Source organism: Blennius ocellaris, assembly GCF_963422515.1.
Source record: "Blennius ocellaris genome assembly, chromosome: 3".
Taxonomy (NCBI): domain Eukaryota; kingdom Metazoa; phylum Chordata; class Actinopteri; order Blenniiformes; family Blenniidae; genus Blennius; species Blennius ocellaris.
In genome coordinates, this window is record NC_137652.1 from 24,622,476 (window position 1) to 24,766,654 (window position 144,179).

At 40.0% G+C, this 144,179-nt stretch overlaps 4 protein-coding genes across 4 annotated transcripts; all 4 read right to left on the minus strand.

Annotated features, from left to right (window-relative positions):
* Positions 1–4,438: 4,438 nt before the first annotated feature.
* LOC308149425 (neuronal acetylcholine receptor subunit alpha-7-like) lies at positions 4,439–45,879 on the minus strand (the record flags this gene model as incomplete). Its single annotated transcript, XM_080521156.1, has 10 exons — positions 4,439–5,044; positions 6,129–6,238; positions 8,312–8,398; positions 8,847–9,041; positions 11,494–11,661; positions 12,546–12,625; positions 18,515–18,624; positions 26,059–26,103; positions 31,205–31,344; positions 45,810–45,879. 10 exons carry the CDS (start codon positions 45,877–45,879, stop codon positions 4,439–4,441), a joined length of 1,611 nt encoding a protein of 536 aa, XP_080377282.1.
* Positions 45,880–55,375: 9,496 nt separating this feature from the next.
* On the minus strand, positions 55,376–71,113 carry LOC308144284 (neuronal acetylcholine receptor subunit non-alpha-3-like; the record flags this gene model as incomplete). The annotated part of the gene is made up of 8 exons (XM_080515371.1): positions 71,050–71,113; positions 62,163–62,314; positions 59,240–59,284; positions 58,395–58,504; positions 57,776–58,289; positions 56,957–57,147; positions 56,366–56,579; positions 55,376–55,507 (listed from the first exon to the last, which is right to left on the minus strand). The coding sequence occupies exons 1-8, from the start codon at positions 71,108–71,110 to the stop codon at positions 55,376–55,378; spliced, it is 1,419 nt and encodes a 472-aa protein (XP_080371497.1). The 5' UTR covers positions 71,111–71,113.
* A 20,994-nt stretch (positions 71,114–92,107) lies between these two features.
* LOC308149354 (neuronal acetylcholine receptor subunit alpha-3-like) lies at positions 92,108–117,585 on the minus strand (the record flags this gene model as incomplete). The annotated part of the gene is made up of 8 exons (XM_080521061.1): positions 92,108–92,233; positions 95,338–95,607; positions 96,879–97,490; positions 99,020–99,227; positions 100,322–100,431; positions 102,322–102,366; positions 103,995–104,134; positions 117,528–117,585. The coding sequence occupies 8 exons, from the start codon at positions 117,583–117,585 to the stop codon at positions 92,108–92,110; spliced, it is 1,569 nt and encodes a 522-aa protein (XP_080377187.1).
* Positions 117,586–134,667: 17,082 nt separating this feature from the next.
* On the minus strand, positions 134,668–141,040 carry LOC308149174 (neuronal acetylcholine receptor subunit beta-2-like; the record flags this gene model as incomplete). Its single annotated transcript, XM_080520844.1, has 6 exons — positions 140,899–141,040; positions 138,606–138,650; positions 138,406–138,515; positions 137,133–137,659; positions 135,814–136,304; positions 134,668–134,817 (listed from the first exon to the last, which is right to left on the minus strand). Exons 2-6 carry the CDS (start codon positions 138,630–138,632, stop codon positions 134,668–134,670), a joined length of 1,305 nt encoding a protein of 434 aa, XP_080376970.1. The 5' UTR covers positions 138,633–138,650; positions 140,899–141,040.
* Positions 141,041–144,179: the final 3,139 nt, after the last annotated feature.

Genomic DNA, 144,179 nt, shown 5'->3' on the forward strand with positions numbered 1-144,179 from the left:
TGTTTAACTTTGATTATGTTCCTTTTTCATGAGCTTGTTTTTATAGAGCTGCCGATGCTCACCCTAAAAATTCACATTTGTTATGCAGTCCCATTTAAAAAGGGAATAAGCTGCAATACATTTTAACAGTTTGTGTCATTTTCATGTAACTGTATCACAAAAATAATGACACACACACACACACACACACACACACACACACACACACACACACACACACACACACACACACACACACACACACACACACACACACACACACACACACACACCAGTATGGAACTGCCTGCTTCCATAAATAATCAGAATCTGTAATTGTTAACTTAATTTGTCAATTGTGGATGACTCACTTTGCAACACGCACACATGCACCAACATATAGAAACATGCACTCCCTGACTGATTTCTCTCTGAGTTATAAGATATTCACCACCATGCTTTTCACGTATGAAGCCAACAGCCTCAAATGGATGACAATCACAAACCAAAAGAAAATTGATGGAGAACCGACTGTTCATAAATCAACTGATTCTGGTTGTAATTGTTGGCTTCGTTTGTCAAAAATGGCTGTCACTTTGTGAATCTGTGACACACAAACACACATATATATATATATATATATCAACATTTTACACAGGCCACTCCAGAGCAGTTGCCCGGGTTGGAGTTTTCATACTGCAATGCTAATGTCCTGCACTGTAAATATGAGACTTTGAAAACATTTGTTACACACCCAACAAATGCTTTCATCTCATTTTGATGTCCTAAACTTGCTTTGTATTTGTATTAATGCACTTTTATCAGTTAGCTTTTGAGGTGACAGAGGGTGGATGTTTCTTCTTCCCACAGAGGTTAACAAACTTCTCTTGTCTGCAGTTCATATTCTATTCTTTGGCTTTGACATCTACAAAGGTTTTCTCTTGTAGCTCTTAACAAGAACACAATTTTGTCTTGTCAAAATTGTGCCTCAAGACATAAGTTCATTGCTGGAAATAATGAAAACGTGTTAAACTATGGGACCGGATTCACTTAAATAGTTGCGTGAATAGATTTGTCTCAGCGGTTGCTTGTTTTGCAAGTGAACCATTCAGCACCATGAAGTGGTTTCACTACTGAAACAACCAACCACCATGCATTTTCAATTGAACTTTGTTGAATTGTACCCACTCAGGTGCAATAATTATTGGATTTCTCCTTTATTTTTCTCAAAATATCATGTACACTGAGCATGTATGTACAATTTTCAAAGAAGACAGAATCATACTAAGCAGAGAGGCACAAACCACAAAGAAAACAACAACAAAAAAAGTTGACCGAAGAACAACACTGATGATTTGAAAGATATAACACAGTAGAATGATCACACCCTTATTTTAAGTGTACTTAACATTGACCATCAAAGTTTCACCAGTTTCACCAGTTTGAGCTGTGTCACATTTAACGTTCATTTCACATCTTTATTCCAGTGTCATCAGTCATAGTTTCTCATCGGACACACGTTAAACACTTTTGAGTGTTGTTGCTGCTTTTCACTTCAAAATAAAGACACAGAACCGATGAGAGCAACAATAGAAATGGCCCCGAGTATCTTCCAAAGTCTCTATATTTGTCACAACATCTTGTTTATCTCGTATGAGATAAGTCAGTGATCGAGGTTTTGCATTAATCCTATAACCATGATGCAACACACTTGGTGACCCTTTTTCTTCCTCCACATGTCAGCTTTTCCCATCCAAAGAAAATATAAATAAAAACAGCTTATGGCTTACTGCCACTAAAGGTACTCAAACCGTATGTGGAATAGCAAAATGAACAATATTTAAGGAAATTTACATTAGAAGAGAAGATCCTCAGATCACTTAGTTTATCTTGAATATTATGGGGCTCTTATCGCTGCAAGCCAGCTTTGTGCATGTGTGTGTACCTATTTGAGGTTGTATGTGAGTAAAGATATTCTTTGTGTAAAACAATATAAGATGTCTCACGACTCGACCTGCTCTTATTTATACATTTTAGAGGAAAAACAGTGGTTGAACTGGTAGAATTTTAAAGCCAGGTGACCTTTGTTGGGACGCATATGAGGCTTTTCGTGGCACGGGGGGTATGAAATGGAGATTTAGCATGAATAGCTTCTAAAAATGTCAAATCTTGACTACAGTATCTGCTTAGAAGTTTGCTTTTTTCCCGAAAATACGCATAGACGGCAAGACACTTGAATGTGTTCAACTCTGCAAGAAATCGAAAAAGGTTTCCTTTTCATTCAAAACACTGTCTTTGTTAAAGAGGAAATATGTAAAATTGAACAATTTTTTCTGTTATATATTAAGGAGCTTCAGACATTGTTGTTTTCCTTTTTCTGCTTCTTTGACTGACTCAACACACCATCTTGTGGTAAAAACGTATTGCAAGACTAAACTTGAACTGCAATTGCCTTTGGGTGATTGTTTTAAGTAATACTGATTTATATTAAACAAAGACAGAACATCTAGTGCCTTTGCCTGTATGTTAAAAGAAAAACTAATGTTAAAAAAAAAGCACATCCCTGATTAAGTTTATAAAAGATGTGAGGATCATAGAATGCTAAAAAAAAACGTACACCTTTAAGCATTTTTGCATGTACATTTCACACCACACTGGCTTCACTGCTTCCTGTATGTCCATGATTGGAGGATATGAGTGTTCACATGAAAGGTAGTCAAAAGGTGGCAGCTGTTTGCCTTCATTTGGGCCATCGTTTAACAGCATGGAGTCCATTCATAGAGGGATTTCTTTTTGCAGCAGCAGCAGGCACACACTCCTTTTCAGTTTCTCTTCAAACTCCACCTGCAGAAAGTCCGAGGGCCATTGTGTTAAAGTGGGCATTTGCTCATGTCATAAACCGGCGAAGGTCAAAGGGGAAACTCAGTGTGGTGAGAAGAATTGAGGTTTAACACAAACCTGTGATGTAAGGTCACCCAGTAATCCTTGTTGCATGTTGTTGTAGAGATTAGAGGAGAAAAATGTTTTGTCGAGTGGAAACAAACAGCACTACAGAAGATTAGTGCTAAACACATCACCGCAGAGGCGACGTCCTCTCCAATATACTTAAGAAACATTGTCTTTTCAATCGTAATCTTCTTTTCTTCAAAACATAAACAACAATCATGTAACCAGCACTACTGTCAGGTAAACACACTTAGGAGATAAATGCTGCGTGAAGTGTGTGTTTTGCAGATACACATTTATGCTAACAATACTTAAAATACAGAACAAGGGGTGAGAGGTTGGGAGGTTTCTCCTGAAATTACTTCACAGTTGGGTGAAAATTAGTTGAAAAGAGCAAAGCTGAATGTCAATGTTCAAAATGTCCTTCAGTCACACTGTTGAAATGCTCTTCATCAAATTTATGGGACAAGAACCTGGATTTCAGCTGTGCAAAGAGCAAGCGAGAAAGTCATGATGAGAATTACTGGAAAAAAGCAAAAAGGATGTGTTTAGGGACCAGATTGAATAGTTCTGTATGTGGAAAAGGTGTAGGTTGCTTAATATATGCCATTAATGGCCTCTGTTCATTATAAGAGAATGTGTTAAATTGAAGTTTTAGCCTGCTGGTGAAGTTCAACCACCTGGCAAAGTTACTTCAAGCTCTGAGATGTCATTTTCTGTCTTCAATGACATTTTACACTCATAATTGAATAAAATGAGAAAATGACCAGATGAAAAGTCTGTGCTGAAAGTGGAGTTAAGGTGTGGAAGTTGTAATGGTTATCTTTTTCTTGAATGTATTGTGAGATTCTATTGAGGAGATTTACTTGTGAGTTTTCCAAGATACTAAAGGTCCCATTTACACAATATTTTCAACTAAAAATGGCTAATGATGTGGAACTTTTTGAAAATGCCCTGTGGAAACACTGCTACTGGGCATGAGCATCTCAGTTATAGTAAATTGTTCCCCTGCATATGTGCCAATAGATGCACAATAACGACAATGCTGGCAAGTTTCTGCCATTTCTATGGAAACAGACATCATTTGTAAAATGCTGCTGTAGAAACGTGAAACTTTTCTGAAAATGAAAACGCTAAAACAATGCGTTTTTACTTGAAATGTCATGCAAACGGAGCCTTGAGGGAAAGACGCTGGAGGAAGGGTTTAGAAAAGAGTGTGAAGACGAGTTTTGTTGGGACGTGAAGTTACAGTGGTAACAGGTAAATGATGTGATGCGGTGGGGATACTGATGAAAAGTGCATTAGTGTGTGTTCCTACATCATTAACTACAACATGTAGTCCCAACTTCAACATGGCATGTGGTGTTAGCGAGGAGAGCCACCTTAAAAAGGGGGAGAAAGAAAACCTACATCACCCCAACCATAGACTATTGACAAATATGTAAAGATAGAGGGATGGCGCTCGTCATGTCGGCTTTGCCTCTCCTTCGCTCCTCAGAGAGAGAAAAGATCCTTATGTGAAGTCTTTGGACACCGCCTCGATGAAATTGGGAGCCGACATGAGGATAGTGAAGGTGCAGATGATGGAGAAGAGCGAGAAGGCCACCAGGCACAACCGATCCACCACCGCCGCGGCGAACTTCCACTCGCTGCAGATGGCCTCCCCCTCATCCTGCTCGCGGAAGCGCCTCGCAATGTACTGCACCTCCTCCAGGATACGGGAAATCTCCGGCACGTGCTCCAACAGCAAAGTCCGCGTCTGATCCAAGTGGACGTCGTGCTGCGCCGGGCCGTTGTGGTGGCCGCCGCCGCCGCCGCCTCCTCCGCACACCATCACGCCCGAGTCGGTGCTGGGCGGGAAGGTGGGGTTGTCCGTGCCCATTGAGTGGTAGCCAAAGTACAGGTTCATGCTCCCGTTGGTGGTGGTGGTGGTGGACTGGGTGGAGGCCTGCCCCGGGATGGTGCTCATTTGGATGCTGGTGGCGCTGGTGTGGTGAGGAGGAGATTGGGAATACTTATAGGTTGGAGGGCCGTTGGAGCTCACAGCTGTTTTATTTTCCTCTCCAGGCTTCTTCATGCGGAGGAACCAGGCGCACCAGTTCAGCAGAATGACCCGCACCTGAAGGAGGACGTGGCAAAAGACCAGCGATCGAAGTAGATTAATCGAGGTCAGAAGAGAAATACAATTATTACAACCTGTTTCTTTTTTCTTATTTTAACACTAAACAAAATGTAACAACATAAAACTGGCAGTGAGAATCATAATTAATGGTTGCAAATAAAAATATCGATGAGCAATCTGAATGAAAATCTGACATCTGTTTTCAAAATGACGCCGTGTAAACAGAACTTTGCGGAAACAAAAACAATACGTTTTCACTTCAAACTTCCTGTAAAAGAGGTCTGACATTGTCATTCATTTTGCATGCTGTACATTAATTCATTAGCCTGAACTTGGTATTTTAAGCAGTCTGGTACGCACGCCTTATTTTTCCATATTCATGAAGGTAACCTCACTTCATTGATCGATGATGCATTTTGGTGTCATCTGCCAGATGCAATTATCAAGTGTGCACACAATGTCAAGTTTGTGACAATTTTTTAAAAATCTTTAATCGATCTGGTCTTTTAACTACAAACTACAAAGCTATTGAGAGCAAGGAATAGTTAGACTAATGTTGCACCCTTCCTTTGTTAACACTTTTGGGCGTTCACTGCCGAAGATAAATACCTACACACTGGATATCTGAGGAATGGACACCTTTCACTAAAGCAAACTACATGCAAGACTCTGAGGTAAACCATTCATTATGGTTCACACACACACACACACACACACACACACACACACACACACACACACACACACACACACACACGCACACGCACACGCACACGCACACGCACACGCACACGCACACGCACACACACACACACACACACACACACACACACACACACACACACACACACACACACACACACACACACACACACACACATACAAATACAAACAATCCACAAGCATGTTGATTCTGTCATATGTCTCAGCTCCATTGGGAATGACTATAAAAGTATGTTTTAAATCATATACATGGTTGTTACAGCTGGAAACATATTTCCATCACAACTGCCAGAGTTTCCTCTTGGTACACCTTCCGTCCCCCAGAGCAGTCAATTTATTCCAAACACTGTTGACTTACCCATTTTGGCATTTTCCCTCCGTGAGGGTCATGGTGGTGGAACTGCAGAACCAGAACAGTCACGACCACGGACAAGCCCACAATCATCATGGTGCTGGCAAAGTACTGAGCTGCAGAGACATGGAAACACATCCGGGTAAGCAAAGACAACCAAAACTTATATGATTGTAAGATACTGTATGATCTGATGGTGTATGTTCATATTTCAAACAAAAGCGTTGTCAAGTATAAATGCATGATGCTTTCAGGACTGTTGCACTGAGTCAGTGTCCAGCAACGATTTCAATTCAAAACACTTTCGCCACGTTTTGGGTTTCTCTTTACACGACGGTGGTGTTCAAAGTCACTGAAAGCACAACTTTTTAGAAACAGATCCAAGGTGGAACTTTTAGAAAATGTTCAGGCTCAGTTGTCATGTTGGACGGTGGAACTATGGTACTGCCGTAATAAATAGTTCTTCAGCACATGCAAGAGTAGATGTACAATAAAAATGTTTGCCTCCTGCGTGTGTGTGTGTGTGTGTGTGTGTGTGTGTGCGTGTGTGTGTGTGTGTGTGTGTGTGTGTGTGTGTGTGTGTGTGTGTGTGTGTGTGTGTGTGTGTGTGTGCGTGTGTGTGTGTGACGTTTGATTTCAAAAACAACCAACTGCACCCACGTGTGGTCGAACATGCAAACAACATCAACTTCAGTAAATGCGAAACTTTTCTTACATAAAAAAGGGAAAAACGATGCGTCATCACTTGTAGTGTAAACGGCGCCTAAGGTCGTAACACCCCGAGGTCTGGTGGGAGGATGACTCATGTTTTGTTTTTTCTAAACTGCGATCCAACTTGAAAACATACACATGCGCACACACACAGGCTTGGAGGCATGGTTATGCTGCTTATCATATGCATGTTGGCGCAGCCATCAAGTTGCTCTGAATTTCCATGTCAAACTATAATTGCAGCTCTATAAAAGCCTGTCGGAGTGAACATTTTATTTTGACTCCAGTCTATCAGTTCTGCTTCGCCTGTAATGAGTTCATACTTGTACTTCAATAAAGGTAACTTTGCTAATGTCTCGGTTTTCCATGACTGAGCTGCCAGACGATGGCAGGCGGCGTCTCAGTCTGCTGACGTCGCTCCCTTCTCACGTCTCTCCTTGTCTCCTCCGGTCTTCATCACTTCAGCAGCACACTGTCCGACTGTGTTTGTCTCAGTCTTCACATGCGGCCCGCTGCACCTCCACATCCCGCCTCGGCTCACAGCATACCGGTCAGTCTGCCAGAAGAACATTTCCTGCTACAGATTGCCCCGTGGTGAGAACACCAGGTGTAAATATCTCTCTCGACACCCCAACCTATCGCGGCCAAATGATTCCCTGCATCCGTCAGCTTTTCCCGGGTTATCCGTCTGTCTGAACAGTTAATTAGAAAAGAAATCTCCACGCTGACCCGACACCGAGCCCGCAGCTATTTGTAGCTGGTCAGGCATGTGTCTAACAGCTCCCTGCAGAGGGCCGCGCTCAGGTAGGCGTGGAGATTGCACACTTCTATTTTTATTTTCAAAACGAATTGCACCATGTTTTAAAAGTGAGTTTCTATATTAGAGTCCCTCAGCAGATTCCGTGTGATGTGCAACCGAAAGTCCAAGTCATTGAGTTCAATTTGATTTCTATTGGATTTAACCAGTTAACTGATAGCATGTACATCATAAAAATATTATTATTTCACCTTTGATGGTGAGACTATTTTTAAGCCTCCATTTACACAATGTTTCAAGTGAAAACACGTGATTATTGGATTCTCTGTTGTTTAATTTGCCTGTTGTGTTTGAAGCATGTAATCCTTGCATCTATATTCTTGTCGTGAAGGTTTTCCAGTTGAATTCAAGACTTGTTTTATGTTTGGGGCAGAGAATTATTTCTGCCCTGTTAGTTAGAGCCCTCATTTCAAAACAAATATCTCCAAATGCCTCAAGATTTAAAAAAAATGGAATTATGGAATTCGACCAGCTACTGTGTTTCTCTTCTGCATCAATTCAACAAAAGTAGGTTTCTTCTCAATCCTGAGTCTAATTTGCATGAGTGCCAACCAATGCAGCACGGTACAGTTTCTTAATACTTCTGTCTCGTCTTTTTCAGAGGCTTTGATGTCAGACAATCACCAAGAAAAAATTGATAATTAGAGTACAAGTGTCTCACCGATGAGAGGAACGGAGTCAGAAGTGGCAGGCATGATCTCTGCTACCAGTAACATGAACACCGTTAATGACAGCAGCACCGTGATGCCTGGAAACAAACAAAAAGAGCACAAACACAGGAGATGAATCCCTTCATCACCCGACTGCTTTTCTCTTAAACTACGACTAAAATAAATGCAGCCGCTGGCTTCAAATGAAACTATGATATTATTTTGGAAGAGTTCATCTTCTTCTCCTCTCCCAGGGAGAAACTCGGTCTTTTGTGTTTACGATGACCTCGTCTCGCTGAGTGGCATTTTCAAACAAGCTGGCATTTTCAGGTCCAGGTGATTATCTTCGCTGTGTTTGTAGTGGTGCTTTCATTCATCTGCTAATGAAAAGAATTCACCACGAATGCAAATTCGGAGGCATAATGTCAGCATTAGCATAGAGCGGTGACAAATAAACGGGTTGGTTGTGCTGTCAGGGAGCGAGAAACATTCTGTCTGGATTGTATGATAGTGATCATGGATCACTGTGTTGGTCCTGCTTTGTACCCAGCGAGATCTTTTCTCCAGAGTCAGCAGGAAGCAGGAAGACGAGCAGGGCCAGACCGGAAATGAGCACGCAGGGGATGAGCAGGTTGAGGCCGTAGTACAGAGTCCTGCGCCGCATTGTGACCGTAAACGTCACGTCGGGGTACGGCTCCTTGCAGCACTCGTAGTACAGTTCATTACGCTTTGATGGCACACCTGCGGGGACAAACGAAGAGGTGCGTGTCAGACACAGACGACTGGGCTTTGAAAATCATTCATCAAGTCCCAACAGTTACCAAATAAGTTTGAATGATGATGGAAGTCATCTGGATTATAGCCTGATCCTATAATCGCTCACACGTTGCAGGTGAAGCATCGTTTACATGGCATTTTCGAGTGAAAAAAAAGTCCAACTTTTGTTACGTTTTGTTAGTCTATTTATATGATGATGGTGCTTGGAGCCAATTAAAACACAACTTTTTGAAAACGGTTCCCACGGTGGGACTTTTCATCAACACACAGACTCTGTTTCCATTGAAACGGAGGAAAACACAGCTTTCTAGATACACTTTAATAATCTCTGGTGCACCAGTGCACAAATCAGATTTAAATATTTCAATGTTGTTGATCCTGTAACATTAACAATTGAACTATACATCCATCAATCCATCTTTTCTGTCTCTTCCATTGGATCATGACTGTGAGCAGGCTTTTGTGCATATGGGTACCACGAGTGATTCCACTCACAAAACCAGTGTTGAAATGTCCTTTTGATTACGGTAGTTTCAACAATCTGGGAGTCTGAAGTGTCACTTGTGTCTTACAGTTGGAATTCAGGAGAGTGAAAATTAAAGCATATCAACTTGAAGTGCAGTGACTTTGATTATAGCAACAGAATTGTACAGCTGTAACAACCATGTATATGATTTAAAACATACTTTTATAGTCATCCCCAATGGAGCTGAGACATATGACAGAATCAACATGCTTGTGGATTGTTTGTATTTGTGTGTGTGTGTGTGCTTATTACCGTGGAAATGCATTTCAAATTAATTCCACAGATTGAGTTTCATTTAAAGTTTTTCACCTGGACACACAAAAGCCTTCGTTGTCCATTTATTAATGTGCTGGATTGCAGACCTGCCGAGGCATCTATGTGTGAGTGATACGGCACGGAGGATGTTATGAGGTGTGCGTGTGTGTGTGTGTGTGTGTGTGTGTGTGTGTGTGTGTGTGTGTGTGTGTGTGTGTGTGTGTGTGTGTGTGTGTGTGTGTGTGTGTGTGTTTTGCTTGGCCAGCTTGCGGCTTAGCTCTGTCTGAATTAAGTGAACCATTCCTGGGCCAGCTGTCGCCCCTCTCACCCCACCTACCCCCTCCTCCTCGCCCCACCAACCAGCTGGGTGCACTCACTGTGTGCGTAAGTATGTTTGTGTTAGTGAATGTGAATTCTTGCCTCTGATTCACACCGAAAACTCGGGTTAGAGACGGAACAAGTGGCTTCATTTGCACATGGAGAGAGCAGATGGAAAAATAAAAATGATCAAACTCCAAGGGAAGTGTATATTTTAAAATCCTGATCCATCTCCTCATAAGGTATTTGGAAGCAGATGCATAAATTGAAGTTGAGTTATGATGTTTTGAGGTTTTTATAGAAAAAAACAAATGAATAGCACGCATACGACTGTAAACAATGTGACTGAGCCATACGTGTATCTCTCTCTCAAACCCATCTATACAATATACTAGTTTCATTTTTAAGATGTATTTTATCCCCTCTGTGTCACCTTGTCTGTTATTTACTCAATTAAAAAAAACATTTTACAAGTCAAATCATGTTGAGATAATATTTCATAATGACTGAAAATCTTTCATCCAAACATCCAGTTTAACTTTAGGGGTTTATTGAATTGTAAACAAATTATTCTATATTTGCACCAATTGCTAACCTGTCATGAGGATACAGATATCTGACATCTCCGTGTGATTGCATCTTGCACCTATAATTAAAAAAGCCCCCTCCGTTCCCTCCCGACTGTGACAGCTCTGGGATCTGAACTCGATATGTAAATCAGCGTGGCTCGTCAACAAACATGTCAGGGTAAGTGATATTGCTCTATTTTTGTGATTTAAAAAGAAATAAAAAAAATCTCTGTCATGCTAACATTTCTGCTCCTGCATGAATGAGTGAACAGCCTGAGCCACAGGCAAAGTCACTGTGTTGGGTGTGTTTCTAAAAATGTGGCTTCACTTAATGTATTACATTTACAGTTGGCTGAGTTTCAATCACAGTGACACAAGCTCATCTCGGCTGCAGACTGCATGTTCATTCACACTGTAATTTGGACGCCTGTTTTTACCGAGACAGACGCTTCAATTAACACATGTGATCAGAAACATTCCAGTTTGTGCCACGTGGCACAGAAATTATATCGTCGAGCTTTATACAGGTACTTTTACACCTATTTGGAAATGTTTCATTTCTCTTGTGTCAAGTGTCAATATCCTCATTTTGCTGTTGCATGTTCCTATTTCCATCACCTGACAAATGACGGTGCAGCGTTCATGAATTCTGATCAACCGATACCAGACAATTAAGAGGAGGACCGTGACCTTTTCCTTCATCTCTGTGGCGGTCTGCATGTGCCTGAGTGATCGTTCCCTGGCTTACCCACGAGGTCCCACTCCCCGTTGGGTATGTACGTGGAGATGTCCACATCCATCATCTGGAGGTCCAGGAGCCAGCCGTTGTGTGTCCACGACCCGAACTTCAAGTCGCACTTCTGCACATCGAATGGGAACCACCGGACATCGATGTAGCAGGTACTCTTCAGGATTCCTGGAGGTAAGTGTCGGAAAAAGTTACACTCAAATGATTGATTTAAACTGGGTGGTGGTGTGTGCACATATTCTGTCTTTGTATTATTTCTTTATATACTTTATATATTTTATATTCTTTGTATTTTCATATATATATATATATATATATATTTTTTTTTTTTTTTTTTTTTTTTAAATGATAGAGGGAAAGATGAGAACGACACCCTCGCACTCTGCTTGTCACTTTGTAAGACTAACAAACATCTGGAATACTAACGGATCCTTTTAAGGGAATAATAATGACGTGGTGACGATGAAGAGAAGTCAGTATCGACAGCAACACCCACAGCTGCAGTGAAACATCGACTGTATGACACCAACAACTACAGCTACTCAAAAACTATAGTGACAATAACAACTAAAACAATAACAACAGCAACAACTATAATAGTAGCAAATGCAGAAACAACTAAAGCCACAATTCCAACTACTACTACAAAAAGAATTATAGCAAAAACAACTGCTGCAGCTACAAGAACATTGACAATTACTACTTCAGCTAAAGGAGCAACTTAAGAGATTTAATGTGTTCTGTTAAATGAGTGGCAGTGAATGGCAATGAGTTCACAATCCCATCCTGACAGCATCACTTTGAGGCTAGTTTCATGGCTTTTATGGGAACATCACTGATATCTCAGCTTGGATCTCAGTGTTGTGTCTTAAGACATTTGTCAAAAATTTTTAATTTCCATTGACATTTTTTGCAAGCCTTATGTTTGTTACTCCTTACTTGGCATGAGGCGTAGTGCAATTGGTCACATTGTCCTCCCACACTTTGAGAATCCCTGAAACGTCGCGGATACGTAATACCATGAAAAGAAAGGAATATGTTGAATATCTCACCAGGTGGGATGTACTGGCAGACTCCCGATGCGTTCACCAGCACGTTTGTATGAAACGTGGCATCAAACCTCTCATCCGCACTGAGGAGACAACAAAGATTATATTAGAAATCTAAAGAGCCGGAAAAAAAAGACAAAACACAGAGGGAAGAAACAGAGGTCATAAAGTAGAATCAGAGAAAAGTTTACTGCTATAAAGGGAAACTGCAGGCAAAAGCATCTATAGAGACTGAAGGTGATGGAGAGAGAAGCGACGGGGGGATTAGAGGAGACAGACGGTTTAATTTCACTGATCATCTTAAACAAACACGGTCGTCTGCCATTGAGATCTCCTTCAAACAAAAAAGGATGAAATCAAAGCAAAAACTGAGCATTTCACACTGTGTGAGATTGAGATATTTGAAAGTATTTGATTATAAAAACAAGAGACGTCTGTGGGAATCGATGGGCTTGGACTGTAATCATAAATAGAGCCAATATCACGTCACATATGAAGCATGAATCTACAACCACTGCAGCAAAAAAAAGCAAAACATAAAGTCTCATTTTATCCAATTAGTACATTGTTGACATTCTGCGAATAGCTCTGACCATTTTTAATGTAAAGTCTTAAACAGTAAATACACACTAATCTGAAATCTCTGCACGTATGTGTGTGTGGTTTCATTACAAAAACAAACAACAGCGCTAGCTTGTGGCCTGGCACGCTAACTTCCTGGAGGCTTTTCGTTGCAGAGGTTGGACATACATTTAAGTAAAGTGTGCCAGGACTGAGTCCAGGAGGCATACAGCAGGACAAGGCTTCACCCGACATAGATTTATGGCCTCGGCATTCATAATTTAAATCCAATCAGTCTTTTCACAAAGCACAGGATGGAAAAACAAGGAAAGCGCTGTGGAACATCTATAATCGCTTCCATCCACTGCCCAGGATAAATGAGCTGTATTAGCATTTACTCTTGTAATGCTATTTGGAATATATTTACTTATCGTGGATATTGGAGCGCATTTGAATTTAAAATGAGGCTCATATCCTAATTTTAACAATGGGAGTACACAGACATTCGTATGGACAGACGACCAAGTTGGAGTGTTATTACAGTGACTGTCAAATATAAAACTACCAAGTCCCAGGAGAAAACGGACTTGGAGTCATGGCACTCTGGAGGAAAACATTGTTATCGTCATCTACTAAGTATGTGCAGAAGAACTATGCACGACAGCCGTGATGCGCACGACCAGAAGCATATTTTCACCATCTACAGGGAGAACCCCAGTATTTTCATAAAGTTGTACTTTCTAAGACTCTGAGCAGCATTTTAGTGTAAACTGACAATAAAAATGCAACAAAAGTTTTGTGTTTTCACTTGAAAATGTCATAAATGGGGCTCTCGAGCTTCAGTTCTGCTTTTGCCAAAGACACTGAAATCCTGACTTCTGCTTCTCTAAATCCCATCCACTAGCAGGTTCCATAACAAACTGTCACCAAATCATCAATGTTATGGCTTGTCTGTGTAACTGGCAGACGAGTTAACGTGCTGGTCTTGCTTTGACAACTCCTGTATAGATGGGAAGTGTCACACATTAAGCTTCAAAGCCACCATGTGCTATCATATGCACATCTTAATCAGATCTGTATGCTACCAAAAGGTCAAAGGAAGAAAAGATGAGGCCATGATCAATGCTTTGAATACAAATAGGAATCCTGTTGCACATAATAGGATCTTTCAACATTTGAACCTTGTGAAGGACAAACCCAATCAAAAACAAAATAATCAGCTGGAATTGAGTATGAAGAGCTTTTCACACAGCAAAGCAGACTATGCGGTCCTGCTTGAATATTTATTGGCTCAAGATAAGGTGTAACCTACTGTAACATTTTATTCCTTTGAAAACATTGTCAGAGTACATGTTAACACATTATCACCCACACATTTTTCCAAAAGTCAGAAAACTGAAGAAAAGAGACGGTTTACATTATTTACATAAGAAACACGGTGAAAGAATAAAAGTCGTTCTTATAGATTCCCAAGTGTCTGCAGGATTGTAAAATATTCAAAGTCAGGCCTGGGACAAAACAAAAGGCTCCTATATTATTAATCTGGAAAAGGGTGTCGGTCTGGTGATGTGCTGACATGTGCATATACTAAACATGCAGCTGTATACTTTTTTTTAGTTTGTTTCAGGCTTCAGCGCATTCAATGTGCAAAGACTTGAATTAGAGACAGATTATTATCACATGTCAATCTAATTATATTATACAGCTCTCATACACACTTTTAACAGTGTGAAATGCAACTACTATAAAAAATGATCAGCCCTTATCTGTGAAATTTGACTTGAGACAAATTATTTTTAAATCTTTTTCAGCATTTCAGCTGTTGCTGTGTAAATCATTTTCATCATTTTCAAAACGTTGCTGACTAAAGCACACAAAACTCATTTGAATACTGCTGTTTTCATGTGCTTTCACTCAATGTTTTTCTACTGAAAACACAGAACAAACCTGTTTGTGTGAGCGTGTAACTTAGCCGGTTTTATAAAGGATCTTAATAAATCCGGCACAGTTAAAGGTGGATGATTTGAAGTGAAAACCTGAAGAAATCCTCATGCATTAGACACACTTCAGGCATTTTATGGTGTTTTTAAGATGTCTGATGCTCTCGTCCATGTTCATTCTGTTAACGAGTGACTAAATATGCAGAACAGTTTATTTTGGATGTTTTTGTCTCGCATGACTAGTTCACCAAATTTGAGTTTTTTGTTTTCATGTCACAAAGTATTATCTCATATTAGGAGGCAAGTCCACTCCACGCAAAACTCAAATCTTGAGTGATCGTCATAATGCTTTTATTTCGCATTTTTGCAGTCTTCCCCAAGTAGGAGCAAAGCTTGCAAACCAGATGATTTTTGTTGTGTTTTTAGGTATTTCACCCAGCACCTCCCCTCAATGTTCTCTTGTGCCCTGCAGGCGACACATTACAGAGCCGATCTATCCGAGGTTGGCGTTGCACCTCCTTTCACGGATGCATTAAAATTCACTTTCTCTTCCAGTGAGATAACATCAAAGTTCGTCATTGATCTTTGTCCTACGGAGCTCTTGTACGAACTTCTTTATGATCAAACAATACGTCTGTTATAAACTCCCCAGACGGGCTCGTGCTCTCGGGCCCACTCACAGACTCCCAAGAAGATCTGAATCTTTGAACTGCCGTTTGCTGCATAAGCATAAACAGTCAGAGCAGCAACAGAGTGGTAAACAGTCGACCGATTGGTTCCCTCAGAGAAAAGTCAAAGGAAATACAAAACACAGCCACAAGCTTCTGACCTTTGGTGCCTGTCTACAATCCTCACCGTCTTCCCTCAGTTTTCACAGTTACAGGTCAGCAACCATCACCTGCAACCTGGTCTACATCTAACTCTGTGAGTGTCGGCCTCACATGACACATCTGGAAAAAGAGAACAAAGGCCAATTTTGCTTCGGCCAAAATTTCCATCCCTTTATATTGCAAGTGACCACATTTGGTTCCTTTGGAAAATTCTTCTTGTTTCTGAATCAAATCCAAACAAATAAAATTCTGATGAGTACATCAATACCCGATCTGATCAAGTAATCTTTAGTAAGAGGCTCTGTACCACAGGCCTCTTCGGTTTTTATTAAACCTCATCTTCAAAAGCTAATGTATTGTATGGGTATTTAAGTCACTTTTGGGCGTTCCAAATCATTATTTCGTAAATGTTGGTTAAGCATGATCATTTTTCCTGAAAGTATTCAACAATATTAAAGACACAGTCTCTCACTGAAAGCTCAAGATTGACTTAACTTTGGCCCATGCTTGAAACAACCACTGTCATATGAAGTGTCAACAACTGAGGCAAAAAACAAACATATTCTTTTCATATTCTTCATTCATGTCGTGCGTTTACTACGAACTGAACTCACCTGCATTAAAGGTGCAACGTCAATTAAGTTTTCTTTAACTAAATGTTTCTAATGTTTGTGTTTTAGGCGCCATTTATACAACATTTTTAAGTGAAAACGTAAAGTTTTTGCTTTTTTGTTTGCGCCATAGGCTTTGAAATTAGTAACTGAGTATTCTTGTATTTTAGCATAATTTTCACATGTGCAGGCAGAATCCTGGGATTTCCCTGGATGTGTCAATGCAGCATTACTGTTCATCATGTCGCAGCTGTGTAGAAAAAGGTTAAATGATCTTCGTGTTAATTGTTAACATGCAGCCAGCCGTCCAGAAACGCTATTGAGCAGCTTGTGTTTGAAGTCACGGGAAAAGGCTAAAAGTCTGAAAACCAATCAGTTGCTATGCTAACGGTTTTCCGAGGCTTGAATTGTTCTGAAAACTGAGCAGGACTGTAAAAATGTAGCTCAGAAAACCTAAGAAACATAATTTGTGTCCCTATCATCCGGCCAGTCAACAGCACCCGCGAGTTGCCCACATTGACAACTGCATTGCTCTTGGTGTTACTGTCATTTCCGTGAAAATGGACAAAAACAATGTGTTTTCATTTGAAACGTGTAAATGCAGCCTGTAACTTACTACTCTTGGTCTTTATGCATTTTTGAAATACTATTATATAACTGGAAATATTACTCAAGTTTTGTCACTGTTAAGGTTTATAGCTTATTGCACTCTGTGTGCATTACAAAACACTTAAACAGAACAGCTCCAACTCAAGGCGTGGCATGGTAACTACATAGTTTTCAGTGTTTTTGCTGTTTTTTTTGTAAATGGACATCTTTTTCCAAACGTTGCCGTATAAACGTGAAACTTTTTTGAAACAATAACAAAGTCTAAGTTGAGTGGGATTTTTTTGTCCGGGCACAACCATGCATGTTTCTTAAATGCATGTTACTTAAATATATGGCACCATTTAAAAGGAATCAAACCGTTTCCAGTAGTTTAACGAAGAGATAATCTATCAAACTTAACATTTCTTACTTATTGTGTTGTGTTTATATAATTTATCACCACATAAAATGAGTAAATTCAAATTCCTTCCATCTGGAGCCATTATTCTTAGATTACAGAAGCTATTTGTTGCTACTTCCAGCCGCTCGGCTCAGGGTTTCCAGACATTGCTGCCCATTACATGCGACAGATGTGAAGCCTCCGGGGAGTCACGGCTTGTGTCCTCCCGGAGGGATTCAGCTCAATCATCTCATTAAACCAGGCTGTAACCCGGAGAGAGAGATTTCATCTGGGCAACATTTCTTTCCACTGAGTAATTGGGTGAACGAAGCAGTGGGAGTCTCGAGTATCTGTCCGTTACGGAAGAAAACAAACTGAATGGTGAGAAGAGGAAGAGGAGAACTGGATGGAAATGACAGCCCTGGTGATGAATAACCCATTCCGCTGATCACTCCAGTGGGTACTTATGTGATTACCTGGAGAAGAGAAAAAAGATTTCAAGACTCGAGCTACCTTTCTTCATCCTTTAAATAAAGTCAATACACTTTATTAAATAACTATTGTAATTTAGGGAATTTAAATGACACTGTGGGGATGATTTTCCACTATGAAATAACTAATCACTCTGTCAGTGAAAAGTAGTGCTGAGGCATTCGCCTGAGGAAGACAGATTACATTATCAGTAAAGTTAACACATAAGAACCTCGGTGCTGTGTGACATTATGAAATACTATGAATATTTATCTGGGAAACAGCGTGCTAGCATTTTGCATTACTATTAAAAATGTAGTATCAGTATTTAAATGGTTTTCACTTGTAAAGGGCTTTTCCACTGCTTGAGCTGCAAAGAGCTCTACACATTCATACAATCCAATAAATAAATACACCTCAAAATAGCCATCTATCCTTTTGTAAACCCATTTCATCCCTTTAATGGGAAATAATGTGTTGATAATGTAATGTAACCTTCTACCAGCAGGTTTGAACAAGGCATATTCTCAGTGTGAGGTGGCGGTGCCACACACTCATAAGTCCATCTCACCTGTTGTAGAGCAGGATGTCTGGAACCCAGACCAGGTTGGAGGGGAAGCGCAGGTTTTGAACGCCGGGGTAATTCTCTGGATTCCACGAGAGGTAAATATCCGTCCAATACTGAAAGAAACAAATAAAAACTTTTTTTTATAAAAAATAATGGTGACACATTACCAAGTGAAAGACTCACTTTGCTCTGTATGTGGCACATTTCCCAGAAAAACACATCAGCTTGTTTTTCTTTTTTTAAAATGTCTTATCGGGCAAAAACAGCAACGTAGCAGTGTCGGTATATTAACACACATAATGCCTCATCTGTGTGTCATCACATCCTCTCTGGAAATACAACCTGGCAGCGGACGGTGTAACTGAACCAAGAGCATTTACAACTTGTTTTTGTGTGTCGTTACAATTGAAAATAAACCGACAGAAGTCAAATGCTTTCCCCGCAGAGGAGCTAATAGAAGCTGAAAGTTGCACTGATGCTGTGTGTCGAAGAAGCCTGTGGATTACTTGATCTATTGATCTATCTCCCTGTCTACCCTCTCCTCTCCTCTATCCTCTCACCCCAACCGGTCTGCAGAATGCCGCCACCTCTGAGTCTGGTTTCTGCAAAGATTTCTTCCTGTTCGAGGGAGTTTTTCCTTTCCACGGAAAAAATAAACCTGCTTGCTCATGTGGATCCATTGTTTTTTGTTTTTATTAAAGCACCAAGAAATGACTGTGCTGTATTTGGTGCTATATAAATAAAGTTGAGTTGAATTTAATTGAATTCTATGGAATAATCGAGAATATGTGCGGCTCACAAACAAAAACTCAAAACAACAAAATAATAAAAAGCATAAAAAGAACATAGCATAAGAATAAAATAATTAAGATATTCCTTTTCTCTCATCATCAGTGTGAACATAACAACAACCCTTCATTATTTTATATTGCGAGTGAGAGTGTCTCTGCGTTCGGTCTTCACCTGTCCGATGGAACATTGAACGTTTCAACTTCACTGATCGGCAGCTGTTTGATGACTGAATGAATGAAACTGTGCAGTTCAGACCCTGACCTCTGACCCTTGCTCTCCATGGTGGCACTCAAAGGCACACAGAGTACTCATGCTGTGTGTATTGGCTCTTTTCACGGCTTCCAACATGCTGCACGTTTGGCAGTGGTCCGTCTTTTCATGCGCCAGGGTTTGTGTGTGTGTGTGTGTGTGTGTGTGTGTGTGTGTGTGTGTGTGTGTGTGTGTGTGTGTGTGTGTGTGTGTGTGTGTGTGTGTGTGTGTGTGTGTGTGTGTGTGTGTGTGGATGCAGGCACTCAGATATCCAGGCCTCAGGGCTGAGTCCCCACAGAGCAGCTAATGTGGCCTCAGCTGTTCGAGCCTATATGTACTCAAATGTTTATGTGTGCGCAGACTGTGAGATTTTACTCTTTTATTTATTCTACTTTGCATAGATCTGCCCTCGGGACTGTGTGTGCACGCAAACATGCTTTGATGCACAGATCTGCACACATTGAGGGATTTCACAATCAAACTAGAATCCGAGGCTCTCTTCAAAGTGTTCACATCCGTGTAAAGTGCTCCTTCGGACACATGTCTCCACTCACGCAGCTAATGACTTAATTACTACACTTGTCATCTGTGGGCCTCGGCAGTTTGGTGCTTCTTTTCATGTTCGCTGGCTGGGAAAGCTCAACCGACAGCCAACTGGACTAATCACAGCTTCTGTAGGGACAAATGAGGATGAAACTGAACTGTGTAAGGTAACAGTGAGTTAAGAATAGCTCCCAAGTTACATAATGGAAAATTTAAGAGACAAACTATGAGAGTGTGAAATGGAGTGTGTGAATGCAAGAATGATTTGTTTATGAATGTATATCAAACATCCCAGAATAGCAGCATCGAATACAGTGATTATATACTTTGACGTTTGTTTTGGGTTTTTTTTGTGCACAGCCCCAATCTGCATGTAGCCATTTATTTTTCTCCAAGCATCTCCAACCAGAAATGAACAACAACCAACCAAAAAAGTTCTTGTTTGTTTTTTTACATACTTCTGTGTCGTCAGTCCCTGAGACACTCCACAATATTAAAAGTGTTTTCTTTTGTGAGAAAAGCAAACAATTTTCCTGAAAATACCATTTCTATCATATTGAATGATCTGCGAACTGCACTGCTTCTGTGGTAAATACAACTTTAACAACAACCTTGTTAATGTGCTTTGTTTGTGTCTTTTCTGATTTTAAGTCACATTTCCTTCAATTACATTGTATTCAGAAAGGTCTAAACATCTATAAAGTATAATAGAAAATAGCAATATTTCTCTTTGTGGCATGTTTCAGTTGAAATTGGAGAAAGTGGAGACCCTTCGATGGGCAACATTCTTTAAAAGAAACTTGAGATAACTGTTTCCATATCATTTCCAAAAAGTTTTCATTTTCAACGTTGTCGTGCAAACGGACACACAAAACGCTATAGAAGTTTGGCGTTTTCCCTTGAATGGACCCTAAATCAGCATGAAGTTTACTCTATTATTTAATTATCTTTCTATCATCTGTCTCATTTTGTTATATGGCGCACTGTTGTGAACAAACCACATTTCCTCTGCTGCTCTGAATGATCCATAACCATCACTGTGATTACATCTAAAGAAAAGCTGCAAGAGGATCACCGAGAATAACAAAACAACCCCGATGCTCCTATTTATGTTTGTACATTTCAGTTTTACATCATACTTCCATTACACAGATTGTTTTCACAACTAAACGAGATGAGATCATCCTTTAATAGGCTGTAATTTCAGATGATTATTGATGTCACTCGGGAAACACTCTGTTCTTTGAATAAACAAAGACAAATAGGAATGTGAAATTGACTTAGTGCATGCAAGAAGCAAGACTTGTTTATAAAAGCTGAAACACTCAAGATGATTAAATATTGAGAGCTGATTGACTTTTGTTATGTTGCCTCTTTCTCAAACACTGGCGTTCTCAGCCAAAAAACTCTATGAAACTGAATAAAAACAAACCAAAAAAAGAAAAAAAAAGCACTTCAGTGGATATTTGCTTCTTGATGATAGTAAATAATTTTTTTAGTGAACATTTTTTTATTTCTATGGTAAAGACAGGTCTGTGAAAACTGCAGAGATTGCGAATCATAAAAAAAAAAAAAAAAAAACGTTTTGGCTTGTATATTTTTATATCTTGACTTATATTCAGGTTAAGCAAATGTCTGCCACGTAAATCTTGAAACAGAAAATGAAGGCATTTCTTTGTAGAAATAAATTCTTCAGAACAATTAAATACAACTCATAAAACATTTATGTAAATGAACTTTGAATTCAAAACATTTTTGATTTGCTTTTTACTTTGTTATATTTATGTTGTGGGTGGAGGAGGCCAATATGTGGGGCTGGTGGAGAGATTTGGGTTCCCAAGATGTTGTAAATGCATTCATGGATTTGAATATTCAGAACGAGATCAACAGACTTGTGAATAATGTGAATTGTTTAGTTGAGAGTCACCACAATAACAATCCAAATTTCTCGTCTGTCCATACACATGTCCATGTTATGGTTTTAGGCAAAAGTCAGTGTTTTGGGTAACCATCCAAGAAATCCGGGTGTCCAAATATATTTTGGCACTGAACAGTGCCTGGGGGATCCAGTGGGCCTTCTCCCAGAAAATATTGAAAAAATAGATCTGAAATGGTGCATTCTCATTAATTCTGGACAACTAAATACTACATTGTGACATGCGATTCCATTTTGCTTCTTAACAGTAATATATTTTCTTTTCTGGGTGACATTTTTGCTTATGCATCTATATTACTTCTTGCTTTGTTGAAATGTTGTCTTGTTTCTTTAAAGTCACTGGCTTCGTTTCATTTATGATGGTTTCCACCTGTACCTGTACCTGTACCTGTACCTGTACTTGTACCTGTACCTGACTCACCTCATTCCAAACTTCACTGCATGTGCTTGTTTAAACCCCCAGTAATTGGCACATTGCTTCTATCTGCACCCCTAAACTGAGCACCTGTACTCTCTGAACGCTGAAATAGCTTCTACTATCCTCTTATTAGTTTTTAATTGAATAATGGTTTAATTATTTGTTATCTGCACATCACTTATAGCGAGGTCCCAAGGCCTTAGTATGTCAGTCACACATACTTAAATTGGTGAGGGAACAAGCCTGATTGTCAAAACTTAATCAAAATCAATAACATTCTCTAAGCAAAGAAGATTTAATCTTTTCAATGAAAAACATGAATGATGTACAGATATCCAAATATGTGTCAATGAGATAGAAAAATAAAAAATGAGATAGATAATAGAATGAATACCACCTGAGTAGATTCTGTAGATAGATCATTGCACAGAATCTTGAAAAGGAAATTCCTCCAAAGGGATTCTCCCCTATAAAAGTGCAATGAGCTGGTCCAGTGGCTCTATAGAGAAGTGGCAACGCAGCCATGTCTTGATTCATTTCTGGACTGTAAAACTTCTCTCTGCTTCAGCATCAACATGAATTCACAGAATTAAGGACAAATCTGAGGCCACCTTTCAAAAAAGTATTTATCACATGAAATCAATTGACCAATCACGTCGGTCGTTACTGTGTGAAATGCAGAACCAGAAGTCAGTTGCTCATTGTGCACTCGAGATGATGAGTCGCTAGATTTTGGCAAAGAAAATGGATTTAGACGAAATGAGATGGTGACAAGTAGTGATCGCCATTATACACACATTTTAGACGGGTTGGACTGAGACATACAGAAATAATTATAATATTTAGAATAATAATCACTTCAAACATTGTTGTGTTAAATTGGGCCTTAGGTGCAGAGCAGTTTTCAAAATAAATCTGAGCTCATTGCAATTATCCGTTAAATCCAAATCAAATCCAGATGTGGGACATTGATTTGTCTGATAAACCTGTAATCCTAGAATCTCTCACAATGCATTGACAATGACACACACCTCATTCTCTGTTTCTCTGTCTCCTTTAAAACTGCTGCATCTGCAAAGCGAGCTCCGGAGACACGGCACGGAAGAGCACGTCAGTATTAAAGTGGTGGCTTTCGGAGTAATTGAATGATTCATAAGTTGTAAGCCGAGTCAGCCGGACTGCTGTGACATCCATAATGTGCTCGTGTGACTGGAGCTGCTGGGATAATGAGGCTGTTGTAGCCACCTGGCTGGTCTTCTGCTCATGATGTACATTTCTGGTAGCATTACAGAAGAGCAGTGGAGCTAAATTGAAGCTACTTAATTCTCCCACATGTTTTTCATGGTGGCACGAGACCGGGCAGCTCAATAAATCCATGTCCTCTGTGAGTGCTCTTTACTGTGCTTTGTTCTGTATTGAAATCCTGATTAGCACAAAATGAAAGGTTCCTTAAACCGATGCGTTTCAAAAGCATTGGACAGTTTCTCTGGTTGGATCTAAATTCCCAAAAGTACTTTATTGTGGTTTTTCTTTGCTTTGGACAACCTCAACGCTGGTCCAGCCTCCTCACAAAGAAATCCTGACAATTAGCTCTGTGCAGTTTATGAGCTTTTAATGAGCTTTCACATCTTTGCCCCCCCCCCCCCCCCCCCCCCCCCCCCCTATTAATTAACCCTGATGTTACTATCTTGCCACAACAGACAGGATTTGCTATGCGTACTTCTAACAACCAGATGTCTGAAATCATTTGTGATGTCTAGAAAATTCAAAAGCGACTATGATGCGAAGAAATAATTGTTTTGGATTCTAAAATAGTCCCCAGGACTTCTATTCCAGCAGTGTGTCACACATTCATATATTTGTCAGGATGCCTCAATACCACTATTGAGATGGATACTGCACAGAGTACTTCAGAATCGGAATCGTCTTTATTGTCATTGTAACAGGTACAACGAAATTGCTTGCTTGCTTGTACTCCTAAAAGATCCCCGATACATCCTAGCGAGTACTGCGTGTTGTCATCCGTCAGCGACGTCACTCGCTGGTCCGCGGGAGAGCATGAGCGGCGTCCGTGGTTTGGAGCTTTTTTGTTATTAATGACAAAAGTAAGAGAGGCTGCAAACTAATGTTCTGCCAAAATATGAAGAGGAGGAGAACATAATTCATACAACAACTTAATCACCGGAGATATTTCCGCCAGCAGATCGCCCGATGTCTCATCAATTGAACTGCTCAGTGGATCAGGAGGATTTTACTCTGCTACATGCTACATGCAAAAGAGTTTCAGGGCTCACATGCTACATACTAAACATGAATAAAATATGACTGATAGACTCATTAAGAGTGAGCTGAGGCGTGTGGTGACACACAGCGAGCTTGGTCTTCACTCTACAGTTCAAACGGCGGAGTGCATATATGTAATTGCTATGCTTACTGTAGACGTAGTTAATGAAATTAACCGGAGCCTTCAAAGATGTTTGAGGTGTGCATGGTGTCAACAGAAAGGCTGTGCTGAGGTGGTTCACAGCAACGCATAGCCTTTGTTTATTGTTGGCATACCAAGAGTGAATTAGGTTTAATGGAATTTAAAAAGTACTCCTATTGGTACTCAATATCAGCAAGTAGCTCAAGGTTGGTACTCATACTTGTACTCGTCCTTAAAAAACTGGCATTAGTTTATCCCTATGCATTTGTATTTTCTGCAAAGCTTTACATATACTTCTTCCTCAATCATTGATCAGTTCTCCTGTTTTTCTTTAATGATTATTTCTATTATGCCATTAGCTTTAATTACACGTAAACAAGAGTGCATCACAGTGTAAATTCACTTTTCATTCTAACCATGGCATCACAGTATTATGGATGGAGTCATTAGCTGTTCAACTGAAATGTATTTTTCAGCAGCTGCTGACATTAAAGAGGCAGATGGTGGTCCGATATGTAACAGAGAGTCATCTGCTGGCAATAGTTGTCATTTTATTCACACAAATTGATGGTTAGTGTGTGACGGGAGACGCAGACTTTCTCTTCCCTTTGTCTGAAACCGACCACCTATTATTTGAAAAAGCTAAGTGTGTTATTATTTTAAATCAGATGTGTCTGTAATTCAATGGAAAGCCTGAGAAATGTAGAAACATTAAAAATGGTTAGTATGACCTGAGGACATCAGTCATGAAGCTGGTGGAAAATATAAAACTACAAAGAGAGAATGTGAAGTGAGCTTTGTAAGAAAACCTTTGAAAACATATTTTTTAACCCATCCCTTGTGGCATAATGCTGACAATAAATACCTCATTGTGTCATGCTCTTATTAAATATTAATCCACAAAACATGTATTTGTGACATAGACATGATGCTGCTGATTGCTTTCAGAACAAAACTACAACCTAATCCAACTCTGGAGGTGATTTTTATTGTTCTATCACAAGAAGTCATGGGTTTTATTGTGTTTTTCTGAGGTTTGGCTCATGTCTGACTTCATACCTTTAAAAGCAGTAAGATTTTAGAACAAACACTCGTGACAGAGTCCAGAGGACAAAAACACACGTTTTTCCCAAAATATTCTGAAGCCTGATTGCTGTGCAGTGATGATCATAGAGGAGACGTACCAGCTGCAGCCAGGCGTTCGTGATCAACACTTGGTTCTTTTCATCCTGGTGGAAAACAGGAGGAGACAGAAAAAAAAAGCAATCAGCTGAGAGTCACGTGCCTGCATTAGAATATTCTGGAGTTGGGTCATCAATCTAAACATCTCCACATCTATTAGTCCATTCATCCAAAGATCCATACACCTTCTAACATAGATGGACACATTCACACCTGCAATCAGTTTAGAGGCAACATGCAAGGTTTTGAAGCATGAAGATGAAGAGAATCTCCATCCATCCATCCATCCATCCATCCATCCATCCACCCATCCATCCATCCATCCCAGAACCCTCACAGCTGTGTCCAGTGTAACCAGCAAGAAAGAATGTATAATTCATTTATCTCCTTGGGGAAATGTCCAAAACCATCTTTTTCATAGCTAACCTGAGCTGTATATGCTCAGAGCAGTGGGCTGCCACTGTACATTTCGCTGGATGTGGCTAAATCTGGAGCATGTGAACTGTTCAGCAGCTGAAGGTTGAATGACGGGTGTATTTGGATCCATACGTATACATACACCCAGCCGCGGCCCTGGCTTGTTTTACATCCTGGGTGAGCACCCGTTCCTCCACGGGATGCACCTTGTGATTCTCTTCTTCTCTAATGCGCAGTGCGCTCCTTCACAGATTGAACCCTGGGCGGCTGCCCACATTGCTCAGACCAAAATCCACCACTGTATGAATCAAATTCTCCCGATTCGCAACAAAAATGACGATGCGCAATGGCGCACAACAGTTCGCAGTTGTGCACATTACCACAAAACACTGCAAAATAATATTGATGGCCGTGTGTAATGACTCGTGATAATTTGCCACAGTTTCGTGCTATTAATTGAAACACGTGATAACAGGTCGAGACTGTCCATGATGGCGTGTGACGCCCCTCCCTGAATCGTACGGTTCAGGTCAAAATCGTGATCAGTCATCAGGAATTGAGATTCATTCCATTCCTGACTTGTCGTCATATGTGTAAACTCACATTAAGCATGGCAGGGAAGAATAGCCAAACTCAGTTATGTTTGCTATAATGCGAGAGTGCAAACCACTGCACCACAGGAGAGGATGTCCATGGATTAACGTCTGCATGAGCGGTAAATATGAGCTGGGAATATGAGATGGAGCCAGACAGCAGATGATTCAGAGCTGAGTGACAAAATGACAAATTTCTTTGTCATGAGTTCTCTTCAGTGTCACGGGACAGAAGGCAAACGTCACCGCTTCAGTGCCAATTCCAGAAATACAAGGAAATTAAAAGGAAATAGGTTTTTTTGCATCAGCGTTTTCCAGTGACAACGAAATGACGGTTCGATGCTTAAACATTGAACAAGAGAGATTTAAAACAATGTGATGGAAATTGAGCTCAAGGTCATCTGCGGACGAAAAAGGACAACGTGGAGGTGAAAACACAAAGAATATCATGTGAAAATGAGAGGTGTAGTAATCTGGACTGACAGGTTGAGGCAGAACAGACAATCTGATATGTTTGTAAAAAAAAAAAAAAGTCAGAGGTCAGAAGCAGAAGATGTGCAAAAAAAACCAAGTCAGAAATGTGCTTTAATCTGTCTTCCACAACAAAACATGACATTGACAAGTTTCTTTCCTCCTGTTACACACCGACACACATCGTGCTTGTTGTGCTCTTTCACACTGGAATAAAGAGCAATCGTCACAGCCGCCTCTCAGACTGAATTCACTGGTGTGACTTTATCTTCTACCCGTGACCGAAGCTGAAATAATGCCGCGACTTCATTCCTTTGAAAAGTTTTCCTCAATAGCACTGCGGTAAAATCAATTTATTCCCCTTTTATTTCTCTCAATTTCTTCTGTATCATTTCATTTCTTATCAGCTCTCCTTAGTTTTTTTTTCTTCTCCTATCAGGACCAAGTATTTTCTGAAACAGTCACAGAGGAGAGTGCAGGGTTATAAACTAAAGTTTCAGGCTCAGATTTTATTTAAGCTGTTTATGCTCTACATAGACGTATGTACACACACACACGTGTGTGTGTGTGTGTGTGTGTGTGTGTGTGTGTGTGTGTGTGTGTGTGTGTGTGTGTGTGTGTGTGTGTACATACATCTATGTAAAAACTGTCTGATCTCCAGTCACACTCCAGCTTGTATACTGTAGATGCATTCAGTTTGTTGGTGACAAATTCATTGTGCAGGAGATCTCAAGTTTAAAAAAAAAAAAGCACATGATGTTGGATACACACTTTTTTTAAATGTTCATTTTAGCTTGTAGAAGTGTGACTCAAACAGAATCTGCAGCATTTTAATGAGAATTCATATAAAACATTAATAAACACCTTTGTAGGTGATTACATTTAATCTTCTGAGTGAAGATCTACATTAGCTTATGAAATATGATTAAACACTGTCATTACTTGTCCTTGTTGTGTGAAAGGATCCTCACACAGTTTCCTCTACCCCTCCTCCTTAATTCGCACTCTTATCGCCACCTGTCCTCCCTGATCGGATCTCCTTTAACTCCGTCTCCGCTGCTGAAATAGAGCAGCCTCCTATTGTGCTTTTCACAAAGCAACATTTTCTGCATCCCTTTGCTGTATCGACGGCGCACAAAGGGGCAGATTTGGCTCTGCTTTACGGTTGTTGTATTTCCCTTCTACACGGAGCCTGACCTCTCTTTTGTGGTGCTCGGTGGGATTTTGCTCAGCTGCAATGGGCAGTATCAAGCCTGTCAGAGTCGCTGTAAACACTAATCTTCTCATAAATCTGCTGTGATTGGTTTCAGACAGCCAGGCCAGGCGACTGATGGACACTTGAATTTAATGAAAAATCCTAACTGTATTTCATCGCAAGTCACTTGACGTCATCTAATCATGAAAGACGTCTTTTGTCATATGTATTCAGGGGTTTCGCGGTGAAATATCCCTATACATTGTTCTTGAAGAGGCTTTTCATGTGTGGATTTCAAGAAACAAGAGGATTTCACTCCACCTCTTTTCAGACCAGAAGGATCAGTGCTACAAATACATTGAATCAAAGAAATCTTTAAATCATAAATCCTTATTTCTGCTTCCCACACAGATTTCTACAGACGTCTTCGATAACTCGCCTTTACCGGATGAGATGTTGGAACGGTTCAAGAGATGAGGTCAAGTTTCTTCTGCTCCACATCAGACCCAGTGTGGTCCATGTGATGCTTGGCCTGGTTTAGTAACAGCATCAGTCTCTAAACATCCTGGTCTGTCTCACGGTTGAGAGCAGCAAACACAGACGAGCACAGATCTGTCAACTCTGCAGCAGCATATGTTAGCAGACACGGTTCTAAATATTTAAATCTCCCGAACAACCTCTGAAGAAAGGAGATCTGACCATTGATTTCTTTTCAAGCTTGCTTTACATGTAAATCAGATCCACAATACACTGTACCAGGTAAGAAGCCAATCATGTTATTGTGACTGGTTATTGTGTGTACAAGTATTCAGTGTGCACAGTATTATCAGAATAAAAACACATTTGGGTCAGGGTGATGCCACATCCCAGCAGGATGTCATCATGGAAAGAATCAAAGTATGAAGCTAGTATAAGTAGAAGTATTCATTGACACACACATTTTTTTTAATTATATTTACTAATTATGATTAAACATAATCAAGGGAAATTGAAATGTAATAATTAGCTCTATTGAAAACTGCTACAGACAAAAGCATCTAACTACAGCAACATGTAAAGAGTTTTGCTTTTGTCGCCGATGAATTCCAGCAAATATAGTATTTTTATATAAGATGTAATTGAAAAATGACCACTTGGAAAGAGAAAAATTTAAAAAACTACACTCTTAAAAAAAAAAGTTAAAATAATCAAAGTGAAATAATAAATTCTCCCAAACACATTTCAGGTCTTTGTTGGTCACTTTTTGGTGGTTTCATTCCTGTCATTATTCATGGTGGTGAATCTGGTCTGGGGAATCTGGCCTCTATCAACCTGCCCCAGTTTCACAGTTAGGAGCAGATGGAGGAATCAAAGGCCACATTAAGCACATACACTCTCACACACACACACACAAACACAACTTTACATTATTTACAACTGCCCAGTAAGCACTAATTCACCTGCTTGTTCCAGCTTATTCATTATGCAACGAGCCGACAAATAACATAGTTAACAAACAAAGCTTGCAGCAAACGTTCCATCATCAATCATATTCTGCAATTCATCTTCAACAAATGGAAGGTGATTTGATGAATAGTGACTTCACCGCATGTTCTTAGTAATAAAGTTAATTTGAGTATGAAGAAACTCTGTTTTCCCACATGTTTCAAAAGTGCCGTGTGTTCTCCAGAGGCATTCATCTCTCGACGCTCTGAGTCCAATCTGTCATTCACAGCCTCTAAGAATACATTCAAATGTTGTTTTCTCTGTGCAGTGAGAGACCTGATATTAATAATAGAATGAGATTCCTATATTACAGTCCATCACCATGTGGTGATCATGAGGAGATGTACACGTCTTGTGACAGGGCTGACTCGGGGATGTGACAACGTGTCCACTTGGCTTTTTTGGTTGAGCGCTCCGGCTGTGTGGTGTGGCTAACAGGCGGGGGTGTATGTCGTTTTGTGCATGAGATGGGAGAAGAACACACAATGAAGTAGAGGGTGAACTCTGAAGGAAGAAAGACATTTAAAATGTTCAACCGAATAGTCAATTTAAGTGAAATCTGGAGGAGACGTGGACAGATTGAGCCAGTGACAATGCCACTTCTCGTAAACGCTACTGATCCATCACGGTGTACGAGGGCGAAAATGGAACTTTGATTCAACAAAGGACTTCAAAACAAATATTCACACTTGATTGGGTGCTGCCCCTGGTGGAAAAACAGTTTAAAGTTCAGAAGGAGATGAATTGCTACAAGATCAAAGAACGTGCATTAGCATGCAACACAGTCAATCTGCAAATCAGATGAAAAAACTTTGCTACAAACACAAGAAAAAGTAAAAGAATCCAGTCAAACATTCATTATATGCAAAAGAGCTTCACAAAGTGGATTCAACATTGTCCTTGCATTCAAAAATTGCACACACACACACATGTGCACGCCTTCGCCTGCTGTTTACTCGACAGACAACATTTTTCATACACACTCACCACATCAATGATCTGGAGCAACGTGAGGCCCAGATCCACCACGATGGGTGCAGAGTCGTTCTGGACTGGTCTCTCCAGACGATTGTAGTTTATCATCAGGTCACGGTACAGCTTCCTCTGGTACACGCCGCCAAAGCAACCTGGAGGCACAAGGACAAAGGTTACAGAAGGTAGGGAGTGAAGGCAAAGATGACAAATGGTAGAACATTAGCCCTGTTTAAGTTAAAAAGATAAGCTTTCATTTTGTTTTAGGTGTATGTTTACAAGAAATGGTGCAACGAAAGCACAAAAAGAATGTTTTGAAACATTGACATGTAAACAGTCTCCATAGTTTCAATCAATCCAGCAGTTAAATTCAATTTCCAAAATGTTTTCCCACACACGGTAATGATTCTAATCCAATCAGATTCATTATTGCAATTATTTCCAGCACTGAAATGGAACACCAAATCCCCGAGGGAACAGTACACTGATGGAATAAACACAATTTCAAATGCAACGACCATTATGAAATCAGCAGCCGAGTTACAATCGCTAAAGGTTCAGTAGCTTTTTTTTTTTTTTTTTTAAATAAGCTGCGGTAGATCTACTGTCTTTCTCATGAACTGGCTGCATTAGCTGAAGCTCTTAACAGCTACTACTTCATCAATTGGTAAATGGATTTCACTTATATAGTGCTTTTCCACTTGAGCAGTCCCCAAATCACTTTACATTGTTTATCACATTCACCCATTCACATACCCATTCATACACACCAATGGAGGTGGCCATGGGATTCCATTCATTAGGAGCAATTTGGGGTTTAGTGTCTTGCTCAAGGACACTTCCATATGTAGACAGATAGAAAATCGTACCTGCAACCTTCCAATTGAGGGCCAACTCGCTCTACCAACTGAGCCACAGCCGTTGCACAACATATTGCAAGTTCATAGCTATCTCATAAAATCAACATGTTAATATACAAAGAGCAAAAAGCTCCAATAAATTATGTTTGCATGCAGTGTGCATCCATGATGCAAATTCAAAAGGACAGATTTAAATATGAAGAAAAGTGTCAATGATGCATTCATTCACAAAGATTGTGAGCGTTTTAAACATTTGACAGCCCTGATTATTTCAGTCCTGAAGTCTCAAAACACCTGAAGTCTCATCCTCTGATTTAAGCATGACATCAAATCAGCTTCAGTTTTTTATTGCAATTGTTCCCAACACGGTTCATGCAACGCTGAATCACCAAGGGAAACTTGGTGAGCTCACAATGTGCTGACAGTAATGGGCCCGTAATGAACCCGTTAGTTAGTAACTGATCACTGTCATGAAATTAGCAAGGAGCTTAAAAGGGAACAATTTAGGAATTTAGGTGTTTAAAACTACAGGGAATTAGGAATAATGTACATTCTTCTGTTTCTGCTATCTCAACAGTGTAATGCAATATTCAGAATATACTTACATCCCACACTTACCTACCCAATTAAATAGTTCTAAATAGATTGCAAAATCATGAATACAATGTGATGAATGTAACAAAAACACTTTTAACTGGGTGAACTTCAACTCTATTGATGGTATTTTTTTCCCCATTAGGACTCTCCTGAATTCATTAGCCTTCATGAGGAGGTTTATGAGTCTGTCTAACAGTGGCTGAATCACTCAGCACGTCGAGGAAAAAGCGAGCGCAGTCAGTTGTGAAGGAAACATACTGTATCTTCTCCTGGAGCATTGAGCATGAGCATTATTTCTTTCACCAGTTCTGCTGTCACAGTATAATGTGATCCTGAGAAGTTCTGGCTGATACACTCTGTCACAGCACGGAAGATAAATAGATACACGACACTAAAGAAAAACAAATTTATTTAAGAAATAAAATCAAAAGAATAAATCCAGTAAAGAAACTATGGAGACATAAAGACAGCTGTTACAGCTGCAGCAGTTGGAGGAATAGACATAAAGACTTCTCATGCAAGAGCCTCAAACCAGAACTCGTCAGGATCATATCTATATTCTAATGATGGACGGACGGTTGAGCCAGCCTGTATGGAGCTTGAGTTTAGAGTTAATTGTGAATCATGTTCATATTTAAAGTTTGGAAGTTTGCAGCCCTGGCTTGCTTAGATTTAAATAAAAATATTTATTAATATTCATTTTGTTCAACAATGAAAAGAAAAATATTTTGTCACCCAACCTCGGATGTGGCTTACTAACATGTTTAAAAAGAGATTAAGACATAGAAAAGGTAATATAACAACATAGAAATACAAATAAGTACAAGTGATTTCATGATGGGGTTTATATTTTCGGGGGGGGGGGGGGGTATACGGGTTGCAGTAAAAAGTGTGGATTGCACAGTCATTTAGCGTTGTGGTTCATGTCCTTTGTCGTGTTTATGAGACAGAAGCAGTTTACAGTAAATTGTCTGTTGGATGTGTGTGTGTGTGTGTGTGTGTGTGTGTGTGTGTGTGTGTGTGTGTGTGTGAGTGTGTGTGTGTGTGTGTGGGGGGGGGGGGGGGGGAGGGTAGACTAGGGATGTCAAATATAAGGCCTGTGGGCAAAAATTGGTACAAGAGGTTCCAATCCGGCCAATCCAATCCAATCCAATTTTCTTTTTTCATTTCTTAAGAGTAGCATCACAACACAACCTTGAGACCCGAGTTGAGATATCAGTGATGCTGTCATTGTTGTCAAAGTCAAAGCCTCAAAGCCACGCTGTTATGGGAAGTGTGTAAATACATGCAGAATGCAACAGCTATGATAAACGTTAGTGTGTGTATGTATGTGGTTTCATTAAAAACAACAATAACACAGCACCAACTCATAGCCTGGCATGCGAGCTACATTCTTTTTTATATTTCTGTGTCAACGGATATCGTTTTCAAAATCAGGCGAACGTGAAACGTTTCTGAAAGCAAAATGATGCTTTTTCACTTTGTGAAATTGGTAAATCTGGCCAAAAGGGAAATTATAAAAAGAGCCACCGATAAGGAAAAGAAAGTTTGAAATCTGTTTGCCTCAATTTATAAACAAAACAAACAACCTATCTCGTCAGGTTATTCAGAAACACTTACCATCCCTCAAAACCCTGTGCAAGAGTTTCTCCTCCAATCTGAAGGGTGATCACAAAGCTACTGGATTCCTTCATTCCTCAGTGTCTCATTTCAGTCAGAACTGAAAAGGTCTCCCCGGTGACCCCCGTCCAAATTACATTGTCGCAACATATTCCACCAATTACCGAGTGACAGCGCAGACGGGGAAGCACCCACAGTGACTGAGTAGATGACTAATTAGTTAATGAGCTGAGAATAAACAAAGACGGCAGGCTGTGTGTTAGTGTGGGAGGGTGGTGGCGGGTGACGAGCGGGGCGCCCTTACATCCAAACGTGACAGGAAATCTGCATAATGGGTGAAGAGTGGCAGCCAGCAAAATTGCTGAAAGTCAATGGAGGGAAGCGAGCCGGGAGGAAATAAGTCGAACAGAGAGGAACTCGGAGCTCACTACAAAATACACATCTGAGGGACAACAACATGCACACTTGTTGATTATGCACGAGAGGAAATACTCTAATCTGAAACTTTACTCAGAATACGATGGGAGATCTCGAGACTTGTCTCACCACTCTATATTCTGTAAGACTGGAACAATTTGTCTTCCTGCAGACTCTCACAGTGAACGTCCTCTTTCTTCGGGTACAGAGAGTGAAGCCATGTGGAAAAACCTTGGATGGCCTAAGTAGTTTTTCTACCAGGTTAACACACCGCAGTGCATACATGCATCCACTCTTCTGTTAGTGAGGTGGGATTACTTATTGGAAAGATTCCTCAGGCTCTGTGTGCGTCTGTGTTATTAGACAGAAGTCACGGTTGCACTCGAGGGGATTCTTGAAAACTGCACATTTATTATTACAGTGAGCCACGTTAGTCATTCTTTCACAATAATCCAGAGTCCCCCTCTCAGCTTTAAATTCTCCTGTTCATGAATACACTCGCTATTATAACGATTCAAACTTTTCATTGCTCAAAACATGCTGACTCATCATTGTTTGCAGAAGTTATTAACCGTATATAATTTATGTCAAAAATAACATACAGTACGATCACGATTTTGTTGCAGAACTTTTCTAACTTGGCGACATTCTGTATCGATTTATTGAGCCCAAGTTGCAGTGAAAATCTATACATTTGAGCAGCAAGGGTTTTGCAGGCACCGATGACAGATGGAAACTTACAATCTGGTAAATATAACAGATATATTCTTACAAACTGGATGGAAAAGGTGGCCATAGATAATTGAGATTTCTACTTCAGTCCAATACTGAGACTCGATTGCTCTGACACGCTGAGTAGTTCTGGTAATGGTGATACATTTATCGGTGGGGCTCTTCATTATTATTCAATTTCAGCCAATGTTAACTTAATTTAAATATAGTGCAATTATAAACCACATTACAACAGTATTGTCTTTTTTACATTGAGAGAGGCCCCCAGTGAAAAAACATTATAGTTTTTGAACAGTTAGTGAATAGAGAACATGTATTAATACTCCTTTATACACACACACACACACACACACACACACACACACACACACACACACACACACACACACACACACACACACACACACACACACACACACACACACACACACACACACACATTATAATCTGAAGGAAGGCACTACTGTGCGATTTATTGGTGTCCTTGAAAGCCTGAATCAACTTCAGTGTCTCGTCCACAGAGCCACCAATGGGCCGGTCAGTGATGACGATCCACGTCGGGATGCTCTTGTCATCATGACAAACCATAAGAGAAGCCATCGTCTCTTTTCAACGTGTTGTAATATATCTTTGAGAGGTCAGCAGCGATATGGAAGAATATTTCAACGGTTTTGGTGTCTTCGTATTGTCGTCATTGACTCTTCAATCTGTTTATTTATAGAAGCACTAACATCAAAGAGCATCTTTCTTTATCTACTGGATGTAAGTTCAGCTGGACATGATGATTAAATCAGACTGACTCACACAGAGCTGACAGCTAAGCTGCCACAGCAACACTTCAATAAAATAAAGGCCAAACTGAAGAGGACCATTACAATTTACACAACAGATACTTTCCAAATAACTAATAACAATCTGACCTGCATTAAGTGGGTATTACAGATGGATTTAGTAATTTAGATCTGTAGATCACAAGCTAGTTGCACTTTTTCGTTTCAAACACCACTGTTGAAGTCACTTTGACGCTGTGGGACCAGGTGTCAGACAGTAACTTCACTCTAACTATTTGACATCAAGCCCCTGGAGTTGGACTGGCTTGAGATGTGTCAGATATGTGAAGCAGGAAGTGAGGAAATCTGGGTCGTCTGGTCAGGGACCAGCTGTTAGACCGTCAAGTCCACCTCATAAATACACCTGCCTGTTATCGGGGTGCAACAGGGGAGGCACATAGACATAAACAAAGGGAAGAAGAGTCCCAGGTGGTGCCATCAAGCCGAGAGAAGAAAGATAAGCTGACAACCGAGCTTCACCTTGGATCACATGCCACCAAAAGGCTGACCTCATTGGGTGACCTTCAACAATGTGGTGACAGAAAAGAGCCGCTTGTTCACCTGTGGAGAGCTACAAACAGACACAGGAGCAGTAAGTGGGGTGGGACGGCTGTCACATGAGCTTCACATGATCTGGCACTTGTTTAGCAGTATTGAACGGATTGTTTGGAAACTTTTAATGGCCCAGTGGAGGGTGGTGGCATCAGGGAACAAGATCAGGAACACATGTTCTCAGGCCACCGGAGTGCTAATGAGGAGACCCACACAATCCCTGCATACATAGAGTCGCCTAACAAGCATGTTTTTTGAACTGTGGAAAGAAGTCAAAGAAAAACAGGAAACTAATTAGTAACTAAAAATAATCAAATCACTTTTGCTCTTTTAGTTTCATTTTAGTTTTGTTAGTATCTCTAAATCCTCGAGTGATGTACCTGATGTACCTTGGTGTACATGTATCGGTATTGGTGGGACCTGTCACCATTTCAAAAAGGACCCAAGTGCCTACCAATACAATGTACACATACACACATCCCGCACACAGACACACAAACACCCGAAGGCAACGACCCAGCATTTGAGTGCAAGTAAACCAAGTGAGGAACCATCACCATATGGACAAGTCTCCACCAGGAGACATTTTCAGCCTGGAAACTGTGTTTGAGACCATAACCTCCCAAAGGGAAGCCATAAATAGGTAAAAAGATGGCAGGACTTACAAGTGAAAGGACATTGTTTTTGCGATTTGTTTCCGAAAAGTTTTGCATTGATACTGCAACGTTTTGAAATCAATCGTCATTTCCACAGAAACAGCAGAAACACTGAAATAGATGTAGTTTTCAGCTTGAGCCACTGGTGGGTGCTGTTGGTTGTTTTTCTAGTGACACCACACACACAAGATATTTGTATGGACAGTTTGATAGCACTTGCAGTGATTATCAAACTACCAACGAGGCCTTAGTTTCGGTTTCACATCTACTTTACTGGGAAGATACAACTAACAGCTAGCTCTACTTTAAACCCAAAGTCTTTCTTTCTTTCTTTCTTTCTTTCTTTCTTTCTTTCTTTCTTTCAACAGATGGTGGTAATGCAACTTTATGGATGCAAACTGCCGTTAAACTCAAAAAAAGAGTTTAACGGCATTATGAAGCAACGACTGGCCTGGTTGCTTCATAATGTAGAAGAGATATAGGCAGGAAAAGCATTATTTAAGATTTCAACTGAACACCAACAAGTGAAGAGAAAGCAAGTGAAGACAAACACAAAGCAGCATGCAGAAAGATTTCCAGCCTCATTACGAAAGAATTCAGATTCAGTAGTGAAAATAAATTAAGTAGGTCCTTAATTAACAGTTTATCAATGCCATGATTAATCACAATATCTTCTATTCTCTTCTAAAAATATGTCAACGCTCTTTACTTTTCACACAGCCTGATACACTGGAGTGTGGAAGAAGGAGCTGTAGAACACACAGTGACTACTTCTTCTAATATTTTTTGTACAGCAGCAGTTATTTGTTCTTGGTGCTGCACAACAGAACGAGACAGTAATCCAGCCCCCTTTAAAACCCTCGTGACCTCCTTTGACGGGGCAGGTCACGCTGCCGGCCAAGTAAACTGGCCAGTAGACACAAGTTTAACAGGAGGAGGGCGTTTGGGGTTTCTTGTCCTTCATGGCACAACAGAGGCTGAATGAGGCGGAGCTCTTGCTTAATTAATGTAAAAGAATTATTTAACCAACTCTGTCCCTATTTATACACATGTAATGCAAAATAAATCCCTCTCATGCATATTAAGATAAATGTATATGTATATCAGTGATCAGTGCTGTGTACAAATCATCATAATTCAACTAAAAAACTCCTTCACCCTCACTATCATTCATTTCTGCCTTGTCTCCTTTTTTCTATAATAAATACTGAATGTCCCTCTGTGTAGCTTGTTGCATTCCACCCCCTTTTCTGTAATAAACCCACACTCAGTCTCAAGAAGCATTCAGCACACAAAAGCAGTCTTAACTTAGCCTTAAGGCATCTATCAACTTCAAATGACGACCATATAACCATTTAATTATAATTGTGATCGCTTCTATTTCCATTTCAGAGACTCTGTCCTCAATCTCTGAAGTCAGTTGTATTGTACTGGAAATACAAAGGGTTTCTTTTTATTGCTGAGATGCTGCAGCAGAAGATATAAAGGCAATTTGTGTATGAGGTGTTCACCCTTGGATGCATGTGTTGCCTTCAAACACAGTTTTACTGACTTGGATTCTTTTGCCTTATTTTTCGTGTCATAGATTAAATCAATCTATCGATCTCACTGAACTGCCGCAAGATTGATATGAATGTGGTATGAGAGGAAGGCATGAGAAGGTATGAGCTTTTTTTAGTTTAGCTTTCTGAGGAGGATCTTGTGTTTTCATTTTGTTTTTGCAGAAAATCATCCATCCATCCACCAATCCATCCATCCATAAAGTCTGTTTATCTCCAAGAAAGAGGAATCAAGAATTTTCACTTTTCTTTAAAGTTTCAAAGAGGTCAGCTTGAAAGAGTAAATACGCCATCACCCACAGTGGGTTTTTTTTATACTGTATCTGAAGGAATATAACAACAAAATTGAAGAAAAAAAAATGCCACAAACTGCTGGGATAATGTTAAGAAGGGGACTTTAACCACATTCCTTTTGAAACATCTGAATGAATTAATGTTAATGTTATGCTTCGATGCCGTAGATAAAACCCTGAATGTTACGTCAAAGGAATCAAAGGAAGGCCTCCATCAAGCCGTTTGTCTGAAGCAGCAGTGTCCAAGACATTTCAGTTCAGGGTCCACATGCAGCCCAGTTATATCTTGAGTGGCCTGGACAGGTAAAATTGTGCCATAATAATCATTATATTTAAACTTAAATGCTTTTTTCTTTGTTGTGAGTACCGGTATATGTGATGAAAATATCGACATTTTCCCAATATAGAAACAATTAAAACAGAAAATGACTACAAGTGCAACATTAAACCAATTTCAATGAAACCATCAAAATAAAGCTAAATGTCCAGAAATTGGTCAATAACTGTTGCATTCTGCATTTTTCTACAAACTCACCCTGACAGCATCACTTTGAGAACAGTTCAATGCAACATATTAGTTCGCTTTCATGGCAGCATCACCAATATCTCAGTGTTGTGTCCAGTACTCCTAATGAATTTGTATTTTTAAAAATTAAAGTTTTCTTTTAAATTTCCACAATTTGCTTGACTGCTTAGTGGGCTGGATTGGAGACTCTTGGGGGGGGGGGGGGGGGGGTTTCGTTTTGGCCAACAGGCCTTATGTTTGACCCCTGTTCTAAGCTTTTAAATGAAATTAATTTAAATTTAAAAAGGAAATGAGAATAATTCAAACTGTCACAACTTTATTGGAGGTCATTTTCAGGACAATTGTTTTTCCATGTTGGAGAGGAAAACAAAAAATGAAGAACTTCCCTCCCCTGAGGCAAATCCCTAATCTGGGCTTTTTCGGTTTTAATGTACACCATCTTGATTTTTACGAGCAGAGGGCGAACCTCAACAGCTTGTGGCCTGCAGCGATAAACAGGATGTCTGAGGATAGTAGGCCAAAGAGTGACTGTGGGGAGTTAATCTTTAATGCTTCCAATAGACAGAGTAGTTAAAATGGAAAGCATTCAATACGAGAGGAAAGTGAAAGCTTGTTTTGAAGGTTTACAACTGATGTTTTAAGGAGCTTGAAGTAACTAACTCACTCTTGCTCACAAGCTTGCATAACAAATACATTAACAAGTTTAAATAGACACAACTTTCTTCTGTTTGATGGACGTTTCTTGACCTCTGATTTTTGGCTTTTGCTCTGAGCTGATAAAGGAAAGCAAAACGAGGGGAAAAATAAGATGAAATCAGAAATCAGAAACCATTCAACGGAGGTACAGTTATCAGGACAATACCTGAGAGGGCCGAGCAACCACAAAGACAGATTAAATATTGATTAGCTTCGAGCAATCCGAACATGACTTGGACAACCTTAAAATCGAATTACATTAAAGCAGCTGGATCGCAAATACCTGTAAAAGATCGATACATATGCAGAATCTGAGACAGAAGATAGTGAAGACTGAATCTGAACAAGTTCGTCTATTATGAAGCAAGGTCATTTCTCTGACGAGGCAATCACCTACAGGTAACGTTAAACAACGCGTGCGCGTGCACACACACGCACACACACACACACACACACACACACACACACACACACACACACACACATTTCATGAGCCAAGGAAATATGGTGTTCTACACCTTCAACTTTTCCCATCAAGTTTTTTTTCCCCTGTTAGCACATTTATGGGTTTATGAGAGGATGTTTTATTTATTGCTGTAAACAAGCAAAACAGTTACACCTAAGTTTAAACTTTTCCTACAGTAACCTTGTGAAACTAATTTTGACAAATTTGAAAAGATGTTCCCTAAAATATCTTACTTATACTCATAGGAAACTGGAGCCAACTGACATTGGACAAAAGGCAGAGTAGATCTATCACAGGGGGGGAAAAAGAAAAGAAATCACACCTGTGCAGAGGAACAACATGCAAACACAAGAAGGCCCTGAGCCAGGAATTGAACCAGACATAATCTCACCGTGAGGCAAAAAAAAAAACACCTACTCCATGTGAAAACCTTCTTACAAAACAAACTCAATAGCTGGACGATCCGAATCACTGCAGTTTGTATGCATTTACGATCAGAATCACAGGATAACCATGTTTTGACCTTCTGTCCTTACGCAGGGTGTTTCCAATCAGCCTCTAGGAAAGAAAGATTTTATTTGCATGTAATCACAAGGTAGAACCCCTCACTTTGAGTGAGTCTGCATAGAAACTGAATTCTCTTTGAACATGCATCCAACTTGGATCAAATCCAGCAACAGGAAAGATTTGAATCTTCCTTCTACTCTTGAAGCAGGGATGCAGATACATCTACTGTTCCATTTCTTTATCTAGAGTAAAAAAAAGATCATGTTGCACATCTTTCTAGCAGCAACTGTTGAACACATTGTCACAAGTCTGCCACAAAGTCTGATGATCTTGTGTTAAGCCTGCAGGCACTTGTTTGAGCCACCAAGTCCAAATAAAGAAACTGGATCAGCCAAACGAAGACCAGAGAATGAACACAATTACAGCTAAAAGAGGCAAATATGTGAACGAGCTCCTTTTAGTTTCACTGCGGCTTGAATTGGACTCAAATGTAGAAGTTCCTGCCAAAGCTTTGTGAAACACTGCAGGAAAAAAGAAATGTGAGCCAATCCAAAACACCGCACTCTAAACAATTTTCCTGAAGATTCAAGGATGCTTTTATTTCAATAAAAATACATCCCACTTCTTCCCCGTGTCTCTTAAATGCTTCTTGAATTCATTTAGCAGCAGGGCATCTGTGTTCTGATATTTATTGTAAAACAATGCACCTCTCCTGCTCTATAATATGCAAAACACGAGCATTGATGAGCTCAAAATGAGGTTATTATTACAGTAGAGCTTATATATGTTTAGTTTTTTTTATCCTGTACAACCTGTAGTGAAAATCTGCAAATGAGGACAGACTGTGCAAGCAGATGACAAAAGGATACAAACAATTCAGGACAGAAAAGACTTCAAACTAATGGCTTTTTAGTCATAATTAACTACAGTTTCTTTTTATTTGTGATTTTTAATTTTGCTGCAAAGGATCCAAGTGTAAAATTTAAACCATACCTCTGTTGCTTTGGAAGCAACTCAATACACCACCGAGTGCTGCAAACATGCACTGCAAGATTGAACAGGCCAGGGGAAGTTGGAAAATTGGTTGATTTTAGTCAGATCATGAAAAGCACATAAAATAATTGTCTTTAAAAAGACATCAGTTATGCTGTTTTGCCGGTTTTTCATGATGAATGCATTTTGACTTGAAATTATAGCAAACAGACCCTAAATCAGACCTGTTGAACCACGACTACATGTCAAAACATATGCGATTTGTGTGCTCTGCTGTGGATTTTCTTTTAAATCTTTATGTTGCAAATGTATTCATTAAAAAGGTGTTAACTTTTTAACAGCAGCACTTTTTTTTTGCTAATACATACTGTTGGGAACAACATGTAGCATTCTTTAACTCTACTCAAGTTAAATGAAGCAAAGAAAATGCCTACAGGAGTAACAAAACCTACAGTACATGTGATCAAACACCCTATATCTCAGTATATATATATATTGAGGGATTCAAACATACTGCAGAGATTTAACCTCCTTTGAAGGTCCTTTGGCTCATGTCTGCTGTCACGCATTTAACAATCCTTTAGCTGCAGATTACAGTGAAGGGATGAACTGCCCCGTGGACTTCAAGCATCACCATCGGGACGACCTCCTTATCTGGAGCCAGATGTTGTCAGTCTATTAAAGGAGGATAACTGAGACGCATGGTCAGATCCTCATCCACAGGCCTCCGGCTGGAAAACTTTGTATTGCAGCAATTTATACCGTAATTCCCATCTTAAAAGATTCAACCTTTGCATTTGTACTGATATGGCACAAATTTACTTTAAGATGTATGAAAGATTGTGTGCGTCACTCTCCAAATTGTTTCTTGCATCATTATTGTCTTTGCACACTTGGATAAACAGATTGGCATGGGTAAAACAGAATGTATGTGTTTGAAATGCAATTTACACAAGAATAATATGCATATTTTCACTGCGACTTGTGTGTACCTCCAAGGACTTATAAACCCTCTCAGTGATTCACTTACATGCTCATGGTAAACTTATAGGTTAACTTACAGTTCAGACTGGAAATGAGAAAAAACGAATTTAATAAATTATGGTATTGTTAATGTTATGCTATTTAGAGCTTTCTTCAGTTTATTTTTCTTCTCTTGTTGGTTTTGTTGTTTTAGATTGTCATTTGTACATATTCTACATTATTCATAGAATGTAAAGGCATAAATAATCCACTGGTTTCAGGTTATTCACTTTCTTGGTCACTTAAAGTTTAAAGTGAACAGAATTTGTTGGAGTTTGTATTTTCTATGTGTTGAATTATGATAGAAAATAAACCATGTGCCTGTTCTAACCACCTCAGGGGCGCCTCACAGTCTTTAGAGGACAATTTTAATATGCAGTTCGCTGCAATAAACATTCATCTGTAACTCAGGGTTTGGAGCAGGGGGTCTGCCACCTGCAGCTCTGGACCTACATGTGGCTCTTTAGTCACTCTGTAGCGGCTCCCTGCAGCTTTCACAGAATCAATTGCACATAAACACTTTTATTCTATTTTTCATTGTATTTCTGCACCAGTCCTCCTTTCAAAAGGACTTTCACCTTGCTGTATAAGGTGACAAAAGTGACCTTCGAATTGATGAACGGTGTGGTATGGTTCATTGAAAATGGACAGACTCACAATGCTGATTTATTTATTAGAGGGAGAAACAACACAAAGGTTACATTGGAAGCTACAAACCACTATCAAATGCTCGATAAAAGTAAAGAGCAAAAAATAAATGCTTAAAAAAATGATAGGATGATATCATCTGAAATTATTGAAAACAGCCTAAAGGAACAGAAAAAGTAGGCAGCCATGGCTCAGCTGTAGAGTGGTCGTCTCTCAAATGGACAGTAAAAGGTTCAATTCCCTATCTCCACCTGTCCACATGTCAAAGTGTCCTGGAAGCAATTTGAGCTTTAGAGCCTCATTCAAGGCTTGAATGGCTATATTGAGCTCCTTGTATTGGCAGCCTTGGTTTCTGAATGTTTATGTGAATGGATGAATGTGATTAACAGTCTGAAGTGCTTTGTTGTCTGTTCAAGTGTTTGAAATATGAGTGAAATGTATTCACCATGTAATAAAGTGAAAGAACTTAAATATCTTAGAATACATTGGTAGAGCAAGTCGTTGTCCAGCTTTTGACCGGTGCACATGTTTAAATATCCAAGTTGCTCCGCATGGTGTGCTAATTGAACGCACATTGCATGACAGACATCACCATTGGTTTTTGAGTGAATGGGTGACAGATAGATGGTCAAGGTAAAACAGCTAAAGAAGCAATACTATATGAACCATTCCAAATTGTAGTTTCAAAGTTTTTAAACACAACCCAGGGGGACATTTTTGAATGTAATAAACAATAAATCCAACTTCAAGACTTAATTTGAGATATGTATGATAAAGATTAAAGGTGTTTTGTGGCTTCCAGCCAAATGGTATTTGGTCAAATAGGGCATGAAGAGACCTGGGGGGTTTCTTTGTGGAATCTGCAGGTCCTATCCTGCGCTTATATTTAAAATATTTGTGCACTACTGCAGTGTTAGTAATCAGTGATATGGAGGCTGTAGAGGACACAGTGTGTAGACCAATATCATGTAGCAAGACATATGACACAGCCCCTGTGTAAGGCAAATAAAACACAGAATTATGAAAGGAGAGAAGCAAGGTCCTCTTAAAAAAGACACTAAAATAATGCAACCTGGTTAAATAACCATTAGTACTCGTGTATTTTCAGAAAAGATGAGGAAAAAATCCCCATCTATAGCATAAATTAGAGGTTTTCACACTTGAATTTGATATATAGTGGATATTGTTCCCTTATGAGTGCATTAGCCTTTGAAAATGAGAAGTGGAGGTGGGAACAAAGCAGTTTACAAGTCTCAGTGAGTGAATAACAAGCGGTTTTACGCACGAACAAATCTTGTTACGCATTCAGATCCGCTTGAACAAATCTAAGAATTCCCTCACAAATGTCACTGTAGACATAAAACTACAATAACGCACACATAAAATTCAATCTGCAGACAGAAATGGAGCATGTTCAGATTATTTAGCTTCAGTTATATTCACACAGATTACTCATGTGCTTGCGTTTCCACAGCCGGTGGAAATGTTCCTAAATGTCACAAGTCGACGAAATAATACAAACTATGAGTTAAACTCAGCTCTCATCTTCCAAAACGATCAAAAACATGAGAATAAAGTGTATTCTCTTTCACTCTCTCCAAACTGAAGGTGCGCATAAGACGGACTGCGCGCTCCATTTACCCACCTTGACAGCACAATGTCGCCCACAGGTAAACTCCAACTAATACACATCCGGAGCGCTTCCGAGGCTCCATGTCCGCGACGGAGCAGAACTCCAACTGCAGCCGGCCGAAAGTGTCAAACTTGGGGATATAAGCGCAGCTCCGTCAGACCGCTGCGGCGGCTCTCTGGGGAGGATGGAGGAGACGCACAAACACACAGGGACGTCCGTCTCCCCGCGTGCAGGTCGTCTATCACCCCAGGAGTCACTCTGGATGCAGATCCCGTCCTGTCCCTTCTCTCTGCGCTCAGTTGGACGTTTTTATCACAGACACGCGTGTTTCCTGTCGCGCCAGGACGCAACGGTGATGACAGCCACCTGTCCGCTGCCGCCGCTGCGCAACACCGTCAACTTCCTCAAGAAACGTCCCCTTCAGTCTTTTCAGTCATTTCAGTGTCATCCTCAACTGCTGTGTGCTGGATGGTGACGAACGCACCGCGCGTAATCCCCATCATGTCCCGCCCACTCTAATCTGCGAAATTTCTCAAACAAGCTTGTTTATTTATTTTTGTTTGTTCGTTATCTATCGATCTGTATTTTACAAACTTCATTCAGCTCAAGGTTGAGGAAAATGACAGCCAATCCCACTTAATAAGGTCCTTGATGTGAAGACATGCAACAATACAAACTCATTTTTATGAGCAATTTCAGGTCACCAATCAAATTAAAGCATGTTTTTGGACCATAGTGCACAGGAAGACAAACCAAACTCCACACATCTGAACACACAACCAGTGCTAACCACTATACACCACTGTGCCCCCTTGTTTAAATATTACTGTTACTGAGAGAGAACCTCACCTACATGTGACAATAAAAATTTTAATCCAAAGCACAAAGTTTGGATTTTAACTTCATATTGATAAATCCATTCATGCATTCTCACTGATTAACATTGAAATTGGTGTCAAGATTACTTTGACTGGGTTAATTACATTTTGCTGTTGCAAAACTGCTGCCTGTCTCTATTATTCCTGAACAGACTCAACTTACCCATCGGCTGAACTCAAACTTATGAAAGTAGAAGCATCTCAATAATCTGAACTCAGTGGTGCTGACAGTTACATGGGAAATGCCTCAAAGTAACGTGAAATTAATATTTCATGCATTATCAGCATACTCTGGAGGCATCCCTTGTTTTTATTGTCCAGCCACTTGTGAATGTACAGGATATCTGTTTTGGCTGCAGTGCAGATGCGCAGTAGCAGTGTTTTTGAAACTATTCATTTTCAGTGGCTCCAAGCACCTTCGCTGCATAAACAGACACCCAAAATGTTACACAACTTTTCACCTGACAACATTGCAATGTATACCGTGCCTGAGTGTATCAGGCTTCAGTTTAGATGACAATTGGATCTCAAGCTCCACCATCTTTGATTGACTTTTAATCTCCCAACTGTGAAAGAAGTCCAAGTTCACTCAAGGTCATAAAGATATTAGATATTAAAGTTGCAGGACAGGGTGTTACAAAGGAATAAAACATCTAATCTATTTATGCCTAACATGTTTGAGACCATATCTAATATTTCAGGACAGTTTTTAAATTGGGTGTCTGGTGTGATATTTATAATACATACTGGGCTTCTTTGTTGGTTGAGCGTGCACAGCAGAGATACAGGAAACAATGCTGTCATGCTTCCTTTAGCAGTCCAGATGAAATATTTCTATGCTTCTCCCTCTATCAGCCAAATGCAACACAATCATTTTAACAGTTGTTTTTTTTTCCAGGGAGCCTCTGATTTATAGTGGGTCTTAAAAATCAGCTAAAATACACATCTGGCAACAGGTGAGGTAAACAAGCGTCGCTCTTTATGACATTAAATCCTTAAGCTGTAATAAAGGTGCCTCATCCAGCCCACACAGAAGCTTCTCTGAGTCATTTCACGTCAGTACAGCCAAATTATGGAGCTTCATCAAGACGAGTTAAGTTGTTTTCTGAGTTCATGCAGGTCACAGCAACAGTGACGCAAAGTGTAACGACTTCTTAACACAGGTGAAAATTTATTTTTCTCTGGGATAGTTTGGGAAGCAGGAAGTGCTATAAATACAGCTTAACTGCAAAATCAGCAGATTTAGATGAGCATACAGTAGCTGCATGTTAGCATGCATTGCTGAGTGCATCAGTAATCAGGCCGGCAGCCGACCAGGCAGGTGAAATGTGGTGCGTGTGTCCAATTGCTGAAGCATCTTGCGTCACATAATTACCTCCGATAAGACATTTGCCTGAGCTTCGTTTTCTTGCTTGTCTGCAGGAGGGAACAATGACTCCGGGGCACGCAGGCAGGCAGCACACCTTCCACCAGCGTGACACGCGATGGAGAGCTGTTGTCGGAAGGAAGTCTCCGTTGGCCTCGTTAGTGTGATAGTCGGTGTGATGCGCTCACGGCTCATTTCCTCATTCGCTAGCAAGCACCATTAACATGACAACATTTCAAGTGAAAATGAATCATTTTCGTTTCTGAACATTTCCTCGTTTGCATGACAATTTGTGAAAACGATGGCTGTTTACACAACAATAGCACAAACACTGAAAACAATGTAGAATGTCGAGCCATGAGTGGGTGCAGCAGCAGCGTCTCCGCCATCTACACAGAGACGGAGCCCAAACATTTTCCCAAAGTTCCACTTTCGAAGCCGTTTAAAAAAAAACAAACATGTGTTTTCAGTGCTCCAGGCACCATTGCGGTGTAAACACACACCAAAAATCCAACAGAAGTTTAGCATTTTCGCATTTTCACTTCCGTTGCCATGAATGCCGCCCCAACATTTTGTGCTTTGTGTTCTTCCCTAACACCTTGATCGAGTCTTCCTCTGACTCACACTTTCCCTTGTTTTGTCACTGTTGCCCACTCCCCATCTGCCACATCATCTCCCTCCCTGTTGAACCTTTTCTCTCCCTCGCTGCTTCCTCTCGCCTGTACGCACTCTCCAGGCTCTGCCTGCGAGCGTCAGATACAGTGATGTCCTAAGACCATTCAGAGTGCCTGCAGCGTTTTCTCTTGCACTCACCATCTATCACTCGCACTCTCCTATTTGCCTCAATGTGTGAACCCCCTCCCCTTTGTGTCTCCCTCTGGCTTCAGTCTGGACACAGTGTTGTACATGTATGTCGCCTGCCATCAGCTCACATTAAATAAATGTCCTTTTGGCTCGACCTGCAGGGACGAGGGTTTGGTACTGAAAATGTATCTCTTTCTTTGGGTTTATTTATGGCGCAGTCCTCTATGTGTGTTTTTTATTCTCGTCAAACGTACTAGCCACATTAACATATTGTGCAGTAAACAATATATATGTACAGTATATGTATGAAAACATACAAACCTCCCATGTAAAATCATGAAGCATAAGGCTGGACATGTGATTTATGTCCGGGCCTCCACGGCTACATATGCCATGGCAGCGTTGCTCGAGTGTGCAGCCCTCTGGCCTGCAGCTTCACTTTCCTAATTCAGCCTCACGACTTTCACAGTTTGAATTATCAGATGAAGCTGCCAGCTAATTTATTTTTCAACAGCAACTAAAATCGCAGCAAATCTTCACACTAACCTGCTGTTAGCAACGATAGACAGAGGATCATTGAGCAGCTAAAGAATGAGATCATTAACGATGGGGAGCTGAGCGAAGCTACAAAAACTGGTAAGTGAATGATGATGGTTAATGCGTGTTATCATTGTGTGCATAGTTGTATTGTTGCAGTGTTGTTGTGACACATTGAGTGAACTGTCAGCACAACCTGGGCCATTTTAATGATAGATTGATTCCAGGATTTCAGCTGAGGTTACCTGGGAGGAAGATGCTCTATGCATTAATCAGTGTTTTCTAAATGTGAATAACAATCTCTAAACACAATGTTGCCAGATCATGACTTTTAAAGTAAAACACACCGTTCAGTCAATAGTGAGCTATTTGCATTAATCGCACACCAAGATTAATCAGCATTCACTTGGAGGAGCCTTTTCTGGTCAGTCATGTAATGCGAGTCCAATATCCACCGTTTTAGTTGTGCTTTAGACCCCTTGGGGAAATCTCCGGTTTGTTATGAGGTAAGTAGAGCCGATTGTGCTTTTCACAGTTTTTTTTTTCTGGGAGCACAGCTCCAAATGTTTAATGTTGTTGTAACACAGTGAATTTACATTAAATCAAGCTTCCTAAAGGGCAAAGATAAGTTTTGCAAAGTGGAGGTGTTTCAGTGTAGAACGTCATTGATTTATGCAAGAATAATGTGTTAACATGCATGATGTGCTTCTCCCTGAATGCAGCATTTCAATTTGACATTTTCTGTATCTACCATGTACCTTAGTGTTATCTCAGCCTCTCAGATTGTTATTCTTTTCTTTCTTCACTCTTTTATCACAATTCCTCACATCCATTTATGGTTTTTGAGGATAAAACAGCAAAGGTGGCAATTCTGTATTTAAGCAGTAGTATGGATAACACATGTAAAGGAAATTTTGAAAAGGTAAAAAAAAAGGTGCAAAATCAACTTCTTTACTTCAGCAAAAGTAAAAAAAAAAATATATATATATTATTTCATTGATGCACAATGGCGTTTTATGGCATCCTGAATCTTTTTATGTTGTGGGGGTTAGCAGGGGGTTAGTGTGAAGGTGATATGCACAAGGCCACACTATTATTGTAATATTATAATCTAGAGGTACAGATCATAATTTAACAATAGAGAGAGAATAAACCTACTTTAGATCCTGTTGGGAAGGTGTATGTTAGTTTCCATGTTCTCCCTGTGTTGATATTGGAAGATGACTTAAATGAAACAATAGGAGTCCATAGAGAATTGATGAAAACTGTCAGTCATGAAAGAAGCAATATTTCTTCAGACTCTACTCAGCCTCTGTGTTCTGAATCTGAACTTCCCCCATCTGGAAGAACACTCTGAAAGTAAAAAACAAACTGTCGCTATCATTTGTCCAAACCTTCCATCAAACTGTTAAAGAGTTAATAGAACTACTGCGATAGAGCAATGTGCAGAGCAACACTCAGACACTTTAGCACCAATCCGGTACTTCAAACTCTCTCTGTGGGGATTGGTTTGTGAGGAACTGTTGTTCCAAAGACTATTTTTTAATCCTGCGATGGTGTCATAGTGGTTTTATCTTGTTTTTGATTTGCCTTGTTCTGCAAAGCAATCAAATGTAGCCTTATACCCAGGGTATGATCAAATTTACTCCATCCATCCATCCATCCATCCATCCATCCATCCATCCATCCATCCATCCATCCATCCATCCATCTAATCAGTGTACCTCAGGGTTCTGTTCTTGGTGCACTTCTTTTTAGCTTAAAGTATTATACATAAATGGCTGTATGTGTTGGAGCAGATCTTCAGATGTATGCAGATGATAGTCATACACGTGTCATGGTGACATTGCAAATCTGCTGAGAATTTCCATACCGCTGCCATGTCATTACATAAAAATCACTACTTTAACATGAACTGTGACATAAATCAGTGTGTGAAATCTAAACAATAGCTGAATATATCTCAGAGGTGAATGTAATTCTAATGAGGACACAAATCAGCCTCTTCTGTCGTAGAGTAAATGTATGGATTTCTCTAAATCCATCCTGATCTCAAAATAGATCCTGATTCAGACCATTTTGGGTTTGGTTTTTTTCCCCAAGATAAGCACCAAATAACTTATATTTAACGATCTGATTTCTAAATATAAGTTATTTAGTGCTTCCTTTTATATGGCCATAATAGAAATCTTGTATTGTTCTGTATTATCCCTCTGGTTTTCTTTCTTGAGGTGTTTGTGTCTTGATCATTTCAGAATAAAAAGGTCAGGATCAAACTACGTTTGCCTTGAGAAGAAAGATCACACCTCAAGAGGCCGAGCAGGCGCGCACGCCGGCACGCACGCCGACACACACGCGCACATGCACACGTACACACACACTTTGTATTCTGCTGACAGCGGTAACACAGGTGACTCATCTTATTGCCTCGGTCCCTAGCAGTGCATTTGGTAAGCGGATGCATCATCGGGTCCGTCCCTGAACTTGCCATCAGGGCCAGGAAGCCAGCCTGTAATTTCTCCGTGATGTACGGCCTAGACTGCCCGATTAAAGATGCATGTGAGGCTGACCTTGTGGAGAATGTGTGTTTCAGCCTTTCCGTCCAGATAAGCTTCAGTTCACTGCAGCGATAACAGATGTGAAGCAGAAAATTGAGTCTTTCTATATGCCTGGAAATGTCCCCAGAGTGCGGTTTAAATCGCTCCTCACACGGAGCTGCTGGAATTTTATGTCACAGGAAACTGCCATGCCTCTTTCAAGTGATGGCAAAATAAACTAGGAACCTCAAACTGTGCGAGTACCTTTCAGAAGCATCATTTATTGTCATTTTGTTATAAGGTTTTGGTAAAGCAGCATATTAAAGGTAAACATGACAGTTTTGTTATAACAGCGAATATCATCTCAACTGATTCTTACAAAACATAATAGAGAAGAGTGTGAGTAATGTTTCTTTCTTTGTCACTGTTTTCACAGGCAATCGTAGGTTACATGTTTAAATTGGAATAACTCAGGGTTTTGGTCTTGGTCCACTTCTTTTTATCTCCTTCATAAAAAAAATGTTGTATTATATATCATAATGTTCAAAATCAATATCAAGTCAACAGTGCACACCAGACAACCAAAGATAAGCAAAATCATTTTTTCTTGATGAACAATTAAAAAAAATTTTGACTTTAGAAATAATGAATTTGTCTGATTTATATATCCTGCTCCACTTGCTTTTCTCTGTAGGGTAACTAAAGTATTAGCTTCCAGTATTATAAATAAATTATTATATGTCCTGGGGCAGATTTTCAATGTGCACATGGTGCAGTCATACATATCGTTTTGGACACTGAACATCCTTTCATTAAATCTAAGGTCATTACAGTAGTAAATGAACAGTTCAATATAGGATGTTCGGTTTATGAGCCATATATTCAAATGCTTGATCACAATAAGGCACTCTGGAGATGAGTGCCAAATGTTGTGACTGTAACATTCTTCAGAGTCTCCTGTCCCTGCAGTGCAGATTGGTAGATTTCTGTGCTTTTCCCCGAACTAAAGCAAATGAATACATTGTTTATCAGTGTAAATCTGCACTGGCACATATATAATTCATAGTTCAGGTACAGAACAAAGTTGTAAACATTGTTTATATGACAATGTATCAATTCGAAAGTCATAGTTTTACTGCCGGAGCATTCCACCTGTGGGCTGTTGCGTTTTCAGCGGCTCTGAGCACTATTGTCGCATAAACGGGTACACAACATGCAACAAAAGTTTAGCATCTTCAGTTGAAATTGTTGCCATGTAAACAAGCTCTTAATGATGAGGCAAGTTTTAAGGACTGATAATAATTGATGTTCGTTCTTGTACTATTTTGTACTTTTAAATTGTGAATACCCCAGCATCATTTAGAGGAAGGAAACACATAAAGTGTGTTTTTGCTGCAAAGAAGATTCCCCTTCAACATATTTTGGTATTTTTACATGTGGTTATGGATTTTTCTCCATAGACATGCCAGAAAGCTTGTTTACTTGAATGACTTCCTGAGGGCTTCGAACCCGCCACCAGGTTTTTGACACTCACACACATGCACGAACGCACGCACGCACACGCGCGCGCGCACACACACACACACACACACACACACACACACACACACACACACACACACACACACACACCTGTCTGCTTGAGTCAGATCTGTTGCTGAATAATAGAAGAGAGGAAGAGAGGCTTGAGGTCAGACTGCTGAAGTAGCCGGGAAACAGGGGAGGGACGTTCACTTAAGCAGGCCAGCCATTTTTAATAAGTCAGAGAAGAAACTCATGTCTTGCTGAAACTAGGCCAAAGCACACACCATGATCTCACCAGGGAATGCAACTTCTAACTTAGATTTGGTGGGTGACAACAAAAGCCCGAAGGCTTGACGAAGGAGCTTTTGGGTTGAAATATGAAACTAAACCAGCTGCAAAAGTAAATCGTGAGTGGAATTAATAAGCCACTGACTCTTGTAATTACTCCTAAGAGGCTGATGTGATGATGACGTCTTGCACCTCACTGCTGTTATATCTGATCTCACAAGCTTTATTTACTCAGCAAATAATGAGAAGAGTTTTCTTAGATTTATTCATCTGGACTAATTATTTAAGTGAAGACGCGTGATATTTGCATCATGATGCAGGGACGGCTGAGATATTTCTAAATTACATGTTGACTATGCAACACTTTGCAGATGTATATAGCATTTCAGATTTCATGATAGTTTATCATATATTAGAGTATTTCTATTGCATCCTTACCTGGAACCAACAAATCGAGGAGTTTGTGGTTAAAAGTGTTTGCTGCTATCTTGTGGTAGTCTAGTGTCATTACAATCAAAATACATCTTAATCGCTATCACCATAATGAATAGAATAGAATAGAATAGAACAGAATAGAATAGAATAGGTACTTTGAGTTATTATATAATCTACTTTAGTACAGTTCTTTACACTCAATGACCATAACTGAGTAAACCCACAGTTTGAGTCATCATTCAAAATTTTGATCTGCATCTTTTTAACAATGAGAATCCCTGCATCATATATACATTTGTTTACAAACTTGGTATTTGTAATTGTCCTTTCAACATAGATCCTTTGTATAAACAGATTAAATCCAAATCATTAAAACATTATGATCTATAAATTAACTAACTAACGCATTTAGTAGTTGTTGGTTGTTTTTTTTTTTATTTCCTTGTGCTGTACTTTTACCTGTGATAATTGTTTCTTTATTAATGATGATTATGATGATTTAAGCCAGTAATTGACCACATTTTTCATGAGAGACCCCCATATTTTCCATTGTAAACCTAAACGACCCCACCACCCCATCACACCCTGTACAATTCCGAACAAGAAAAGTTGAAGGAACCTCATAACACACTACATGAGTTTGTTTGTTTTATTTTGTAACAATGAGGATAAATCTTTGGGTTTACAATCAAAAACTAATTCCACATTTTGTTTTATTCTGTTACATAACATACAGGAGACTACAGCTCTCAGACCAACATAGTGCATGTGACACATTACATTGTGCATTTTGTTGCATGTGTAGTTACAATGTTACAGTTATACAAATCATTCACGCTACTTTAAGCCTGCTTATTGCTGTCACTCCTTTGCACCCTCATACATGCACCTAAAAGTAATCCCAGACCATCACAGTTTCCAGAAGTTGCTACAGGCCGCGATCCACCCTGCAGGGAGGTAAAGGTGTGTAGCACTAGCTTGTTACTACGATATAAAGATACAGTGTCAATGTTTCATTGAGATTTACTAATAAATAACAGTAAAAGAAAAACAAGGGAACAAGAACGTGTTTGTGTGTGTGTGTGTGTGTGTGTGTGTGTGTGTGTGTGTGTGTGTGTGTGTGTGTGTGTGTGTGTGTGTGGGTGTGTGTGTGTGTGTGTGTGTGTGTGTGTGTGTGTGTGTGTGTGTGTGTGTGTGTGTGTGCACGCATTAAGGTGAGCTGAGGTACATCTGCAGAGCAGGGGTGAAGATGAGAACAGTTCCGAGGATAGAGACAGTGAGGAAAGCCCACAGGAAGATCCGGTCCAACACCTGAGCAACAAATTTCCAGTCTTGAACGACCTGATGAGACAGAAGAAGAGGGAATATATCCTCTAAGCCATGCTATCAGGGTGAGTTTGGAAAAACAAGAGTAATGCAACAGCTATCGGAGAAGATTTCTGGACATTTCACAGAATTTTGACCTCAGAAGGCTTCATTAAAATTGGCTTTATGTTGAGATTGTTGTCAATTATATTCATAACTGTTTTATGAAAATTTACATTTTGTGAGCCACAAAGAAAAACTCAAGTTTGAATTTGAAGACTATTTTGCCAGTCCAGCCCACTCAAGATGAAATTGGACTGTCAGTATGTGACCCCTGAACCAACATTTGTTTGACACAAGAGAACACTTTAGAGAATCTTTGATAAACATAAAATAATTAATGAATGAACATCATTAGGCATATAAAGAATTTTCCTTTTTATTGCCAACAGCTGTAAACAATCCTGTTGTTCACCATTAGATATATGATTAGATCATGAAAACAATAATGTATAAAGAAACAAAGAAGTCAGTGAGATTGCACTAGCTCTGAATTTTCAAAAATCCAGCCTCAATTTGACTTCTTGAACACATTTGGAGAATATTGGAAAACTCAGTCCTCAGATTGATTTGCACAATGGGTGTGATAAAAAAAAAACTGTATCGCTGTAGTTTCTTTTTTGTTCATATTTTCGTGTTAAGCTCATCGATCAGGTGCATAATTTGAAAGTAGGAGATACTTTTCCAGTGTTTCATGTGAGAAAAAATGTACTAATTCTACACATTCTATGTACACAGCACTCAACTCAATGCTGAGCACAAGTATCTAGCAGAAACTATGTTTATCTTCACAGTGAGTTATGAACAAACAGGACCTTAACCTGTTCTACTCACCTCTCGTATGAAGTGCTCCTTCTTGATGTGACGGCTAATGTAGCGAACAGAATTCGTAGCCTTCTCCAACATCGCCAGCCACGCCTGGCTCTCATCCTCTTTACTGCTGAGCGGCGCCCTCTGCTGGCCGCTGTTTCCCGGGATGCCCCGCCTCCCCAGACCTCGACGGGACTTCAGCTCCGGGCTGCGCATTTCGGAGTCTGGGTAGTGATATCTGAGGAAGAACAAAGATTGCTATTTTGCATGTGAAGCCTGTAATTGATACTAGTTCAAGTATTTAGATTCCTTTTATTGACAATCTACTACAAGATTGGAATATCAGCAAGGCTTCAGAAATTGATAGAAAATATGAAAGTTTTAAGAATTAAGACAGAGCTGTCCTCTTCCCATGATACATACTGTATGTACACACACACACACACACACACACACACACACACACACACACACACACACACACACACACACACACACACACACACACACACACACACACACACACACACACACACACACACACATATTATACTTTCCAAATACTTTCATAGGGATTTTAGTATGATTGCTTTGGTTGTGTCTGATAGTGTTTACCTGTCGGTGTGTCCTCTCATACACAGCAGTCTGGGCAGTCTCTGAAGGAACAGGCTTTTTACCCAGGGCGCCATGGGGTGATAGGTGGCGGAAGAGCGGTGGTGCACATTAATCACAAAGACCGTGACAATGATGGAGAAGGTGACAAAGATCATGATGAACAGCAGGTACTCCCCAATTAATGGAATAACCTGCAGTGGTCGATGGAAGGAGAAAGCAAATATGTGTTAGGATAAATCTGCAATCTATACATATGAAACTTAATTTCACATATCAAATCACTCTGAACAAACGATTCCAACTACTTTCCGTTATTTGAAATGCACCAGTATGGAGACATCCCACAGAAACACAACGCCACACAAGCAAATGCAGTGATTCCCATTTTCAGCTCTACTTTCCATCATGTTTCACAATTGGCCAAGAAACATCTGAAGTCAATAGCTTCTTAATTGAGCTGATGTGTAGTTTAAGCTGTGGGTAATTGAGACAACTGTGGTTTGTGATTTGTGTTAATTAGGGGATGCTGCAATTAAGATCACAATCAGGATGAGTGAGCACAGGAAACTGTTGCAGGAGCAGAGCGAAGGAGGTGAAACACAGTCGTGGAAAGTGGAAAAATACCTGCAGAGGTTACTCAGCGGGTCGCAGTGATCAATACTCTCATCTCACAGTGAGAGTCTCTAATTTGAACCTGGGTTGAGTGAGGCGGGAAGTTTACTCTGCGTGCATGTGGGTTTACTCCAATTTCCTCTCACAGTCCAAAAATATGCATTTGAAGCAAATTACTGACTCTAAAGTATGCTCAGTGTCACACACCTTTGATGAAGACGGGATGATTTCTTCTATGACCAACAGAAACACAGTGAGCGACACCAGCACTGATGTGGAAAGTGACAGCTTCTCCCCTTCGTCCGACGGGAGATAAAAGACCAACACAGTGAGAAAGGACAGTCCTAGGCAGGGGATGATGAGGAAGAGCGTGTAGAACAACGGCAGCCTCTTCAGGATGAAGGAGTAGGTGATGAACGGGTACCAGTACACGCCGTCCCTCCGGCTGCCTTTCACTCCGGTCGCGTTCAAGATCTCCCATTCGCCATTGTCAAAGAAGTCTTTCCGGTCCACGTAGTGATCCACCAGGACCAGGTCCACCATGTTTCCATCGTAGGTCCACGACCCGAACTTCATGGAGCAGTTCTGCCGGTCGAAGGGGAAGAAAGTGACGTCCATGGTGCAGGAAGACTTGTAGCTGGCAGGTGGAGTCCATGTGATGGTTCCATCCCAGCGCACGATGGCTTTGGTCATCAGGGAGCCTTCAAAGCGACCATCAGCACTGGGAAACAAGATTTCAGGACGGAAAAAGCAGCAGTAATGAAAGGATAATTGATTTTGTTCTAAAACGTTGTCCAGCAGTGACTATAAAATGTTTGTAACTAACTTTTCATACAGAACGATGTCAGGCAGCCAGATCGTCTCTGAAGGGACTCTGATGGAAGTAATCCCCCCGTAGTCACCTGGGTCCCACTTTAGCTTCACATCGACCCACTCCTTCAAAACATTGATCAGAACAACACATGACAAGTCACCCAACCTGAAATGTTTCGCCGATAAAACTTGTCTGTTTCAGCACCATGGACAGCAGATCAGAGAGGCCAGCAAGTCTAACCCTAACCCATCTCTGAGTCTGATTCTGCACATTTCTTCCCATTAAAATTTTGCTTTTCCTTTCCACCATGTCTTGAAATGACTGTATTGTATTTGATGGGATACAAATAAAATGAACTGATATCAGACTTTCCATAACTAGAAACCAGGGAAAGCTCATAATTTTTATAAGTCCTCCACATGCAACGCAGATGTAACTTTTTTCCATGTGTTCTGCAGTTCTCATGAACTCATCGTTAATCAAACAAAGAAATGAGGAAGTTATCATATGTAAGATGAACTTCTTCTCAGTACTGTGAAAAATACAAATGCAAAACCAGTGAAATAATCTTCACTCATGCACTCCAGAAAAGAGAAGCCGGTGCCTTATGATCACGTGAGAAGCTTGAATAATGAAAGCTGGGGTCAGCTTGGAAAAGAAGCTAAATCATTCACTCATTGCACATAAAATCAAGCAGCATGAAATATGAATGGAATAAAAATGTAATGTAAATGTTATACAATAATAAATCACATTTGATGAAACAATAAACTGAAATACTTTTTCCTTTTGAACAGTTACTGTGAATAAATAAAGAAAAGTGACTTTTTGAAGATAGTTTTATAATTTCCCCATACCTGCCAGAGCCACACATTTGTAGTCATGAGCTGGTTCTTTTCATCCTGCAAGAAAAAAACATGAAGAAAGTGAGTCCACTCTATAATCCTGCTTACTGGGAGAGGCTAATGAAGAGGTGGGGAGCAAACTAGGAGCTGTAGACAAAAAAAGTTGAAGAAGAAAGTGTGTAAGCCTGAGAGAAAACATTTTTTCAGGGAGGGGATCGGGTTAATTACTTCTTCTGCTTGCAGCTCAGTGTCGCAGTATTGGGGTTAAGCGCTTTGCTTCAGGATGTATCTGTTAATACATGCTAATTGGGTAAAAAAACCACTGAAATAAATATATAAAGACTGCATGCTTCGATCGTGCTCTTGTTGAATAGACCATGTTGACATGTGCAGGACAGAAAAAAATTTATTACATACATTTTAGGCTAATTCATGAGTTAAAACTCACCTAAAGATGTGAATGTGAGTGTGATTGTCTGTTTGCAACTCGCAGGTCCTCAGCCATGATTTATGAAACCATAATCAGAGTCCTGTCGGAGCATCCGAAGTGTAAAATCTACTTAAAGTGGCCAAAAAAAGGGAGGGTTGAAACACTATCATGCAGAAAATGTTAAAAAAAAATTCTAAACCTGACTGTGCAGACTTCTAAACAACTGTAATTAATGTATCTGACCATTATAGAACAACCATATACAAATTATTTGAATATAAAATATGACCAACTTATTATCGCGGTAAATATGTATATTTGAGAATATTGTATATTTATATAATTTTGTTTGTTCTCAGGCTCTGGTGATGAAGTGAACGATGAGTACAGGCCTCGGCCTGCTACTCCAGCAGTGCAAGTTCTTATCAATAAACATAATTTCATAATTTTACACCAATTGAAATGCTGACATGTTGGGATAAAAGATCAGTTGATACTTACATAATCCTGTTTTTATTATTTGTTCATTTACTTCCAAAATGTTTGTTTTTCTCTTTATCTTCACCCCAGCTCATCAGCAGGTTCCAGGTCCATTTGGTACATTCCACGTTAATGGCATGTACCAAGTGTGGCAGAGATTAGAGGGGAGAATATATTGGGCTAATCTCTGATTTCCCTCGATATCAGTTATTATAGGACTTTGGTGAAGTTGTAAAATGGTGATGAAAGGTGAATTACCGGTATTTGGTGAGTCTATTTGTAGCATCTTAAAGTAAAGTGTAATAATTACGTCAATGGTTTGGCCACATGGGAAGGGCCGCAGGTATATAAAACCTGAAGTAGATGAGTGAGTGACAGACTTGAGTGTTTCTTGGTTATTTGGCCTTGGCTTTAGTTACTGGCCATTGTTAGGGGCTGAGTTCCCTTTCGATGTTTTTGTTATTATTTTTGTGGGGTTTTTTCCTCCAGCAAAACAGCTTGAATTGTTTTTGTAACCTTTGGGGAGCTCTGTTAATAAAACACTGTATATTTTTCCCTTTTTGAAATATGTCCAGTGTGCTTGCTGTTCGTTCATTTCTTCGTTTGTTTCATGTTGTAAATACTGATGTGCATTTGTATTGCAAATTCTTATGATTGTATCATTTTCTCAATAAATATTATAATATTAATTTTTAAATGTTCTTTAGTGCAATGTGGAGTCGCTGTGATACCTGAACTTCCCCATTTGGGGTGAACAAACAAAACAAAATTAAATATTGCTTAAAAATATCCTAAAATATCTATTATAAACAACAATATATAGTTAAACTAAGAACGTTTCTACTTTACCAGCATCTTAAAGAGCTAACCTGGAGGGGAGATAGATAGATAGATGGATAGATGGATATATAGATGAATCAGGCCATGGTGATATTATCTGTAGTGTAGTTACATTGCCACCAGAGGGTGCAGTCCTAAATGTTATTCATCTAAAGATGCATGACTGTAAAATGCTGACATTGCCTAAATGTTGCCCTCTGTGGAGTTGTGTGTGTGTGTGTGTGTGTGTGTGTGTGTGTGTGTGTGTGTGTGTGTGTGTGTGTGTGTGTGTGTGTGTGTGTGTGTGTGTGTGTGTGTGTGTGTGTGTGGTGTAAATAATGAATGTAGTCTGGTTCCTCTCAGCCTGATGGCCTCATTACTTCCTGTGCTGCTGTGAACGATCATGCTGGACCTCTCTTCACCTTTCTTCCTTCCTCGTTGTTTTTGTCCTCCCTTTCAATGTTCGCACCTCGGTTATCATCATGACAGTGACTCGTCTGCTGATGTCTCGTTCATGTCCTTGACATAAACAGCATCATCTAAATTTTCTTAATTTTCCCCTCATTGTGAGCTCCTTAAGTCTTTTTTAAAATGTATCTCTTTGTTCTAAATACTTGTGAAGTGCTTCTTCTTCTAATTCCCAGAGGGACCTAAATGGAATCTTATTACCTTGTTAAAATAAAACAAAGTGAGGTTAATTCCCATAAAGAGCTGCCTGCTCAGGTTCAGAGCATTGTAAAGGAAATGACTTGTGAAGGAAACATCACAGCTCCTGTGTCTAGCTACTATTTGTCCAACAGACTGTATAAAAAGCTTTTATATCTAGCATGAATATTATGCATAATATATAAGAAAAAAAAAGAGCAGTGAAGTCTAATTTAAATGTTAAAGTTGATTTGCTTGAGTATATACAACTACATCCAAAATGTGCTGCCCTCGTGTAGCATATGCAGGCTACACCTCTAAACAGCAGAGGATTATGGGAACATTTCAGAGGTACTAGAGTAGGAAAATGCAGAAAGTAGTAGAATTAGAATTAAACCTCCATCTAAATGAGCCCCTCCTCTCATCCATTACACCAACAGGTGCCACATAAGCACAAAGTGTGTTCTTCTCGGCACAATGTGAACGCCCTGCCTCCAATAAATAACTTGACCTTCCCATATGCTGCACAGCTGCTTGTGACCGAGTGTGATATTTCCTCACCACATCCACCAGCTGGGAGATCTTCAGGCCGAAGCGGACGGTGATGGTGTCGTTGGCATGTTGAACTGGACGCACCCACTTCTGGTAGCCCTTGAAAAGGTTCCTCAGCAGGGAGTCCTCCATCTCAGCCAGAGACACAAAGTCCTCCTGAGCTGCTGAACGAGAGAGAAGAAAGAAGATATGGAGAAGGAGACGAGACACATACAGGCCGGGAGCCATCGGCTGGGAGGACGGAGAGATTTCTGTCACTTTCATCTACGTAAACCAACATGTATTTTATATCCTTTACTAAACAGCTACAAGAAGGAAAACCTCAAAAGAAAGTCTCTGCACCCGATGCACTATTGAGGGGAAATTATCTTTATTTTTTTGTAACCTGAAACAAGTTTAATTTAAACTTAATGATAATCTATGGTTAAGTAGTAGTTACAATGTCGCTGAGTGAGAAAATCTCTGATCAATTTGAGTCCATGTCAAAACAATACAAGCACAGCAGCAAAAATTTATGAGAATCACAATTAATTTTGCTGCTGCAGAAAGACTTTTATGCAACAATAGTAGATATGAGTCCTCACTAGTAATTTCAAAGGAGTCTCTGGTGCTCCTCAGACTTAAAAATGTTGTACACACATCTTGATCTGTCTGCCACAAGTTTCCCATGCTGCTCTGCTGCTGCCTCACACGAGTCTCATGAAAACTTAGTTCTGTCTTAATCAATACAGTCTGCACAGGCCACACAATGGCTCAGGTTTCACTTCATGTTTCATATTCACATATCATTCCGCTCTCTGTTTTTGTTTGTGCACCTACATCAATGAAGTGTGAAGCATCACGTGCAAACTGAAAGGAAACTGAAGCTGCTTGGTAAAGTTAGATGTCAATATCACGTTTCTGGCCTCTGTGCCTTTTCGTTCTGCTATTGTGCTATTTGTGTTGTTGTTTGCAGGCTGCGGGAAATATTCTGCGCTGAAGAGGCAGGCGTACATCGTTGTTTTTATGTAAAAAAGTATAGATGTTATTGAAATCTTAACCTGATGTTGACTGAGTGAAAAAGGTAAACATGGTTATCAGACTTTCTATAATTCATCTAAAGGAAAACTGTCATCTCAAACAATCAATAATGAATATCCATGTGGAAAAACATGCAAATGCACAAGAAACATTTAAATGAACAAATAAATACAATGTCAGAACCATAATTAACGTAATTATAATTATGTGGTATAGGTGTCTTATAACCTTAATGACACTTAATGACAGGTTGAACACTCATGTGTTATTATTACAAAGCCTACTTTTTTATGTTTGTGACTTACAAAAATGAATAAATGTCAATTATATTCATTAAAAATCTCCCAAGAAGTGTAACATCGACCAAAATTAAAGTTTTTTTTTTTTCCAGAAAATACAAAGACCCAGACAGACAGCAGCTCCTCTCTTTCATAATCAATCTTTAATATAATATCAATATATTAATCAGGTACTGATGTGTAACTTTAAAAACAACAATACCTCAGTGGTTGCTGTCCTCAAACTCTTTCATACTGACTGTACAACATCCTCCAAGATTTACATAATTAGAAACAAAAAGTCATGCATGACTAAAGTGAAGCATCTCTCTCGAGTCTCTAAGATGAAGTCAGGGTCTGGCAGTGAGGCACACGAACAAGTCAGCCCGGGCCCGACAGCTGGTCATGGCCGAGAGAACGCATCGCAGCTCCCAAGGCTGACGCAACCATCATGCTGACATGATCACCTCCGACAGAAGAACTGCCATGGGAGTCAAAAAGAGCTCAGAGCACTTTGTGCAGCCGGGCACGAGACATAATAGTCAGTTGAAGAGTGACGCTCGGGCAGAGCAGGAAACAGTGCGATCAAGTAACAACGCACTTCCTTCACAGGACGCCATTCATCTGTAAACATCTGCGAGGCGCCAGACTCGGAAAAGAAAATATCAAGTATAATACTATTAACCTTATTAAAGTTTGGCAGGTCAAACCCTGGGCAAGTCTTTAGGTCATCATAACGAACACACGAAACGCATAGCGACATAGTGTTTATGTTGAGCCACGAGTGGGTGCTGTTAGTTGTTTTTGTAATGAAACTACAAAAACATTCACACCAAATAATACACTATAAACAACAATGAACAATGGGAGTGCACGGACATTCGTATGGACAGATAATGAGGTGGGATTGCTATTCTGTGTCACTGTCAACCATAAAGCTATGCAAGGGAATATGGACTGGGGGTTATGACAGTCTGGCGGAAACAATGTTTTTATTGTCCGTCGACTCGTGTGTGTGTGTGTGTGTGTGTGTGTGTGTGTGTGTGTGTGTGTGTGTGTGTGTGTGTGTGTGTGTGTGTGTGTGTGTGCAGAAGATCTATTTTACTACAGCTGTGGTGTGTATATGTGTGCACAGAAGCAACGTATTTGTTGTTTACAGCAAAACGAAGCATAACCAATTACAGAAAGATGCCTCCTCCCCCGTTTAGATGAGTTGGAACATTTTCAAAAAGTTCCACCTTGGGAGCCGTTTTCAGAAAGTTCCATTTTCAGTAGCTCTGAGCACTAAATGGACACCCAAAATTAATTGAAGTTTTTACACTTTTACTTGAAAATGACTTTAACTCTGCTGACATTCGCAATCATTGCTCTGCCTGGTACATAGGATTGAGTTCTACGATATTATTTGAACAACCAATATGAACTAATGTTGATTATTGCAATACTACAAACACTTACGCAGATGACGTTAACATCTATGTGCTCTCATATTTGACCTTCCTAATAACAGTCCCCTTCTCTTGCCACTATTTACACCAGCTGTGACTGGGTCGTGTTTCTATTTCTTCTTTCTTTATGTTTTTTTCTATTACATGGTGCCAACCATGTAATATCATTTCAGAAATGGAGCATTTTGTTAGGGTGGACAGCAGGTATGAAAATATTAGTAACTGTCAATTAATTCAAATGTTTTTATTAATCAATTTCATAGTTTTGTAAACTAAATTGTGATTAAATGCATTTTCCATCATATTTAAAATCATGCAATTTGGATTTTGAATTCATTCAAATTAAATAATTTTGAACTGCAGAGCATAAATGTATGGATATATAATATATTTCAGTTCAGTCAGTATTTTCTGGCATTGACAGTGAAATAACGATGAATTTACATTAAATTAGGCAGCCCTACTCCACATCTGATTTTAAACATGTGAGAGTTGATTTTTCACTTTAAATATAGTGTGATTAAAGAAATATTGTTTGGAAATAATATTTCTCAAGCCGATACAATCATGTCATAGTGGCAGCACATTAACTTCTTTAAGCTCACTGAATCTTTCCACATTCCCAGTGGGAATTTCCAAGTTCAAATGTGATTTGTCCACTTCTCCTGCGCGCAGGATTCGTCCCTCCTGCAGCACTCTACAGTCTTGTAGTCAGAGTTTGACGTCACGGACAGTTGTTTGGGAGTTTTCTACCTCGTCACTTTGTCCTTGAGGGAGAAACTGAACCGCCTTCCCACTACATGTCGCTGAGATGCAAATGGATGGCAGCGTTGGCCGGATGCTCCGAGCATTACGCAGTATTTGCACGCCTCCCACTGTAACTCGTCAGCTCAAAGCTCAGCCCATTCGTCTACATGAGAGGCCAATGTTTGGCAAGGCATGTGTGGCCGTGTTGCTGATTGACGGCAGAGAGAAGTTCGAATGAGGAGATTGCAGCAGAGGAGTGGAGCGAGCTGATAAGTGAAGGAGTGAGACAGAGTGACCCAAAGCAATTCCCTCTTGTCTCAGAGTGAGACAGAATGGGGGGAGAGAGGTCGTTACAGAAGGATACGTTAACTGGAGCAAGGGGAAAGAAACATACACAGCAAGGCGAATTGAAGGGAGAAAACAAATTACCATTTTAACTTGGATGGAAGCACAGGCCTTACATCCTACATGCCGCGTACAATACTTGACACCCTCGATTGTGCAAATGTTGTTTACCAAAGACAGAGACAGAGGGCATCCCTGGTTAGGTATGTACTTATATATTGTATCACTAGACCAGTAGCCTTGACTAACAAACATCACCATGACCAACAAAGATTAATTTCAATAGGAATGAATGCAGTGAGTATTTAATGAGGATGCACCAATACCACTTTGCCATAAAGCCTAATTCATACTCCATATGCAAAAGCTATGCAACACAGTAAACCACCTCACAGCCTGTGTCGACGCTATATAAATCTCCATTTGCCCTACAGTCTACAGTACACATACAGCAGTGTGTAGCATCAATCCACACTCTGCCCTATGCATGGTTTATGTACTGTACTTGTTCTTGACAGATGATGTCATCGGGGATCTTTTTCCAAGTATGAGAACTACCAATACTGAATCGGTACATTCCTAGTATTTAAGCTCTGTCTGTCTATCTATTTCAAAGATAAAGTATGTTCTTGTAAAGGCTAAAAATAGAGTGCAAGTTTATAAAATACACAAGAAGAGAGTAAAGCTTATCAAATCTGACTCAAAAGAACAGCTGAACTGATTGAATATCATAAATACTGTGTAAAAAAGGCCTTAATGGAGGTTTTCGTATCAATAATATCATGGCAAACTGAGTTTAGGCTGATGGACAAATTGTGCAGACAAGGCATTCAAAATTAAATACAAACCTAGGGGGTTCTAAATCTGCTGTAAATCAAAGCAAATGTCAATAATGAAGCAAAAGATCTAGATTAAAGGAGCACATTTGGACACAAAGTAGTCCTTATTTCATCTGCTTTCAGTCTCCTCCTGTTTGGTGTTGGGTGTGTTTGTATCAGAAGTGAAAGTAGCTACATGCTGTGTTCACAAGCAGAAGGATTACCTCCCATTGCATCAGATCCATGCTCAGTTTGTAAAGACTTGAAACGGGGCATCAGCACATACAGTCGACTGAATTGGTCTTTCTACCGTCCCTGCAGGAGGCAACTCGGTCTCAAGATCCTCATCAACAGGAACACGGGAGCCACAGCGGTCCAACGCCACAGGGATGGATTCCGCTACAAGAGCCAGCTCCTTCCCTCAGAGGGACGCTGATTGACCCTGTGTGTGTGTGTGTGTGTGTGTGTGTGTGTGTGTGTGTGTGTGTGTGTGTGTGTGTGCGTGTGCGTGTGCGTGCGTGCGTGCGTGCGTGCGTGCGTGCGTGCGTGCGTGCTTGAGCAGAGGTGAAGGGTAAAGTATTGATTAGAATATACTGTGATGGTTGGTTGGGGGGGATGGGGTTGACCGTAGGCAAATTATGATGCATTAGTGTGTGCGTGTGTGTGTGTGTGTGTGTGTGTGTGTGTGTGTGTGTGTGTGTGTGTGTGTGTGTGTGTGTGCGCATGCATGTGCATGCGTGTGTGCATGTGTGTAATGATTGATAAAGAAACAGGGGTGACCCAGCATGCAGACAACCCCCCCTGCCTTCTACTCAATCTGAAACACCCCGTGGGTGACACAGTGGTACGATCACCTTCCCACCGCCGCCATCTGTTCACTACAGAACCCCAGCAGGAAATACCACTGAGAGGGGTAATAAGAGAAAGGAAAAACAGAAGGGAACCCGATTTTGGTTACAGACTAATGGATCCGAATGACAGTTTCACTTTGTGTTTTCGCCTTTTTACTACAGCTTTGTGCCTAAACTCCACTAAAAGTTGCTGATTCCTAATGAGAATGCTTCCACACCACTGAGAGACAAAGGAATTAAAAAGGAGTGAGAAGGGCATGCTTTGCAGCCGGGAGGGGTGGCTCGGCTCTGACAGATGCCTGAAGGGCAACCAAGACTTTTCACAATGCTTAACCCCATTAGTCATAATGGCCTTAAGTACATGACTGCATGTGCCCAAACACATCAGTTCACACACAGTCATGTTATGTCAAAGACTGTGGACATCGGAAGACCAAAGGACCAGAGATCACCACCTGTGTGCTGCACTGTCCAAATACATCAGAGCCAACCTGTGAACAGCCATTAATGCATCCAGCAAATTACTGCAGGACATCGTTCTTCCATTTAGGCTTTTTTGCTCGCAATTTGAACATGATTACCCAGAGCGGGGTAAGATAAGATAAACCTTTGTTTGTCCCACAAGTTAGGAACTACAGTGTGACAGCAGCATAGTGGACAGTCACAGAGAGATACATACACCCAAGCAGTATAGATAAGAAGCAGGCGCGAATTCGATTTTTTTTAGAAATGGTGGTGAGCATGAAGCAAATACCGAGGCTCCACATGTCTGTAGTAAAACTAAGGCCCTATTCAAGTAAAACAAATGCCTAACTGCTGTTGTGCTTTGGTTGAAAAGGGCTCTAATGGTTGAACTTTATGAAAATGCATCAAGTCCATGGAAACAGGTGATGACTCAATTTTCTGAAAAATGCTCGGGTTCTGAAACTTTATCATGTAAATGGGGTCAAACTGTTCTCACTTCTTGTTGTGAATGATCTTGGATGTTGTCACGTACTTTGTTGCACAGCTCTGGTAAGGAGATATTTGAATTATAATGTCATGACGCAAAGGACAAACTGTGTTTGAAACCAGGCATTTCCTTTGTCTTCATTATTATACAGAACGAAAAGCCTAAAAAAAAGCTTAAAGCCTCTCCCCATGAGGCGCTTACCAAACCTATGTGTCACTTTTCACTTGTGTGTATAGCTGTGTATTTATAAAGTCGTCTGCATCACTAAAATGACTATGGGAACCTTAACAGCAAAACCTGTGGTAATTGCTTTCATACCACATTCATGCTGGACTGTTGCTGCTTTGAGGTGCTTTCTTCAGACCGCTCTCAGAGCAGCTGTTATAGTGCGGTGCAGAATTTAGTTTTCGCTTTTAATCCAGTACAGCTGCTTTACTGTAATTTCTGATTTGTCTACCTCTTGAAATACTGGTATTGTAGATGTTGCAATTGGCTTGTTGGACTGTTTTCACACCACTGTCATGCTCATGCTGCTACGGCGGGAACACATCATGGCTGTTCATGGCATGTCAGTAAAGCCAGTCAGTTTATATCAGCTGTCATAACAAATTGGCTAAATAGGCCAATAGCTGATCAGATCAAATTCTTCCAATTCAATCCTGGGTGGGTTGTCTATCTGACATCTTTTCACATAACTACGATAACGACTTCTATATATTCTCCTTGTGCCAACATGGGATTTGCTCAAGTGGTCCTGCTTCCTTCACCTACTCCAAGTCCTGCCAAACACAGTAGACCATCGACTTTGAATGATTGTAAGCTGCTTTCACCTGCCATCAACTGGAATCGGCTCCAGTGGCACTCGGTTGGATGAAGCAGTGTGAGAGAATGGTGGGCACACCTGCTTCCTTTCAGAATTGAAACAGAAGGCGTCTATGAGTGTGTGAGGGTTTCTATGTGTCAGCTATATCGTGCCAGTAGTGCAATGTCACCTGGGATTGCTCCAGCTCCTTAAAACTGTGCTGCAGATAAATCAACTGCTGAGTTGGATGGATGCTTCTTCACTACAAAGGGAAAATCCTTCATCTCTTTTGCACTCAGCTGGTGAATGAAACCTCAAAGATGAGTCTCTCAAAACTGAGAGATCTGCACTGCACTAGAGGTTAGTGAGTCATGCTTTATTTTGTCTCATTTGGAGCGCACCCAGCCGTTAGAGTCAAAGCACATCATCTCGTGCCAACTTTTTCCATCTTTAATCCACAGTCCTCTGCAGGAAGTGCAGTGTTAGTTTGAATGTGATTCCTAATGAATTTAAAAACAGGCCAATACTGGAAGAGCCTCTAATTTAATGAAGGACAGATGAACATTCTCTCTCTCTCTCTCTTTCTCTCTCTCTCTCACTCTCTCTCTCTCTCTCTCATATAGATATATATTTAGTTTGGCTGCACTGCCAAGTTCACTCCATTTCATGATTAGAGTGGCTGCTTCACAGAAAGCTTGTAATAATATAACACACACACACACACACACACACACACACACACACACACACACACACACACACACACAACTACTTTGTGTTCCAATTTACACCAGCCCTTGTCATGTAAATATATTCCATTTTATCAGGTGAAAACACACATGCACACGTGTACATTTTCCAACATTTCTAAACCTTGGAATGAATGAACTTGCATCCATTCGCTGCTTAATTCTCTATAACCATAGTTTGCTTCAGAACTTAAACATCTGAAAGCTTTATGTGTGTTTGTTGTTTTTTTTTTTTTTTACCTTTGGGAAACTGCATTGACTTACAAAGGGTTGTAATGATTTTAGAGAAGAATCTCCAAAATGTTACCTCACACAGGCAAACACACAAGTGCCACAATATCACTCTATACTTTTCATAACAAAGTCTACGAGACAAACCTCAGTCACAGCTTTATTATGTGTGGGAATTGCTCTCCCCGTCTCTGCCATGTTTATTGCATTTTCACTGAGCCTTATTAAAGTGAGGTTGATGCTGATGTTAAGTCCAGCTCCTCCTCAGTGGCGCACGTCCCCAGGGGGGCGCTGCGCACTCACTCTTTAATAAATCATGAACGTGGTCCTCTAACCTGACCCCCATCAATTCGTCCTGTTTCCTCCCACGATTAAAAAGTGTAGTCACATTTGAATTAAACGCGATTTCCACCGATGTTTTTCTCCAACCACGCGTCCTCTGCGAAAAGCTTTGCGCAGGACTCTGCTTAATTAGTCTGGTTGATTAATGAAATATTAACGCGATGACGCGTTTTTCCATCGTGCAACACGATCAGACACGAAGAGTCAGTACAAAGATTTTCTTCCAGCTTCGTCCTGTGTGGTTTTAGTCATGTTGTGCCAGTTGCATGAGCTCAACAGTTTAATATTAAGGAGCGCGTCTCCTGATCCTTACCTTGCGCCGCAGCTTTCGTAAGAGCCAGGCAAAACCACAACACCGCCAGCGCAAACTTCATTCTTCCCCCTGAGCAGACTCAAATCATTTTACTTCTCACAGTCCTGCAGGATGCTTTTCCTCCTCTTCTTCATCCAGATGGGACCTCTTCAGGACCACCGAGTTCAATAATTGAAGGACAGCCGCTTGGCGCCGGATCCGCAGGACGCGTCTCGCCTGCGCGCCGCAGATCAGGAGCGTCTTTTTCTCTTATTATTTTCTATTTTGTTTTTCTGCTTCCTCCGGCTGGGTCGGTTGTTTTGTTTCCTCTCGTAGCTTCTTTTTTGCGTGTGTCCCGCTGCAGAGACGGATGATCCGGAGCGGATCCTGGCTGAGGGCGGGACGGAGGAGGGCTGGCCCGTCACAGGATGTGGAGGGGAGGACAGATCTGACAGATCTGGTCCCAATCCTCATCCTGAGAGGAAAACATACACCCAGATGTATTTCATTCACTTTCATAAAACCAAGTTTTGTTTGTTTTTTTCGTTTTTTTTAACCAAATTAACGGAACGCTGCATTTCAGTATTGGTCAATATATGAAACAATCTCGGAAGTGAAAGAACCAAACCGCAAGAATTCAAAATGTAAAGAAAACCAACACATTATTGAAATACAAAGAAATGTAAGAGTATTACAGTGTTTCTCATGTGATAAAACTCTGATATGAGTGAGTGGACGTGCAAGTCTCTCAGACTTTCTGGTAATTTATTTTTGTTTTGTTTTATGGACATTGTAAACTGATTGTTTATGACGAATGAGCAGATTACGTTTTTCTTCTTTCTGGTCATTTTTATTCAGAAGTTTGGATTTTTTTGTATTATCTATCTATCTATCTATCTATCTATCTATCTATCTATCTATCTATCTATCTATCTATCTATCTATCTATCTATCTAATAATGAAATAAACTGAATAACGGTGATTGAACTGTGGTAATGTGGACATGTACTTCTACAAAGAAATGTATACTATAGTTTACCTCTACTTAACCTTACTTCCACAATGACTTATTAAATATCTGGTCCTGATCCGGAGAGGAAAACATTCATCCAGATGCATCTGATTCACTGTGATTGAATTCTGGTGATATGGACATGTATTACCCCCCCCCCCCCCCCAAAAAAGGAAAAAAAAGGTAGTAAAGTATTTTTCCAGTAATTTACTTCTAACACTCATACTTCAACTTTTTTCTTTCAAATATCAACACAAGCCGAGGTGGAAGTGAATACAGACAGGTTCATATAGGCCAGTGATTCCCAACAGGGGCCTGACCACAGGTGTCATCAATGATTCATGGGGGGTCACAAAGTACTCTTGAAGGGCACTACTTAATTCATCCAACTTAACATGAAATCAGGCTGTATGTGGTCCCTGAATAAAAATATGTTTGATACCTCTGTGATTAGGTTTAGTTCCTCTATAGTGACAACATTTCCATTTTTTCATTCTTTTTTTTATTTGTCAAATTTATTTATTTATTCATTTTCTTTCTTGTATTTTATGCATCATAAGGCACTATACTGATCGAGTGCTGGGAGACCTGAGACAAAAACATGCTGTGCAGGATCAGTAACCACATCAAACAGTGAGGCTATTCTTTGCAGGGAACACAGAGTTATGATAAAAATAAATATTTATTACGTTTTTTCTCAGCAGAGTTGTCTCAGGCATTTACCATTTTCTTTGTGCTCTAATAGACAGTGTTTGCTTGCTGATTCAGGGCAGAAACAAAGAAAAAGCATTTAATACTAAGGAGACTAACTCTTGAGATACACACTGTATTTGTTTAGCTGGGAGTGTGTTGGTATTGATTTTGCTGAACTTTGGAATACATTTCTATTTTGATGAGAGTGGTGCTTCACATGGGACTGCATAGTGTGATGGTGATAGTACTGTTGTCTCAGTGGGGACTTTCTCTGTGAAGTTTGCATATTCTTCTAGTGCATGCACATTTTTGGGGGGCTTCCTGATGCAACCATGTGCAAATACTGGCTGTGCAGTGTGTTTCACCTATTCAAACTGGGTTCAACTCCCTGAATAGAAACCAAGTATGAGGGATGTACCGATACTGACACCGATACCAGTATTTTGGTATAGAGTCCGATACTGCACAGAGTACTCCTACTCTGGAAAGCACCCCGATACAAGTCAGTAAGCATTACATCATGTCACCCATCGTAGGCAGGTACGCAAGAGTGGACTACCAATATCAGCAATTTCGAGATTCTTTCACATGAATGACAATGACTAAAGTTAGACAGACTGTAACTGCCAAAATATCAAGAGGAGGAGAAAGGTAGATTGTACAACATCAGCAACTTAATCACCAGAGACATTTGGAGTTAGCCCGATGTCGTTTTTTTTTGGTTTAAATGCTCTGTTGATCAGGATGATTTGAATAGAGCAGTGCATCGATAGCACATCGCTATGCCTACTGTAGATGCAATAGTCTACTGGAGCCTTCAACACTTTTAGAGGTGCTTGTAGTGTTGAAGCAGAGGCTGTGTGGATGTGGTTTTTGCCAACGCATATTATTTGCGTAGGGAATTATTAAATACTTGTATCAGTATCGGTTAGGACTTCAAAAAAGTGGTATCTGTGCCTCCCTAGTATGTATGGATGAACAGTGCTCTACATGTATGCTTCACATTGTCAAATAACTGTGAATTATCCTAAACATGGCTTCAAAAGCCATGAAACAACTTGTTCACAGAGAGAGCGCCGGATTATGATGAAGCACAAGACTGACTCGATGAGCAACACTTAGAGAGGCTTTGAAGCACTTTACTTTCTGAGAAATGGCATATGATCATCTTTCAGGAAGCAGTGACCTGTAAGTTTCCTCTAAGAAGCCCATCACATTACTTTATAGGCGATGCATTATCATAAATCATCACAGAGAAGCCATTTGATGCTTCATTCATTCTGCTCACTCTTAGTCATGCCATGCCGTGCCATGGCCTGCTATACGTGCCAGCCTGCAATCTCTTTCTTGTCGGAGTAGACTGTGGGTGAGGCCTAAAGCTCAAAGAACGTTTCAGGCATAACTGAATCCGATGCTAATGATATAAGGATGCTGTGCGGTGGAGTGAATAGAAGCATCCCAAATGACTGGAACAATATTGCACACTCGGCCACGTCACATCTGTAAACCAAATTTGATTAGATGCCTTAATGTATGTGGGCCTCGTGGATTCTGATGAGAGCCCAAAGCCACAACGCTGGAGATGCCTCTGCAATTATTTTGTGTACTCTGTCATTCCAAAGCTATCACCTTTCGCTGATAAAAGGTGAGGTGGTGAGGACGAGCACTTACTGTAGCACAATCTATCTAATTACCTGCCGTATAAGCAGAGCAGACTAGGTGATCGAGCTATTGATCTCAAAGAGTTTCCATGCACTGTTGGGAAATTGAGAAATATACATCTCCTCCCAGTTCAATATACTCCTGCTGCCTGTTAATGACAATGTAACAGGGAGAAAATTGGACATACATGAATATAATCAGGCTTTACAATGGGAAGAGCAGTTTTACTTCCCTCATGTGTAAAATAAAATGCGTTGTGTCAGTGCAGAGAGCGAATGGGGGAGGGGGGGGGGTGATTTATCGAGGCGCAAAGGGCCAACAGCCGGACCATCTGACAGAGAGCTGCGAGCTCACATTCATTTGCTTTGTGTCATTTATTCAGGCAATCAAATAAGCAGTTGGTTGACTCGTAAACAACTCATGGTGAGCCGGAGAAGAAGATGGACTCCTGCTTTCTCTCCCCTAATTAAGTTTGAGCTAACGGCAGCTGGAAGAGGAACTGCAAGGTGAATCACTCTGCACCCACACACGCGAGTACAGGCATCGGATTTAAGGTTTCCTTCACAATCTGTACAAACACAGGCTGCTTTTGCTTCATGGATGCAGGTCACACGCTTGAAAATGTGCTACTCTGGTGGCTTTGGTTACCTTATCTCATTTAATGCTGTCTTAATCTGACACCCGATCACTGCTTTTCCACTGCCAAGGCTCAAAAACACACCCACACACACGAAACAACAAACACACACACATCTTTGGAGTACACACAACCTTCCTATATATCCAACACCCAAACAAACTATTCTGCATTGCAGAGGATGGACGTGTCAGGAGTCTTGTTAAGGTAAATGTAGATTCTGGATGGTCTTTAAATAGCAGACTACTTCAGTAATTAGTCTCATTTCACTTCCAATCCTAGTTAATTAAGGAAATGAGTTCAATTTAAGGTCATCAGCACCGAGGGGAGGTCGGGAGAGCAATGTGTGTCTTAATTATGTAAGAAAAACATCTTCTTTTTTTTTTAACAACACTATCCAAATTCCAGAGGAATCTTTCACCAAGCAATACATTTGCTGTTTTCCTTCTTCAGATTAAGCCTCACAGTTCATTTTTCCTGTAATGAGAAGAAATGCATTGCTATTTTATATGCTCACATTTCTTTTAATCACAAAATTATAAGTGAATGTTGTGCTTCTTTGTAAATGTTAATGTATGTGATGACAAACCATTGCAAAGCTCACACAGACACATGTATGCACACACAAACACACAAATTGCTATGCTCTTCATCAAACTCTGGTAATTTCCACTACCATTTAACACTCACAAATCAGTCCCACTGACCTTTTCAATTCACATTACAACAGAAAGCTAAACCATGTTCAAAACAGGTTTGGCCAGTGGCTGTTTACTCATATATAACCATTCATCTACAATCCTGCTCAACTCTATTGGTACCTCTGAACTCAGCAACAGCCAAAGAAGACACAATTGCTGATGAGAAGACATAAAAAGGAAGGACTGATCTGTGCTGAAAACTATCTGGACACATTTGAATCCTTCTGGAAAAATGTTCTGTGGACAGATGATTCAAAAATAAAGGCTTGTTGTCAATACACACCAACAATTTGTTTACAGACAGTGCGGTGAAGCCCTACCAAAAGCTCAGAAAAGGGGGAAAAAAATGTTGTGACTGTTTTAAAATGGCAGCAAGGACTTCTCGTCTCATTTGATTGAAAATCTTCAAAAGAAGAGAACTCACCCACTGAGTAGTGCGAGAAGCTTATTGACAGCTACAAGAAACGTTTCGAGGCTGTCATCAGTGGGTGTGAAACCAAATATTAAAGAGGGGTGCCGTTATTGCCACACGACGGGTTTTTCCCAGATTCTTCTTTGAAACTACATGTACTACTATGTAAGTCGAAACAAACGTCTATCTTTTTTGTTGAATTACTTTGGACCTTCAATTAAAAGATGTGGATTATCCAAATATGATACATTTCTATAATTGTCTGAAGATATTGGACAAATTAGGCCAAAAATTAAGGGGTGTATGGTGAGCAGCACGACAGTTATTGGTGGCAGAAATGGCATCAGCTTGCATTGTGGGACATGTTGGAGAGTGGATTTCTGAGAAAAAAAATAAATATAGATATATTCAAGATATCAAGCCTGTTGTATTGTTGGTTTTTCCACATGATGCATGAGCTCAATATCAAGCTGAACCTGGTGCACTGCAGCATAGGCATATAAGCAGCTAAATTTCAGGCTAAGATGACGTCCGTGTGAATCCAGACTACAGAAGCTTATACCTTGCGGCTTCAGCTGCTGTCATTTGTCACACTCATATTATGCCATGCTATTATCTTTCCTTCCACACCTGGTAGGGTTATTTCATTTCTTTCTTTTTCATCATTTTCCGATAAGTTTCTTCTTCTTCACCACCTTTTCCTCCTAATCATGTCTAAATATCTTTGGATCTCTATTATTTTAAAGGCTTGTGTTTCCTAAATCATGTATCAGCACAAGGAATCAAATAGAGCCAATTTCCAACAAAGCTCTGTACAGCTGAGGGGGATGATGAAAGGGTTGTGAAGCCTCTTCATCCACCACAATCAGCCAGCGATGATTGAGTGATCAGCTGGAAGGAGCTTCTCCTGGGAGAAAAGGGCCATCGGGGAAAATCATGGCCAGGAAATAGATTCTGGACTCACTTATTCTTTGCAAAATAGATTTGCGGCAATTTCAAAATGAAAGCCCTTCTATTAATAGTTTGCACAAATTGATGCATTTAATCTTTATTAGCCATGCAGACAGCACAGCTACGGAAAAAAAAAAAAAAAAATCAAAAACCCCATTCATTGAGTTTCAGATTGATTTTAGAGCAATTTGTTGTTGTTATTTCACGTTAACATGGCGACGTTTTGAAAACCATGTCCGTTTACACAGAAACTGAAGAAATGCTGAAAAAAAATGAGTTAGCATTTAGGGCCACTTGTGGGTGTTTTTGTTTGTTTTTTGTATTGAAGTCACTCACACGCATGCAGAGAAACAAACATTAATGATGGAAGAACACGAACAGATGATGAAGTTGTTATTTCAGTGACTGTCAACTATAAAACTACCAAGTCCCAGGAGAATCTGGACTGGGAGTCGTGACACTCTGAAGGCAAACATTGACGTTATTGTCCATCTACTTGCAGAAGAATTATTTACCCACAGCCATGTTGGACATTGTTTATAGAGATAGAGTGCACAGGTATTTTCAAAAAGCTGCGTTTTCCCCACATTTCCATGGCAACTGAGTGTTTTCCAAAAATTTCATCTTGGGAGCCTTTTTCAAAAAGTTGCATTTTTAGTGTCTGCAAGTACAGTTGTCTTGTAAACGGACCCCAGAAACGGCACAAAGGTTTTGTGTTTTCACTTGAAAATATGTTGTCATGTAAACCTCAATATGTGTCCTTTTCTGCCATCTGTGCCCTCTCTTCTCTGTTCTCTCTCTGTGCCTTCCTGCCAAATACACAGTCAGTTATGATTCGAAGGTTTGTGGCCTCTGATTACGATTCCATTCCAATAGCATATTTATTAGCTTTCTGTATGACATCAACTTGCTTATTGGTTGCTCTCTTGCATATACCCTAACCTCATCAGGTGAAAGCCACTTCCCTTATCAAACCTTTATTTGTAACCTTTCTGGCATTGCTACGTGTAAAATAGAAGTTAAAACGTTTTTTGTAAGCAAAGATTGTCCTGGAAGATTCTATATAGACTTGGAACAAAAATGAAAAAAGAATTAGCAGTGCTAAATCTGCACACCCTGAGAGAAATGAGCGTTTTGTGGTGAAGTTCAGTCTGTATGAAGACAAACAGCACATCTCAGAGGTTTAGGAACAACAGGCCTGGATATAAACAGGTGTGTCATTGCAAATTAGCATCCAAAAAGATAGGATCAAAAAAATAACGTGCAAAAATAGAAGCAGACAAAACATTACTGGCAGAGAGACACAGAGGGTCGGAGAGATCGGAAGCCATGATGCTGATTATGACAAGGCGATAAGTCTGATTTTCTGCCCCAGTTGCTGTGGCAGCCAGGAGCAGCTGCAGTGGCAGGATAGCATTTGCTCTGCCTTTCTACTCCTCCAGTCCCCGAGCCGGTCGATTATCAATGATACGGAAAAAGCAAGGAGGATCCTGCTGGGCCCGCTGCCCAGCACATGCTGAGGCCACAGGGGTGGAGAGGGGGGAGACGGAGGATACATGTTGTTGGCTGCGCTGATACACCAGCGTTATGCTTAAAGGTATTAAGGACAATTAGAAAAGAAACTGACAAATCCACAGATGCGTGGACACAAGCTTGTTTTATCCCTGCGGAGGTAATCATTTCAGCTTACACATTACACTTGTTAGCTCGCTTGTTAACATGAACCACATTTATAATGCTGCATCATCACAGTTTACTGGCGAAAAGTCTCAGATATTATATGTCCTGAAGGAGTTTTCACTTGAAATATTGTCATGTAAACTGAGCCTAAATATGAAAATCAATTACTCTACATCAACTAATCTTTGGCAGTAATGCACAAGTACCTGATTACTTATAATAAATTACACATTTAATCAAGTTTCCATGAGCTGCTGTCGCTCTCATTCCCATTCCCTGAATGACTCTTAGCATTACCATTCTCTGAAGCTGCGATAAACAGATGTTACTGATTCACTGTTCAGAGAAGCCTTTTTAATTCTGAACCAACTCCTGACACAGCCACACTACATCCATTAAATCCAAATTCATTTTTTTCACGTTTATTATCATTAGGATTCAAGGTCAGGCCATGCGCATTATAAAATATTTGGAGGAATTTCAGTTTTCCAGTTATGTCTTGGATGCCAGCCAATAACACGATTTAAAAGCTGCAAATAAGTTGTGATGAAAATAAAGTGATGTTTCATTAATGTAATCCGACTCGACCCTCATCCAGGAGCACCTAAATCACTTCGTGCCGGACATTTTCCAATTTATGGGGATGGAAAAACTTCGGAAGAAGATGCTGAATACAGGCACTTCTCAAAAAAGATTACAATAAAATGTAAAGGTTTTCCATATTTGTGTTTTGTCATTATATTTTTAGCATCCAAGTTATAAAAACATGATTACATAGTTATCTGAAAGACCATAGTCAGCTTTAATTGATGAATAAGTTGCAAAAATATAAAATAAAATGTCTGGGATGCTTGTCAGCTGGGCATGAGTTAGGCCTTCAGTCGGTAATGTCACAATTCATTTGTGCTCAATGTAGATTTAGTTCCTTACTTTGGCTTTTAACTCTTCCCCTTTTCAGTCTTCAGTTGTCGTCAAACTTATCAACCAAAAAAACCTATTTTGGTCCTCACATCATTACAAGTGGTGGAGGAAGTATTGAGATTTTAAAAAAAAGTTGCTGCAATGTAACATATACTATAAGTACTGAAGTTCAGCTAATGATTGTCTGTTTGGACAAATTCAACTTCCGTCTTTGAAAACGCCTCCCAAGGTGGACATTTCTGAAAACGCTCTGCCCTCCGTCTCCATGAAAACGGGGGAAATGCAACTTTTCGAAAACCTTCAGGCTCCAAGTCAGTGGAAATGCTGCGACAGGCCATTATTAATGTTTGTAACATATTGTTTTCTGCACACGTGTGCAGTTTCATTAAGAAAACAACAAACAGCACCCATTAGTGGTCCAACATGAAAACTACAGTGCTCCAGCATTTCGGCCATTTCCCAATTAACAAACATTGTTTTCAAAAATGTTGTTGTATAAATAGGCTCTCAGTGTTGTAGACATTACCACGAGACTAATATTCATACCGAAGAGACTTCCTGCTTTGGCGGTTCGCAGAGACAAAGAGAGAATCTCCTGGTGAGTTCCAGTTCTTGCCATCACAATGGAGGTCAGAAGAGGATGGGCAAACGTTTTCATGACAGAGAGGCAACAATCACTCTCATAACAACTCGTTACCATTAAAGTATGAACTGCAAGATAGATGGACTACAGGGGCATTATAAGGGGCCACTTATGACAGCTGAGGACGAGAAACCGAGGCTTCGACTGACACGAGTTCGTCCAATTTGGACAAAGGAAGACACACTCCATTATTAATACTGAAAGCTGTCACTTAATCGCTCATCAGTCATGTGAGACCAGCAGCATCAAGAGCTGAGCTGACAATTTGATTGTTAAGCTTCCCGTCTGAGGACATCGAAGGAGGCTTTTATGGAAAAGGAAAAAGTGGAAGAACACCTCTAAAAACCTTCGCACAATACCTACATGCACACAATCTGCACTGAGAGACTGAAGCTGGCATTAAGTAAAACCAATTCTGTCATCCCATCTTTGCCTCGCTGCCTCGTTTCTCCCGAAGCTGTCAGAAAAATATTCTGATGGAGGGAAACAGAGACCTGACTCAGTGCGACTCGCTCTCTGCAGCCGCGTACCTTCTTATGTGCCGAGCGCATAAACGTACACACTCCTCCTGCTCAGTTCCTCCACCACTGAAGTTGTCATAAAAATGTTCTGGACTGAGAGTCAAAGGTATGACTCAACCAGACTCCTTCACTCTGTCTTATTCTCGCATTCTAGTGCGCGCGCGCACACACACACACACACACACATACACACACACACACACACACACACACACACACACACCTTCAAACTAAGCTGTCACTAAAATCAAGACACTTTCGTACCAGACTCACTGAGACTACAACTTTCTCACATGATCATCAATGCTCAGTCTGACTCTGTCACAACAGGGAATGTAGGCAATCACACACGCGCACACATATATACACATGCGCATTCACGCATGTTTTGCAGGGCTTTTGCAATTACTTAAATTCTTTTCTAAAAGTGTACAAATTCTGCCATAACTACTACTTCTACCTTTGCTCACTCAAACCCGTCATTATTTCGTCATTGCAAAATGCCATTAGTTTTCTTTCAAGAATCCAGGGTTTTTTATATGACAATACAGGGACTTGTTTTTGTCCCGACATTCCAGAATAGTCCCATGAATTGACTTACATGAATTTATTGCAGACTTGCTTTAAATTACATGTAACTACTACTCACCTCCATATTCCTTTAGTCTAACCTTATTTTCATGGTTTGATGTTTAGTTCTTTACAGGAAGAGGGATCATCAAAAATGTGATTCCTGTGGGAGAAATGTGCACTTCAAACCGACGCTAACTTTAAAACATGTCTTTAACCTCTGAAGTTGATCATCTTAGAACACACACACACACACACACACACACACACACACACACACACACACACACACACACACACACACACACACACACACACACACACACACACACACACACACACACACACACACACACACACACACACACACTGGAAGCAGTAGCCCTCTCGTTTATAAAGATATTTAATGAGATATTGACATATGCCCGTGGTCCGTTACGACTTTCTGTCACCAGGTTTTGAAATGTTAACTACAGAGCTCATCAGATTATCTTCTGTATCCTGAGCTGGAACTTCAACTTAAATATTGGGCATTAACAGTCTTTCTTTTACTAACAAGACTAATGGAGCATTTATGATGAATACTTTTGGGAAATCAGACCTTGTTCTCTGTACGTGAGCCCGGTAAATCTCAGCGGAGGCTCTGATAGAAGCAGTAAAAATGAATAGCAGGCAGTGTGGTGGGGGCTTCTTTTAATTTCACAGCCTTTAATAGCAGATGGTACAAGGCCTGTTCTCATGCATAATAGGGGAAAGGAAGGATACTCCAGGATGATCAGTGTGTTATTATAAAAACATTTTTCTTGCATCTCTTCTCTGTCGAGTTTTTTAATGAGACTTTTAATGAGTGGCTCATTAAAGAGCCATTATGATGTTGGAGGGCTCTGTACAGCAGTTTGTGCCACTGCAGTAAAAGTCATCATCGAGTACAATTGGCAACTAGAGAACGTAACTCAAAATCTGCATGTGTCACACCATATTGTTGATCATGTAACTACTCTACTGTAGTGACCTTCAAAACATCTGAAAGTGCACACTGGGGTTTTATTTAAAATGTGTTTACCTTTCAGCTAGTTTTAAATAACAGCAATAATGTATTACAGATTAATTTATTCTTCATGGGTAAACATCTTGAACTTTGATTACCTATTAATCAAAGTATGTATTTAATTGAACACAACCTTTTACATTCTGATGAATAATAGCTCAAATACAGTTAGGTGCAATACAACAATAATTCTCTTCTGAAATTTGATTTGAATTTGGTGTTTCTGAAGTTGCAAATCTGATTCACTGCAAATGTCCTTAGCAATTACACACACACACACACACACACACACACACACACACACACACACACACACACACACACACATATATATATATATATATATATATATATATATATAAACGACCATGGTGGTGTCATCTGCATATTTAATGACAGAAGCAATGGACAAAGCAAAGGCGCAAAACAGCACAGGTTTTGTGCTACCATACACTGTGCGTGTGTTCTGCAGGAGTATGTTCTCCTCTCGTCAACATTTCTCTGCTGACCCAAAAACACTTTTATAGGTCATATGTTTCACAGTGATATAAAGGGAAAACTCACAGTCTCCAAACCCCATTGGTGCTATGAACCATTCCCCGTTCCTGTGGCCTACACAGAGAGAACAAGTGACCTGAGACGTCATGGAGAGTGTGTGGCTCTGTGGCTCGGCTGATGCTGGGGCATGAGGAGGACACTCGCATGTCAGAAAGATTAAAGTCTCCGGTTCTGCATATTTGATGGCAGAAGAAAACATGCTAAAACCATGAATATAACAGTAGGTAGAGTTAAATGAAGTTCATCTTCTCCAGTGTGCATTACAACAAAAGGAAAAAAAGCAACAAAGCTCCCTTTTTCCAAACGACAAACTGAATGAATCTGTGATGTGCAGATGGCTCTATGGTGATGGAGTATAGACAAATTTACACTTGATTGTTTCTTCTCTGCTCTCCTAAATGAAGGCGTGACTGAAGAACTGAATCAGCCATTCATCTGAAATAAAAAAGGGTGTAAAGAGCTAAGAAAAGTGCTCAGACATCTGAATTATAAATGTCCCAAGTGCCATTTGTGATGTTTTTTTTCTCCCCACTTTTCAAAGTTGGATGACATTATGCCACATTTTTTTATGCTAAAAGAAAAAAAAATCTGCAGATAAAAGGAGACAAGAAAAATATTTTTTGCCCTTTTCATGTTAGAATTGTTCACTCAAATAATTACACATTAGACACACTTGTTTTAATGTTTTCATTCCATGAGAAATCTGGAAAGTAATCAGTAATCTGGAAACGGTTCTTACCACATCAGGCTTTTCTCTGCTGTGAATTCACATCACTAACACCAGTTTGCAGAGCTGTTGAGCGCGTCCCTCCCACTTCTCTGTCTGAAGTGTGCCGATGAGAGTTTCCCAGTTTAACATTGAACAATAAATCTTGTGATTTCCTGCCTCCGCGAGCCATCAAAGAAACACCTCCCCGCTGCTGTGGACTGCAACTCTGTCTCTCTTCTTTTAATCCTCCTCGTCCCGTTTCCCACAACAAGCAGAAAGTCAACAACGCCCTCGTAACTACAGCGAAGGAGATGTTCCACAAAGAGAAACACCCTCATGAAGCTCAGTATAGAAACAGTGGACAAGAGAAAATGTGAAGCTTGTTGTACATGAGTGGGGTTATTTTCTCTTTATCTTTATTGGGATCTTGTGTGAGTTGATGAATTTCTATATCAGAAGCAGAGACTGACACAGAACACACACGTTAGTTGGTATTTTCTACTCGAAGACAGAATCTACAGAGGTTCAAACACCTTTTATTCAGGAGCCAATGTCATCTGGACCAGTAAAATAGTGCCACAATAACCGTTGAATTTAAACTATAAAATGTGTGTTTGTGATGCATTAGTATACGTGATGAAAATGTCTATATTTAAGCAAAATTAAACAATTACATCAGAAAATGACAATCTCAACATACAGCTAAATTTAATGAAACCTGGTAAAAAAATATAGTAAAATATCCCTAAAAAACAAACTCTCCCTGACAGCATGACTTGTGCTGGTTTGATAGCAACGAGGTCGATAGTTTTCATAGCAGGATCACTGATATCTCAGCTCAAATCACAGTGTCTGCGTTGTGTCCGCTACTATTAAAAATTGTGTTTAAAAATAAATATAAAGCGATTGTTACTGAAAGGAGGAATTTTTCTGGACTGGAAATTTAAAAACAAGGCTTTTTCCTTCGAAACTCTGTCGTGTAAATGGGGCCTTAACTACATCCATCACAGCTTGGAATTCTAGCAAATATTTATGACTTTGATTTGAGGAACTTCAAGCTTCAATTCAGAAGTCACCTGATATCCTCCATGGTTGTAATTTTCTCTCAAGACAAATGTCTCTGACGCTTTCTCTGGTGGCTGCAGGCATTAATTTTCCATTTTAGCCCTTTAATGACAAAACAGAAGCAGGCATATAGGAGACAATTCCTTTTCATTCAAGAGGAATGGTTTCAATGAGGTTACACTACTCCATTTCGGTAAATCCGAGGTGAATCTTTTGGGCATTGAGTGGATTTCTTTTTTGTGTGCAGTATGTGTGTTGGTTTACGTTCATAACAGAGTAGCATGTTATACTTATGTAATAAAACCAGCCATGGAAAATTAATGTAAACCTAATGCGCAGCAATTTTATGCTCTCTCTCAGTGAACGTATCTGCATGAGCAATCTCCCTTAGAGCAACAAAGCCCCTGATTAAATTGAGTCAATAGAAACACTTTATTACAGTGTTAAAATTGGAATATTTACCATAATTTTGGGAATGGTCGTTTTCTCTCAATTGGTTGATCAAATATCCCTTTCTTCTTCCCTCCACAATCTCTTCCTCGGATAAAATTGTTCATATACATCATAAACCCTTGGAAGCCTTGGCAGCATAAAAACTAATTACGTATATAAATATTACGCCAATATCACACTGAGCGGAGCACAAGGTTTCTCTACTTCATCCATTTCCACTACTTGGCTTTTCATAAAGTCATATGACATGATTTAATGTGCCAGTGTACTATAAAAAGCCAATTTTCCAGAGGGACTCAAATGTAAATTTGTAATACATATGATAATGTTCCCTATTAGGACTGGGTGCTGCGCTCTCTTTCACATCCTGCAGGAAAATACAGCGTGGATTGGCTCATAAACTGTAATTCCAATTCTGCCTGACATCCCAGTTCCGTTTGACCTTTGATACCAAGGGGCCTGCTATTGTAAACGGCACTTCATAGTACAGTGTTGCCTCATTGAAGTGACTCACTTCTTTGTGTCTGTTTTGTCTTTTTGTGTAGAGTTAAAAGTGTTATGAACAGATATTCAGGGGAGCCGAGGGACAAACTGGGATGATCACTTGTCTTCAATCTAAAAATATATTTTCAGAAGGAGCACGACTGCTCTGAGCACAATTACAGTTCACATGTAGACAATTCAAATGAAGTAAATTTGAATGTTTCCATACTTTTCTCTGTAGCCATTTGGCTGCAATTGTGAAGTAGCACAGCTAATATTGAGAATGAAAAGGACTTGGGGCCCAATCTACACATTAATTCAAGTGAAAATGCATTGTTTTTATACTTTTATTTGAAGAAAGTTTCACGTTTAGACAGAAACAGTTTGAAAACTATGTCGTTTTTATGTTGGGCCACTGGATGCTGTTGTTTGCTCTTGTAATAAAATCTCACACACATACAAGCAGCTAATAATTCATGGTTCACTGCAGCACATCATGCTTGCTGTCTATTCTCTAACATTCATGTTGTCAAATTTTATTTTTCACAGGTTTTCCTTCACACACACACACAGAAGAATGAAATACTGTATATTTACACTAATGCTTTGTTCACATGGACATGTTTAAGAGAAATCTGGCTATGCGATTCCAATCGGTCACAGTCAGGTAACATTATGAAATACAGTAGTGTAAAACATACTCTGTACAAGATCACTTAAAAATTCAGAAAACTCCAGAAATCGAGTAATGATCACATTTTTATTGTGCATGTCTTGTGTTGTGCTTTATTACATCCAAATTAATTCAAGTTGAAATGTCTTCTCATCAACAGTAAAATATACATTTGTTATAAAAGTTTAATTTCATCACCTGAATTTGCTGATCTGACTTAGAAAGATATTTTATACTTATTAGAATATTTAGAATATTTAAAAATTCTTGGTGGTGGATTTATTTTTTGACACAGTCCCAAGCGCTTGTTAGTTCGGTACCCAAATACACCCCCATGTATTTATGTGATTAACCAGTAAAAACCCCACGCTTTAAGCTTTTCAAAGCTGTGACTTAAGTCTCACATTTGTTTGGTCTCATTTCTGTTCCCTGGGGTATTGCACTTAACATAAGACATTTGAAAACTCTTCAAAGTGTAATTTCCTTCAGTACATGTGGGTTTAATGTGTTGTTTTCAAGCACTATATGCATTTTATGCCAAGGCATGGAAATGAGACGAAGCAGTGAAGCAGAGGCTCCCATATGTGGTAGAAAAAGTACATTTATTAAATCCAAGTTTATTTCTACCAAATATGAAATATCTGCTCTGTATATTTCAGTCTTTTGCCTGAAATACAGGCCAAACCCAACATCAGTATTCCAGCTGCTGACAAAGATTGGAGAGCATCTTGCCCTTGAAGATGTGGAAGCACATGTGGAGCATTGTTCTGTCCATTTGACCACATTTGCACTCTTTCCTTTCCACAGCGTGTTGCACCTTGGCTGCAGTGCACACGTCTCATTTTCAAATGTTTTCATATTGCCGCAAAACATCTGAGCAGTTAAATCTGCTTCATCACTGAAATGCTTCACTGTCGCTGACCGCGACCCCGCCCTTTCATTCCACCCAATCTCTTTTTTACAAAAAAAAACAATAAACAGAAGGAAAAAAACTGGGTATGGTTTGCATGATTGCTCACCATGGGGGGGGGGGGGGGGGGGGGGGGGGGGGGTTCTAGCTATTGTTTGTTGCCCTTGTCTTCTTAAATGGAGTCATTTATCTCCTGTGAGATGAGTCATTAAATCTATTTTTCATGGAGGTATTTGTTTATGATGCCAATTACCGTAAGACGGCTGCAGGCTGCGGCCCTAAACAATACGTTGAATTGAAAAGCAGTTTTGAAAAGAATCGGAGTGGTAAATCACCAAAACACTGGCAGGAGTTTGTGTTGCTTTGTTAAACACTGCTCATAGAGTGTATACCCACAAGGAGCCAGTCCATCACAGACACGCACAGCCACACACTCACATTCACACGTCAGAATCACCAATTACCCTCAAATGTTACGTTTTTGACTGTGGTAAGAAATCTATTGTGTTTAGAGGAAAACACAGGCATGCTCAGAGGGAGAACATGCAAACTCCATACAGAGAAACCACACCTAGATCTTAACCTATGGAGCAGACGTCGGCATCATACGGCCCTTTAGCTCAGGGGGTCACTGGAAACTCCTCAATTAAATGAGAATTACTATGGAAGTTACTATAATATCTTCTCTTAAATCTAAGCTGGCCACATTTTTTTTTACGTTATTGGCCATTATAACATTATTGGTTGGCGCTAGCAATTTTGTTAAGTCACAAAATTGGTGTTTCACAGTGAAAAAAAGACATGGCTTTTATTTACTGCACTTGAAATTTTGAAAAATGGGATCATGATTTCCAGATAACAAAAACTGGGAAGCTGTGCAACCTTAGTTCAGGAAAATCATGTTGAAAAAAAAGGAAAAGCCTGCTATTTAACAAGAGATAATTCTTTTAGAGCAAAACTCAAGTCAACTTATGATTCATCCCTACATTTAAAGCTCATTAAATCTAAATCATAGAATGGAAAAAAGAATGCAGATATAACGTTTTACAATGTTTCAGATATGTTGAAATAGAGTGCATATATATATATATATATATATATATATATATATATATATATATATATATATATATATAGAGAGAGAGAGAGAGAGAGAGAGAGAGTTTAATTATAGATTGCTTTAATTTTGTATGTACATTGTAAAAGAATGTGTTTAATGACTACAGAAATTTACATCAGAAAGTTTAAGAATCAATTAAAACTGTCTGTAATCAGTAGCAATTTAGGAAATCAAAAGTGGCAAAGTTAATTATATAAAAGAGACAGTATCTTGAAATGCATTCTGATGACACTGTCAGTATTAATAATTTGATGCTTTGGCAGATCATATACATATAGTTCATTTAAACTGCAAATTGTGACTAACTTTAAATCTCTCATCTAATACGAAGTATAAACACAGCAGAGCGCCATAATTTGGACTGATTATACATTTTACAGCCATGGTACCAAATTTGGTAGCGTAATACTTTATATTTGTCAGACTGATCAGCATGTACAGTATGTTCTCTCTGAAACCAGCCTCCATGTCCCTGAGAGGCCTCCGTTTCATGCTCTGATGGCACTATAATATAAAATGAAGAAGAGATTATCCAGCAAGTCCATGCTCTTTGACCTCCTCCTTGTCCTCCTACTTATTAAAGACAATGTTTCTGACACATGTGGAAACTCAGCAGGACATGAATAAAGTTACGTTGAGGAAGCCGATGGTCCTCACACTGCATTCTTTTGTGTTAAAAAAAAAAGCTTATTTTAGCGTGTTTCTACAGGCTGGCTCACACTAAAGTAACCTTTTCAGAAAGCGGTGGACACTTCTCTTGGTGAAAAGATACAAATTTATCTGATTTATTTAGTTCTTTTACAGCTGCACCATTCTAAATGAAAGTGAATGACGCAGTTACATTGACAGCAGAAAAGACAACAAATGTGAAAACTACAAAAAGGCAACAAAGAGCTTTGTCAGGAGACAATTCAAGTTAGATGACATAAGAAAGCTAGTACTCAGACCGTATTTGTCACATTTTCAACACTAGATGTTCTGAAGGTAGACAAAAGATTGAGGCCCTTGTTTACACGACAGTCTTTCAAGTGAGCTGCAGTGTTTTAAAAAAGTGCTGTCTTGGGAACAATTTTCAGAAAGTTGTGTTTTCAGTGGCCCAGAGCACTGTTGTTATGTAAACGGACAACCAAAATGCTATAAAAGTTTTCAGTTTTCACTTGCAAACTTTGTGTAAACGGGGCCTCAGTCTTACTTTAATACACGTGGAGGTACTCCCAAAAGAAATCCAATAATGGAGTACAAGATGTAAAACAGTGATTTTGATTTCCAAAGTGCATGTAAATGCATCGTATCTGATTATTGTTATAATTATCTGTTTACTGACAGTTATCACCTTTTAATGTCATGTAAATGGTCCAAGTTTTGAGCACCAGGTTAACTTTGTAACAATCACTGATATTAACTAAGAATATGAAAATGGCAGAGGCTTTGAGGTTGTCAAAATAAAATTTGAAGTCTAGAATAAATCCAGAATTGAGAATAAACCTTTACTTTTATTTTGAAATCACTGTAAAGCTTCAGAGAATTAAGACGGGGGCTGTAGCCTTCCTTTGGAGGCAGTTTGGAGGCAATCTTGCATGATTTTAATGGAAATAGTTAGTTTGCTACATTTATGACACATTTACATCTGTTGCACCACAAGAAATTAATATCCTGATTTTGTAATGAAGCTCATATTCAAATTGCGTAAAACAAACAAAAAAATCATCAAAATGAATTCCATGTATCGCACAGCCTCGAGTGAAAGCAATCAAAATGTCCGTCATGCATGTTTCTTGTCGCATGTTTGCTTTTCATAGTAAGCCTAATCAATACTGACAAGAAAAAAGATTAAATTAGTAGCCATGGAATTGGGTGATACTACACTCCCGTGAATTAATAAATGCAATGCTATTTCAGGAGCAGCTAATCAAGATCCGTTTAATTCTGTATTTACCAGGCCAACCAATTACCTTGTGGAACATTAATCAAAGAGAACATTTATAAGCACATGGTTCCTAATTACAAAATAAAAAGGAAGAACAGCCTGCCCTTATTTGTAAAATGTGCTGCCTAGAACGCCAGAAGTCTGAACGCTGACTGATGAAGATACAAAAAAGAAAAAAAAAGCAGCAAAGTGTTTGGCTCTGACAGAGAGAAGCTTGATGAATCAGACTGGGGAGCGAGGATGACAGTCGTCAGTCAGGTCGAGTGGGATGGAGTGTGTGCGTCTTATTTACTGGATGTGGAAAGTTCCCATATTGCCTGCTCGCATAAAGAAGGTCCTGAAGGACTACTAAATGTGCCACGTTTTGATCTGAGCCATGCATGTATTTTAGTTTCACAGAATTACTTTGTCCTGATTTTTTTATTATATATATACGTATATATATATATATATATATATATATATATATATATATATATATATATATATATATATATATATATATATAAAGTGTTATGCCAAAGAAAGATATTTAATAGGAAACAAGTGTGTAAAACTTGAGCTTACTACAAAATGGCTAAAAACTGCATTCAGGAATGTAGGAAATTGTTTTAGGTATAACTCTTTAAAATCCAACATTTTGCTCATACGCCAAAGCTTCTGGAAGTTACATGTTAAAACTCGACTATTAAATTAGTATCTATTGCTAATGTTTCCATGAGTTTGTGGCTTTTGTCAGAATTCTTTCAAGGCTCATTTATGCTCATTATTAGATATGTGTTTCTGTACATCTGGAAGCTCACAGATATTAACGAAGCAAGGCAACCAGTAACCACTGAGGGGCAGTGTGCCAACTCTGTTCCAACTGACTGCGATAAGAAGAAGAAAGAAACTCTTGATGTTGACCTGTATAAACTGACACTAATCACCCTCATTCCCTCATTTATAATACTGAAGAAAAGAATCTTCCAAACGTAATGTATTTCGAAGATTTTCAAAAAGTTGCATTTTCAGTATCTCCGACATTTGAAAAGCACCAAATGTTTTCCATTTTCACTTAAAATCATTGCCGTGTAGACAGAGCAATTTTCTCTTTTTCAGAAGATAACACTATTATACTTTGTTTAACAGTAACTATGTTTGGGATCAACAGAGCCTGCTGACTCAGAGCTGCCCCCAGTGGAATCATGGCATACTGTCCATGCCAACATAAAAGATGCTAAGAAGTATATTGGCAGTAGTAAAAAAATAAGAAAAAGAGAAACATACAGCATAAATGAGCCTTAAGTCCAAAGTAAGCTTCAGCCTTGCTCAAAGCTGTTTTTCCTCTCTGTTACTATTTCATTTAACTTCTCTCTTAATGGAGGAGGAGTGCCTCAATAATCATTAACCAACTGAGATGCTTTAAAACTAGTAACTGTTGTTTAAACATTTTATTTATTTTATATAACACTGGTAATCAAACAAGTAAAAATGCAAAACGATTGCACTTTTTCCACATATTCTGTGTTATTTTAGAGTATAATAACCACTATAAACTGTATAAATTAAGCATTTTTATCTGTTATGTCGCTGTTTCTGTGTTATTGCTCTCTGCAAAAGCTTTGGGGCAAAACGAGCACACCAAATAGTGCTTGAGGACTCTGTCTTCTGATTTGTCCGCTGAGAGTTCATTAGTTGTTCAGGATTGGCTGACACAGGGTGGCGAAGAACCCTGCTGGGTTAGCAGTTACGAGACAAAGCCAAAAAGTGGCTGGACGAACAGGCCCAGGGTTCCCAGGACGCACACCGTCACAAACACCCAAAGGAAGATTCTATCAATCACCATCGCAACGTACTTCCAGTCATCCTCCACCTGTGAGCAGGGAGGGGGAGAGAAGTGGAGGGGGGAGACAAAAGGAAAAGGTTTGAAAAGAGAGGCCAGTGTCAGTGTGTGAAAATGAAAGATCAGGTGAGGATGTGTGTAAGGTGAGAGGGAAACTGACTCAGGACACAATGATACCGATACCAGTATCAGGTCTAACGCTGCACAGACTACTGATATTTAGAAAAAGCTTCCCAATAAAACATGACGAGAACTATGTGAGGTGTTGTTCACAGTGGAATTTGCGTGTACATCATAAGTTAGACTGAATGTCATTTAATAAGTATTTGTATCAGTACTTTGTATTGGCAAGTGACTAAAGGTAGTTTTCATACTTGTACACGCTCTTTAAAAAGATAGTATCGGTGCATCGGTATCGGTGCATCCCTAATACTGACTATTCAGAGTCTCGACGGGTTTAGAGGTTGTTGCGAGAGATATGGATGATGAAGGGCAGGGAAAATGGAAGACAAGAAAAAAAAAGAGTAGGAAACAGTTGAGCACTTCTTGAAAATCAACAGAAAATGGACACATAACTTACAGTGGGAGAAATTACTATGATAATCAGATTCAAACCACAGTGTCAAAAGAAGCGACAGGCATTTTGACAAAGCTGATGGAGCTCTGAGTTTTTACATATCAAAGGCTTTCGCCCCTTCGGGAGATTTCACTCACTGTGTTTATAACAAGCAGAAAGCAAGAGGAGGGAAAAGCGCTCAGCTCAGACCACATGATATCGGTTCAAACTCAAACTATTGTCAACTCATGAAGCAGGTTAAGCACTTCTTACAACTCATCTCTCCCAGGTCGACAGTTTTTGGGTAGAATTATGTTTTTCTGCATAACTGCATTATGCATAAGAATGTAGCTGCTTTCATTACAGTTTGTAGATTTATTATAATAATAGAAATGCTGTGCTGTGATACTGTACTCATTATTTAGGCTATGTTTGATTTAGGATTAATTTAAAGTAAATTCATATATATATATATATATATATATATATATATATATATACACTGGTTGAAACATTATTTGATACTATGTTGATGTAGTACAGGGGGCTTCAAACATGAGGCCTGCAAGAGTTTCCAATCCGCAAATGCTTCGAAAGAGATTCATAAAACCAAACTCTCGGGAAGAAATTGTGAACCTGAACCTTTGCAGAAAATGAAATGATGGTATGATGGATGAACCTTTTACAGACAGGAGAAAACAAATGCTGGAAACAATCCCAACAAAGTGCCTCAAACTACATTTTCCATTTACATGTCGATTACATGACATTAGCATTCAGGAGAACAGCATGCCCGGCATTTATTAATTGAAAAAATTATAATCTTGACATTGGTCGGAGTTGCAAAAGTGCCACATGATGGATGTGCTAACGGAAAACTGTATTAATACCAGGCTGAAAGGGATAGCATGTTCAGAGATCACAAAGCCTTCCTGCCCTGTGACGACATTTGATAATAAGTCTATTAAATATATACATATACTATAAGATTTTAAAGGACCTTACTGGTGTAAGCATGTCTTTCTACAACTATTGCAGATTTCTGCAGGCCTATGTAAATAGTCGAGTAATAGATGGACATCAAAGCCAATCTAGTTTTCTATATGCAACCAAAACAGTTCAGAGCCATTTTCCATTTTGTAATGTGACAACAATGATCCTGACACATGCAAGTGGCTTGGCTTCGCAACTGATCATGTTATTGCTACTCAGAGTACAATGGTGATTCCTCATCTGGGCTCCAGGTCCTTCTGATCGGGGAGAACCAAAGTTCACATTTCTCTGCGCATGGAAAATGTAGTTTGGAATGTCAGCTAAAGTCAAGGACAATTTCTAGAAGCTTTATGAGAACAAAACCTTCTTTAATGAGAGTGAGTCTGTCTGCTAGCATTTTGCTTTGACAGTAATATCTTTGCAAATCAAAGCCTGTTGATCAAATTAATCTATGTATTTGATACCCGATCCTGTACTATTGTAATTCTCTCACAAGAAAGTGTCCAAATAACTCTAAAAAGTGTCCAATTGATCCAAAATGCTGCAGTGAGTGGATCAGGATCTGACAGTATCTCGATGGAGAGATGACATTTCACAAGCTTTCTTGCTCTTAACAAGCCAGTCACTATCATATCTTAAAGAGCTGTTAGTTCCATATCACCCCAGAAGAACACTTGGTTCTCAGAGTGCTGCTTACTGGAAATTCCCAGTTTTTTAAAAGTAGAAGAGGCTCAAATCCAGCCCACCAAATCACCAATCAAATAGTAAACATTTCAAAGAAAACTTCAATTTTTTTAAAGAAATTTCTCATGATTGACAGACGCAACACAACTCGGAGACCCGAGTTGAGAAATCGGTGATACTGCCATGAGAAACAGCAAACTAGAAGTAGCCTCAAAGCCATATTGTAGAAATGTCCGGTCGGAAGTGTTTGGTCTTTTGAAAATTTAGACATTTTCATCACCAATACTCTGCACAAAAACAAAACAAAACATTTTACAGATCTATATTTAAAAGTTATTATGGCAGTATTTTCCCAGTCAGGCCAACTCAAGACAAAATTGGACTGTACATGGCCCTTAAACTAGAATGCATTTGACACCGCTGCTCTAAGACCAACTGGAACAGCAGAAAACCTCCACATCTGAGTGTCTTTCTGCAGAGGACGCTTCCTGAAAAAATGCCACCTATTCCTGCTCATGGAAGAATTTCTCTGCAACGGTGCCTTGAAATGACTCTTGTTCCAGCGCAATATACATAATAGTGAATTGAACTTCAAAAAAGAAACTGGTGGTTGTAGAAACCAGACAGGTAGGGACTATGCTGATCCTGATCCATCGCTGACCTTCGTCATCACTAATGGGTTACATCGTTTGCCTGCTTTGGCTCCTTGTCTGACTCAGAGTGCAGAACAAAGGTTTTATCCTGATAAACTCATCTCAAGGAAAAGTGTATCTGTTTTCTAAAGGACATTTCATTACTCAAAGATTTTGAGGCTGCATTAAATTGAATGGGTTTTACTTGTTAGCCATTCAGAGTGATCAGTTACAGTAAAAAAAAAAAAAAAAAAAAAAAAGATTGTCACCTCTTTGGCCTTGTTGCGGCTTCTCATGTTCTCAGCGATGTACTTGACACTCTCAATGGCCTGTTTGATCTCCGGCGACAACACAGAGAAGGCCACCACCGTGTTGATGCTCTGTGGACTCAGCTGACGCGTCATCTTGCCACTCTCTGGCGTTTCTGGAGTTTCCTGCCCGTGCTGACAGGGGCAAGGGCATTTCTTACCAGTGCAGCCCTCCACTGAGGAGAAATTACCTTCCCCGAACTCCAGGCAGTTGAGGGATCCTCCTCCGACCTGCTGGGGTTCACAAAGCGGGTTCAGATTAAGTTCGAGTAGACTTTCTGTGATGATTCGCAGAGTAGCCTTCTTTCTCTCTGTAGGTTCAGTGTTTAAAACTTTAATAAAACTGCCCATTTTCTGTTAGGAACTTGTTCACACCCACTGAACCCTTTCCATGAAAGCAGTGTAGGAAAAAAAGTTTCATTCTCCTTTATTCACCTGGCAGTACTCAGAGAAAGTGAATACTTTGTGTCCCCGGGATTTGTTTTATTGAAGAGATAAGGAAAGAAAAAACTATGAGGTCCAACAAGTTTCTGTAAGCTTGGTGGATGAGTGCACTCAGAATTCCTGGAGGAAGAGGAGGACGGACACATTGCATATAGGAGTATTTTGATTATTACTTCAATGAATGGTTTAATTTTTCCGCAATCACATCATGAGCATGTCAGTTATTGTATGATATATAAAAAATGTATGTCGTTGTGATGATGTTTTCCCAAAATACTGCTGAAACAAAAACTTGATTAAATTGATTCTTCTGTTTGGAGCTCTGACTGCGTTATTTTAACAATCCTAAAGGTTAATTAAAAGCCAGTCTGAGCACCGTGGGCAGTGAAACAGAGGTGACGACCACTGCACCGTGTGTCAATATGTGAGAATAAGCAACAGCCTTCTAAATGTCATCCATGTGCGTTGAGGACGTCATGAAGAGATTAATTACTGAAAAGAATCTAATTATCATTCATGTGGCATTTCCTTGCTGAAAAGAAAACCTGGACAATTTTCTAGTTCGTATGCATTGGTCTGTGCTGGTGGTGTACCAGATAAACCAACGTCAAATCAGCTTTAATCAATAAGTGAGGGCATGGCCTCAAGGTTATAGACTTGGGATTGGAGGTTTTAATAATTTGAGGCTCATTTATGACAAGGAATGGAGCCATGCTAAAATCGATTGGCCATAACATTATGACCTGTAAAGCGAATGACATTGAACATATTTTCAAGTTTAACATACCAGTAAGTGAGTGGGCTATGCAGCAGTATAATTTTGTATTGAAAGTTTATATGATGTTTAATAAGATTCTATCCTATACAATTGTATTGGTAGTGCTGGTTCAGTGCATTTGCAAGGCCAATACAGCCAATGTTTGTTTGCTGCAGGGGATGCCATGGAGACCAATCAAACCACACACAAACCTTACAACCTCAGCACAGCTTTCTAAATGTGTGTCAAATGGTCATAATGTTATTGCTGATCAATGAATTTTGAGATAAGTTGTACTTACCTGCATCAAGCTATTCTTCCGTTTCCTCCCTCCTTTTCCTCCTCCGCCTCCTCCTCCCCCTCCAGCTCCTCCTGCCTCCCCACTGCTGTCCAACCCCCCAGCCTTGCTGTCCTCATCAATCGGTCTCCGCATCAACATAATCCTCGGTAGCACTTTGAGAAACACAGAGCGCACCCAACCCGGCATCGTGTGGGTCATCGGCGTGCGGTAGTGTACATTCAGCACAAAGACAGTGATGACAATGCTGAGCGTGACGAAGATCATTGTGAAGAGCAGGTACTCTCCAATGAGCGGGATGACCAGCGATGTGGAAGGGATGGTCTCGGTGATAACGAGCAGGAACACAGTGAGGGAGAGCAGGACGGAGATACAGAGCGTGACCTTCTCTCCACAGTCAGATGGGAGATAGAAAACCAGCACTGTGAGGAAAGAGATGAGGAGGCAGGGGATGATGAGGTTGATGGTGTAGAAGAGTGGCAGACGTCGGATGTAGAAGGAGTAGGTGATGTCTGGGTAGATTTCCTCGCAGCAGTTGTACTTGATATCATGTTTGTAGCCTGGGGCGTCGATGATTTCCCACTCGCCACTCTCCCAGAAGTCTTTGAGGTTCACCTAGGAGACATACGAAGCGCTTACATTTATGTAATGATTTTATGACAGAGAAAGAGTCAACCAGCCATTTCTGAAAGGGGCTTGTCAATCAGTTCACTATACCTTCGGGTTTCATTCCTTTGAATGGCGAGTTAAAACTGATATTCACCTGGATTTTATACCTACACTCGAAAGAAGATGCTAGTTTTCGCGGTTAATAATCAGCTGGTACGGTCTGTGGAGAAGTTGAGAGCATAATGTTGAGGAATATGCAAATACAGTTAAAACAAAGAGTTGAAACAGCACAGTTCTTTGCAAGGGTTTGTTTGATGCAGGGTTGTGAAGCACACAGGCTTAAATCAGCCCATCAGACAGGTTGGTGCAGCCTGGCAAGGTATTAAATTACTTTTCAGTGACTTTGTAATTCAATCACTGTTTTAGTAAGCACATCAATGCCACACTGAGATTTGAGCTCCGAGGTCAGTGAAGTAGCATCAGATTTCACATGAAACCAAAAAACCTGTGTTACGTTTTGGGTGTCTGTTTACATGACAACGGTGCTTGGAGCCACTGAAAAATCTACTTTTTGAAAAGGACTCCGGAGGTGGAACTTTTAGAAAATGCTCTGACTCTGTTTCCATGGAAATGGTGGAAAAAACACATTTTCTGAAACGCTGCTACTGTGAGAGAAAAGGTCATGAGCAGGCTGGTATCTATATAAAACTGAATTCCATTCAAAACTTTGATTTGGGACGAAAGACAGGAAGTCTTGGAGTTAAACTGCTCGGAATGTAACTTGATCACTGTTGATCATTCTTATCAGATTGCTTTCATTGCTTCTGTGTAACGTCAGTGTAACATGAAAAAAAGTCATCAGAAAAATAAACACTGGAGTACAAATACTTGAAAATTCTATGCTAAAGTGCCAATACTTATTTGACACTTCTTTATTTTAGTGAATCAAAAATAGTTTCTTTGGTTATTTTTGTGATGAATGATTTAATTGATTTAAAAATGTCAGAATTATAACAAACTATGAATTTATACAGATCAAGTCTCTGGCAGTGAGTGTGACTGGCTGGTTGATATTTTTTAAATTGTTCTTAAAACTATTTTCTCTCCCCACCTTTGGAGGAATTGTAACTCATCCAATATTTGTTTTTTTTTTCCTGGTGGAAAGATCCAAGTGACGGAGAATCGCGCTCTGATAAAGCTGCCTGAGAAAGAACTAGACAAAAGAGAGATTAAACCTGAATCAGCAGAGTGAAACATCCCTACTTATGAGCTGTGTGTTTCTGATAAAGAAAAATCACACTCACATCTTTAAAACAAGGTGACAGTGTTTATGACAGTATGACAAATATTTGGCAATCACATCATTGTCAGGATTATTTTATGTAATGTTACAGCTACTTAAGGCTTTGACTGTTTGCAAAAACATTCAGAGAGGAGTATAGGGTTTTAATAATCGATAAATAATTCTGATTCACATTTGGAGAAAAATCCTGACAAAAATGAGTAAGTTATCGAACACAGTAATAAACACTGACCTTAGACCCAATGAGTACCAGGTCAATCTTGGCCTTATCATATGTCCAGGAGCCAAACTTCATGGAGCAGTTTTGGTAGTCAAAGGGGAAATAGGTGATGTCCATTGGGCAGGAGGATTTGAAAATGGCTGGAGGGATCCAGGTGATGGTACCATCAAACTTTAGCAAGGCCTTGGTCTTATCCTCCACCAGGAAGTCACCCACAGCGCTGGGTGTGAGGCATGGGCATGTTTAAGCAGTCAGAGAAGGTACGAGAAGAAACGTGTGATTGAAAAAGGACACAGAAGGTTAGTGGAGAACATTTAATGGAGGCGGAGGAAAGGAAGGAGCAGATAGAAGAAAAGATGGCATTAGGAGTAAAATCCAAAGGAAAAAGAAGCCACATTATGTGTAAATGTGACACACAAAATTGTATATGATTGTCCTTATGAGCCACTATTGTAAGTCTGAACTCTGAACAATAAGCCGTCACACCGGCGTATTCATGTTAATTAGGTTATTGTTTGTTGCACATTGTAGAAGCTGAAGGTATAAAAGGCATTTGTGATCTAAAGAATGAACCATTGTTACATAAATCCTACCAAATGTGATAAACAGTCAGCAGTTTTCAAAACACACACAAAAGGAGGACGCACATTTGACATAAATTTTGTGGATATTGCCGTGAATTTTAATGACAGGTGTATAGTAGCACGTTCCCACTAGAAACTTATGATGTTAGAGAAATGTGTTCTTACATGGAGACATTTTACACAGCATAAGCCATCCTGATATCACTCACTCATTTTGTGGCTTTTGTGTCTGTCGTCGTATTTAAATTGTGGCTTTTGCATTGTGGAGATGCTTGAGGGCTGAATCTATATAGACTATAGATTCAGTCAAAACCCATTCATTGCAGGCCTTGGAGCTAAAAAGTGCACAAAAAGAAGCTAAAACGTCTGCTTGATTGTTGATCGTATCCTATTTGACTTAAACTTTCTCCTTCTCTTTTTTAAATGTGGAAACATTCAGATTTAATTTATTTTCATTCCTTTTCTCATCCAGTTTCGTGTCATCTTGTGTAAAGTCAGACTACAAGTTGCAAAGCACATTAGCTGGTGTTTCACCTGGTATTTTCTAAAGGACCTTTGAGGTTGCATGACACCCTCACTTTCTCTTTTGTTGTTTAGTCTTTTCCTATTTCTTCTGTTCGTGGAGCTTCAAAGTTGCTCTTCAGTTCCGTTGTTCTTCCTATTGTCTAATCATAATTATATCCCTAACTGCTAATGAAGCGCAGACCGCGGTGACGGCGAGAAGCCTCACTTGTTGTAGAGGACAATGTCGGGTCTCCAGATCTTGTTCGATGGGACTCTGATGAACTCAATACCGTCAAACTCTGCCGGCATCCATCGCAGCTTGTAGTCGTTCCAGATCTGAAGGAGGAGAGGAAAACATCTGCTTCCGCTTTGTATTGTGAACTGCAGACAGCATTAGTCACCGGAGACTCCCTCCTTTATGGGAAAAATATATTCATTCTGCAGGCAAAACTTTCTTTGATGTTTTACTGTATTGCCAAATAAGGATATTAAGGAAAGCACAAATCTCATGTTTATGGGCAGATACTCAAGTTTCATTTGATTCCGTGCTCACTTCTAATGGAAATGTTCTTTCTGAGGGAGCTTTTCCTTGATGGAGTCTTAAGCTTTGAGGAGCAGTCCTCAGAGGAAAGGATCATACGTGTAAATAAGCCGGGATGAGTCCACTTGTTATTCCATCACTGTGTCTGCAGGTAACGTTTCATGAGCCGTAGGACCATTAGTCCTGGCTATTTGCATGTCATTCAAGATGAATCCATTCATTAGCAAGGCGGATTAATAACCAGTTAACGCCTGGGAGCTGTTTAATTAACCACTTCATGCTACACTGGCTTTTCCATCTATCTATCCAGGGAGTTTACATTATGACTGGGTGGCTTCAGTTGGGCAGCAGGAAACAATACTGTCACTGAAACTAATAATCAACACAGAATGTCACAATACACTTTACATAAATGATTTTCTAGGTCTGCAGAGAAGGGGGAGGAATGGAAAGAAATGCACGTGTGATCATATGTTGATTAAAAAAATTATTAAAGATAAAGAAAAAAAATCCATCCAAATGTCATCATTTCCCTTCACAGTTTGTTGCTTTGGATCATGAAATGATCCTCTTTCAGTCCTTTGCATATTTTTAAACAGTCTCCTTGAATATCTGAGCCGTACTTCTATTTCTGTGAGATAAAAGAAGACTTTAGACAATAAAAAGAAGAAACCCACACAGATGACAGAAATCACAGACGAAGATTCAGGTTAAAGTGCGGAGAAGGAATAAGATGGATAAAAATATGTATTATTGGCATTTGAAGAGATCACAAGATGCTGTGACAAGATTCCCTGTTTATTCCACAAAACACAATTACGCACTGTAACACAAATAAAAATTACGTTTTCTAATCCCTGACTTGGAAGTCATCAGAGCTTGGTTTTAAAGACTAAGGAGTGAACAGTTTTAGAAACACTTAACATTGAAGCGACTGTATAAACGCCCCCCCCGCAGCGGCGCCGCAAAACAGTGGTGATAAATTCATCGAGGGGGGTTTTCTGAAACGACTTTGACTGTAAACCCACCGGCGGTGATCCAGAGTCTTTATCAGTGACTCCAGTGTTGACACAGCTTCTCATTAGCGATGCCTAGTTATAAATAAACATCTCAGCCTTCACAGACAACAAATCACATCAGCATACGCAGGCCTTTTAATGTGTTTTCTTTGGAGCACTCAGGCATCACATTTGGCCATGTGGAGCAATTATGTCTGACTTTAAAGTTGAAGTCTTTTTTTTGAAGTGAAAATACAGATTGACAGAAGGGAAAGTAGAAATACAAGGTTTCGCAGGACAGGGACGAAGTGTTATTTGGGTGAAACGCTGGCATTGTGAGGTCAGGAGTTCAGTGTGTGTGGTTATAGATCTGCTGAGAGTCGGAGCATGACTAACGATAATGCGAACATTGATCACAAGCTGATTGCGTTTGGAAACATCCTTGTTTTCCTTTCTCTCCACAACTGTGTTTAACATTTAAGTGACATGTGCATTGCATTCATGAGACGGAGGCAGAGAGGAAGAAACGGTGGCATCCCATACTGATGGCTGCTTTATATGTATAGATATGTACTTAGACATGACCTTCCTCCGGTCCTCGTTTACCTCCATCTCCGCAGCCTTCAAGGCCAATCAAAGCGTGAATTCATGTTGTGAGTGGATGCGCGTATTCACATGCGTACTTACATGCCGAAGCCACAGATTTGTTTCCATGATTTGATTTACTTCATCCTGCAGAGACATAAAGCAGGTAAACAGCCTGTTAGCTGGGAGAAGCCTGCAGTCCTGAGCTAATCTGAAAAATGACATGCAGCTGGTCAGGGAAATCAAGGAGGTGGTGCAAGGAATGGAGTTTTACAAGAGCCTATGTAGGTTTCTAAAGAAATGGAAATTCTTGTCTAATCTTTGTCCTCTCCAACTGAAGGTGAGTGACAGAAAAGGTCAACTGTGAGCATGTCAATAATAGATGGAAAGGTTACGCATGTGGCTTCCTCTGCACCCGTCTGTATGACCCCTCTTCCACTTTTTTACATGAGCCGCATCAACCACAAACACACACATATGAAAGCGTGTGCACACACACACACACTCATTCAGCCCCACACTCACCTTTAGATTAATCTCACCTTGCCGAGCAAGCAGATAGAGCTACATATCAGGCCGGCCTGAAAAAGGCTCCTGCAGGCAATTTTCTCTTAATCTGAGGATTCCATTCTGAGCTGAAAACCTCTTTTCACAGGGGGGAATGTGCTGCTCGCGCTCCGCTCTGCCAGCGTTAAACTTAACACAGGCAAGGCAAAACAGCAGTGTATAACAACACTGTGTGACATTTTCTGAATCCGTGAAATTGAACAGACTATATAAAGACGGTATTCACTTTCCGCTTTCACTTCTCTCAATCCTCAGCTTATCTTTTGGCTTTCCTATTTCAAAGGTAGGATATACCATGAAAATGGCTTGTTGTACTTCATATGGTGTCTATATAGAAACTGCTGACAGGAGGCTATAAGTGAAACAGTTTTTTCCCTCATGATCACGTTTGTTCCCAATGGGCTCGTAAACAGATTTTGACAAAAGGACAGACCGAAGGGGTCGAATAAAAAATGAAAGGAAATCATATAGCAGTACATAGAGGACACATTCCTATTTGATTCAGTAAAATACAATTTCTTAACAGTTTGTTTAATAAAATAAGGTTTGCACGACAATGTTTCAAGTGAAAACGTCATTTCAGAAAAGTTCTGTGGTTACACGGCGACGTTTTGAAAACGATGTTGGTTTACACAGAAATGGCAGAAACACTGGAAACGAGCAATCAGAGATTTCTGACCTCCGCCAAGGGTAGACATGGACACAGGGAAATGGCATATATTATAAGGTTAATTGATTTTATGAATTTATTTAATTTGGTGATTTAATTAATTTGGTGATTCATAATTTGAAAAAAACACGATAAAACAATATATTGGTTTTCTATCGTAGCAATTATCTTGAGCCATATAACCACCAATATATAATGTGTTCTTCCTTTGATCGAAATGCACCTGTGCACCAATTTTTATGAAGATCTGCTCATTAGCTTTTGAGATATCTTGTTGACAGCAGACAAATAAAAGAAGAGGACTATATAACTCCCTGTCTATCCTACCCACAGTGTGGTAGGAATAATTCAGCAGATGGGAGGGATGCATAAGCCAGAGGAGGGCTCTTCCTCCCATTAATGCAAGCAAATCACACTCCGCATATAAAACAAGTTATACAGAAATGAAACTGCAAACCAGGCTGAAGGCGCCTTTGACATGATTGCGAAATGAGTCTTCTAGTTCTGTATGTGTGTCAGTGGGCGATGCAAAGCTTACAACTTTGACGAGCTGCGAGATGGAGACCTCGAACTCCACGGTGACGGGGTCAGAGACATTTTCCACAGGTCTGATGAACTGATTATATCGTCTGAAGAGTTTCCTGAATAGACGATCCTCCGCTTTGGACGAGAAGCAATCTGAAAAAAAAAAAGGGGACAAAAAAAAGAGAGCGAGAGCAATCAGTGAGCGGCTAAATGAATGTGACATCGAAAGGGAATGGAAGAAAAATGAGGGTTGATTACTTGAGCCATCATGGGTTTCTAAGAGGCCGATACTGATCAATCACAGCCATCACCGACAATCCTCCACACCAGTTCTGATCAACTCAAGTCATGTTACACACAACTTTGAGAAGGAACTGAGAGGAACAGGCGGATGTAAGCTCTTTCCAGTTTTGATGCACCGGCACGTCAACAAATCTCTTAAATCTAGGTGATTCATATTTAATGAAATTAGATGAATAGCCTAAAGAGAATTTTGTTGAGATGAAAACTCTTCTGCTTGACTCATCAGAGTCTACTTTAAACAAATCTGTGACACAAAATGACTTCTGAAATGTATGTTTGGGACATGCTGAGTCGTCACACCGAAGAACACAAAAATTCAACAAAGCTTCTCTTGTAACATGTAATGTCAGCAGTATGGACCCAGAAGTTGTGCTTCCGAAGGCCATGTGAATCGAAGTACTGTTGTATTTCCACTAGTATTCTAGTCAACGATAAAACTGAAAATTTACTAATGTGCTTACAGTGTGTGTTCATGTCATAACCTGACCGCTCAAGCTTTATTCACATGCTTCCCACCAACAACTTGATGCTTGTGGATCACTGTAGATTAGTGGATCAGACCTGAAGGGGATTTGTTGAGTTAGAAAGCAGAAAAAGCAAAAGTTTGTTTACATCAGATAAAACTGTCGCTTGTTTGCTTGTGGTGGTTTCATATTGTTGACAAGACAGAACCGTGCTGTCCAGATTATTATCTCTGCACCCTGCAAACTGAAAGAAACTAAAAAAAAAATAAAAAAGAGGGACATTGACATAAATAGTCCTTCAGGTGTTGAGGGAAACATCGGCGGCAGTTTGCCGACTCTGCAGACTGAAGCAGAGAAACTGTTTCAGTAGCTTTGCACTGGAACCTTCAGTTTGACTCTACGCAGGTGCAGAGATTTAAAATAAGGCACAGAGTTTTCAATAAGTCAACTTTGAATGTGGAAGAGCCCATTGGGAGTACTTGGTTGTTTTGATCAGAGATTGCAGCGGTCTATTGGGAACAGTTAATCACTCCTTGCTTGCACACACACACACGCACAGACACACGCACGCACACACACACACACACACAAAGTAAAACTGCATAAATCACCATGTTTCTGCTCTGGTCTCCTGTGGTCTGATCAGACATGCACACACACAGGAAGAACACTCAACCTCAACACAGTCTGTACTTCAACTGGGGCTTCAGCGTGAGGTTATGGGTACTGTACCACCACGCAACCCAAACTGCAAACAATCATACTAACTCAACCGAATCATGGAATAAATCATGTGTTCAAGAAATCAGATAATCATCCATCATCAACCTGATTTACCACACCAGGCTCCTTTCGCACGACGTTTTAAATAATTTTTTTTATTTTTCTTTCATACTTTTTTCCACGCTGACAAAGCAACATTATGAAAATGATATGTTTAAAAAGAAATGGCAGAAACGATGTTAGCATGTTGGGTCACTCGTGTTTTTGTTTTTTTGGGGTTTTTTGTAATGAAATCACACACATGCAACCAAGTTGTATTGTTGATATGGCGACTCTCAACTCTAAAACTACCAAGTCCCAGGAGAATATGGACCGGGAGTCATGACACTCTGGAAGCAAACATTGTTGTCCATCTAGTCAAGAACGTGCGGGAGTATCATTTACGATGGCTGTGGTGCAGATCCATGGTACTAGCAACATGTCTATACAGAGACACACCGTCAAAAAGTTGCATTTCCAGTGACTCCGAGCCCTGTTGGAGTGTAAACAGACACCCAAAACACAAAAATATCATGTTTTCACTTAACAAGTGTTGTTGTGTGATAGGCCTTTAATGTAACAGCAGAAAGAGCAATTGACTGGAAACAGCATAATTCTTCCATTTTCTTTTTAAAAATTGTTCAAATGAAGATGGAAGCGTATTGATAATCTTGTACACACAGAATGGCTGAAAAAGTCTTAGCCTGAAAGCCAGGCCACGAGTTGGTGCTGTGTCACATGCATGCATGAAGTAAATATTCAAGCTTCTTTGAAGCTTATTGAAAATCCGGTGCATGTAAGGAGTGAAACATCTCAAAACTCTGGTTTCCACAGCGAATCAATATTTCAATATATTGTCTAATACGTCTTTGCATGTGATCCAGATGATAATGTAGTCAATTTACTCTGCTGGAGAAATGCTGGTAAACTGAAAACCGCGAGTAGCACAAGCATTACTGTGGGATCAGCCATTGCTCTTGTTGATCTACTCATGCATGAGCAGGAAAACTTACTGGGTCTGTAATGGCCATGTGCAGAATGGTACAGCTCTCATGGCCTCCCAATGTCATATGGAGACTAGTATTTACATGCACATTCACAAATAAGTACATTTACAGTGACCAGCAACTCTCAGATGTATGTGTTTGGATTGCAGGAGGACGAACCCAGGAACAATGAAACAAAACAGAAACTTCACAAAGAAGGGTGCTGAGCTGTTGCACACATAAACATTGACTCCATTCAGTTGGTTCTATCATCGAGTTTCAACCCTGTGTCATCACAATGCCTGAAGAGCCGCGCTGGCATGAATGTACATTGTTGCCTCGGTAACATTTGTTTTCATGTAACTGGGTTGGGTTGGATAAGCCTTAAGGTCAAGGCTGAAAGCAGATTCTGAGCTTTGAGACTCTTACAGTGAAGCACGTAAGCTGTGGAAGCATCTAAGCCTTTCCAGCTGTAATGCAACCACCAAAGAGAGCTGAATGCATTAATGAATCAAGTATGAGTGCAGTTCATCACAGAGAGAAAACAAGCTTTGGGGTGTATCTCTTTAAAAGCCCTCAAGGTAATTTTGTCTGCATAGCTAGTTTAGTGGACAGGTATTACCATATCCAAGACATCCGAGAATAGAATCTAATTCAAACTCAAAATAAAAATGTAATCTCAAAATTAAAATGAATCACAGTGACGAGCATCTTCTCCTCTCTTCTGCAGAGTAATGACAAATATAGCTCATCTGCATTGGCAGCAGTGGGACTTCATCCTTACAATTCATCATCATTTACCTATATTTGGGTTTGTGTTTGTCAGGACTGCAGCTTAAAAGCTGGATTCAGAGAACTGTTTACCAACTCTCCAGGAAGGAACCTGAAAGGCCATGGGCAGAATATCAGTCTACCTCGTCAGAAAATGCTCAGCAAGCTATTTTAACATTGTGCAGAGGTATTACAGACTGTAGCCTGAAGACGGGAGATAAAGTGCTCAAAGTTTTTAGCTCCGACAAAAAATAGTGTGGTGCGGAGTGGGTCGCTCATCCCACTCCGCACCACACTATTTCTTCAAGTTTCTTTCCTCCACTGCTGTATTTCAACTTCCAACGTATATGTCACCGAGTGTGAATGAGCTACACGGGAATCTATTTCTAAATGAATATATCACAATTTCATAAGTGGAATCTGTGCAGTTAATAATATATAATTTTTTTTATTATATTGTATGGTTAAAGAAAGTGGCTTTGCACTTGTTAGGAGCTGCTCCAGTTTTCAAATTGAACCATATCAAAGTGATGGACTCACAGTTCTCCTCAACATTCACTGCCTCCAATCCAAATGACACATCGGTTATCGCTCCTGCAGTCTGAAGACGAATCACCCACTCCTTCACCTTCAGGAACCCCCGGTTCTCCCACAGTAGTCACTTGGAAAGACCCGCTCATTTCCCACAACCCCACTATAAATACCCAGATCGAAACCACACATTTCTCTGCAGGGCAGCTCTAAAAGTCAGTGGATGAAGGAGAAGAGATCCGTGGTACGAGAGAAAGAGAAACAGCATAAAAACTAGCGAAAGAATAAACTGGTGTCACCTCAAAGGAACTAGATGATTTTGCCTCGAGGCGTCCTGAATTGTTTCCTCATTTGAGTGAAAAAATGAGTTTGGATGACAGAGGAATCTTTTAATTAATACGGATTTATTCAGCGAAGGCCTTGAAATCCTAATGATGAAACACGGCTGACCCGATTATATCAAGATCCCTTCCTCAAAGGTTGAAGATTCAGCCCCTGCTCATGGAGACAACAATGACACCAGAAGCCCAGCTGGTGTTGAACTCTTGATGACAGCCCTCCAGAGAGAAAGAGCCACTTTAAAAAAAAACACATGAAAAAAATAAACCCCACCAAAAATCAAGAGGAGAGGCTGGAAGCAAAGCCTTCTTATGATGTCACTCAGAAGATTATGTGAATCCACACTTCATGGCTTTCTATCTGCTTAGTGTGTGCTAATGCTATGCTAAACGGCATTATGGCGTTTAAAGGAAACATTTTGCATCTGATCAACACATTGTTCACAGCTGTAGAGAAACTGGACCACAGTGGCGAAGAATAAAACAGAAGAGTATGAGGAAGAACTGAAAAATAAAGGTAATTTGATTTAAAATATCAAAACATAGAGGAGGAAAAATTAGAAAGACTAAAACATACTTTCATGGTGCTTCATCAACTTGCTAGTGTAATTACAAAAGTAGAGCAGCTCTGCACTTCACATCCAGTGACTAAACCGGCTCTCTTTGATCACAACAGGATTCTCACTCACTCACTCACACACACACAGACGCACAGACGCACACATAAACACACACACACACACACACACACACACACACACACACACACACACACACATGCTTATGCACATATGCACAGTTTGATATGGTCAGATGTATTTCATGTTGAGAATCATGAAAGAACCAATTATGACAGAAAATGAGCCACAGGTTCAAACCACTTTCATCTGGATTCATCATATTTATGCCCCTTCACTCTCCTCCACGCATCCAATTATTAGCCCTCCAGTCTCTCCCACCAGCTTTTATTGGCTTCTTTCATCGTGGGATTAAGACATTACATGGTATAAAGGGTTAAAAATAAATTACTTGAAAAGAGGAAATTAGGACTCTGTACTTGTCAAAATAAAAGTCAAATCTAAAGTATTTATGGTGATGAATGCATTTTTTCGTCTAAAGTTCAGTGTTTATATGATATATGAGAGAGAGAGAGAGAGAGAGAGAGAGAGAGAGAGAGAGAGACTTCTAAAGTAAATGCAAGTCAATGTGAAATTGCTGCTGTTGCTCTATTGCAGTCACTCAGTAATTGATTACTCACATGAAATTGGCGGGCTAAGTATTCATTCAATTATTCTCTCAGGTGTTATCTTAATGGTTACTATTTCATTCAACTCTGATCTGGAAAAGGCTACTGACGGCTATGTAAATGATGTTCGACTGTGATTTACATCAGCATCAGATTATAGAGCATTTTCTTCCCACTGATGATTAACTTCATTAATGAGCTCAAATAATTTATCACAGCAACGTAATTATATATATATATATATATAAAAGAAAACTAGTTTATAGAAACTAATTGATAATATATGGACCAAATAATTATCTATACGAGTTTTGACTGAAAACAGTTTCTATACATGAATCCATCTAATGATATTATAAATTATTTATTCTCTTCATTCAGAGAATCTAATTTTATCTTGCATTTGGTATTTATGTGATCCTCTGTCATGTTACATATATCTATTGCTTTAGGTCCAAATGTCATCACATTGGTAAAACATGAGGATATTATATTGAAATAAAATCATTTGTATTAAACAGCACTTTTTGGATCTTTTTGGATCCCACTATGAAACTACTAGTAGTTACTACTATGTAACTACTTTCCTTCATCTCTAATTAACCTTTCATTTGGTGGAGATGGAGGTGTCAACAGAGGAAAACGAAATGCAGTACGACCAGCAGCTCTCAATGTACTCGAATGCTCGGTATCAATAATTCAACTCAATGTGCAGAATCTGTCAAAACTCACTTAGACAGCGAGCTTCATCAAAAACACATCCCGTGAGATATTTAATGCACCCAAGACATGAGGTGGGGAGGTCAGCTCACACACTGGAAAGGGGAAAAAAAGGATGAGGATGAAGAGCACTGTGCGGGGAATCGAGAGGGAAAGTTGGAAAAGTAGAAGGAGAGGAGGACAGATAATGAGTGATGGAGGAGAAGAGAACATCTTATGGGCTGTGAGAAGCTGGTGTGAGGGAGAGTCATTTAGCCTTCATTCTCCCCGGAGCATACAAATGCTTTTAAAGGCGAGCGAGAAACCAAGAAATAGAGAGAGATGAAAGACGAAACATGTTCACATGTACAATGCTTGTATGGTAAACAAGCGGGGATGATTTGTGATGAGCAAAAATCACCCGCTTGTTTTATTTTTGTGGTAAAACAGAGAGAGAGAGAGAGCAAGAGAGAGAGAGAGGGAGTGAGAGGGAGATTCTGGAAGAGATTGTGGAAGAGAAAGAGAATGGGGAAATAGAGAGAGATGAGGAAGAGAGAGAAAGAGAAAGAGAGGGCAGATAAAAGTCAATAAGATAAAGTGAGAGGTTTGTGAGAACTGAGAAGACAGGTGCAAAGGGCCAGAGCAGAATATGTCTGTCTGTCTGTCTGTCTGTCCATCTTTCTCGCCTTAACGGAACTCTGCAGAAACCCATTAAACCTACTTGTTTGGTTTGTCCTTTTCATCCAGACTGTCTATTATTTTTGTTTTCATATAATCTCGATATTTTTCCATATTTGATATCTTGATATCTTGAAATGTGTGAGCCATTCACATTTCTGTGTAGTTCGAATGTTGCCAAGTTTTTTTCATCTTCAGAATGAGCAGATCTGGTAGAAATGTCCCTAAAGGCTCCCTCACCAAAAACTGGGTTACATGAATTTGAATAGATTTCATCAGAGAATCACTCAGCCTTTGTAGTTGGAAATCTCAGAGGTGGCTTTCTTTTATTTGGAAATGTACAGTTTGTCCCTATTAGATATAAATAAGACCCTGGAGAGAATATATGCCCTTCTTTAAGGTTAGGGAAATGTCACTTTCACCTTGAACCACCCAGAGAGAGTGGTGTGGAAAGTGAAATCTGTATTGAGATAATAAACTATTTATCCATCCATCCATGTTAAATAGCAGCAGAGAGGCTGGAGGCTCACAGCTAAAGGTCAATAATTTGGCCCTGGGCACACTCTGGAGATATCTCCAGGACCAAATGCACGTCGTAGGACTATCAGTCGAAGAAACTAAATACCGGGATTCAAACATGGCATGAACAAGGAGAACATTCAAACGCCCCAGAGCTCAGACAAAGTATTAAAATATCATAAAGATGTTCATTAAATTAACTATCTTTTTACAACACAGGACCAACCTGAAGTTTAAATGAAAGAACTGCAATTCCATCCATATCAAGCCTCAGTTCACCATGAAACTGAGAGATCACAGTGGATTTTATATTATACGATTTACACCTTCAACATTTGGCCACATGCAGCTGGGACTCAAAAACCACCTCACTTCTCTCGAACACCTATGAGGAAATGCTTTTTTTCTCTCAAACAATCCAAACAGCTGGTAAATGTAATATACATTGTATTGGGAAAAGTCCAAAAGTCACAAAAATACTAAAATGACTACAGAGATGAAGGATGTGTTGTCAGATTGTGAGCTTTGAGTAAATTGTGTGATTTTAAATTTTTAAACCACGAGTTGGAGAATGAGTTTTAATAATTTTTTTCCGACATGTCTTAAAAAATATACTGGTAAACAGGAATTACAGGCCTAAACTCTATGGCTGCTCTGCTGTTATGTCTAATTATATTATCATGCTGCATGCACGGGAAGAACGTGAAAAGTCCCCACAGAAGACTAGAACAACAATGCTGCATGTGCACAAGTAGTCACTTTGTTACATTTTTTAGTCATTGTTTTTCTTATTTTAAAAAAAAAATGGATATTTGATTCATTTTGATACACACTTTATCCAAGTTACAATACCAAAGAGCAGCAGCCGATTCTCATTTACACCGATAATACTCTGGAGCTAATCGCAATCAAGAAATAGCATAATATCACAAATCCATGCACAGCGAGGATATACAAACTCCACACAGAGCTGTACCACCCAAGAACCCAAGGCAGATCATCATACTGTGACACAGCAGTGCAACATACTGAATGCATGCTCCATCAGCAAATGTGATCTGAGAATTTTTCTGGTAATAAATCAAATTGGATGTGTTCCATATATTCTCTGTCCCTGCTACACACAAGCTCGGGTGGTAAGTCTGAGCTAAAGTCAGTCGACAACGAACAAAGTCAACAGGGAGAACATGCAAACTCAACACAAGAAAGGTCACTGAAGTCCAGAGCTGCATGCTGGTGGTGTGGAAATGTGAAACATTGCGCCACCATGTCTGTATTGAAAATAAGGAAACCTCCTCAAGGAAATTGAGATACCACTCCCAAATAAGATATTCTTGTCAAATTTGGAATCCTCACAATACTTCGCAAAAAACAGGACAGGACGCCAGCATCCTCGACGTATTTGTCTATGACTCAGTTTGTATTGAGCCACGCCTCCTCTGCTCTCTGTTCTGCTCTATAAATGTCCCTGTGATATAAGCCTTGTTACCACACACACACACATACACACACACACACACACACGGATCATCAGTCATGCATTCAGGTACATTAGGAGAGCAGCCTCTGTTTGAATAAAGGAGACATGATTGTGAATATACCTCCAGGCCACAGTAACACATGAGCAGCAAGTGTGAAACTGCCAGAAGCTAATTATACACTGTATGTATATATGTTGTTACACACTGTGTGGGTTTATATATGTATATTATAAGTAGAGCTACAACCAAAATATATACAAAAAACACTTTTTTTAAACTTTGTTCAAATGTATCTGGAGACTCATAACTCACTTAAAGATATGATGTCAGTTTTCACTTGAGTTATATTGTGATGATTCAGAAGTGAAGAGAAGTAGAGCAGCTCGCGGTCCGGTGAAGTAATCAGGCATCATCATGAAACAGACGAACAATTTGGACTTTTGAACAACATTTTGTGGTCTGAACAAATGGAAATGCTGAAATCAAGTATGTGCATTTGAATGGTAATGAACAAATATGTGAGCCTGAATAGGAAACAGAGAAATGTTTGCAGTTCAGGTTGGGATATTTAAATATAATGTGCAGAAATGCAGTCGTGTTTCAATTTGTAAATAAACATGGCTGCATGCTTTCTTCAAGAGATATTAGAAGACACAATAATTATTCCAAATTCAGAGAAAAAGATGCAATGGTTCATCATGTGTGGTCTTCCTGAATGTCTTTATGCTCCGTTTAGACGAGATTTCAAGTGAAAATGCAAGCACTTCAGAAATGCCGTAATTGAAAAATGGGTCAGTCTCCTCGCAGTTGTTTTTCAGAGTGCGTACAAAGAAAAGGTTCAAAGTTGCTGCTATTGTAAAAACATCTGATCTTAGTTGACCAGGCTGATGTATACACTCTCAGTGTAAGCTTTGTTTTTAAGTTCATTTGCAAAAGAAGTGTTTTGTTTGCAAGTGTACTCTGATTCAATGTTTGTTCCTAGACCAAATGACACACATGTGAACACATGCACATGGTGATCACACAGCACTGCAGCCTTACAGCAAGAGGACCCTTGTCAGATCTCTGGGTCAGGGTTCAGCAGCCTCAGGAATGACCCAGCATGCACTGACGTAATCACTGGCACACTGACAAATGCTCCCTTGGTATAATAATTGTTCATCCTCAAGTCGATCCTCATTGTGACAAATCCTTGCCAACATGAGATGTGAAGCCTGTTGTTGATTTTGGCAGAGATTTCCCATCGCTGTAATTTTTCACAAAACAAACCAGGTGAAAATGTTGTAAAGTCAGTGAGTTGTGACTCACTTCTTCAATCGATGTACTGGACACGGTCAATATCTTCTCATATAAGTATCTGTTTTTGCTGTCTGATCTTTCTGTTCTCGGAACTTTCTGAGGTGCACTGAGAAAAGTAATGCGTTTATATTTTCTTAAAACAATATTTTTCCAGTAATGAATTGACTGAAATTACCGTGTTGATGTCTGAGCTATACTTTCACCAACACAAACTGACTGACTCCATGCTAAAAATGTTGCCGAGCCCTCCTCCACAACTTGTACAATGTGGGTTTTCTCTTAATAGTTCAGTTTCCTCACACAATCCAAAGACGTATGTTTTTATGCCTGTTGCTATTGATATATATTGATATTGTACTATTTGATCTTCCACGCAGGTTTACTCAGTCAGCTGTGATCAAATCCTGCCAATCCCAGCTGAACATACATGAAGGCAGGCTACTTCCTGGACACGTCAACACAAACAGCCACAATATCACACACCCACATTCACACCAACAGCCGATTTAAAGTCATCACATTTACTTCAAATTATTGTTTTTCTAACATTTTTTGGAGTCCTTGAACCTAAAATTGGACTCGGAGGTAATTTCACTATAAGCAGAGAGAGAACTAACCCATAATAGACTGTGCACCTTAACGAGTGACTTTAAACGGCAAAGAGTGATGGCTTGATGTGTTAGTTTGAGGTTCTTTTTTTTCCTTAACATATAGGCCTTTTTAAGATTTTTTTTCAGACAAGATCATGAGTCACTTTGAGAGTATTTGTATTTGTATTTGTTAGATAACCATCACATGGGTTGTGAGATTTATCATTTTTATAAAATTTTGCTATGAACGTTTCAGTTTTATCTTATTAGATTTCAACACATCACCAGACACACAAGAAAACTCCTCAGCAATAATCAGGATTTTGATTTTGTCAGTCACATCTTTGTTCAAGCTCTTAAGTGCAGGGGTGTCAAATATTAGGCTCGTGTGCCAAAACTGGCCTGCAATCGCTTCCAATCTGGCCTCCAAACAACTAAGCAAATTAATAAAAAAAAAAAAAGAAAACATAGATTTATTTATTTTTTTACCAAATTGCTTTAGAGTAGTGGACACAACATCGAGACCCGGACTGAGATATGAGTGATGCTGCCATTAAAGCTCGCAACCTCGTTACTATCAAACTATCGTTAAAGCCATGTTGTGAGGGTGAGTTTGTAAAAAAACATGAATAGGAGAAGTATTTTGGACATTTCACAGTATTATGCACCAGAAGTTTTCATTATAGTTGGATTTATTTGACATTGTAGTCATTTTCTGTAGTTTTCTGTTTTAGTGAAAACAGACATTTTTCTTATATATACTCTTAAAGAAAAGCATTAAGTGTTTAAATTCAAAGGTTACAGAATGTGAGAATGAGCCTCTTCTGAAAGCTACATCCTCCCTCAAGCCTCCATCTTTTTGTGTGTGCCAAAATAAACTGTTTCACGTACATGCTTTTCATTTAAAATGGGGAAAGTCTTTACATACAGTCTGTGACTGTTGTTACACTATAGTTTTAATGAGCCTTCATTATATTGTCAACATATTTAGAGACAAATTAGTATTTAGTGGAGTTGAAAGTTTTAACTTTAACTCAGTTCTTTATGTAATCGTTTCTGAAACTCCAAATGTACAAATTACTTTGTTTGATAGCTGCTGCCATCCACAGAGCTCTTTAGTGCCCCCTAGAGGAGGCCCAGTTCTCACCGATTAACATCCACCTGCCTTCAAGGTGAGAGAGAGAGAGAGAGAGAGAGAGAGAGAGAGAGAGAGAGAGAGAGAGAGAGAGAGAGGGGGGGGGTGAATAGTTGAGGATGTGTGTACCAGCTGATAAACCATAACAAATCAGATAGCTGCTATCTATGCCCTTGGAGCAAATGTTTACGTTAATGCTTTGAAATGCCGCGTCCCTGCGTCTTTACCACAGAGTTGCTCCAGGTCACATCCAGGCGCTCTCCTCAGCTGCGGTCAGTGATTAAGATGCCGGCTGCATTTTAATAATCGCAAGTCCTTCCTTCCCACAAAACTATCAGCCTCCCTCCCTCATCCTTGCTCTGACTCCTTCCTTTAATTCCATTTCTCCTAGTCTTGACTCCTTCCTTTTTCCTGTTTTTCCATTCAATCCTTCCAAGGTCCTTCCTATCTCTTTCCCTTTTCCATTATTTTTTACCTGTATTCCTTGATGTTGAAGACTTTTTTCTCTCTGTACACTCCCATGCCTTTGTTTCAACAAACACCATTACTCTAATCTGACTTAAGTTAATGATGTCTCCTGAATTGACCATTTGACAACTTTAAGCTCATTTTTAAATTACGTTTAACCGTTCTTTGTGTTGCTTTCACCTCACAGCAAAAATTTGATGACATTGCCAGGATATATGACTAATTATTTGTGATTACTGTATGACTTATGTATGTGATTCCGGAGAAGACACTACACTTTTCATCACAGCAAAAGCTGATCATGTGATTGATGCTTTATTATCATATTTATTGTAATGTCCTTCATGATATTGCAGCACACAAGAGTTTAGTGGTTGGTAAGATGTGGAAAAATAATTGCGCAATCTTCCAATAAAAAGTTATTTTAATGTTTACTCACATTTTAAGCTATAAACTGTGGGGGGAAATGGAAGAGTCACCTGCCCTATATAGGGTTAAAATGACTATACTTTCCAAAAGTCTTCAACACATCCAAGCCATTATGACATATGAAGAAACACAAGAAGAAGCAGAATATTTAGAAGGAACTTCTTCATTTCTACCATGACAGAACAAAACAAATCTGGATATCAGATATGTCAAAAGTCTCACACTGCCATGTTTCTCATCGCTATGCCTGCAGACAATCAAGCCGTCACTAAAGCAATCTGCCATCAATTATCTCTCTCTCTGTCAGCAATGTTGCACAGGCCTCCAAACACTCTCCCAGTGGCTGCAAGCAGGGAAACAGGCACTGTAAACAAATTCTAATCTGTTTTTGTTTCCGTCAAATCACTCTCACGCCTCAAAACAAAATTTGCATTCATCAAAATTCATTCTTCTGCGTTTCACACTGATGGCCTACTTTGTGAAGCGGTGAGAGAAAATAAGCGTTAATAAAACAGGATGAAATCGATTACTCACACTTCATTGACGGTATTTATTAGTGATTTTCGTAATCTCCACACAGAAAATGGGTAGCTGAAGCACTTCTGTGCAGAAACTCCGCGACCTTTTTTTTCTTACTCAAACACCCGAATGAACAAGACAAACTCAGTGGAAAGCACGATTCTTCAGTAAAATCCAAGACAAAAATACCTAAATTGAACAACTCTGATACGTAAAAACGCGGGGTCTGCTCGCTTTCCACCCCAACCATATAAATACCAAACCACGTGTCTACGAGAGCATACAATCCACATCATATAGATTTATATCTCAGGTAATTCATACCTACCTTGAGCCTTCAAACCCACAAGAAGAAGCAGCAAAGTCCACCTCACAACTCGCTGCATGTCTCAACCGTGTCGTTTGGATTTCCTTTCCACTTTTTTCAAACAGCGGCAACTAATCAATGAGAGGAAGAAAAATCGTGTAACGGCATAAAAAACGCGTGTCTTTCCCCTGGTGCCGCCTGTCTCACACTGCCGGTGCGCTCCTTCCTTCATTCGTCCCTCCCCTATGAGCGCACGGCGCCCCTCTGGCGCATCCATACGGACGAGGCGCACAGGGAGGGGAAACAGCCCAAACAGATGCCATTTGATTCTGCAGCACACCACGACAACTATTATAACAACGGGAGGAAAAGGCAAACCACTGTGAATCGGAGTGTCTGGTATTTCCAAACATTGTGTTCATTTCCGCCTTTTTTTTTAAGGTTTTTTCAAGTTTCAATTTAAAACAATAATGAGGAAGGTGCAAATCAGAACATTCTTTTTATAACTGAATCTAGATCAGATATGTGGCACAATGTTCATGTTAAAATCGCAGATTTGCGTGTAAATGCGTGTTTAAACGCCATTTCAGCACCACGGACAGCGCTGCTTAGTTTCACAGCGCGTATCTGAAGTGAAACATCGACCTGTTTACACATCGTTTTCCTTGTAAATCTGAACGCCTTCATGGGTTAGAGTTGAAGTTCTCTTGCCATACTCCAAACTGTGTTATTAAACGCCTGATAGGTTGCTGTGTCTGCGCTCAGCCACTAAACCGCAGCAATGCGCTGCGCTGCGCTGAGGAGGAAAGTTTGTGCGCTTTGACGCGCGGCTCCTTTCAGGTGCCTGTTGTTCACCAGCCTCCAACGTCACGCAGATCAAATTTAATTTTAGCCCTCTCATTTCGAACGCTTGGTTTGACGTCATCACACAAAGTGGCTAATTCAGGAGGCGACGCCTGGTTGAACCAACACTGGCTGGCGGGCGGGGCTGTATGCAAGTTGCATGTTGCTTCGATGCCTCTGTGAGGACCACGGGGACTTGTCAATCAATCGGGAGACAGGCTCAGGAGTTAAAGTCTGTTCCTGGGAGAACAGTAACTATGATTCAATCAATATCAATTTCTTTGTAAATAAATAAATATGCAACAGGCAGCCAAACAGATTGGAAGCAGAAATATTCTTGTTGTGAGACAATTACATTATCCAAGTATTTTTAACGCTTTTATGTGAGTTGAATTTAAAAAAGACTTTCCACCACTGAGTCTGGTTCTCATTAATTCTTGTTTTTTCACTCTTAAAGTGCCTTGAAATGACTGTTGTATTTTCCGCGCTATAGAATTGAATTTATTTTGGTCTGATGTAACATTTTAATGTAATGAGCAATAAAAAACCCAGTGAACTGTTTTTGAAGTCATAATTACTGAATCAGTGGAGATGACCTGTGCATATACGCACAGCTCCACTGCTTATAAGCGGTGGAGCTCATGATGTTCAGCCTCAGGTAAATCCACCAGATGTGGCACATGAGATATAAATGTACTCTGAATACATGAGGGGTGTGTGTGTGTGTGTGTGTGTGTGTGTGTGTGTGTGTGTGTGTGTGTGTGTGTGTGTGCGTGCGTGCGTGCGTGCGTGCGTGCGTGCGTGCGTGTGCGTGTGCGTGTGCGTGTGCGTGTGCGTGTGCGTGTGTGTGTGTGTGTGAGTGTGTGTGTGTAAACACACATGTGTACAGTACACACACACATTTCACCCCAGGACCACCTCGTCTTACCCTGAGACCACATCACCAAGGATAAACAGAGTCAGCCCTCAAAACAATGTATTTCCTGTCTGAGATGTCACAGCAGTCAGTATCCCTTCATTTCAACACAAGCAAAACCATCAAAACATTCTGCATTTCTCCTTCTTGTCCCTTTTTCGGCACGTGGTAGGAGTTTACCAAGCCTAATCCCCCACAGACAAGCGGCACACAAAAATGGACAGATGAAGCCGAAAGAGAATAAGCACAATGGGGATAATGTGCTTTTCCTGTTGCTGGTGTCACCATCTGACATGTGCTGAGCTCACAGTGTGGCGTCATGACACGCTTGTCTTCGCCAACCTTATTAGTGAAGAAGTTTAGAGGAGGAACTAGGTGAGAATCAATGTTTCTGCCAGTATTGTTTAGTGTGATGCACCATGGTTTGTCCTGCTGCTCTGCCCTGGGCCATGTTTAATTCATGTTGTACGTAAAAGCTTCATGCACTCAGTCCAAAAGCCATTAGTGTCATCCTGTTGTCTCCTTCTCAGCATCATCCTCCATTTGCACTCTCTCTCTCTTTTTAGTTATTGTCCCAATTTTGCGCTTGTCCTCAGTTTATTCTCTTTTCCATAGTACTATCTTCAATCCTCTTGTTTCACTCAATTTTCATCTCTATCCTCTCTGCTCCCTCCTTCCTTCCACCTCACACACCTTCAGTATGCTTTTACCTCCTGCACCTACTCTCATCCACACAGCGCACCATCTTTCCTCCGCCCGTGAAACACATAAAAATATCTATCTCCCTCGCTACAACTTTTAGACCATGCTGAATTATTCACATCTACATATCTGCACCACATCCCCTGACCCCGAGAGAAGTGCTGTTATTTTCAAATCTGGTGGGCCCTTTTTTACTCTTCCCAGCACGATCGTCTCACTGAAGGAGGGTTAATGGAGCGGAGGTGATCAGAGGCTTCTGGAAGCTTCTAGGAAGGAGGGAGCTGGATATCAAGCACTTGTTAGATGGAGAAGAGGTCTGAGCAGAGAAAGGGGGTCAATCTTCCAAAGGACAGAGACTAGGGAAGGGGACACACCACCTCTCATAAAAGTACAAAAGACAATGGGTAGTTTCCCACATTTTCTCTAGAGTTCTAGAAACCATCTCATTATAGGAGGTCCAGTCAAGACCCTGAGGTTGGTCCTACTGCTGGTACGGCTATGCACAAGCAAGTAAAGTTACTGTTCCATGTCAATTGATGTACATCAACCAGTCGTGTCAAACACACTTTAGTTCTGGGGTCACACGCAGCCCAATTTCACCTCGAGTGGGCCAAACCAGTAAAATAGCGCAAGAATAGCCTTTCATTTTAAGCTATTAAGTTTTTAAGTACAAACATCCTGTGACAGCATGGCTTTGAGGATGGTTTGAGCACACAGGACACCCCTTTGCTATAAAAACACAAAACACACTGAGCCAGACAAAAGCAGAGACAGACACCGACATTTATATTCAATTTAAAGTCACCAATTAACCTCATATGCACGTGTTTAGACTGTGGGAGGAAATTCACACACCTTTAGAAAGAATATTTAACTGTACACTGAAAGACTCCCAAAATTCAAACCTTCAATATTCTTCCCATGAGGTGAGCCTGTTCACCACTGGTGAACCATTGGTGTACTTTGGTAGCAAAATCACCAGCTTGTGTTGATGTTGAAGCACACATTTCTTCATAATATCTCTATACGTGAAGCAAAAATACAAATTAATGTCATGAAAAGCTGGTTTTGCAGTTACATGCAGTATGTATAGAATTGTGTAAAGCGCCAGTTTCAAGGTCTGGTTTTTATATCTTGCATTACTTTAAGTTGAGTATTAACAACTCTTCACATGAAATCGATAAAAACAAGCAGTTGTTGCTTTCTGAGATGACACCAAATGTGCCAATATAAGCAACCTTGTTCTTGAAAAAGGGATTATCAGCTTAATGTGCACACCTACACACAAACATGTCCATACAGTACATCTGTTCATTTGTCTGATGACGGGAAACAATAATCTGATTACCTCTGCCCACACAGGTCTATAGTTACATCAGGCAAGGTGAGTGTGCTGCTTTGCATCTTCAAATGCACCTGCAGTAGACCTACATACACATGATTTACATCAGCAGCAGGGACAATCATTTACACCTGAGCCAAAAGTTAACATGCACACATAAACATACACTCGTGATTTTCTTTTTTGCTGGTTTTGCAAAATAATTTCCCCCAGGGCGGTGAAATGTTGCATTTTCCAGCAGAAATGGGTTGGCTGGTGCTGACTGTAATTGCACCGAATCAGATCAGGGACACAGATTTTTGCCCCCAAGCATAAAGTATGTACAGCAGAGCTGAATAGTTTTAGGGCGCTGGTATGTCTCCTCATGTGTGCTTTATGAGAGTCTTCACATGCACGAGCAACTTGTGAGTCAGGGATCGTAAACTGACAGGGATAAATCCCAAACAAGTGTGGCAGCTCACCAGTTTGGCAACAGTTTGACTGCTACTGCTTGTGATTGCCAGAGAAGGAGTATCTGACACTCAATCGTCCTGGAGCGACGGGCCGGAGAGACTCTTCAAGCAACTCAAAGCTTCGTTAGTGCTTCACAAGTGCTGTCTGAGAGCATCACACTCTTTACCATATGTAGAGCCGGAGATTTTCTATTCATCGCTGTGGTGGCTGAAGAGCAGGGGGGAGTAATAATTAGAGCTTGGATGTATTGTCAACACAATGAAAGAATCCCAAATGAAAAAATTGCAGCTGGGATTCTAAAAGGATTGGGACGATGTGTAAAGCTGGGTTAGACTTGCACGTCTCATAAAATCATATTTAACTTAAAGTACATAATAATATTAGATCATTTCGATATGGATGATTGTAACACGACTGTAAATCAGGTGTGCCAAACACGTTCTGGTTAAGTGCCACATGTAGCCCAATTTCATCTTGAGTGGGCCAGACTGATAAAATAGTGCCATAAAATTTAAAGTTTTTCTTTGTTGTGGCACAGAGTATACATGATGAAAATGACTGTATTTCATTATTATTTTTACAAAAATGAAACAATTACTATAGAAAATGATTTCAAACTTAGGATAGAGCCAAATTTAGTGAAGCTTTGTAGAAAAATTGAGCAGCAGCTGAAGGAGCCTGGGTACTGCTCCCTTCTTTAAGGTGATGGGCATACCACCTGGTTTGACGACTCAAAGGGGGATCAATACTACTGAATAAACAGTACTTAATGAAACAGTTGACCTTCCTATTAGCCCATGCATGAGTTTATTTGCAGTTACACAGCACAGCCAACAGTGAAACCGCATCAGTGAAGTGCACAAGACACACAGGTGTATGCACAGACACAAACAGCAATTCAGGCTGGTAGCTTATCTGGCATGCAGCTCAACCCGTGCTCGCAGCTATTTGGGCGTGTAGCATGAAAAAGGACAGATAATTGGGTTTATCACCAGTATATTTTTAGTTCCCATTTCTCCACACGCAATTTAGAAAAGAATGAAAAAAGAATGGGTGGACGGGGGGGAGGGGAGTGCAGGAGCAGACACCCAGAGAGCATGAGAGGAAGAGTGGAAGGAAGTGGTGAGGAGAGTGCAGGTTAATACATGGAAAAGGAAGAGAAAGAAGGAACTGGCCCCGAAGATGGGCTCTGGCATGTGTCCAGGTTTGGTGGAGTGTGTGTAAAGGAGCGGTGGTGTTTCTGCCTTCAGGCTCTAGTGTGAGGAGACGGAGCAGAACGAGCCCCCCGGATGACTGCAGGAGGGTCTGACAAACCCCGCTGAACCAGAGCTAACTTCACCTCACCCGCCTTCGTCTTACCAGTGGCAGAAAAACACTAATCTGCTGCTGTTGTTCCAGAAAGAAACACATGGAAATGCAGATGATTGGAATTCATTAGTGCTACAGGGTTTCTAAAAAGAAATATGAATTCATCAAAACCGTAAGAATAAAAAGAATAATGTTTAAGGAATATCTGACAACACGTTCATGCTTTCTTGATGAGTGTTGGATCAGATTATGTATGATGCAAATTGAATAATAAATCTACCCAGGATGACGGTTTCTCCCTTTATGATCAAAGAAAGGTAGTTTTGCTCTGTGCTACATTATTTATCAGTATTTATGCAGAGCAGGAGTTTCTACCTCATGTATTTTCAGGGGTCACATTCAGCTCCATTCTATCTCCATCTCTAAACCTTCACAATGAAAGTTTTGGTCAAACCAATAATTTTTCTTTGTTTTAGTTCAAAAAGAACAGAAAAAAAAACTGTTCCATTTGTGAGATTTGCAACTCAGATGGATTGTTGCACACACTGACGGTCGCAGTGTTGCTTTGATGATGATTCTTCATAATCAATAAGGTCGATAAGTGGAGGTCATTGCTGCATCATCTTTCAAAAATGGGTCTATGTCTAGTGCTCTTATTAAAAGAGCAAGCAAATTCCTGGTGCTTAAATTAGCAACAGCAGTTATTTTATTGCATTTTTTTGTCAATATCATTATTATCCAGTGGCTCCAAAAACCTTTTTCGGGTAAAGGAATTTTCAAACTGCAACAAAAGTTTTCCTTTTTCACTTGAAAATGCTGTTGGGGCCTTAGATAATGCTTTAATGTCACTTCAACAATTGAGGCTCTGCAACTGAAACCTTAATTATTATTAATAGTAGCGGTGTATGGAGTTTTCCCACACTATTTTTTGCACAAGAGTCAAAATGGCATCATATGCGATAGAAAAAATACTCAAAAATAAAAGTATTTCCTAACTACTTCTGCCCAAGTTAAGCAAAAACAACAATTTGTTCACATTGTCGATTTAAAAACCTACATACTTCACAACATCTATTGTCAAATGTTTGACATATTGGAAACATATCCCAAAAGCATTCACCTCACTAATCATCCTTTCGCAAACGGACAAACGGCTGAGCGTGTGCTGGACGGGAAAGTGCTGATCTGAAAAGCTGGGCTGACTTAGACGATTCTGCCGAGGGTTGAGTGAGGCCAGCTTTGCTTCCAGAGGCGGGATCGGGGCTGGCTGGAGGAGGAGGATGGCCGTTAACAAGCACTGTCCTGGAAAAGTGCTGCTCTGTTAAAAACTGAGACCTTTCAGAAACCGGAGTGAAGCATACGTTTTAATAATATTTATAAAGATTGATTGATGATAGTTTGATTTATTACAGTTAGAAGCTGCAAGTGAAAAATATTTCTCCTTTGTCACTTAAGATTCGAATGGAACCCAGTGTTTCAAGTGAAAATGCTTCATTTTTGTGTTTTCATTTGAGAAACGTTTTTCCATGGCAATATTTTGAAACCAATGTAGTTTGCATACCAGGCTACAAGCTGACTGTGTTTTTTTTTTTTGTTTTTTTAAATGAAACACACACGTGCAGAGATATGCTATTAACATCAACAATGGCAGTACACATATACTAGAATATGGACTGAGAGTCATGACATTCTGAGAGAAATATTGTTGTTATTGTGCTACTGAGCATGTGCAGAACAATTGCATGTGCAGTAGCATCATTTCTGAAAACCTGCTTTTTTACCCCCATTTAGATGGAGAAAGACCGTTTCCAAAAAGTTGCATTCTCAGACACTCTGAGCACCGTTGTTGTATAAACTGACCCCAAAACACAAAAGTGTTTTGAACAGAAATGAGCTCACAAACTGGAAAGTATTGAAATAAGCAGCAACCACTTTGGAAACCACATTTAGCTTTAACTTTCCCTCTTTGCCGTTCAGAACTAGAATCCACATATTGCATGGTCGTGTAGGTATTTCACACCGCGTTTTGCTGTTTCAGCCATTTTGGTGACAGATTTATATTGTAATCAGTAAGTTGGAGGGAACAGACATATATTACACAAGACTGTACTACAGTATGACAGCTGGCTCGTCCTGTCCCTGTCCGTCTTTCCCCCAGACACACCAATACACACACCGATACACATCTGTTACCTTCATGCTCCAGTTGACCTTATATCGATATGACAACACACAAAAGTACACACATAATACACACGTACACGTTTGTACATTTGTGGTGCCCACCCACTGACAATGTATTCCTGCAATCCTTTTACCCCTAACATCAACAGTGAGAGCCCTTCTCTTATCTCTGATCTGAACCAGGGGTGTCAAACATAATGCCTGTGGGCCAAAACCGGCACGCAAGACGCTCCAATCTGGTCAAAACACCTAGCAAATTGCAAAGATTTAAAAGAAAGCATTGATTTTCAAACAATTTTCTTCAGAGTATCCAACACAACACTGAGGCCCGAGCTGAACTGCTGCCATGAAAGCTGGCAAACGAGCGTTAGTCTCCAAGTCATAATGTCAGGAAGTTTATGAAAACATGCAGAATCAGCTATACAAGAAGTTGTTTTTTGGGGGGGACATTTCACATTATTTAAGGCCAGAATGTATGACTACAATTGGGTTTATGCTTACATTTTAGTCATTTTACCGAGTAATTTGTGAAAATAAACATTTCCATCATGTATACTCTGCACCGCAACAAAGAATAACTTCAAGTTTAAATTTAGAGGTTATTCTGGCAGTATTTTACTGCTTGGGACGAGTCAACCTGAAATTGGATTTTATGTGACCCCTGAACTGTCATTTGCTTGACACCCCTGATCTTAACCTTTAAACTACATACTTAAAGATTTAAAATGTGCTTTACATTGAGAGGTTTAGGAATTTGGTCTCCACAAGATAGATTGGACTCAAAAACTATTACATCCCCTGAGTTTCAAACTCCTGAAAAGTGAGTAAAACAACATGCATCATTGTTTTTCTTTTACTTAAGGGGCTCATTCATGGACTTACATATATTCGATATATTATGGCGACTCCCATCTACATTAGCAGATATACTCCAACTTCAAACTTAATAACTACCATAGCTAAATGTCATAACCTATTCTTGACCATAATGTGACCATGTGGAGACATTTAGGTCCCTGTAACTACTAAATACAAATCCACTCACTCTCTCTCACACACACACACGCCAGACAGACCACAATAAATATGCGTTTTGTCGATAACTGTCCACAGCAGCAGACGCTCGTGGTATTTTTGCTGACGTGCTGACTTTAGGAATAAGTGCTTTCACTTTTGCTGAGATAAAGGATTTGGGCCAGTTAAATCTTATCATTTTGTGTGATGAGCGCGCGTGTGTGTGTGTGTGTGTGTGTGTGTGTGTGTGTGTGTGTGTGTGTGTGTGTGTGTGTGTGTGTGTGTGTGTGTGTGTGTGTGTGTGTGTGTGTGTGTGTGTGTGTGTGTGTGTGTGTGTGTGTGTGTGTGTGTGTGTGTGTGTGTGTGTGTTCATTCATGCCACAGTACATTAAAAGAAGCCAAACTGCTCGGGCAGTTAGATGGCAGTGTTATTTTCACCCCATGTTACCTTTTTAGTTGGCAGATGGAGTTCAAGTCTGAGCACATGTTCTGAGGAAAACACACACACACACACACGCACACGCACACACGCCTCAACAGCAGAGGAACAAAAGCAAATGGGCTGTCAAACAAATGGCAGGAAAGAGCTGCAGAACAACTACAATGTCCATTAAAAATATGTTTAAGTGGATTCAACCCTTTTTTTTGTTATACTTAATATGAATCTACTGGCGAAAGCCAAATAGTTTTAATAATTTATCTGGAAGTGACCATATTTGGTTCCTTTCACAGCATTTTATGAGGTGGCATCGCTCGGTTGGTAGAGCGGTCATCTCTTAATCGAAAGGTTGCAGGTTCTCCATCTGTCCAACATGCCAACGTGTCATTGAGCAAGACACTGAACCTCAAATTGCTTCTATTGGAATGGTATCGCCTTGCATGGCTGCGGCCTTCATGGTTGTGTGAACGCGTGTGTGAATGGGTGAATGTGATTAATGATATGAAGCGCTTTGGGGCTGCTCACAGAGTTGAAAAGCACTATAGATTTATCATTTCACATGTTTTTGTTTCTTCTCGTAACTGACAGCCACAGAAAATACATTGAAATAGTTCCACTACACAAAGTCTGGCTCGAGGACACTTGACAGGTGGACGGGCGGAGGTGGCAATCGAACTTGCAACCCTCAACTTTACCTTAAGTGTTATTTTTCCTGTGATGAGCCGATTCCATTGCCAGTCATTTTATTAATCTTGTACAACACATTAGTTTAATTGTGTTATATCCTGCTGGTGATTGTCGAACACTCACTGACCAGTGAATATCAAACTGGCACTTCGTCTTAAAAAGGTTGTATTGTTGTAAGAAATCCATTAAGATATGTTTGAAATTCAGGAATTTGTTTTTAATGGTGGAATAATTTCACATATTTTAATGCTTTTTTGATATGATTTCATATAAATAGCAAATAAGTATAATTATTTACACCTATTACATTTTATGAAATTATATGATGTAAATATTTTATTTTCAGGTATTTGTATATGTCCTTTAAAGGGTTGCAGTTGATATGCATGTGTGTATAAACCTCTGTCCTTAGTCAAAATGAATAAAATGTCACAGTGGTGCATTTTATCACACAAATGCTGAAACTAAAACCATATCTTAAATAGGTACATATACAGGTCTGAGTCCTGTGATGCCATTTGATCAAATCTTGATGAAAACCAGTTTTGGAAAAGATCAGCCAGATAAAATGAGTGTGAAATGACACATTAGTGTCACTGTACAGACTTTTGGGAAGTCTAAAAATATTTAATCCACTTCCAGTCGACCCTGTCTGCCCCTGTGTGATTAATGAATGTCATTTTTTTAATGCTGCTGTCAAGTTTCAGCCTCAGTGTTCACAAAATGTCAGTTATCACATCCACAAAAGCAACAAAGTGCTCTTTTTCTCCATGCCACCGCTCAACGTTGACCCTGAAGAGCTGAACTCGGCTGTCAGCTCACAGTGAGTCTGGTCAGACAGCCGGGTCCGGATCACACAACATATGAAAAGATCCTGAGCTTGAATACATTTCTTACAGGTTGTGGAAGCACATGACTGTTTTAATTGTGTTTGTTTTGTAAACGTCATGTTGACTAGGCCTCAGTCGGTCGTTTTATTGAAAGCAGTGAGGGAAGGGGAGGTGACGGAGGCAACCAACAGAAACAAAAATCTCCAGAACTTACAAAGTAACTCTGAAGAGGCAGGAACACTGAGGTCACATTTACACATATCCAGATATTTGAAAAAACTGTGATATTTCTCTGCATTTGGGCCACGCATTTACACATAAACACAGCCATGACTCACCACAATTGATGATTCCTGAAAACGTCTGCCACAGTGAAGATCTGGAAGAAGATCAGGAACCACTGGGACCAAACAGCAATGCAGACAAACTGGCAACAAGACTCCAAGACAAGACAGACCAACATACATCACAAACACCAGGTGAGGACAATCCCACTCAGGCACAGCTGAAGCACATCAGAGCAGAGAACAGCAATCAGACATTACGAGGGGTTCCAAGGAGCCTGAAAACAAGAGATGGTGTGAGAAATTTAAAATAACACAGGAAACAGAAAACATGACCAAAAGACATGCAGTAGGAATCAAGTCTTAAATGAATGAATCAGTATGTTGATTCACCAGAGTTACAGAAACAATATTTCGGTTAGGGTTTGAGAAGAAAGGATCCAGATTCAACAAGACATTATTTCCAAAACATACAAACAATGTGTAGAAAGAAATAGATTCTATAATAATCAGAGAAGTAACCAAAAAGCAGTAAACCATGGTGGGAATGCAACAGAAGTACTGACAGGGAAGCATCTGCTCCTTCCTCTTCACTTAATTGGTGGTTGGCGAACAGCTCTTGGTGCAATGAAGTGTGCGTCAACCTGAGACTTTTTCAATGTGACGTTCTCCAAAAATGGAAATCCCATCTTCGTGTAAAGAAACCTGTCTTTGCTGCACATGCTGATGAGAATGAATGAAGACTTCAGTTTTCTGTACATCAGCATTGTTCAGTTCTGGTCTTGGAGGGTCTTCATCCTGCTTGGTTCTCATTGCAACACTCCCGAATGCAAAGAGAAGCAAACAGAGTTTGTGACTCTTTGCATTTAAAAAAGAAACATTTAAAACATGCAGAACTGAGATTGGACCCTGTAGATATTTGCAGCTGTTTACTCAAGTTCTTTAAGGTGCCATTAAGTCCAGAATAAATGGACTTTGCTATTTTGAGCATGTTTTCAGGGTTCCAGCTTTCTCCATGTGCTTTATTCATATTCACACCTTCTCACACCGATAGCAACAGCTGCCATGCAAATGTCTCCACTGGGAGACATTTGTGGTTCAGTGTTGCGTCCAAAGACAAACGGGGACAAACTGTGGGGTTGGAAAACAATCTGTTGTACCAGTTGAGCCAAAGCTGTGCCCGGATCTCATCCTTCAGACTTTGACAGAAGATTTGTTCACACTGCATGCACCAGAGACTCAAATCATTCGAATAGCACAAGTCAGATTCTTCTTTTCAGATGTGGTTCCGAATTGGATACCATTGGATTTTATCCTCATTGAAGTGGGACAGTCATTCTGAGCTGGAGGAGTCAGAATATAACTCTAAAGCAAGGTGAACAATTTCTTGAAACTGAAAGGAAAAGAATAAAAGAAATGAGAAGTTTAAAACAAACCTGACAAGATGAAGACAAGAAAACATACAAGATGTAAGACAGTAAAAGCAGGGAACATTTATAAAAAGTTGGAATCAAACAAGTGGGGGAAATAGACTAAAGCCCAGTTTACACGATAATAGTGCTCGGAGCCTCTGAAAATGCAATTTTTTGAAAACGCTCCATCTCCATGGAAACAAGGGCAAACACAGCTTTTCTGAAATGATGCTGCTGCGCATGTTGTAGTAAACAATTCTTCTGCACATGCTCAGTCGATGGACATTCACAATATTTAGCTCCAGAGTGTCATGGCTCCAAATCCATATTCTTCTGGGACTTAATCGTTTTATAGTTGACAGTCACCTTAATAACAATCCAACTTGGTCGTCTGTCTATGCAAATGTTTCTGTTCTCTACATTTATTACAAAAAAAAACCAACAGCACCAACTCGTGGCCTGGCATGCTAACTACATCGATCTCAGCATTATCATTTTCAAGAGGTTTTCTTAAACGAAAATTTTAAAATGATGCATTTTCACTCAAAATGTGCAAACAAGAATAGACAGTCCCCCAAGCAGTTTAAAAAGTTGTGTTTTCATTGGCCCTGAACACTGTCCTCGTGTAGACGGATGCCAAAAACACAGCAAAAGTTTGAAGTTTTCACTTGAAATCTTGTTGTGTAAACAGGCCTTCGATCAACACAAAGCAAGAGAAAACACTGAACAGCAGGGTCGATGGACTCCAGCCTCTGATGTTCCTCTTTTGGAGTTAATGTGAAAATGAAAGCACCTCTTATAGATGTAGCTATTTGTTTTCAGTTTTCAAATTCGGGGAAAGTCGGAGAAGGTTTACTAAAATGTCTTTGAATCTTGCAGTCCGTTGTGCGAGACTGCAAGACAAACTGGATTTATTTGATTTTATGTTACAAAAACAAACAAACTGCGACTCGTGGTGAATTTTTTCAGTGATCAGACGTCATCAATTCCTTTTACTACTTCAATTTCTCTGAAGTCCCACCAATTGTACATGATGGCGACACATCTGATATGGTTCGAGACTTTCTACGGGCTGCTGCGACAAGAACAATAGTTCAGCCCAGGGCTTGATAGAGAAAACACATCTTTCTATTGCCTCTGAGGATATGATGCTAAAAGTTGCAGGGATCAGAGTTGTGTCGGCATCTGTGCTGCTTCTCACAACCTGGTGTTGCAGCAGGCACGTAAGAAGATGGATTGTGTGATGAATGGGTGTAACACATTGGTGACTGAGGCTGTGGCTTGCTGATAAAACCTCCTCCGGTTGCACTCACATCACAAAACAGAAAGAGCTTGCTGCTGTTGACAACGCTCCCAATAAGAACCCACATGCACAGTTAACCGCACTTTTCCCATCATGCCCCTGTGGCCGTCGTGTCAGGGAGGCGAGCGAGAGCAGATACAGGAGCTTCGTCCTTCGTTCGAGTGTGAAGTGAAACAATCCAAAACACTGCAGCCAGTTTTACCCATCAAATAAAGCTTTGAAATCCAGTCAGATAACATTTGTAGTTTAATCTGCAACAATACTCTGCTGAGTTCAACAGCATTATTTCTGATTACTATGTTTAGCTGAACTTGTGTTTGTTTGCCGTTTTCATGCATTGCCACCAGGCGGGAGACTTCCACAAATGGCCTGAAATAATCCAGTTATTACCAATGCTAATATCCACAATCTCATCAACACCAGACTTTGGCACAGAAAGAATATTTAAATATTGATATTTGCAAGTAGCAATAAATGGCATCAGAAAATAATAACAGAATCATTCTGTTATCACAGTTCACTACTTACATGTTTTGTTTTGTTTTGCCAATATGGTTATATTCCTCCTAAATGAGGGAATCACATTGCCCCGTTTACATGAATGCTGGATAAAGTGATCAGGTTTGTGTGTGGGTTTATGTGCACCAATCCCATAATGCTTTGCATCGTGACATTGGATGCTTGTGTCATGTGCACTTGACCCCACACCCAACATTGCCAGGCTTGATGGGATTGGCCTTTGATACGATTACTTACAGTTGATGGAACACCATTTTAATTGGCTGAGCGACGCAGCTCACTAGTAATGGTAACGACAGCCGTCTGGGCCTCTTGAGTTAAATGTTACATGTGGTTGTGACCGTCTGAATGCTACCTTGTTTTCATACCAATGAAAGTCAAAAAGCTATAAAAGTTGAAGTGCGTAGTAAAAGAAAATTGCACACCTTTCAACAGGATCACTATTCTGTTCTCACAGTTCATCAGAGCTGAGGTGTTGAAGCATTTGATGATTTTAAAACACAAAATAGACATTTTGATAGACTCTGTTTCCCACCCATACACAAACTGTAGTTTAAGGTTATTGGCTGGTACATCTACCAATGGGAAACTAACTTCTAGAGAAACGTGGTTTAATGTCGGTCAGATAAAACCACTTTTTCATCAAAATGTGTATATTTACATAATATTTAGTCTTGAATGTGTATATATTTATACCAAACTGGAATATAAATGTTTATATGGTAACAGTGTCTTAAATGTGCTCATTTTGTTGCCCACTGCTGTGAAAAATTAGCTGCTAAAAATGCTTTCATTGTTTTTAGTCAATGAAAATAAAGAACTTTAACTCAAAATCAAATATCGAAAACATTTTCTGAACTTCTTCCATGAGGGGGCCACGGGCCACACTTTGGGGCTCACTGCCGTAGTAATCACAATTTAAGCATCTTAGATTTCCCCTCATTGACACATTGGAATCAATCATTCCTCTTCTGTACTGTTGAATTCCTGAGTGCTGGAGCCTGCACACAGAGCATATTGCATCTATCTATGAGACAACAGTGCAAACCACAAGATATAAAAATCAGAAAACAAGACATTACAATAAATTGTGTAGAAATAATTGAGATAACCGGTCGAACAGAGAAAGTTAACAGCGTTTTATTCCGGTTCGAACACAGTTTGTGTGAAATCAATGTCAGTACATAACGTGGTGCTGCTACATTTTTGTCCTCATTAATTTTCTGTCGGGATGTTCAATAACAGTTTAAGGCCATCGTAAAGGTGATGGATGGAAGTGAGCTATTGGAGGGAGTTTTTCTCTTTTCTTTCTTTTCAAAAGCTCAACAGAAATGTGGACATATTCATGTGTATATCTGTAGACTGCACACTCTTTTTGACTTCCATCTATGTTCACATCCTTCATGTCACGTTTTTTTTTTTTCTTTGAGTACAAGTTCTCTCGCAGCATTTCAGTTTTCCCCCTCTACAGACCTTGTGAAGTGATATGCAACAAAAAATGACAGACAAGGAGGGAATAACCAACCAGCCAGAGAGCAAAAGCAGAATCTGCATTTGTCAAAAAGAGACAGTGGTTACAGCGCTGCTCTCGAGGCAAGCAAATACAAAACAACACAAAAATCTGAAGCAGAAAGAGGGGAGAGAGAGAAAGAGGAGAGAGAGAGAGAGAGAGAGAGAGAGAAAGAGAGAGGCAGGCAGACAGTGCAGTAAGGTTTTCAAAATGAGAAAAGGTGGAGGGGACGAAATGTGCTCACTTTGTCTCAATAAAGCTTGATTTAAGAAGTGCAAAGGAATCTACTCCACTGGGTAACTTGGAACAATCGGGATAAATTGTTATTTTCATACCCACAAAATTGCAGAACACGATGGACTTTTTGGGGATTTCTGAATGAATAGCTCCCACAGCTGCACCGACGTCCAAAACCAGCCTCTTTTCACCTGCTTCTCGTCCATTTATGTACAAACCTGTGGCTCCGTCTGTATGTCGTACCAAAAAAAACAAAAAACTGCTGTCACCTTTGTTATCTTGATAGAAGGTAGAAAAAAAAAGCTAACAGGATTGTCACGCCTTTGGTTTTGGAGTCTCTTCCACTGCTATGATTGTGTCTTCACTTTTAGTCCACGGTCGTAAAGAGAAGAATAAAACGGAGCTGAGCGGTGGTCGTGAGGATCGTTTTCTCTGCACTGGAGCAGAAATCTTAAAAATCTCCATACCTACGGAAAGAAAATGTTAAAATCACCATGTGGAACCTCCATGTGAATTCATTGCGTTTACATGGTCAACATGTGGAATCAGATCACGAGTTTAACATTCAATGTGATTGTGACCGTCGAAGAGGAAATCACAACTGAACACAATTTATGTCATATAAATCAGAGATACCGCTTGACGATACCGAGCACCGATACCATAAAGCCTAATTTATACTCCATACACCTAGGATGCACTGCGCTATGTGTATTATAGCTTTTTTTTATTACTATTGCTGTGTGCCACCACACCACTAGCTCGTGAGTGTATTTGTCATACTTTACTTGTGTTTAGCGTGTAACATTGCTGGTATGTGACCCCTGAAACTTGGTCGCATTTGTCATGTGGCATGGAGCATGTCTCCGAGTAAAATCCTTCTGTTTCAACTAGACAGTTAAACAAATGAGCAACATCGGGCTAACTGTGCTGCTCCAAAGGACAAAGAACATAGTTTTGGCAGAGCACACTTTATAGTCTGTCTTATTATTTTTTTCATTCTCATTAATATTTAATATTAAAGAATCTCCAAACCATGGACATTGCTTGTGTGTGTGTGTGTGTGTGTGTGTGTGTGTGTGTGTGTGTGTGTGTGTGTGTGTGTGTGTGTGTGTGTGTGTGTGTGTGTGTGTGTGTGTGTGTGTGTGTGTGTGTGTGTGTGAGAGAGAGATAGAGACTCACTCCGCCTCGTCAGCAGTGGGTGTGTTGTAGCTCTGAAACAGCGGCTGCATGAAGAGTCCCAGGGTTCCCACCACACACACCAGGATGAAGATCCACAGGAAGAGCCGGTCTATGACCATGGCCACGTACTTCCAGTCCTCGATGATCTGCAGCCAAAACAGGTTCACATGACATGAGGAGACTGAACATGCAGGAGCAACAGCAGACCTCTGCTGTCCTGCTCCGTCTCTTTTACAACTGACTGACTGTTGAGCGTCTGCCCTAAAATACACATTTTATCACAACTCATTGAAGCGAGGTCAAAGCAGGTCAAGCACGTTCATATCCGAGAGCATATTAGTGATCAGACGCTGTGTTTTATTAACTGCTGTCGCAGCTATAAAGGTTTTTAAAGCATCCCAGGGCATTGCAGGATATATTTTTAACTGCTGCAGATGGTTGGTATCAAGCAGGAAGCTTGATGAAAGATGTGCCTTTAGCAATTACTACCGCAAAAACATGTTTGTAATATTTATTAAGTGTTAGAAGCTCAAGGCCACAAATTTAGAGTTGAGGTTAGTGTCGAGTTCAGTTTGTCTTCTTATGAGAGTGTGCGCTTGTTTTTTTTTTTTTTTAATCATGTCAGATATTTTTAGGGTGGAAAAGATAACAAATTTAGACAAACAATATCAAATATTAAGATGTTTTACATTTGCTTAAATATTTTAAACTGCGGTGGTATTTTAGAAAGTCCTCATCACATTAAAAAGTAAGGTACAAAATTACATGGTACAATCAAAAATGCTCATGTATGCAGTATGATACAGTTAAATATAACATGATGCACTCAAATATAAGATGATACTGTCAAAACACCGTGTTATACAATGTTGTACTATCAAGTATAAACTCCTAATTCAAAAATACCACAGAATTTTGTATTTTTACTGCCTCATACAACATGATTCAGTCAAATCCAATGCCGAATGTTCAAGAGCAAATCAATACAATATGGTATTATATATTATGTGGAAAAAAGTAGTGGGCAACAAATTACCTGGAGAAACATGAAATACAAGAAAAATACAAGAACCTGACTAGTAAGTTTATTGAATTCTCTTTGTTGTAACCTACATTTTTGGACGTCATCATTCACACCTCACCCCTTCATCGTCGTCTTCTGTCTTCATGTGCTCAGCAATGTATTGGACGCCATCCACTGCCTCCTCCAGGTCGGCCTCACCCTGAAGGGTCAAAGGTCTCCTGAAGTCTGAAAACCCTTCGCCCCCGTCCGGGATGTCTCCCATCCTCCAGCGGAACTTGTGGGCCAAGTCCTCATTGACGTAGAAAGACTCGGAGTCGGTTTGGATCCCGCCCAGCCTGACGTTGGAATACTGCCTCTTGTCGGTGCCGCTACGGGAATTGTTCTGATAGACGTTGTTCTGGCTGGCGTGCTTCCGGCGGAGTTTCTCGCGGACGTTGGAGGAGCCGGGACGTCGCATGAGGAGGAACGCGGGCAGGCGATTTAAGAAGAGCCGCTTGACCCAGTCGGGCATGTAGTGGGTGGACGGGGAGCGGTGGTGCACGTTGAGGACACAGACGGTGCATACGGTGGAGAATGTGACCAGAACCATGGTGAACATCAAGTATTTACCTGAGAGAGATGGAGAAAAAAAGAATAAAGTACAATGTGCAATTTCCAAATCCAATCTTCTTTCTTTGTGAATCATAAAAAAAACAACAACAAAAACAAACCTGCAGCCCCTCTGCGGTTCTCTGATTTACCAAAACATCACAGTGAAGCCAAACTGTTGGTACTGTGGGCTCTCACAGGCTCTATAGTATTCTTGAATGATATACCTACTTTAAATGCAACTTAGCAACAGATAATCTGGGAATATTTCACTATTGAATATTTAACATGTCTATTTCAGTCATCCAAAAGACATTTTATGGAAGTATGGACTCCGTAGCTCTACTGTGGCTTCAACACTTCCAAACATTGTATTTGACCCCTTCTCCCTGTTTTCCTATTGGATTTCCAGTACAAATATATCATAAATGAATTTCCCTTTTCACTGAAACAATTTTGATTGCTTCAATTAAAATTGCTGAATTTGCACAGTTCCAGAAACATACTGTTTGTCCCTGCGGAATAAAAAATACTCACCTAAAACCGTCTGTCATCTAATATACACTGCAAATCTCCACTTGATTTAGGTATTGTTTTTAACAGCGCTTCCAAGAGGCAGCTGAAATAGCGGCCTGTTTGAATGGAATCGACAAATCAGAACAACCGTGTGCAAGCCTGTGATTGGCTGTTTTTGTAGCACATTTGTTACAGTGTGCCAAGTCAAGCGAGCGTGGAGTCAAGATGTTGAGCGAGAGCAAATAACAAAACCGAGTGAAAAACACTAAGATAAAGCATCTATGTGGATAGTTTCAAACATATAAATACTTTTCTTGGATAAATATGACAAACCTATGAGTGGCACAGCCAGAGAGGTGGGTGGCACGATCTTGGATATCAGCAGCAGGAACACGGTGAGCGCCAGCAACACCGAGATGCACAGAGTCATCTTCTCGCCACAGTCCGACGGTAAGTAGAACACCAGGATGGCCAAAGACGTGATCAGCACACACGGGATGATCAGATTGATGGTGTAGAACAGCGGCTTCCTCTTGATGACGAAATCATAGGTGATGTCCAGGTAGGTGATGTCGTTGGGGTCCTCGTTCTTACGTGCGGGCAGCGAGACGATGTCCCACTCTCCGCTCGGCGTGAAGTCGTCGCGGCTGGCGAAGTCGCTGGTGAGGATGAGGTCCACTTCCGTGTGGTCGTAGGTCCACGACCTGAACTTGAGGGTGCAGTTCTGCTGGTCGAAGGGGAAGTTCTGCACCTCAATAGCACAGGCCGACTTGTAGATGGCCGGGGGGAGCCAGAAGATGTCGCCGGTGTTGGACACCACAGCGTTGCAATAGAAGGAAACCTCGTACACACCATCAGCACTGGAAGAAAAGAGATTAAAAGTAAAACAGCACAAAGAAACAAAAAAGTCCTCAATACTTGAACCACGGGTGTCAAACATAAAATCAAATCTGGCCCACAGGATGTGATTATGAGATATTATAAGGACAAAGATGAATATATTCAATTTTTCTATTCCTAAATTTTCTATTATGGCTTTCATAAGACACGCATGCAGGAGACGGCAAAGGCTTGGGACACTGTTTAGCACTCAATGCCTATATTTAGCAAACTTTCAGGATCCTATAGCACAGGGGTGTCAAAATTGAGGCTTGTGGGCTGAATTTCTTCCAGAGTAACAGACACAAAACAACACTGAGACCCAAGCTGAGATAGTGGTGATGCTGCCATGAAAGCTAGGTACCTCTTTGCTATCAAACTCACCTCAAAGCCATGATGTCAGGACGAGTTTGTAAGAACACGCATAATTTAAGAGTTATACGGAACATTTTGGGGACATTTCACTGTATTTAGCATCATAACAATTGACTTCATGTTGAGATTGTTGTCATTTTTTGATACCAATTGCTCACATTTGCAAACATATAGAGTTTTTCAAAATGTATACTCTGCATCAAAACAAAAACAAAAATTTCAAGCTTAAATTTAAAAGTTATGATTCACTATTTTACCAGTCTGGCCCTCTCAAGATGAAATCGGGCCCCTGAAATTGAATTTAATTAGATTAAAAACCAAATCTTGAGTGAGTTGACATGCACACACTCACTTGTTGTACAGCACAATATCAGGAAGCCAGATATGTTTTGATGGTATTCGCAGTTTCTTGATGCCTTCATATTTATCTGGGTCCCATCTCAGCCTGTAGTCGTTCCACTCCTGCAGAGAGAGAATCGTAAACTTCCTTTCTCACCAGCAAGCCATCCTGATAATTGTGCAGTCAACAGTGGAAGAAGTAGTGCACCGTACCTGAAACAGCCACAGATTCGTCGTCATTATCTGCTCCCGCTCATTCTGCAAGAAAACACCAATCGACTTTTACGCTTTGAGAGCAATTTGACATTATGTGGTCTACTGGCAGTACTTTGTAACAAAGCACACTGAAGTTCAAACCCAAATATCAAAGCATACCTCCAGGTACCAAATGCAATGAACATGAACATTTTGAGGTGATGAAAACACTGTCAAATTGCTTTATAAATGTAGCTTACAGTTACTTTGACATCACGGCAATAAACTTGTTTACTTTCATTGACTGTGGCTGTTGGGAGGCTGCGGATTAATGTCATCCAGATATTCAGTGGACAGACGAGGACAGAAGGCTTTCAAGAAAGGAGAGAGACCGTGTGCTTCTACTAACTCCACAATTCAATTATTCATACTGCGTGTCTTTAGCAAGGTGCGCTAACATTAGCCTGTATTCGAGAACGTTCCGGTTGTGACTCATGTTCAGTCATACTACTAATATAAAATGATGGAAAACACCTGTGTTGAATATATAAAACAAGACATATATGTGTGTAAAAGCTAGATTTGGGCATGATGCACATAAAATGATAAGGCTAAATATAGCTTTAAATATTACAATGGGGGGTTACAATGGTAAACATTTGGATCCTGAAAGATAAAGATTGGGAACAATTGGTCTTGGCTACCACCTGAAAATTGTAAAACCAAATCCTAACATATTTTCTCAGGTGAACTGTTACAGGTTTAGACTTCTCGTGGAACTCTTTTGGTCATCCTCTTAAAAATAGTTTCGATTAATTTTTGTCATTGAAGCATTCTTGTGTGGGATTGTGGAACACTGTGGTTGTGGCACAGGGGTGGATTAAGAGAATATAAAGATTTATATGCTCACACAGACATATTTAAACTCCACAGCAGACAGAAATAACCTTTTAGAAGGACGATGTTTTGAAATGTGACAATAGAAAAAGCCCAAACGGAGACTGAGTTCCACTTCACTGTCAGCGCTTCGTGCCTTATTTGGAAACACAAACAGACCTGAGCCATCATGTATGTCATTAGTATCACCCTTTTGTGTTTGTTTTCCATCTGAAAAGACAAAATCTATGCAGTTGGAAATGTCTGTTGAGCGGTGAGATCACCAAGATGTGATAAAAAAAATGTGAGCAAAAAGAGAGAAAACAAAAAGCACCTTCATGTTGATTCTGAGTTATTTTTATGCCACGTCCTTCTTATCATTCACATCACATCTGAGTTATCAGACCTGTAACATCTGTGACGCTTCATGAAATAACAATGCCTGACGACCAAAGAAAGCCTCCTGCTGCCTTCGCTGGGGTTGTTTTGTGTTACTCAATGATCAGTGTATCTTGTTGATTTTGTATATTAGAACATACAAAAACTATTCTTTGCTTGTAAAATCGTCTTGACTCATAAATCTCAGATACATCTTTTCCACTTTGCCCATTCATCCTATTTATTGTAACCAGCGGAGCATTTAGCCACATTTCTTCCACACAGAGGTACGTTGAAGGTCCAGTACGAGAGATTTACTGCCAGTGTGTAACCTCGCAATACATCTGCAACGTCTTCCCTTTCAAAGAGTGTAAGAAGGACCTGTGGTGGCCATGAAAAACATACAATTTCACACTGTGCAACTCTTACATTCTTACCTTTTTTAAGTATTATTTCAATCAGATATGGTGGCTTTGTTTAGTATATTAATGGCTGGAGAATTTTAAAAACAATTGAGTGTGAGTGAGTTCTTCAGCCCATTTTTCCATGATAACTTCACTTTTCAAGATGCGGCAGTCCTTCAATATTACTGTGTTTTTCTGTTCATCTAGAAATCACAAACAGTCCTAAAAAGGTAGTTTTGGTCTAGTCTTTCTGTCTGGAGTTACTCCTTGTGGATGCACAGGTTTTCTTCAATCACTCTGGCTTCCTGCCACAGTTAAAAAACAAACATTTTGAAGGTAATTTACGTTTCTAAATTGTCTGTACGTGTGAGTATTTGCCCTGTGAGGCTACGCTACATTCATGCCATTGTAACTGGGATCGACTCCAGCACTCTGCAACACTGATTATTAAAATATAGCAGTATGGAAGACAGATGGATGAGTTATTAGGAGGACGCACGCCAAATCCTGACAGTTGAAGAAAATCATTCGCTATGATGAACAGATATGTTGTTGTGTTTTCAGCCCTGTGCCTTTGCAAAATATCTGTTACTCCCAATGCATCAGGACAAATCTGGTAAATGATATGCAGGATAAAGGATGTTTCCACTCACCACACTGATGAGCTGCGAGAGGGAAACCTGTATGGAGATGGTGACCTGTTGGCTCTTGTTAACAGCTGGCCTGATCAGTTTGTTGTAGCGCTCTGGACCCAGCAGGTAGTTCACCAGCCGCTCCTCTGCATTCTCCGCCCTGCTGCCTGCAGGAAAACATAGAAAGTGGGAAATCTCTTCTGATTATCTTCAATCTGAAAGGGCATTTGGCTTGTGTCACAAGAATTCCCTGACTACCGAGGCAGTCCATCTGAGATCTTGCATGAAGGACAGCGATAAACATGTTCTTTTTAAGTATTTGGAAAACAAAAAGTTCTCAAAACATTTGAATACAGACAACTATGTAAATTCATAACTGTGGTTTACTGCCGTATTTCTTTGATCACCCTGAGATTTCCTCTCCAATCTCTGTTTTGCCAAAGCATGAGTGAAACAAAATACTGGTGTCAAAATAAAGGAAATAAAGAGGTTGCGAGTGCTGCTCTAGATTCGGGGTGTCAAACACATTCTAGTGAAGCACTTTGTGTTACTTCAATGTATAAAAAGTGCTATATAAATAAAGATTGATTTGATTTAGTTCAGGAGCCACATGCAACTGAAATCCAACTTGAGTAGGTCGGACTGGTGAAATGGTACCTCAATCAATATGAATTTCAAACTTTATAATAATTTTGATGTGTCTATATTAGATTTATTAAGACTTTTATTTTCACTCTTAATTACTTGTCTAAAATACTTTTCATCTCTTTATTACATATCTTGTGTCTTGTTCTAATTGTACTATGCACCACAAGAGTTGTCTTTTAATTTTGTTTTGCCTGTACACTGACAATAAACTATTCTATTCTATAATATTGTATTCTATAAAATTATATTCTAGGACTGTACTTACAAAAATACAATGGCTATCCTCATCCCACAGTTCGTTTAGCACAACAAAAATGAGTCAAAACCGAAAAAGAAACACTTGAACACTTTTTGCACTCAGCTTCACTGCAACCCCTTAAAAAGAAGACAATCAGTCAGCCAGTAACTAATGTTGTGTATAAATGCCATGTGTTTGTCCTGCAGCGAACCACAAACTCCGGAACAAAGAGTGATACGTCTTCGTTTCAGTTTTCATACTATAACACACACAACTCTCACCACATGCAGAGTGTGTGTGTATTAACAAGTTAATTGACCAAAGGGCGTTCGGGCTGTATCGCATGTCCTCAGTGAGTGTTTGGATGTGCGTCTCGCAATCTGACGCTCCACTGCAGGGTTTTAGAGAGAGAGAGAAGAAATGCAGCTCATTCATGCGTCCTTCCCTGTGTGATGATCCCTGAAGCGTTGTGTCTTCTCACCCCGACATTATTGGTTATGTAAAAAAGTGATGGAATGAATAAGTTAGAAGACAAATGCTTCTGACCAACTCTCTCTCTCTCTCTCTCTCTCTCTCTCTCTCTCTCTGCATTGTGACTACACTGTCAAGCTTGACTGACAACAGCTAATGTTCAATACCTGGACCACTTCCTCTTCTGCGCCATAGGAATCATCTGTTTTTTTAAGATTACACGTGGAAGCGCCTAAATGAGCACAGATGTGTTTTTATCAGCAGCTCCCTGCTGTTTCAAGGTTTCAGAGTGAGCGTCACTGGCTTCTCGTGAAGAAAAGCAAGTAGCTCTCCTGCAAATGAAAAACCTTCATTTGTCAGTCTATTTTAACTTCAAGGTCAAGAAGAAAACAGAAGAGTCTGTTTGTGTACGAGAAAGATACACCAAAAAAAAATCATAAGTTAGTTTATCGAAATGGGTGTCAGTGCAGTTCAGTGGTATGGATTAAAGCAAACCAGTGGTGTTGTTTAACTACATCGCTCTAACACAAGAATTATTGAGAATAACCAGTGTCATTTACATATTGCTGTTCAGAGAGGAATGCTTTCCTTAAATCACATTTTAGTTCAGGTACAACATACAGCCCAATTTCATTTTGAGTGGGCTGGACCAGTGAAAGAGTGTCATAATAAATTTTGCATTTAAACTTTAAAGATTTCCTTTATTTCTTTGTTGAATATCTTAGAGTGGTAATAAGATCTACTACTAAATGTTTATATAACTTAAGATGTGACCCTGGTTTGCCTGTTTTTTTCTTAACGTTTCATGCTGTGTTGAGAAACAATGTTTTCTGAGGAGCCTTACACCACATTGTAAGGCAGGTTTCTCATGAAGTTGAAGTAGCTTGGGTGGCAGAGTGGAGTCGTGGTAAGTTTTTGTTGAGTTAGTACACCATGTAATGGAAATAGAACGTTCTTAAAGTAATTGTAAGAAATGTCATTGCATCATTAAGTGTCTATGCCAGTACTGGTTATTAGTTACTACCTCGAGGCAAGTACTTGTTAAAAAAGAGGTATGAGCGCTTCATTACATGACTAAAAGTCTCTATTACCCTGGACCTATGGGGCTTTTAAATCTCTGTCATTTAAAGCACTGATGCTGTGACTGAGAACTGTTGCCAAATATCATTACAGTGAACATGGCCCAGTCAAATCCCTTAACCATCAGGGAGATGCAAACACTCACAACAACATGGTGGACGACACAGAGAAGTGCTGCGCATCTTCTAGGTGTATTATACCCGTTAAATCTTTTAAACCTGGAATCCAGCGTACGTTTGCCTTGATGGAGGCTGCACAGTAATGCATGACTATGTCGGCTGTCAGAGCAAATCTTTGTCAGAGCCTTGTGGTTTTTGTGGATAAACGAACAACAATGGACAAAGGCATGTTTTATTTATGGGTATTGTATTGATGGTTCTAGTATTTAAGTGACTATTGCGGTATACCTGTGGCTTACAGCAAAGTTAAATCAGTGTTTATCTGTTAAACATCAAACGTTACACTCTTTGAAGACAACCCCAAATCAAGGTCATGGTGGTAAACGAGCGTTCGCATTTCGGGACAGAGACGTCAATGCCTGTGTTTTCCCTAAAAGATGGGAGGGTGAGGCTTCCTTAGTGGTAGGTATAAAATAACCTCCTGTAAATTATTCAAGGCACACATCGGCTTTTACTTACGAGTATTAACCGCGCACAACCTCTATGACATAGAAGTTTTGTGAAGAGTGTCACTGTGGTTCGTTTGAGTCCAAAACTCAAGATCACATGGCAGCATAAGTAGCATATCATGTCTCATGATGTCCAGGGAGATGATGTGATTTTAAACCAAACAAACACAGATAAGGCAGGTTATGTAAGATAATTACCACAAGGCCTTTCACAGAGCTAAAATGTAACTGCACAAA